This window comes from Crinia signifera, chromosome 3, assembly GCF_055691185.1.
Source record: "Crinia signifera chromosome 3, ASM5569118v1, whole genome shotgun sequence".
In the NCBI taxonomy this organism is placed as follows: domain Eukaryota; kingdom Metazoa; phylum Chordata; class Amphibia; order Anura; family Myobatrachidae; genus Crinia; species Crinia signifera.
The window spans coordinates 131393400-131537578 of record NC_139219.1 but is presented as its reverse complement, the minus strand read 5'-3'; the positions used below and the strand labels follow the sequence as shown (position 1 = coordinate 131537578).

At 46.0% G+C, this 144179-nt stretch overlaps 1 long non-coding RNA gene across 2 annotated transcripts; it reads left to right on the top strand.

The window, feature by feature from the left end:
• The first annotated feature begins 29194 nt into the window (after window positions 1-29194).
• Window positions 29195-117469, top strand: LOC146063780 (uncharacterized). 2 transcript variants are annotated; one of them, XR_014471662.1, is made up of 4 exons: window positions 29195-29832; window positions 76062-76157; window positions 114276-114382; window positions 114952-117469. It is a non-coding gene; the product is annotated as an uncharacterized LOC146063780 (long non-coding RNA). The 2 variants fall into 2 exon arrangements; XR_014471663.1 differs by lacking the exon at window positions 29195-29832 and adding an exon at window positions 63027-63165.
• Window positions 117470-144179: the final 26710 nt, after the last annotated feature.

Below are 144179 nucleotides of genomic sequence, written 5' to 3'. Positions count from 1 at the left end.
AGGTTCTGATTGGGGGTATCAGAACCGACCGGATATAAACTATACATTAGTAACATTATACCTAACAGTGGTAAAGTTAACATTTATCTAAGTCTAGCTTTAGGAGAAACAGTCATTTTTTGCAGTATTGTGAGGAAACTCAGGTGGTTACTGGCGAGCCAGGGGAGCTAATTGATGGCATGAAGTGCACTCTTGCAGCCTCAGGGTCATCGAATAACAGTGTACGGCCATTGTCTGTTACCCGGAGCTTGGCCGGGTACAGTAGGGCGAATCTCCTATGGGAGTCCACCAAGAATTTACAGATTGGGGAGAATGCCTTACGTTTCTGGGCCACTGCCACAGAAAAATCTTGGAATATGAGTACACGAGTGCCATCAATTATGAGTTGGTCCATTTTTTTGTAGGCCCGTAGTACCTGCTCTTTGGTTCTGAAATCGAGGTATCGTGCTATCACAGGTCTTGGCGTGATTTGGGGTCTGATTTTTCTTGTCCAATTCTATGAACCCGTTCTATATGCGGAAAGTCAACTGCGTCAGACACGTCTAAGGCTAGCAACAATTTGGAGGTAAGGTAGTCTGATAGCATAATTGGTTTAATGCTTTCAGGTATTCCTATGAATCGTAGGTTATTCCTCCTATTTCTATTTTCCCAGTCCTCAATCTTATCTTGGAGTTCTTGTATCATCATTGTGGTGGAATCAGAGGAGGATTGTACATTATTGATAGTGTCCTCTGCATCGCTCATTCTTTGTTCAAGATCGGCTATGCGGGAGGTGTTAGATGCGACTTCCCTCACTGTAGCTTGGAAAGAGGCCTTAAACTCATCTAGTTTTTTGTCAATATGTGGCATTAAGACTGACAATATTTCCTGTGCCGTAGATGAGCCAGTCTGACTATCTGAGGGGAGGTTATCGTCAGGTGGGGGGCTCACATCTGTAACAGACTGTGAGGCGTGAGGGGTTGGGGGGTTTTGTTTTACAGGTCTATTGCGACCCATTCTATTCTCATTAAGTGGTAAAGTGGGATGTGGGCGCGTTGGGGACAAGAACCTTTCCATTAACCAAGTTTAGTTCAAGGGAGGGGGAGCAGTGAAAGCATATAAGGAAGTGTCACCTTGGGTGTAGTATTGAGGCAGTGGTAAGTATAAACAGTTAATAACAGATTATTTCGTTGGTAGTTTAGACGTCTCGGGTATCGTGCAATTTCCTTCCTCGCCCTACCCCCTCTGTTACCAGGGCAGCTCGGATCAGACAACAGCGTTTTGGGACAAGGTTAAGCCCGCCAGTGGAGTTAAATCAGAATGAAAAAAGGGTTTGTATCACATTAACATATTATAACAGGTATGTGTTTCTCCCCATTGAACATCAAGATCTACATTATTACTTTAGAGTTGAAACTAATGTGTGGAGAATATATCACACACCAATTCCTGCCATAAGATAAATGTAAGGTTGGTAGGGGGTGTTGTGCAAGCAACTATTATCCCCAGAGTTTAATGGTATTATGAAATAGCAAGTAGGAGTATATCCCAAAATCTACCACATGGTGGCAGCATAAGGTTGAAAAATATAATATGATATGAGCACAATATTTGTGCTCGAGAGTAAAAAGGTCAGCTATTTATCTATTGGTAATACAGCATTACACAGTATTAGGGTTCTTAGTTATGATAAAATACAAATACTATTGAACACAATCGTTTGTAATAAATGAATACAAATTTTTTTTTTTTTTAGATACCAGCAAGCTCAAATGTTCAAGAGGGTGAGAGGCAGGTCAGCATTTGGGAGCATAGTGTCCTTAATTATTGATGAGTGCCGCAGCTCCAAGTCCCCTATGTCAGGGGGTATAATAGTGAACAGTAGATGTCCATTTGTTGAGTGGAGAGGTTAGGAGCCTCTTAGTTTGGGCCAGGAGTAGTGTCAGTATCAGAGAGGGCACTTAAGAGGGTTGACTGGCACAAATGTGAGTACCAGGCTTGGATAGCTGGGGGGCTCAGCTGGATGTGCAGCTCAGTGGGTGAGTTAATATGGGGACTTAGGGGGCAGGGTGAGTGATTTCGGGTGTCAGGAGCAGGGAAGTGGGAGCAGGGGACATCACCCACTCCACACCCTCATATAGTCAGTGCGGGGACAGTTACCTTAATTTTCCTCCACCGGAGTTGTGGTGGGAGGGTTGGGGAGGTTGTAGATCCCCGAGCAGCAGCACAGCAGTGTGGGGTCGGAGGTGCGGGGACACGCGGCTCCGGATGCGGCTGATGTGGAGGAGGGTGTCTGCGTGTCCGTCTCCCCCTCTCCCGCACAGGGAGGTCGCAGGCTCTCCGATGCGCTGGAGCAGCAGGTGTCAGTCCAGCTCCAGGGGTGTCACCAGCGTTCAGCGGTGTTCAGCGGCTCCCGCCTCCGGTCTTCCCCGCTCGTCAGCAGGGACCTCGCTTCAGTAAAGCCACAGGGTGTTGCGGCTGCAGCGGTGGACAGCTCCGGCTGCCAAGATGTCAGCGCGCCCGTCCTCTTCCTCCTCGTCGCCCACGCAGAGAGTCCGCAGGTCCCCAGATGGATCAGGACGGCAGACGGCAACGGAGTTCCAGGGGCGCCCACAGGATTCAGCAGCCGCCTCTCCCACGGGTCACCAGGGGCTGTCTTGCCACCGAAGGTATGGGGGTCGGGTTGCGATGGGGGGTCTGAGGGGACAGGCACCGCCACGGAGTGGTGTGTTGGTCAGGGGCAGTTAGTCACTCAACGGCGTCCCACGTGAGGGCCCGATCACGGGTCAGACTCCGATGGTGGAAGGCTCCCTCCAGGTCTATGTCCACAATATTGGTATCGGCTTGATCTCCAGGAGATAAGGAGACAGCTGAGTATGATTGGGATACCAATATATCATAATCATCCACATTTGAATGGTGACTGTATCAGATGGTGTCATGGTAGACATGTCCTTAATTGTAGGCAGTTCTTTAAGACCGAACCAGATGTCATAGGCCTTTGCAGAAAGATCTGCATCACCACCAGTAGCTCTCTTAGAATTTTTTTTCCCTAGCAACTGCAGTTGCAGGAGAAACTGAAGGAGGAGATGTTGTGGTGCCACGTGCTGCTAGAGTTGACAATTTGTTCACCAACAGCTCTTTGCATCTCCAGATTTCTGTCAGTCTGAAAAAAGATACAATGTATGACTTAAACCTAGGATCAAAAATGGTCGCCAACCTATAGTGATTTGATTTCAAGAGATTGGCGACCCTTGGATTGTCAATGGAATAGCTTTGCAAGATAGAAAAAGTACAAGAGTTAAATACTGTAGTAATTACATTCTGGATAGTGCCAGCTACCACTATGACAGTGGCACTATCAAGAGTTTAATTACTTTTTATTAAATTAATATTTCCCTGTGAGGTGTGACTAATAATAACATTACATAACTATTAGATGGTCTCAGGATGAATTCCTTTACCATACAATTAATACAGTGGTTTTACAAAATAACCATATATAAAACAAGGGGGTCGCTTTAATCAAACATTTTCACCTATGTGGTATTTCATAGGGGAGATATATAATTGTATTTCCTCTACCATTAACTGTAATTTTTTGTCCTAAGTTAATAGTGATTTTCATTGTGTCTGAGAAGGTTAATTACATAAAAAATGTTTTTTTAAATACAGCCGTGTACTTACAAATGTGCCCCCCCCCCAAAAAAAAACTGTTTAAGTCTTGTACCTTTGCAATCTTGCAAAGCTATTCCATTGAGAGGTTTGAATACTTAATATTTCTGGGAGCACCACCACCCTAGTGCTGCTAAGAATTTGATAACCGCAGCCCAAATGTTGGTTTACTAATATTGTACAATAATTAGAAGTTATTTAAATTAAGGGCTTGATCTACAAGTTCGACATGCCTAGCATATTCACTCAGTTTTCAGTTTTAGCTCCTCCTTCAGTTTCTCCAGCTGTTGTTCCAAGACTAATAACTTTAAGGGGAATTACCTGGCTCAAGCAGGCAGTGTCTCAACTGACTTCACATGTGGCAGACTGAAAGGGATTAAGAACTTCGCACAACATGGAAATCATTTTCCACTGCGCTTGACTCCGGTGCATTCCCTATATCACACCTGGCCAACCAGTGGCTCTCCAGCTGTTGTGAAACTACAAGTTCCAGCATGCCTTGTCACAGTTTTGGTATTAAGGAATGCTAAAACTGTGACAGGGCATGCTGGGATGTGTAGTTTCACAACAGCTGGAAAGCCACGGGTTGGCCAGGCCTGCCCTATATCGTTGTCTAACATGGATGGCCTTTTGCTGTTCCTCCATCCGCTGATACATAATACAAAATTCCACCTGGTTACTACCTCTTGTTTCAGCTGATGAAAAGGGCAAAGTCATCAATAATTGCAGGTGCTGCATTCTTCAACATGCACTTGCTGAATGTTGAAAATGCGCTGAATTTTTTTAGGCCACAGATAGCATCTCCTGCAGACCCCTGTCACTTTTAAAATATTTTGAACAACTAGGTTAATTGTGTGAGCAAAAAAGGGGTTTGTTGGAATTCACTCAACTGTAATGCTCTTACAGTTTAACCAGCATTGTCAGCATTCACAAATCCTGAGGAGAGTGCAAGTGGAGAAAGCCATTTTGCAATAATCTCCCTAAGTTCGAGGTTGTCAACACTGTGCCTCTTAAAAGTGAAACTGGGGATACACAGAGTAGTCTGCCTCTGAATGAGCTGGAATTTGTGAAATGATGCTGCTGCAGCCAATACGCCAGTGGGCTGACAGTGGGCTGTCACATTCATGGTGTCTTTAGTTTGCCCTGTACCGCTCTCACACAGATAACACAGCTAGGTGACAGTGTACTATTTATAATTTTTTTAGCCAAAGTTTTGGTAACTTTCAAAACCATTTGATGATTGCGCTGTAAGTGACATAACAGGGAGGGGGTTCCTACATGGTGAAGGTCCCTACCTCTACTCACTATTGCTTTAAAAAGGGTAAATACGGCTTGACAGTTGTCCAGATCAATGTTCCCTCTAATTTTACGAAGGCTGTGTGCGGCGAAAGATTTTGTTTGTGCAACTTTGGAAGGAAATTTTAATTTTTGTGCGTCACTTATATATAACTGGAAAAAGACGGTCAGCATTTGTGTTAACTTTACTTCAAAATGGTATTAAACATTTAAAACACAGCCCACAATGTAGTTAATGGGTGAAACACCCATTAATTGAGTCCACAACTGCAAAAAGGGACCACTGCTGCTTTGTGTGCTCTGTTGTAATGTCTGTGCGCAGGTTTATCGAGTTGTGTGCGCGCGCACGTGCACACAGCTTAGAGGGAACACTGGTCCAGTTGCCTGGAATTAATTCTACCCAAATAAGAGGTGGATTTTGTTTTGTCTTTTAGTGCTTGTAATGTGTGTTATGTATTGTCCCCTACATATTCTTGCTTAGTGATGCAATGTTACCGCAAAAAATTCCTAGTATACGCGAGTATACCTGGCCAATAAAGTTGATTCTGATTCTGAAGTCTCAGTTCCCCAGCGGAGTCTACACTTTTATTTTATTTATTAACAGTTTTTTATATAGCGCAGCAATTTCTGTTGCACTTTACGATGGGAGACAGTGGTACAAAAAACTGGGTATTTACAGACAGTCAAAGGTATGAGGGCCCTACTTGCATACTTACAATCTATATAGAAATAGGCATTCATACACAAGGATAGATATTCTTTATTGCATTAATTCCACCAGAATTCAGAGGTTCTTGGTGTGCTGTATGATACGGTGACCCAGCAGTTTGGCCATGGGTCAGGAGGATGGAAAATCTGAAAAAGAGTGGATATGTGTTAACTGTGCAGTAGGAATGTGATTATATAGGAACGTATATGAAGGTTAAGGGGGAAATTTACTAAAGGAAATTTGGTACTTATGTATTATCTGGGCTCCCATGTTAAATGCACCCCATTTTTTCATACCCCTACTATCCAACTACGCATGGAGTTGATTTTATATAGTGTGACGAGCGTATTTGTATTTAGAAATACACTTATTTTTGACATTTACTATCCCAAAAATATGGCAATTCGTATTCGTATTGATAGCACATCAATACAAATACGAATTGCCGTATTTTCGGGATAGTAAATGTCAAAAATAAGTGTATTTCTAAATACAAATACACCTATTTTTTTTTACAAATTTCCTTTAGTAAATTTCCCCCTAAGTGGCTGGTTCAGGAATTTGATAAGCTTGCCTGAAGAAGTGAGTTTTCAGGGAATGTTTAGAGACTGGAGGAGAGTCTTTTTTTGCTTGATACGGGCATTCCACTGAGTGGAGGCAGCCCGAAGAAAGTCCTGCAATCAGTAATGGGAGCAAGTAATTAGTGTGGATGAGATTTGCAGATCTTGTGAGGAGCGTAGAGGTCGGGTTGGAATCCGTATGATTTCAAAGGTGAGAAAGACCACCCCCACTCACTGTTGGCACAACTAAACTCATGATTACATGCAAACCCATCACCTGACGCCCCACTACCCAATGCTGCCCTCATGATTACATACCAACTCAAGACCTGACATCTCTCTACACTGCTGCCCTAACTACCCTCATTACTACATACCAAACAACCACCTGAGATCCCTCGTTCCCACTGCTACCCTAATTATTATTTTCACTATAATTATAAATTTTCAACTCAGTACAAACTAAACTGGAACATGTGAGCGGTGTGGCCAGGGCCGGCGTCACTACTAGGCAGGTCTAGGCATTTAGCTAGGGCGCCGGCCACTGGCGGGCGGTAGTGAGCTGGAAAGCTCTACCACCGCAGGAGCAGCGGAGCAGGAGAGCCGGAGGAAGGAGCAGGAGTTCGGTGAGTGAACACCACCCACCTCCCCAGCAGCACGGCGGCCATATCGCAAGCACCCATCCACCCACCCCCCTCCCCCACAGTGGCCAGGAAGACACACCGCACAACACACACACACCCCGCGGCCGGGCAGACACACCGCGCACCCCCGGTGGCCGGGCAGAGACACCGCAACCCCCCCTCCCCCGCCAGCCGGGCAGAGACAGTGCGCAACCCCCCCCCCCCTCCCCGGTGGCCGGTCAGAGACACCGCAAACCCCCCGGCGGCCGGGCAGAGACAGCGCGCACCCCCCCCCCCCAGCAGTTGAGTGCCTGAGGCGCTCCGGCCCTGGGTGTGGCGCAGGTTCAAAACACTATTCCACGTCCTCTTCTATACTTAAAGGGTGGATCTAGTAGTCCTGCATATGGGTGTGTCTATGCTTAAATGCTTGTTATTTGGGAAATGTTGCAACATTGCTGTCTGAAGTATGGAGTCTCTTGTTTGCAACTATATATTCACTGTGATATATCCCCTCCCGGATTGCAGGGAGCCAGGCAGTGGGGTGAGTGATGACAGGTTGCCATCATAGCACAGCCTCTCTCCCCAGCCCTGCACACACAACTACTAGTGCTGTGTGCTGAGCTGGTAAGGGAGGCAGCTGCAGAGGCAGCCTGTCCTCTCTCTCTCTCCCTGTGCGTGATCACACCTGCACCCGTCAGCACAAATTAGATATATTTTTCTTCTCACGGTGGTGTTGCCACGCTTCCTCTTGGCAGCCACACCCCCTCCCTATGGCCACACCCCTCCATTTTACCAGGGCCCGGCCAAACTGTTGGCACCCCTGAGTATACTCTAATTATATGAATGTGTTTAAGAAAAGAAGGATTACTAGCAAAAATGATTACCCTTACAGCTAACTGCAGCAGCAGCTCTGGGTCAATGAGAGTTGTCAGCAGGAACTCATTAGCAGCTACAACAAATCACTCTTCTTTTAAAGAAACCCTGGCAGAATCTGAAGAATCCAGGAGATTTGGAAGGTAATGCAGGGCAGCAGAAGATTTATGGCAAAAACTGAAGCCTACTGCAGAATACGGGAGGGTAGGCACCTATAATCCACTGCTTCAAACTCAGAATGAGGCCCCAGATCCTCAGTATAGCCATCCACTTAGTCCATTGTCATTTGGGCCCTTATTCTGATCGGTGCGTACTTTCCCGAATTCTTACGGAGCAGGCCGCACGCAACGCTATGCGGACATCGTCCGTAGAAACGCCCATCGAACCTCCGCATTCGGACGGACTCACTCTTTAAGAACAGGGCGTGTGTACGGACGACATACAAACCTTGCGTGTGCGGTGGACCCGTACAGATTCTGCACGGTCTTACAGCGTAAGCACGGTCTTACCGCGTTAGAACATACGGGAAGCTGGCCATACGCACCGATGCGGAGTATTTACGCTAAATACAACACTATTTCTCTGAGCACACACAGCGATCACATGACCCACTTATGCAATTAGGCAACCTCATTAAAAAGGGATTGTTGTCTATTTGAATCAATTAAATCCTAATATATACTGAAACACATTACTACTACATTCATTACACACATTAACCCTTACAGCATGTGAACATAACATACATCTATATACAGTATGTACATTTTGCTTATTTTAAAGATTATAAACAAGTTACACATATACTTTTCCATTAAAAAAAAAACACACACAGACAACTTCCAACTGTAATACTGTAATAAACTATTTATTAACGGTACAAAACTTTGAATTAAAAAAAAAAAATTTAAATGCCGCCATCCAGCAACTGGTCCAATTCAGCCATGACCTGGCGCATGTGTCCTCAGATGCGTAACAGGGCCCCACGGAGACCCTCTTGTGCTTGGGCTGGCTCATCTGTGGACATATTAAAAATGGTCAAATTACTAATGATATTCATGCATACATTTAACATAGTCATACCTAAATTTAAAACATGCACCATGACAGGTGTGTGTGTATATATATATATATATATATATATATACTGTATATATATATATGGTACTTGTTTCCTATCTGGGCGCCCATCGCGGGCATCGCGTGTACATCGCATGCCATTATAATGACATGCGATGCGACCGACGCGATTACCGCGATTTTACATAGGGACCAATGTTAAATGTCCCAATTGACCCGCGATGACCACGATTTACCATAGGAAACAATGTTAAATGGATCAATTTCCCCAAATTATCATAGGAAACAATGGGAAATGGGGCAAAAACACCCCTGAACATAAAAATGTCCCCCCAAAAGTAGTTGACGCCACCCCGCCATCAACATGAACCCGAAGCGTGGCGAGCGCAGCGAGGCCGCGAGGGGCGGCGGTACGCGTCCTCCGACCTTTTCATGCCCTACTATCCACTAGGGCGTGGAGTGAGAATAGAATAGTGTGGCGAGCGCAGCGAGCTACCGAGCCCGAAGCGTGGCGAGCGCAGCGAGCCCCGCAAGGGGACGCGGATACCTTCACAGTTATACGCGTCCCCTCGCGGGCTTCCCAGGTGTCCATGGCGACGCGGACACCTGGGAAGCCCGCGAAGGGACGCGTTTACCTGTGAAGGTATCCGCGTCCCCTCGCGGGGCTCGCCACGCTTCGGGCTCGGTGGCTCGCTACGCTCGCCACAATATTCTATTCTCACTCCACGCCCTAGTGGATAGTAGGGCATGAAAAGGTCGGAGGACGCGTACCGCCGCCCCTCGCGGCCTCGCTGCGCTCGCCACGCTTCGGGTTCACGTTGATGGCGGGGTGGCGTCAACTACTTTTGGGGGGACATTTCAATGTTCAGGGGTGTTTTTGGCCCATTTACTATTGTTCCTATGCTGATTTGGGTAAATTGATCCATTTAACATTGTTTCCTATGGTAAATCGTGGTCATCTCGGGTAAATTGAGGCATTTAACATTGTTCTCTATGGGAAAATCGCGGGCATCGCGTCTGGCCCATCGCACCCGATTTTTTATCGGCCGCGATGCCCGCGATGGCCCCGATTTTACCCCCGATGCCCACGATTAAAATTGTGGGCGCCCAGATAGGAAACAAGTACCATATATATATATATATATATATATATATATATATATATATATATATATATATATATATATATATATGTATATAGACACATATATATATGTATATAGACACATATATAACTATATATATGACACATACAGCTATACATACATGCATACATACTACATGGAAAGCCTGTTTTTTCCCCTCTACCCTTTACTCTGTAGAACACCTCACAGTCATAGTGCTCCTTCTGAATCCAAACCCACCCATGACTAAGCTCTGAGAAGCATGTCATGCGCTGCACCAATTCCAACTCATCAAAAAGTGCTCAGTGTCTGTTATATGATGGAGCGTGGCATGGGACTTAGTCAACTCTCAGGAATGCTCAGTACATTTGTGCAATCAAGCATGGCTTGCCTGCTGATGGTCTGCTCCATAAATCATTGTCATAATGCCAGTTAGGTGAAGCTGCAGCACTAACCCACTCCCATGCACAAAATCATTACTAAGACCAAATCAACACACAATTATGGTGCCAACCATACATGCAGGCCGCAGGGGGGGGTTAGCTAGAGAAGGGCCCAGGGGCACTGACCACTTGTTACTCCATTCTAAGCCACGCCTGTCCATACTCCATTTATGTCATACTTAATCTAGTTTAGAAAGATCAATCACCAGTAAACTCTACTCACCTATATGAGGCTACAGATTGTATGCTTGCAGCAGGGACATGTAACTCTTACATGAGCACGTCATCCCTTTCTTCCAGGATACAGATTAACTACACAGGTTCAGTGGCTCTTACAATCGACCTGAAAGCCATCCGCACAACCTGTGTCATTAATATGTGTCCAGGATGAAAGGGATGGTTTGGCCACCCTATATAAGTGTGTCTGTTGCTACCCTGTTTGTTATATGAATTTTTATTTTGAAAAAACACAATTGAATCACCAGTGCTACATAGCAAATAGTAGAGGAGAAAAGGAATAATTAATCCTTATGTATACATACCAATTTCGGCCGCCTGCACGACCTCACAGGCCTCCACCTCCTCTTCTTCAGGGGCCTCCTCTGGTGGCACCTCCTCCTCTGCTGCCAGCACCTCAGCCTCCACAGCCCACACCTCCTCCTCCACTTCCTCTGCCACCTCCTCCGGCATCCCTTCCTCCGAAACAACCTCCTCTGCCCTTGCTTCGGCAACCTCCTCCTGGGCCACCTCTGCCTCCTCCCGGGCCTGTCTTGCTCGATCCCGTGCTGTGTTTGATAAAAAAAATGCCAATTAGGGGTCATTTGGACAGATGTATTAAGGCTTAAAAAAAAAAATCCAAAGGTTATAAGTTGAGATAACTGTACAGCCAATCAGCTCCTTAGTGTCTTTTACACAACACAGCCTGTAACATGGCAGTTATGATGTGACATTTGGGCCATTGTAAACATCACAATCTATAATCCTACACAATCACATATTTTATGACCATTACAGGGTGTCAAACAGGAAGTAGCACACATATAGTGTATGCCATGTTTAACTCATGATCAGGCTGGTGACCTTATTGGCTTAAATAATGTCATGTAAGCAATCATGTACAAATGGCCATTTAATGTATAAACACTCACATCTCGCAATCCTGGCCCTGATTTGCTGGAGCAAATCCGGCTGGCGACGCCTCAGGTCTGACCACCGCCGCTCCAGCTGAGCGATGGTCCGCCGCACCTGTGTGCGGGCGTATATGCATTCCGCTTCTGGCGGTTAGTAATAAATGGGCCCGCCCGCCCCAGCCTGGTCTCCATAACGGAGACCAGTGTCCTCAGCTCCGCTGCTGAAAAAGGTGCTGCTTTGCCATAGGCCGCCATCTTAGCAATGGCACAATTCAAGCAATCATGTCCTGTCATTGGTTGATCAGAGTGATATTTGGTATTAACTTTATTGTTCATTTTTACAGTAACAGCGTGTATGCGCCACAACAGACGGCTAACCCATTGCATCGCAAACCCACACTTGCTGTACCTTTGCATAGTTGAGCAGACCATGCCATTACTTACTATCTCCTAAACAGACAGTGTAAAATAAGATGGGAACCCATTATATATAATCTATTACATTCACCAAACATGGGTATAAGCAACAGGTGAAATAGTCTGCATCACTAGCCACTTACACCTAACTCAACAAGGTACTAAACAGCTTTTTTATAGTGAAAGCTATGCAGCAGAAACAAAGCAAATAGTGCCAGACCTTTTCCCAATATTAGGCCATGCTGCCATGTGTACACTTACCTTCTACTGGCCCACACTAGAGATGTGGAATGAAAAGTAGCTAGCATCAAGGCTGAATTTGGAGACCTTTCACATGTGATTTGGATGCTATCACTGATTACTATTGCCTAAGTGGTGGACTGGATTTACATATGGAATGGGTATTGTCATTTGTACTACATACCTAACAAGTGCTCAGTACAGATGTACACTCACATATACATTTCATGTCTGACCTCAGTTTTATTTGGTCATTGGTGTACAAATCTGAATTTACCTACTAAATCAGACTTACTAAGTTTGCCAGGTTTTAAAAAAAATTTATCCCGCAGCTAGGGGCGTGGCCTATGCGCCGCACGGTTGACGCTGCCGTACGGAACGCGGCCGTACGGAACGCAGGGTGACGCTGATGTACGCCAATTACAGAAATAGGATATAAAGGTGTGTTAGACAAATGCAATGTTGTTGCAAACATGGCTGGATCTCTATCTGAGGAAGAGCAGGAGTGCCAGGACCTGTTTGCCCGCATGGACTCCAGCATCACCTATGTCCCCATCAACCCAGACCAGCCATTGGGAGAACAGCAGCCAGATGGGCCGTCTACATCAGGCCAATCGGCAGCTGGCCCATCTTCTGCTTCAGCAGAATCATTGGGAACACAGCAGGTGGCTTCCCAACAGAGTAGCCTGCCCAGCACTTTGAGTACAGCGACAGGTGGCCGTGGCCGTGGCGGTGGCCGTGCCGGTGCCAGTGGCCGAAATAGGGCAACAGAGGAACCAACCACCAGAAACATGGCATACGAAGCGCAGGAGCTTGCCATCCTGGTGCCCCGCGCACGGGATTGGATTGAGTGTCCACAGGACCGGTTGACACACACAAGGAGATGGAAGATCTGGGAGGACATAACGGCGGAGATTAATGCGGTGGCTCCACAAGTTCGTGAGCCGGAGCACGTTAAGAAGAGGCAAGTTCATGTGTGTTACATTTGAGCAGTACAAGAGCAGTAATGTTTACATTAGATATTAGATGGAGTTGGTCAATGGGCGGTCACGTTGCTTGGAGGCACAGACATGTTTGCCATGTCATTTAATTGATAGTTATTGTAGGGTGAGTGTGAGTGTATCTTCTAAGGGTGGTTTTCAAATTTAATATAATCTAAGTTTGGTGTCATGAGGCACATGTTGTATTATGTTGCAGATTGCTATGGGTGCTACAGCAAACATGAGGAGTGACATGTATTAATATGTTAACTTTGATTGCAGGTGGCACGACTTCAAAACGAACCTCAAGAAGAAATTGACCCAGCGGTGGGAACACAGCCACACCTCTGGGGCTGGCCCCATGCCATCAAAGCTGCAGCTCACCCCCCTGGAAGAGATGGCAGAGTGCTGCATTGCAGTCGAGGAGGTCCGGGGGGTGAGCACCATGGACAGCGAGGCCCTAGCGGAAGTCATGGCTTCTTTGCTTGAAGGTAATTATTTGCCATGCCATAAGTAGCTGGTTCTAATTTTGCATGGAATGTGTTGTAATTGTAATGTTCTCTTTCACCAGCATCCCCACCGCTTGGTCAAGAATCTCTTGAGGAGGTTGAGGAGTCTGTGCCACCTGCCACCAGTACCAGGCCCATGCAGCAGCAGCAGCCACTGACCGCGGCTGAATTGGCCACGTGGGGGCAGGTGCTTGGCCATATTCAGCAGCAGGGAGAGTCGGCATCAGAGAGGGTGCGTAGGACCGAGGAGGTCTTGCAGGGTTTGGTCAGCAGCCACCAGAGTATCGCTGCGAGCCTGCAGGCTATGGCTGCCGCCCAGCAATCAATTGCTGCTAGCCTGCAGGTGTTGTCTGATCAAGCCCTGCGGCAAAATGACCTCCTCCTCCACCATAATGAGCTTATGGTGGAGCTAGCTGCCAGCAATAGGGTCCTAATGTCATCCGTTTCTGGTGCATTCCCACCATCAGCACTCCCTGCTGCCAGAGGGGGAAGACCATCCACCCCCTCCCCAGCATTTGCTCCACCTGGCCCACCATCTGACCGTGGCCGTGGCTGAAGAGCTGCTGCACGTGGCAAGGAGCCTGCCAGGGGCAAACGTGCCCGCAAATGAACTTGTGTCCGCAATAATCTCAACCCTTATGTCTTCCCAAATCTTTCATGGAGCTGTGTGTGTCAGCTTCCTGTGTCCAATCCCGCGCAGAGGGTACCCACATTTGCCCTCGCTTCGAATGTCATGTTTGGTTCCCCTCTTGCCCTGTTTCGGCTACAATTACTGTCTACTGTACTTGAAGTGTTGTTGCTATACTTTTGTTGTGAAGCCACCTGATGTGTTCCTAATGATTCTGCTGTGGCTATGTATGTCTACAATACATGTATTTATTATATATTATTTACTTTTCTTCCTGCTATGCTACCTTTTATTTTGTGGCGATTTCTAATTTATTTTATAAGTTCATTTAATAAATGTTTTTTTGTTTCCCCCAAATGTGTGGTTTAATTGATACATGTAGAAGTGACATGTGTATTTGTATTATTAATATTAAGTTGTGTTCATTATTTGCAGTGCAAAATTCAGCATATACCATATATACTCGAGTATAAGCCTACTTTTTCAGAACATTTTTTACGCTGAAAAGGCCCCCCTCGGCTTATACTCGAGTGAGGGTCCCACTTGAGTCAATAAGTTTTTCCCATTTTTTTGTTGTAAAATTAGGTCCCTCGGCTTATATTCGGGTCGACTTATAGTCGAGTATATACGGTATGTGTGTGTTTAGTAATGGTCCATTTAAGCTGCCATGGTTCCAATTGAAGCAGTGTCAAGCGTGTAATTAACAAGTAATGAGTAAAGTAGGTGATTGTATTGTGTTCAGCTGACATTGGTTGAGGTGCGGCCGTCCTGATTAGGCGTTCCGATTGCCTAGCGCATGACCGAGTGGTGTCCGCAAAGCAATACTTGCTTATGGACAACGCATATTTCTTGCCTTTTTGTTCGCGTGCATTCGGTGTGCTGTCCGAATGCACGCCCACCAAAATAAGTGCACTCCCCCGTGTCCGCCCATGTTTCCGCCCAGTTTTGCCCACTTTGAAAGTAGTTCCGAATGACGCCCATAATACGCCCATATTTCACGAGTGATTGCGGTGCACATTTCTGTACGGTATTAGTGAGTACAAGTACGGAGACCATGCGTGGCACATGCGCATAGCGTTCCCCACGCATGCGCAGACAGCTAAAAAACGCCATCCGAAAGTATGCGGAAATGTACGCATCAACCAAAGGGCCTTGGTGATTTACATGCCTACCTGACCCTCTCCATGCAGGAGAAAATGCTGTTTCTGGACTTCCCTGGTAATGTATGATTGCCATCACCTGTGGGGAGCTAGGTAAAGCTGTTTCACCACACAGCGTAATGCTCATTATACATTTTAGCAAACTCCGTAATACCCATTACAAATAAAGCCACATGCCGTAAAGCCAATTACACATTGTGCCACACATCATGATGCCCATTACATTCTATATAACAATCTGTAATGCCTAATACATATTTGACACATAAGTGCCGCTTACCTACATGTTCATAGCTAGGGGGTTCTTGCTTGATGCCAGGCAGTGGCGGAACTCCGGGAGACAACGGAGGCTCCAGCCTCCAGGCGCTAAGCCCTGAAAGGGCACTTTGCTCTGTTACAATTCCAGCCGGTTTAGGGAGCAAGTAATAGCACCCACACTTCGAAGGTTGGGATGCAGTGCATACTTGTCTACCTGACCATGCGGAGGAAAATGCTCTGTTTCTGGACTTCCCTGGTAATGTATGATTGCCATCACTTGTGGGAAGCTGGGTAAAGATGTTTCACCACAGGTGCTGGCAATCATACATTACCAGGGAAGTCCAGGAGCAGAGCATTTTCTCCCGCATGGAGAGGGTCAGGTAGGCAAGTATGGTGCAGTGGCCTGTGACCACACACTCTAGTAAATACAAATACAGGGGGCCCAGCACTCACTACAACAAACTAACTCACCTTAACATTCAAATAAAGAATTAAATAAATATTAGGGTTTTAGTCCATGAATTGATCAATGCATTTAAGCTTGCAGCCCATCGCCAAGGGACCCCATTTCACTAGAGTGTGTGGTCACAGGTCACTGCACCCCAACCTGGGAAGAGTGGGTGCTGTTTGCAGCCCATTCGTAGGAATGGCGAGTGTGTTGGTACTTCTGTCTGTATGTGTGTGTGTGTGTGTATATATATGTATATATATATATATATATATATATATATATAAATTTTATTTATTGTATTTGTTTGTGCCTTCCACTTACTCTATATGTAGTCTATAAGTGTATATACATACATCACATCTGCCACATATTGTCCATACGTGTACATGCATACCAATGTCAAGCGCATGTACTACTTATGTGTGCTTTGTGTGTCTGTGTGTAACATCAATACACATGATCCTTCTCTCACTAGTGGCGGAGGATCCAGATGCCGGGCGCTAAGCCCTGAAAGGACACTTCGCTCTGTCACAATTTCAGCCCCCCTCCCCCCTCGTATTTGCCTAACCCCACCCCCTCTCTCTCTGCCTCACCCCCCCTCTATATGTTTGACCCCCTTATTCCTCTCTCTGCCTTAGCTCCCCTCTCTCTCTCTCTGCCTGACACTCCTCTCTTACCACTCTCTGCCTTAGCCCCCTCTCTATCTCTCTATAGCTATCTATCTATTGGGGGGGGGGGGCATCAGCTTCTATCTTGCCTTCGGGCTACATTGATGAACTTACGCCACTAATGCCAGGGGCTTCATGCTCATTGCCAAGGTGGAATACATGCTTTTTGCCAAAAGAGAGTTGTTAAAAGGGGGAGTGGTGATTTCTCATTGCCAATGGGGAATACATGCAAGAAATACAAGAGAATTGTTCCTAGCCTAGGGGGAGTTAAATGCTCATTGCAAAAGGGGAGTGAATTTGCTCGTTGGGGGGGGGGGGGGGGGATTGCTTGTTGCCAAGTAGAAGGGGGATTGCTTGGGGCCAAAGGGGAGTGAAATTGCTCATTGCAAAGGGGGGTAGGAATTGCTTGTTGCTAATGGGGAGGGAATTGCTTGTTGACAAGGGGGAGGGGGGATTGCTTAATGCCAAGGGGGAGTGACACTGGGCGCATACAATTTAGAGAGATAAGACAGCCAGGCAGAAAGGGTTGTGCGCTGCCTGGCTGTATAGTCACTGTCTAACTCAGGGCTGGGCAACACCAGCCCTCCGTGTTAATGAACTACACATCCCAGGATGCTTTGCATTAGTTTTGCTATGTGGCCATGCTGAAACTGATGCAAGGCATGCTGGGATGTGTAGTTCATCAACATCTGGAGGGCCGGTGTTGCCCAGCCCTGGTCTAACTTCTAAGCAAAGCAGCAGCTCCGTCCCCATCAATATCTTCATTCAGTACTCCCGTTGGACCGGGCAGCAGCCAATCAGGAGCGGCATTGGTGGCCGCTCCTGATTGGCTGCCAGACCACAAGCTCTTATTGGGTCGCGGTCCAGCGGGAGCATTGACTGTATCAATGGGGACGGAGCTGCTTGTTTGCTTAGAAGTTAGCCAGTGACTATACAGCCCTTTTCTGCCTGTCTGTCATTTCTTTAAATTGTGTGTGCGGCAGCCAGTGGTCTAATGGGTGGTCCGGTACACCCCCGGACCACCCCCTAGATTTGCCTATGCTGCTGGGACAATCCAAGGCATGCTTTTATATGATTACTATTTCTGTTTATTATTTAGTAAGTAATGAATTGTTTATATTTATGTTCTAAATATTAAGATGGTTTTACATTTTATTAGTAGTTTTAAATGATGTACTATACTAACATCAACCTTTTCTCTTGTTTACCTAGCACATACTGTATGACTGAATTACTGAACTAACAAATCAATAATTTAGAAAAAAATTGTAATTACTATCATCCACTTACTGACAGTGTTTAATATAAAATGCCTAGCAAATAGAACCAACCGCAAACCTCTACTGAGGAAGCACGTCTCATGTTTTCATGACTTTAGGTAATTTTAGTGGAATACCATGAATCTCTTCCTACTTGTGGCTATTGTGGTCACGGCCCCTAAGCCATAAGACTGTCAGCTTTGAAGTAATATTTTTTTCATACTTTTTTTTTATAATGTAACTACTTGTTATTGATTCCCAGTGACTGTGCTGCTCTCTTTCAGATGGACACAGTGATTAGCAAATGGAAACTAGCAATGATGGAGGCTGCATTGAGCTCTGACGACTGCCATGCAGCCTGCCTGCACAGAAATATTTCAGTTTGCTCACAAGATACAATAATCAAGCAAGTGAAGCAGGAAACTGCTGGGGTTAAATTGCACAGTGCGTCCTCTGATTGGTCACTGATTAACAACAGGTGAAGCTCATAGGGTAATTAGAAATGCCTGGGGATAGTCTGTCATGAAGTCCAATTTAAAGAATAATTGCCTCCATGACAAACAGGCATAGCCAGAAATCTGCAAAAAAAGAATTCAAGGTTTGATTTCCCAAAAAGCCAGTCACTAGAAAACCATTTAATTCCAGGGAAAATGTACGTTTCTATAAGAGAATTATACAATAACCTCTTGGTGAAAAAAGTGTTAGGATAATATACTCTATTTAGGGCTCTATTTATTGCACTACAAAATTGGTTCTCAACCTCGGTCCTCAAGTACCCTCAACTGTTGGGGGTACTTGAGGACTGAGGTTGAGAATCACTGCAGTACACAGTAGAAAAATATCTGAAGTCCAAAGCCCCGCACACACTGGGAAACCCGGCTTTTTGGCTGAGCGAGAATCACTTAGCACACATCATGGTACTCCCACGATGCTGTGTGTTGAGTGATTGTGCTGAGCGGGGTTTTGCCTATTTTTAATAGGCAAAGCCCAGCAATCTAGGGAAAGCTAGTGCAAGCACTGTGGGACTGTGGGCCGTGCATCACCATAGGACATACACACTGAGCGATATGTGCTCCTTTTCTAAGCAATCTAGTCAAATTGCTGAAATCACCCTGTGTGTATGCCCCTTTTGTAGATTCATTAACACAGAAAATGGGAGAATCATTTTGTAAACGTCCTGAACAATGTGGGTTATTTAGGCCTGATCGCTGCTGGGCAACTTAGCAGAGCCCTACGATCAGTAAGAGGCCGCTCAGACAGAGTGAAACCCGCCCTGTGCAAGTCTGTGAATGGCTTTTCACAGCAGCAATCAGGTCTGAATAACCCCTAATATTATTTGGAAATGCAAGAAAGTGATCTGGTCGACACCTAAAAATGGTCGATATGTACTAGGACAACAATGACAAATGGTAGACACAATCAAAGGTCGGCACATTGAAACATAAAAGGTCAACACAAGTTTTCATCATTTGTTACTCGTGTAGTTTCACGGTGCTACGCTCGCCACGCTATCTAAAATCAACTCCATGCCAACATGGATAGTGGGGGTATGAACTATCCATGTTGGCATGGAGTTAAGTTACTTTATTTTAGATTTTGTGGCGAGCGTAAAACCCGGAAGTAGCACGGCACCATGCTGGCGCCCTGAAACTACACAAGTTCCCATGATTTCTTTTTTAACCGACTTGTTCCTCCATGATCCAAGTGGGCATAGAGCTAGGTTTTATCAGTGTGCTGAGCACAGCGAGTCATGCAAGGGGATGCGGTACACTTCTATGGTGTCCATGTCGACAAAGACACACAAAAAAACAACTTGTGTCAACCTTTTCCTGTATTGATCATTTCAATGTCGACCGTTTGCTTGTGTTGACAAGTTGACCATTAGTGGTTGACCTAGTGACTGACGACCATTTATCCCAGAACCATACTTTCTCACCTGTCTTTATGCTGTTACTTTGGGCCTATTTCAGATGTGGCTGGAGTTACTATCACTGCTGCTTTTTTGGATAATGCTGTATGTTAATGCTATAACAAGCAGACACCTCCTGGTTCAGTAGTGACCGGGTTTGCGTTTTAGGACATATCACTGGATCACTGATGTCCTATCGGGTGGCTTGCTGCTAGGGTGACCAACTCATGCCTTTAATCCGGGACACATATTAATTACACAGGTTCTGTGGCAGTTTAAAACCAAGTGAAATGGAGTCTTGAGGTGTGGCAGTTTAAAACCAGGTGAAAGCCAGCCACAGAACCTTTGTAAGTAAATAAAGGGATGAGTTGGTCACCCTACTTGCTGCACCCATGGTGTCACTCAAGCTGCCCAGCACATAAGCTAGGAGATCCTTGGTCTCTTCTCTCCCCTAAACAAATACAGGCAGTTCCAACCACCAAACAGCAGACAGTCTGCTGCTGTCCTGTGTCGCAGGAATTGGTCCTGCACATGTGAGAAATGCCAATAATCAGTACTTTGTGGCACATGGTGCACCTCCAAACACATCTCATTTAGGCCCTCTGTAACTATCCACTGCTTCCTTGCTTGTACCCTGATTATCTGACACAGTGTTATAATGTTGTCCAAAGGAAAATATGAGCTGATTCCATGCATCAGGTCTGGCAACATCCACAGGCAGAGACAGATTTAGATCAGACCAGTGGCGTAGATACAGTAAGGCAGCCCCCGCTGCTGCTTGGGGGCTGCGTGGGTACTGAGTGAGACTCACTACTACCAGTGACATAACTTGCCTCCCACAAACCTCGTGGTGGATTGCGGGGAGTGCTGGTAAATTAATTAAGGAGACCTGTCCCCTGAGCTGGCGGCGGTGCTACTCGCTCTCCCCGCTGCTTACTTCTGTCAAAACAGCTGACAGGCAGCGGAAAGGTAAAGCAGTGCAGGAGGGAGCAGCACGATCTCTCTGATCCAGCCTTCTCTCTCCTCACAGGCAGGCTGCGTGTAGTAGTCAGAGTGGCTGGAAGCAGACTGCTCGGCGGTGTAGTCTCACAGCTGGGGGTTACATTACACTGAGTACAGTGACTGACACAGGGGCCCCGCTGCTGCTCGTGGCAGCATGAAACTTGCTTCTCACAGGAAGCAACTCAGGGGGCTGTTTTATTATCAGTGTCTGCACCCCCCCTCCCCCACTCAGGAGTCGCAGCCCTGCAGTAAAGTTAAGGTGGTCATACACATGCAGATTTATCTTCGATCTGTCTGGTTGGAACAAAAACATGGTTATGGATGAGAGCAAATGACGGTTGACCATTTGCTTGGAAATGCTGGAAAACTGACAAACTGTCACTCATCCATAACCATGTTTTTGTTCCAAACAGCCAGATCTGAAGATAAATCTTACTAGTGTATGGGCACCTTTACTAAAGACCCCTAGCAGCTCAGCAGCACTACAGCTTTCTCTCTGCATTCCTCCTGTACTTGTTCCTCCGCCCCCTGGCTGCTACAGCTCCTCCGTTCTTCTACTTCAGCTTCTTCCTTCGACTAGTGCCTGTGAGTATGAACTTATAACAAGGTCCCATAGCTATGCCCCTGCTCCTGCCCACCCTATGTGTGTCCCTGCTCCTGCCCACCCCATGTGTTACCCTGCCCACCCCATGTGTGTCCCTGCTCCTGCCCACCCCATGTGTGTCCCTGCTCCTGCCCACCCCATGTGTGTCCCTGCTCCCTCCCACCCCATGTGTTACCCTGCCCACCCTATGTGTGTCCCTGCTCCTGCCCACCCCATGTGTGTCCCTGCTCCTGCCCACCCCATGTGTTACCCTGCCCACCCCATGTTTGCCCCTGCTCCTGCCCACCCCATGTGTGTCCCTGCTCCTGCCCACCCCATGTGTTATCCTGCCCACCCCATGTGTGCCCCTGCTCCTGCCCACCCCATGTATGTCCCTGCTCCTGCCCACCCCATGTGTGCCCCTGCTCCTGCCCACCCCATGTGTGTCCCTGCTCCTACCTACCCCATGTGTTACCCTGCCCACCCCATGTGTGTCCCTGCTCCTACCTACCCCATGTGTTACCCAGCCCACCTCATGTGTGTCCCTGCTCCTACCTACCCCATGTGCTACCCTGCCCACCCCATGTGTGTCCCTGCTCCTGCCCACCCCATGTGTTACCCTGCCCACCCCATGTGTGTCCCTGCCCAACCCATGTGTAACCCTGCCCACCCCATGTGTGCCCCTGCTCCTACCTACCCCATGTGTTACCCTGCCCACCCCCTGTGTGCCCCTGCTCCTGCCTACCTTATATGTGCTATGAGGGAGAAAATGCTGTTCCTGGACTTCCCTGGTAATGTAGGATTGCTATCACCTGTGGGCAGCTAGGTAATTGATAAGAAAGGTTTTTCACCGCAGGTGATGGTAAACATATATTACCAGGGAAGGCTAGGAACAGAGCATTTTCTCCCTCATGGAGAGGGTCAGGTAGGCAAGTATGGAGGGGTATAATACACAGCCATATGGGGGAAGGGGGGGTATCTGTGTATGATGTTCTTGGTGTAATATAAGGGGGGGCTGCCTATAATGTACTGTGTGTAATATGGGGGAGGGGGCTGCGTATAATGTACTTTGTGTAATATGGTTGGGTCTGTGTACAATGTACTTGTAACAGTTACTAATAGTCATGGGCAAAGTGAGTCACTGAACTGAGCCAAGACACATGGCTCAGTTCAGTGAAGTGAGTCGAGACGGTGGCGCAGCTCGCGGGTCATGGCTGGCAGGCTCAGGAGGACTCGTCTCAGGCACAACAGCCCTGCCCCTGTCTCACTAGAATCACTGAGCCTGCACAGTGTACAACTGTCTAGCCCAGTGGTTCCCAAACTTTTTTGAATCACGGCACCCTAGAGCATCAAAATATTTTCAAGGCACCCCTAGGCCAAATGCTTCTTATCGAGAAATTCAGATTCAAGGTTATCTGGTGAGGGGACGGATTTGCTTCTGTTTGTCCATATATGTTATGATTGGCAGCCCCCAGCACTGGTATTGACTGGTACATTGGCCATAAATAATATGAATTGATCTTGATCGACCAACCCAAGGCACCCCTGCAAGTGTCCTGAGGCACCCCAGGCACACAGTTTGGGAACCACTGGTCTAGGCTCACTGGCCGGCTAAGTGATTCGTCCAGCAGCCTGCCCCTGATTTACTAGTAAGTCGTGAGCTCCCTGCCTCCCTCCCACTGGGTGTCACCCAGGTTATTTCGGCCAATGACTACTGAGTGGTGTGTGTGTGTGTGTACATATAACTGGAAGCATGACAGCTCCTGCCAGCAGGGTGTAGCTAGAAATGTTGTGCCCTCCTTCCAAAAACGTTTTTTGTGCCCCCCCAAAACATTATAATTTTGTTTCCTTCTTTTTATTGCCAGGGGTTATGTGCTCTTTTGCAGGGATTATTTGCTCTTTTCCTGGGTTATGTGCTCATTGCCAGGGTTATGTGCTCATTAACTAGTTGCCAGTGGGGTTTCTTGCTTGTTGTGAGGGGGTTTCTTGCTGATTTCCACGGAGTTACTTATTGCAACGCAGTTACACAAAGCGCACTAGTGCACTTCCATGTATTGCTGTATGCGCTGCCTCCCCCTGACAAACACTAGAGATTTAGAAGGACCTCTTGCATCTGTCTCCTAGAAGGTGGCATCCATTTTAGGAATGCCATTTTGTAGATTCCATGATCAAGTACTACTGTGTGGGAGACTACATGTGGTGTAATCTGAGTAAGATTGAGCCCACACTTATGCCTATCGAATGTATTATATGCTGGCTATGATACGGCACTATAAAGCGCTCCCTCTCCATTTGTTTATATAAATATAACTGCTGCCCTTGTCACCCTCTTCCTGTCACCAACCGTTATGTTGCATATTGTAAACTTGGGTTGGGGTCAGCAGAGGGGCCTAAATTATATTTTGTCACATGGTCTCACCTACCACAATGCCGCCACTGAGGGGCCCCACTGCACTGTTTTGCCCGGGGGCCCATAATGTTGTTAAGATGGTCCTGCCCCTGCCTTCTTCCTGCTCTGCCCGGCTGAGCTGCCCTGACCGCCGCTATTTTCATTTAAGTCTCCCTCTGAACCGCTAGCCAATAGGTGCTTGCAGTCCAGCAGCCAATCAGAAGGAGCAGTGATAGCTGCTGGACTGCGAGTGCCTATTGGCTAGCGGTCCAGCAGGAGACTTAATTTAAAATAGCGCCGGACAGGGCAGCTCAGCCGGGAGCAGCTGACGGGCTGAAGTCCCCCTTGGCAACAAGCTATTTTAGTCCCCCTTGGCAACAAGCTATTTTAGCCCCCCTTGGCAACAAGCTATTTTAGTCCCCCTTGGCAACGATCTATTTTAGTCCCCCTCGGCAACGAGCTATTTTAGTCCCCCTTGGCAACGAGCTATTTTAGTCCCCCTTGGCAACAAGCTATTTTAGTCCCCCTTGGCATCCATCATCGAGCTTGAAGCCTCTTTGCATCGAGCATGAAGTTCCTAGCAATAAGCATATAGGTAAGTGGCACTTATGTGTCAAATGTGTAATGGGCATTACGGTTTGTTAAATAGTATGTAATGGGCATCATGTGTGGCCTTATGTGTAATTGGCATTATGGCATGTGGCTTTATGTGTAATGGGCATTATGGTGTGTGGTATATGTTAGGCTGCCCTTTTCACTGTGGAAGAGCCCCGCCTACTACAAATGGGGGGGGGGGGTTGGGGGGGGGGCGCGTGTACCATGCCCTTGCTCCAGGCACCGTTGCACCTATCTACACCACTGCCTTGAAGGGATAACCAGCTTGCGCACTTCCTGGCTGCCAGGAAACAGAAACAACTCCTCAGGCAGGTAAGCATTCATCCTGCGCCCATTGCTCTACCTGCCGTACACACCCTGGGCTGTGTTGTGTAGGCAGAGTTTGTGCCAGATGTACTTCCATGTGGACTTGACAGTGCAGCGGGGCACCCTTGGAGTATGCAGGGACAGAACAAAAGATAATGTTGTGATCATTCATGGTGTGCATCACTGCAATTAGGGCCTTATTCTAGTTCACTCTTTCTGACAAAATCCTTCTTAGATGGACAAAACCATGTGCACTGCAGGGGGGCAGATGTAAAATGTGCAGAGAGAATTAGATTTGGGTGACTTATTTTGTTTCTGTGCAGGGTAAATACTGGCTGCTTTATTTTTACACTGCAATATAGATCTCACTTTGAAGTAAAGCCCCACCCAAATCTAATTCTCTCTGCACATGTTATATCTGCCCCACCTGCAGTGCACATGGTTTTGTCCATCTAAGAACGAATTTGTCAGAAAGAGTGAACTAGAATAACCCCCTTAGTGTGTTCAGTGATGATGGCTTGTACATTGTGTAAGGCACTGCAGTATACATTTTTATCTATACAACTCTTGATGCGCAATTAGTCGAGGCGTGCTGAAAATAGGGCGGGTGCATATGAGACACTCGCGGCAATTGCCCCATTTGTGGCAATGTACAAGCAATGTACCTGTGCTTTCCGTATTTTTCACATATGTTTGTAATAAGGAAGAGCCAGTGCTACAATTACATTTTACAGTATAGAAACCTGCACTGTATCTAATCCACACAATATTTAGCTCCCTGTGTGCAGCTGCAGTGGAATTTAGAGAAGTGGCACTGTGTAGAGTAATGTGTATAATGGATACTACTGTGTGGTGTAATGTGAATTGCCCTGCCTGCTGTCTGCTCGTAAATTTCTGTATGCACATTGCTAAAGTGTAAGCTGTATAGGGAAGCGCTCACACATTATTGACTGTCCCCTGGCTGCGGGGCAAGGTGCAGGCCCGCCATGTTTAGAGTTGCAGTGTCTGTATATGATGTCATGCAGCCGCGACAGCCCTAACCCAAAGCAGCCCAGACCCACCCTCCCAGCAGTACATTACCACCCCATTGCGTTGTCGCCCCCCTGCTCTTCGATCGCAGGTAAAGTGTTCATGCACAAGTAGATGTGTGAATAGTGATTTTCACAGATCTGAGACTGAGATCTGAATCTGGACTTAAGTTCTAAAAGAAACTAAACTCATCATTATCTATTAATATGATATTTTAATTATAACAGCCTGGCTCAAATTACAACTTTTTCCAAAATGTCATTTATACCTCATTACTGAGTCTCAATAGAGGAAAAGTATACATTGTTTAAAATGAGCTTAATGAATGATAGAAGTCCATCTAACTCGGAACTCCTTTAAACAAATATTGTTTTCCAATGTACAGTTTGCTTTTAGTGTAATATCTCTATAGCAAGAAAATCAACCATACATGCCGACTTTATAATTCTCCTCTCCGGGAGAGGAGTGAAAAGGGGGCGGGACGTGGCTTTGTTTTGGGGGCGAGGCAAGACTGACATCACCAGTACCGCCCCCATGACAGACAGCCACATTCATTCGCGGGTCCGCGGATGGCGGAGAGGCTAAATACCATGATTCCCATCATTTTAGTCCCTTCCCCTCTCCGGAGACCCGCAAAATTCTGAGTTTTAGACCGCGGGGAAGGGGGGAGCGTGGGGAAGTTTTATATTGTGGGTTACAGGTACTCTTTACTTAGAAGGGCGCCCACGATTTTGATCGTGGGCATCGTTAGTAAAAAATCTCGGGCATTGAATGCACTAAAAAATCGGGTGCGATCAACCGACGAGATGCCCGAGATTTCCCATAGGGAACAATGTTAAATGTCTCAATTGACCCAATTTTTCTGTTCAATGCCTCAATTGACCCGATTTTTCCATAGGAAACAATGTTAAATGGGCCACAGAGGCCAAATAGGCACCCTGAAGTGTATAATGGCCACCCGAATTGTTAACGCCACCCCACGATCAACGTCAACCCGATGCGCGAGGGGCGGCGGTACGCGTCCTACGACCTTTTCATACCCCCACTATCCACGTCGGCGTGGAGTTGAGAATAGAAAGTGTAGCGAGCGCAGCGAGCCACCGAGCCCGAAGCGTGGCGAGCGCAGCGAGCCCCGCGAGGGTACGCGGACAGCTGTGAAGCCCGCGAGGGGACGCGGATACCTGTGAAGGTATCCGCGTCCCCTCGCGGGGCGCGCTGCGCTCGCCACGCTTCGGGCTCGGTGGCTCGCTGCGCTCGCCACACTTTCTATTCTCAACTCCACGTCGACGTGGATAGTGGGGGTATGAAAAGGTCGTAGGACGCGTACCGCCGCCCCTCGCGGGCTCGCTGCGCTCGCCACGCTTCGGGTTGACGTTGATCGTGGGGTGGCGTTAACAATTCGGGTGGCCATTATACACTTCAGGGTGCCTATTTGGCCTCTGTGGCCCATTTAACATTGTTTCCTATGGAAAAATTGGGTCAATTGAGGCATTGAACAGAAAAATTGGGTCAATTGAGACATTTAACATTGTTCCCTATGGGAAATCTCGGGCATCTCGTCGGTTGATCGCACCTGATTTTTTAGTGCATTCAATGCCCGAGATGGCCGAGATGGGCGCCCTTCTAAGTAAAGAGTACCGGGTTACATTATCCTGATAGCTATTTAGGATGATGTGAGCTAGCACATTAGCCCAAACCAGTGCATTTGAATAATTTGTCACACTATATCACACAAGACACTACTAAATCTCTTATCCATGCACTCATTATATCCCGCATTGACTATTGCAATAGTCTTTTAACTGGTCTTCCCAAGAACAGACTCACCCCACTGCAATCCATTTTAAATGCTGCTGCTATGCTGATATTCCTATTTTACAGTATTCAATATAAAATACTTCTACTCACATATAAAGCTATAAACCATACTGCCCCAGCTTATATCTCTTTACTTATCACAAAATATCTCCCAACTCGACCACTCCGCTCTGTGCAAGATCTGCGTCTCTCTTATGCACGGATCACCAGCTCCCATTCACTACTACAGGACTTTCATTGGGCTGCTCCCATCCTATGGAATGCCCTTCCACGCACAATAAGACTCTCTACTAGCCTCCAAACCTTCAAGTGTTCCCTGAAAACTCACCTCTTCAGGCAAGCCTATCATATTTATGTAATAACGCTCTAATCAGAATCAACTTTATTGGCCATGTATACTTGCGTATACTAGGAATTTTTTGTGGATTACAGAGCAGCTACAAGCAAGGGAACACGGGGGAGGTGTGACATACAGAGACATTTCAACTTTTTTGTGTACATACATTGGATATTTAACGTTTCAATGATGAACATAGTTAGACGAGTCTATTTGAATTCATTTGTAGCACATTGTTCAATTGGTGGATAACTAACGGACAGAAGCTATTCGCAGATCTGGATGATTTGGCAGGGATCGATCTGAAGCGTCTGCCCGATGGGAGAATGTCAAATAGGTTGTGCCCAGGGTCAACCCAAAGCAATTCATCACATGCAATTCAAATTATGTGATTTACGCCATCCGGTGCTCTTGCGATAAATTGTATGTCGGCAAGACCAAAAGGAATCTAAAGATACGACTTGCCGAACATGTTCGCAATATTAAGAAAGGCTTTAAAGAACATCTGTTTTCCTTGCATTTTTTAGAGATGCATAACAGCTCAGTCAAGTCAATCACAGGATTTTGGGGGCTTGAGGCGGTTAAATGCAACTGGCGACACAATAACAGAGATATTAGACTTGCCCAAACAGAGATGAGATGGATATTCAATCTGTCCACTTCTACTCCGCATGGCTTGAATCACGAATTTGAATTGAAGTGTTTTTTATGAGCATACATTTATATATATTTGTTTTTAGAGATTATTGATTTTATATGTCGCTATTTATTAATATATCTACATTTGCTGCTATCTACTAATAATAATTGCTGCTATTGTGTTTGTATATCCACACTTGATGCTAACTATTGCTGCTATTGTATTGATATAATATATAATGGATTTATTTATCCACACGTGCTGCTGCTTGTTAATAATAATTACAGCTATTATATTGAGATAGTATATAATGTATTTATTGTGTGTATTTAATATTTTTGTTGATATATACATATGTTGTATGTATCTATTTTTGTAAATGGAGGAACCATGTAACAACTGTTCAGCATTTGGGAAAATGGAGGACGCATTTTGGGGTTACACGTAAGATGACAATAGCGTTTCCTGCTATATTAAATTGAGGAATCAGCTTATCATCTTGAAGGAGAATTTAATACACTTTTAAGGTAGTATGGATTATTAGAACACATCCATTAAAGACCGCTAATTGGTCATATCCCTGTATTATGCGCTCCAAATCGGGGAAGCAATAGACTTCCGGCGGATACGCCGCCCATTACAAGCCCACACATTGCCAGGAGAAACATTTGACACCTTACAGACGGAGACACGCATATGTGTGTCACAGAGCGGACATCCGACTTCCGGGCGTGCGTTCCACGTCCCACACGCATGCCGCACATTACAAACCCACACATTGCCTGGGGAAACATTTGACACCTTGCAGACGGAGACACACACATGCGTGACATCTGACTTTCGGGCGTGCATTCCACATCCCGGAAGTAGGTAATTCAGTTACCGGACCGGAGTTATATTTAGTTATAACATATCACATAACCCCCGGACCCCATTGTTATTAAACTGGAAACCTACCCGCTAAAAAGGCTCTATATAGATCCCCATATCAGTTAGCTCACTTTAAGCTAAGAGCCCCGTTCACCATAATTATGCTGAACCGGAAATGGTTGCTCCATACTGCTATATAAACCCTGTTTGATTGACTCACTATCTATCCTTGAGAAAGCTGGCTGGGACCGTCGAAACATGTCGGAAGATAAGTGAGTTTGTTTTTATATTTTATTTTATCCTTTCTTTCTGTATTTTGTGACTTATGGCCATTGGGCCACTATACAGTAATAAATTTTGGTACTGAGCCCGGTCATTCCCTCTGTTTTTTCGGCATACCGTCTGCCTGGGGGAACTGGTTGTAAGAGGAGTGGTAACAGGACCTGCTCCACAAAGATACCTTGATATGTGTATCACATCGACATCTTTAGTGAGTACCAGTGGCTTAAGTTCGTTCCAGTTGCCCGGAGGCAAAATATATATTGGTGCCCCCTCCCCAAACACACACACACACACCTTATAACCTTATATAACCTTATATAAAATATATATTTATTTTAATAAATATAGAAAGAGACATAGAGAACACATATATATTTCAGAACTCAGCCACAGAAGCAATATTTTGGCTTCTAAATAACTGATTTAAATTTGCATGGGGAGGAGCGGTGCCCCCTTGGGAGCAAGAGCCCGGCGGCAGATGACTCCATTGCCTCCCAGAGTTCTGCCTCTGGTGAGTACGGTACGAAGTGACCTTGTTCATCCTTGCTATTTGCAATACCATCTGTTTCCACCCACATTTAGCCTAATACACAAAGCCCAACTGATGCAGCTGGTGGTGCTGACCTATCCCTTGCTGTAATCAACCTTGTAAGTACATTTGTAACATGTATGAATTAATTTTTCTCTAAAACATGGCTCACCTGGTGTTTGTGGAACTACACGTGCCAGCATGCCCTGACACACTATAACCATTACAGTCCAAGCAATGAGTGCCAGAGCTTGCTGGAATATGTAGTTCCACAACCTTTGACGGGCCAGAAGTTACCCAACACTACTTTTCAGCAATCCCATTGTCATATACCATTACACTATGTCATATTTCACACAACAATTGCTTTAAAAATAATACACAGACAAAATGGTATGCGTTTAGACATTTTTACTGCAGTATAGTATGTCATAAACAACCTGCATTTTTGTCACTCAAACATTCAAAGTGTTGGGGGATGTAACAAGATGTATTGCATATTAGATGCAAATTAAAAATGTATAAAAAAATATGAATTATTTTCTCCCACCATCAGGCCACCCTAAACCACTTCTTGAAGCTGCACCCAGGCCACCCCGGGTCCTAATACTCCGACGGGGTGGGGAAGTGGGGGAGCCACTTACTGGGGTACTAGATATACTACTCAGTGTAGATGCTGCTGCACCTTTGACATTGCCTTCCATCTGCTGAAGTTGTGCCTGCATACCTATTAAGGCATTGCACAGAAAAGGGGGTTTGGATCCACACAGACTTTTATCATCAATTAGAACATTCTAGAAAAACATCTGTTAGGACCAATATGTTGGACTACTTTTATAGATTTTTGTAGTCTCGGATTGGTGGTGCGCCCAACACATTCAGTATTTGTAACTGAAAAAAAGGGGGGTTGTTTGCAAGGGGCAAACGGTAAGGCAAATGTGACTTTTTGGGCGCACTCTTTATTTTATAAATTGTATGATATGATTATTAAGTTAAAACATAACTTTTAATAGGCTTCTTAGTGTAAAATATGGAGTGTTCCTTAATTTTTGATCAGTCATTTAGTACATTATCATTGGACTGTCAATCAAACAACACATAACACAAAAGCAAGACAAAGACATACATACATATACACATGATATTTGTTAAATTGAAGTGTGATACCCTTATTTATAACTTTTCACACTTCTATTGATTCACTCATGTGTTCTATTAATATTGCCTCAGCAATTGTCATTAGGGGATGCAGTTAAAATCCCGGCGGTCGGGATCCCGGCGTTCAGAATCCCGACGCCGGAATCCCGACCTCCAAAATGCTGACACATTCTCCCTCCTGGGGTGTCCACGACACCCCTGGAGGGAGAATAAATTAGTGTGCCGAGTGTAGCGAGGCACCGGGGCCGCTGCGTGGCGAGCGCAGCGAGCCCGCAAGGGGGGGCGATCCACGTCCCCCCCTTGTCGGCATTTCGGCTGTCGGAGTTCCGGCGTCGGGATTCTGAACGCCGGGATTCTGACCGCCGGGATTCAATACTGAATCCGTCATTAGTTTACGTAAGTCAGCTTTGCCAGCTTGCCCAGGTATTCCCACACAGTTGTTTATATGTAATCTGGTTTCAATATCGGATTGTTGGTGCTCTATAGAGGATAGTGGTGTCCCACTCTAGTAGATATTATTAGTAAGAAAGGTCCCATGTGAGAAGTGCTCCTACAACCGGTGGCTCCTGTGTGTCTGCTGTTCGATCACCCTGCCTATGCTACCATACCAGTTTTTCCCCAGGGGTCTCCTCCTTGGTTACCAAACTGTCCCCTTATTGGCCTTGCTGGATTCCAGCCCGAATAGGGTATATAGGTAGCGTCCGGCACTGGTGTCGAATGAGAGTACCAGGTTGGTTGTATATGGGAACTAAGATATAAGTCACTTCTCAGAGGCGGGGCCACGGCAGTGCAGGAGTGAGTGAGGTGGAGGTGAGAGCTCCCTGGGCTATGTAAAAATCCGCCAAACTAAGCCACTGAAGATCCTGAAAAACCGGTATACTGGCACAACAACGCGGGCTCTGCGGCACAAACTCTCCCTATCGTAATACCTGGAGTACCCGTTGGTGTGCTGTTGGACAGACGGAACTATACTGTCACAGCTAGTGGAGCAGCATCCTTACCCTTCCCCTCCCGGAGGTTGCGTTACACGCGACTACACGCCCGCCCGCTTCTGGTGCATCGCCGGGCAGTGAGAGAGCCAGGCTAGAGAGACGCTCCGTGTCGACCCGGGCAAGAGGCGAGTGCGCGGCTCAGACGGAGCAACGTGAGGGTGAGACAGTGAGAGGGTCTCACCTCACCATCTACTCCCCAGCCGCAGTAAGACGATCTGGGCAAGTGGCAAGAGGCGAGTGTGTGGCACAGATGGAGCAACGTGAGGGTGAGACAGTGAGAGGGTCTCACCTCACTATTTACTCCCCAACCTGCAGCAAGACGATCCGGGCAAGAGGTGAGAGAGGGACACAGACGGAGCAAAGCGAGGTATATCTGGCTGCTCTCTGTAGAGATCACTACAGCCTATGGCACCGGCACTCTGCTGATAAAGCTGACAATACAGACGCTGCAAACAGGGGAGACAGTGAGAAGGTTTTCAGCTGCTCGAAGATTGTATACACCAGTCAGCCATCATTCAAATGAACTGAATATGCAACAATCTGGTGCAGTATAACTTCATTATTTACTACCTGTGACCGTATGATACTATCTGCTCTTGGGGAGTGACATTGGTGTTTGGAGTAGTAATATCTGACTGGCCCTCCAAGTCAGTGACTAAATACAGCCGGATAGAGGTGACTGGAATTGGGGACAGTGAGAGGGTCCCCTCTTTTTTCCCTCATACCCTCATATATTAAAAAGGCATATATAACGTAAGCTGCCTATTACACTCTAAGTCTGAATTTTTTTTGTTTCTCAATTAGACTCATGTAAAATTGAGGCTGTCTTCAAATTCCCCTCCGGATAGTATCCCAGCGGCGAAAACTGAGGCAGGGGCCCGTGTGTAGGGAATAGTTTCCCCTACCTGCTTTACTGGTATATTGTTGCAAGACTATAATCTGGCTGGGACAACCAGCGAATTCAATTATAAAAATGGGCAAGACAGGTAACGCAACTGCAGCCGCTCGTCTGGAAAAGTTTGCCCGAGCACAAGGGGGCAATGCGTCACAGACTCCCAACACCACGCCGCAAACAACCCCCGCAAAAAGCAAGCCAGTTTCACCGGCACCCGATAATACCCTTCAACAGATATTAGAAGCAATTAATACATCAGAACAACGTCTGTCTGACCAAATTAAGGATTTACAAACTGACATATCCTCGATTAAGCTGGACTTAAAAAAAACAACAGAAAGGATTAGTGCAGCTGAATTACGGATATCGGCTGTTGAGGACAACAGCAGTAACTGTACCCGAAAAGTTGACAGACTGTCTCAACAAGTAACTGAGATGAGGGCAAAACTGCTGGATATTGAGGGACGATCTCGCAGAAACAACCTGCGTTTTGTGGGTATCCCTGAAAAGGAGGAGGGATCCGATGCCCCAAAATTCATAATAGAATGGTTATGTACATCCATTGGCCAGGAAGCGTTTTCAAAGCAACTCGCCATAGAGCGGGCGCACAGGGTGCCCCCCAGACCACTCTCTCCGGGATCTGCCCCAAGGACCCTAATTGTAAGGTTCTTGAATTTTCAGGACAGAGATACTCTCTTGCGTTTAATACGCTTAAAGGGTCCACTGATGCTTAACGGAACTCAGATCGCAGTATTTCCAGATTTTGCCTTAGAGGTACAGAAAGACAGGGCAAGGTTTATGGACGTGAAAAGGCGACTCCGTGAGAAGAGTATCAAGTACAGATGGGTCTTGTCCCATCCTTGCTGGCGGGTCGCCATGGCGTCTGCGCTGGCGACCCGCCAGCAGCCACGCCAGCGAGGAGACTGAGACGCACGTGCGTCTCACGCGCACGCGCGTCTCAGTCTCCGTCGCTAGCGCGACGGAAACCCTGTCCATCTCCGCCTCAGAGAGACGGACAGGGTTAGGGGGGGGTTAGGGGGGGTGCGGGCAGTCGGCAGGGACCCCGGGTTTCCGCCGGCAAGCCGGCGGGGACCCGGGGAAACGTATGGAAGCGCCGTCAGAAGGGGACGCGCGCGCCTCTCGTGCGCGCGCGTCCCCTTCTCACGATCGCCATGGCGCTGGCGGGGGATGGCGGCTGGCGACGCCAGCGCCATCCCCTGCCAAGATGGGAAAAGACCCATCTGTATTCAATGCTGTTCCCCTCGAAACTTAGGGTGATCTACAACAACGAGACTCTATTTTTCTCAACCCCGCAGGAAGCTTTAAAATGGCTTGATGTTAATAGCCCCGGTTCTCGACAGCTGGCAGAGGCTTAGGCAAACATGTTCGTAGAAATTAAATAGCCAGGGGGCTCTCTCCCGCATATTGGTGGCCTGATTTCTTTTTATTTTTCTCCTCTTCCTTCTCTTCTTAGTTATTTTTTTTTAGCCCCCAAATAGAAGTGAGTGGGGTCGAAAGGCCTTCTTGTTTCGATACTTGTGTATATTTTTTCCCCTTTTTTTTTTCTTTTCTGGGGAGGGGGGATAGATAGGATTAGGTATGCCTAGCACTGGGAGGTATACAGGGAGGGGGGAGGGGACGGGGGGGAGGGTATATGTACAGTTTGTATTGTTTTTGTGTAAATCCAGTGATACATTGCGCCTGTTGACTTGTTACCTTGCTGTAGGGACGCATGTAATAGTGAGGTATGGCAGGGGTTAACAACCAAGGCATTAATATTAAAATAGTGACCTGGAATGTCCGGGGACTGAATTGTAAAATAAAACGTTCCCTAGTTATGAATCATCTAAGAAAAATGGGCCCGGATATAGTCGCTCTGACAGAAACTCATTTGGTGGGAGGGAAACAATTGGCCCTAAAGAAACCATGGGTTGGATACTCCTGCCATGCCTCCTTTACCTCCTCTGCTAGGGGAGTTTCATTGTTGATAAAAAAAACGTTGTCTTTTACTTGTAATCGGGTTTGGTCTGACCCAGGGGGATGTTATATATTTATAGATTGTTTAATTGCGGATTCTCCGTTTATTATTTTGTCTATCTACATTCCACCTCCCTTCTCGTATAAAATCCTTACTAAAGCTATTGAATTTGCAGCCCACTCTCCGAACTCCCCGGTCATTTGTATGGGGGATCTAAATAATATTCTGGACCCTCAATTAGATCGGTGGAGAAGTGGTAATAGTGGAATGGGCCGAGGAAACAGGGGATTGGCAAACTTTATGCAAAATGTTGGATGGGTTGATCCATGGCGGATACAAAACCCCTCCACTCGTCAGTACTCATGTTTCTCTACATCATATTCCACTTTCTCCAGGATTGACTATATATTGGTCTCCAATAGCCTCGCCCCCCAAGTTCATAAGATCGAATATAGATCGAGAGGTATTTCAGACCACTCACCGGTCTATATGGAACTCTCTCTGAACACCGATCGGGGGTGCAGCTTCTGGAGTTTCAACTCTAATTGGTTACATAATATTAATAGTAGTGTGAATCTGGAAGAACAATGGCGGGAATATTGGGAGGTTAACCAAGGTTCTGCCTCGGCAGCAATATTATGGGATGCCTTTAAGGCATATCTGAGGGGAACCCTACGGAAATATATAGCTGAATTTAAGAAAGAATGTAGAAGGATAATCCAGGAGAAAGAAGAAATTAGTTTGGCTAGGGAAGCAGAATACCTGTCTAATAACACCGATAGTGCTTTTCAGTCCTGGTTAAAGGCTCAGAGTATATGGTTAGAGGCACTAAAGGCCGAAAATGCCAAAATTATGCTCCATAAAACCCAGGTAAAATACCGCAATTCTGATAAGTCAAGTAAATACCTTTCTTTCTTGTCACGAGCGGAGCTAGCTTCTAAAACTATCAGTTCTATCATAAATGAAAAGGGGGAACTAGTAAGCTCCACCCCACAAATAGGTGAAGCATTTAGGTCATACTTCTCAGGGATATATACTTCCCAGTTACAGCACAGTCCAACTGAGATTGAAGAATTTTTAGTTAATATTGCTCTTCCTGCCCTACATAAAGATGCCAGGACAGAATTAGAATCCCCCCTGATGATCACCGAGGTTGTCAAAGCAATCGATGACTCACCTAGTGGCAAAGCACCCGGATTAGACGGGATCCCCATGGAAATCTACAAGAAGTATCGGAACTTTTTAGCACCGCTACTCTTGGAGACACTTAATAACTATTTCGCTGATGGCACCATCCCCCCAACAATGTCCGAGGCCAAAATTGTTGTAATTTTAAAAACCGGGAAATCGGCCCGGGATCTCGATTCATATAGGCCAATATCCCTGATTTCCGCTGAGGCCAAGATCTTGGCAAAAATACTTGCGTATAGATTAAATCAACATATACTTACATTAATTCACCATAATCAATCAGGTTTTATGCCCGGTAAAGATACCTCTATTAATATACGTCATCTCTATACCCATCTTCAGACTGTCAGTAAGGACAACGGTGGCTCAATTATAGTCTCGCTGGATGCAATTAAAGCTTTCGACGCTATTGAGTGGCCCTATCTCTGGGCGGTGCTCCGCGCGTTCGGACTGGGGCCAAATTTCATTAAATGGATACAACTTTTATACACCGGTCCGAGGGCGCGGGTCACCGTAAATGGATGGACATCGCCAGCTTTTGCTCTTGCCAGGGGGACGAGACAGGGGTGTCCCCTCTCCCCTGTCCTGTTTGCCCTGGCAATAGAGCCCCTGGATTGCCTGCTGAGGCAACACCCAGTAACTATGGGCTTCCCGTTGGGTGGCAGTAATGATATTGTTTCATTATATGCCGACGATCTCTTAATCTATCTAATGGATCATAGAAAGTCCCTCAAGGTGGTCTTGGAGTTGATTGACAACTTTGGTGATTTTACAGGATTCAGAATAAATAAGTCTAAATCTATTATTTTCCCAGTTAGTCCACCCTTGAGACAGTCTCCACTACCAGCCCATCCTCTGAAATGGGTCACAACTTTTAAATACCTTGGTATTAATATATCTTGGGATCCTAGTGAATATGTCCAACTTAATATTCAGCCTTTATTTGTTTGGTTAAAGGATAAAATTAAATCTTGGTCCAAACTTCCCCTGATAGTTACAGGGAGAATAAACCTGGTAAAAATGGCAGTTCTCCCCAAATTTGTATATGCTTTTCAGCATTCCCCTATCTATCTCCCGAAACCCCTATTCCGGAAACTTAATAGTATTATAGCTGCGTTTATCTGGAACGGAGCGCGTCATTAAATTAGTTTAAATAAATTGATGAGGGGTAATGGTGAAGGAGGACTGGGTCTGCCAGATATGAGGCGATATTATTTGGCCGCCCAGTTAGTTCAATTAAAAACTTGGTTCCTACAGGGGGAATTTGGCTGGGAGTACGCCAATAAGTTATCCTCCCTTTCAACCTCTGGAGACAGCCCGGCTCAGAGAATCATATTAGGGGAATTAAAAAGTATCGACCCGCCATTAACGGTACAGGCCATTAAAATCTGGCAAGAGGTAGATCAAATAATGGGCGTAGACTTTCTAGATAGAGATGTTCGGATTGTGGATCAGCTTACAGACCAAGAAGTGTCCAACTTACAGATCAATGAGGCTTGGCACTCCTATGAGGTTACCAAATTACATCAGATCTTTATTCCAACGGGGCTTAAATCTTTTACTCAATTAAAACTAGAATTTAATTTGCCTCAGACACACTTTTACCAATACCTTCAATTAAGAAGTGTAATTCAGTCACACTTTCCTAAAGATGCCCCGATTTTTGGGGACTCTTTAATAAAAACTATATTAATGTCTAGCAATAAAAAAAAGTCAGTCTCCAGGATATATAAGATAATGGGTAAAGAAGTGCATAAAGACGAATTGATGGGTCTGCGGGACAAATGGGTACAAGACGTGGGTGAACTTAGTGAGGAAAATTGGTTGAATGCAATGAAATCTATAAACAAAGCCACAAACTCCCTTCGGGTCCAATTAACGCAATTGTATATACTTCATAGATCTTACCTGACTGTAAAAACATTAACCAAATTCCCAGGAAAATCTGCCGCAACTTGCCCCAAGTGCAGTGATCCTACCGGATCCTTTATGCATTTGATATGGGAGTGTCAGAGTATGGCAAAGTTCTGGGAAGAAGTTAAAAACGTAATGGTAGACACAGGGGTAAGGGAGGAGACATTGTCTGTTAAGTGCTGCCTATTGGGTGTAGTGGGTGATACTATTTGTGGTAACGAGAAAATCTACATTAACAATCTATGTGCATTGGCGAAAGTCATAATTGGTAGAAATTGGATGGCTAAAGCTGCCCCCGAGTTGAATCACTGGGTAGCACTAGTGAATTACATCAGCAGACAGGAGCAATCACTATACGCTAACCGTAGCCTGTTAACTAAATTTAAATTAATATGGCACAAATGGATTAATTCCTCATATTACTATGTTTAATTTAAGGTATATTGTCTTTAGGACAGAGTCACTAAGCACTGAACGGGGGGTAAGGTTATGGAGGGGTGGGCAATTGCGGGGTTGGGATTGCTTATTATGAAATATAATAACTCAGTATAATAATCATTGGACACAGTTAGATTAACGGTGCGCTGACTCGCTGCCGGTCACTATATCCTTTTAAAAGGTCTGTTAGTAGTCTTAATGCACTAGGGTATGATAAATAAATAATTGTCATATGGTATGAATTCCTCACTATATAGCACTAATATAATTTTTTTTTTTTCTCTCTCAAGTACACATGCATCACAAGCTTTACAAATTAATTATTGATATGATAGGTGCGGCATAGTGGTATAAACCAGTCGGGGCTGAGGTATTTTGCTGGCAGTAAAACGCAATCGTCCAATGCACCTAGTTGGGTTAAAAAATGTATAGATAACTCGTTACTCTAAAAACCGGGGTCGATATATAAACCCATGAGATAGACTCAGGGTATAAATACAGTCAGGGATTAATTGACAAGATGTAAGTATAGTAGTGGATTTAGCTTGCCACGCCGGAGGTTGCGAGTGCAGCCTTTTGACATAAAGTGGAGTGACGGGGAACAGGCGCAATAAGGTATTGAAGTCTATTCTGTATATGTATCTAAACTGGATTTTAATGTATTGTATGTCGGTATGTTATATGTTATGTTTTTCTTTTGTACTATGGATGATAAAAATAATAAAGATTTGAAATTAAAAAAAAAAAAAAAGATATAAGTCACTTCTGCTTTCCAATCCAGATTGGTGAGTCACCCTGGTGCTTTTCAGTATTGCAGGGAGACACTACGGGCTGGATGGATGAGAGAGTGTTGAGAGGGGTGGGTCGTAGTAGCAGAATGTCAGTTTACCCAAAAGTTGGACCTCTGCTTTCAGAGATCTGCTTTGCGCATAGAATCAATGATGAGAGAGTCCTATACTGTTGGGCTTACTGCTGACACTGATTTAGATGATCAGATACCAAAGGAAAGAATTGGAAAATGGAAAAAAGAGAAAGAGAAACCTGTGAGAGGTACAAGTCTTATTACATTGGTTATTTCTGGATCAATTATACAGTATAGGACTCTCTCATCATTGATGACCTTTCTTACTAATTATATCTACTAGAGTGGGACACCACTATCCTCTATAGAGCACCAACAATCCGATATTGAAACCAGATTACATATAAACAACTGTGTGGGAATACCTGGGCAAGCTGGCAAAGCTGACTAACGTAAACTAATGACAATTGCTGAGGCAATATTAATAGAACACATGAGTGAATCAATAGAAGTGTGAAAAGTTATAAAAAAGGGTATCACACTTCAATTTAACAAATATCATGTGTATATGTATGTATGTCTTTGTCTTGTTTATGTGTTGTTTGATTGACAGTCCAATGATAATATACTAAATGACTGATCAAAAATTAAGGAACACTCCATATTTTACACTAAGAAGCCTATTAAAAGTTATGTTTTAACTTAATAATCATATCATACAATTTATAAAATAAAGAGTGTGCCCAAAAAGGCACATTTGCCTTACCGTTTGCCCCTTGCAAACAACCCCCCTTTTTTTCTATTAAGGCATTGGTCTGCGCTGTACACGATTGGCTAAGTGCAGCAATACTTTGCGCAAGGCTGCCAATATGGCTATTCTGTTCCCTTACAGCAGAAGTAAGATCTGCAAAATGGGTGTCAATGCTATTAGCCATGCGCACATGAGTACCTACACTAACCCGTACACTCCTTGAAATTTTCCTTAATTGAAGAAAAGTGTGACGCATGTACCCCTGGATGTTCCCTATTTGCAGGCTTTGGGAGGCCATAAATTCTATTTGTTTCTCCTTGAAATTTACCAGGGAGTTAGCTACTTGTGCAGCAGAAGCTGCTGTATGAGGTGTGTTTGTGGGTGGGGGTGGGGGTGGGTTGGGAGTCACCCCACTTGGGGGAAGATCACTCTGTGATGACGTCTGTATTTCCTCCTCAGCCGCAAAGGTCTCCACGGGTTCTAGAATGATGTCCATTTCGTCCAATATCATCATAGAGGATTCTGTTGGTTGTGTTCCTAGTTGTACAGTACCTGTGGATACAGATGAAGAGGTAAGTACTGATGCATATATAGGCCAGTCTCTCTTCAGTACTGTTTTTGAAAGGGCTTGAGATGCTGAACGCACATACCTATCGGTATTATGTACTTACACATGTACCCCGATACTGCATGTTACATTGACATTAATAATAAGTGAGATGGCTAGGTCAGATTACATTCATTTCCGTTGCAATGTAGCAGCAGGAGATGAATGTAGTGTGAGATATTGTTGATGTGACATGGGTGTGTGTACTGTATGTGTAATGGCCTGTTTTTTGTTCATTTACCTGCTTCCACAGATTCTGCTCCAACGGGCTTTCTTTTCTTTGATGCGTGAGCACTTTAGGACGGACAATCAGTGAAAGGAAAGATGGGCAGCCATCATCTACCTTGCAATGGATAAGCATTTATGCCAAAAATGCATTGAAATGACATTACTGGACAATACTTCCTTTGGTTAAGGACTACATTAGGTAGTCCCCACATTATTTGACATATGTTTTACACCTGAATTTTTTGTTAGATTATTATTAAACTATTTGACACATTACAACTGGTGGATAATCTGTGGTATGTAGGCATGGCAGCTAAACCACCAGTACACCAATGTTTTTTGGGCCACATACATGTTAAGCTGCTAGAAATAATGTTAAAGTGTTGATCAATATCAGCAGTTGTGGAACTACAAGGCCCAGCATTATGACCAATTTGAAAGTAGGAGCAGGCAATTTTTTGTGCCTGACCTTGCTGGGCTATGTAGTTCCACAGCAGCACTTTACTTAGCATAACAATACAAGTGAACATTACAGTTTGAAAACATTGCTATGTATGTTTAAGATTGCATGTGGTCACACTTACCAGCTCTGGATGGCATCTGCGGCCTATCGGTATCCGCGACGTGCATGCCAGGCAGGACCTCAGGGGGTATGATTCTTTTGAGCTTGACCTCATAGGACGTATAGCAGACAGTGGTGGGGCTTCCTCCGCCAGTCTTGGTGGCCTTCTCCAAATCCATGGCCATTTTACTTTTGAGCTGTCTCTTGATATCGTTGAACCTCTTCTTGACATTTCTGACCAGGGGCTTGTGCTGACTTACAGCGTTCACCGCCTGGGTGATGTCCTTCCACATAGCCCTTTTCTGCTGTGCAGTGGTCTTGCGGTGACTTTTCCCCAGTAACCGGTCAAACACGGGTATGATAGCCCGGACAAGCGCAGCATTTTCCTCGTATGAGAATCTGACCTTTCGGACACTTTTTGTGCAGCCAACTTCTACCTCCTCCTCCTCATTTTCTACTCCAGCCATGTACCCCTCCTCCTCCATGCCAGTGTCTTCCTCCTCCTCACCTCCATCTTCCTCCACCTCGGACATGTGGCCCTCCTGCAGCTGCTCTGGGGTATGGAATAGGTCCTGGGTATAGGATATGGATGCCAGCGGACAGGGGCGGATTGGCCATTAAAATGACCGGGAAGTTTCCCGGGAGGCCGATTACATTGAGGCCGAATTGTGGCTGGGTCCCGGCCTCATTACATTTTGTATAGTGTGCAGGATTTTAGTGGCAGCCAGGCGGCAGCCCAAGCCCGAGTCCCTGGGCGGCCCCGCCTCCTCTGACTGCATAGAGCAGGGGTGGCCAACCTGCGGCTCTCTCCTTAATGAGGCTGAGCCGCAGGTTGGCCACCCCTGCTCTATCCAGTCAGAGGAGGCGGGGCCGCCCGGATCTATGCAGCTCCCTCCCCCCGGCACACTGATCGGTTGCAGACTGCGGAGCACCTCCCCCCTCTCCATATAATTGGAGGACGCCCGGCAACCAGTCAGAGGGGGCGGGGCCGCCGGCTCTAGCAAACTCCCCCCCCCCCTCGTCGCAGAGGCTGAGCTGGGGGCACCCGGCACACCGATCGGCTGCGGTCCGCGGAGCACCTCCCCCCTCTCCATATAATTGGAGGACGCCCGGCATCATTCCCTTACCTGCACAGCGTGTACCACTCACTGCACTCAACTCCCCAGTAAGTTACCCGGGGGGCGGGGAAGGACCGGTGGTCTTGTTGGGGGGGGGGGGGGGCGTTGTGTTAGGGAAGGAGAATATTAAACATCTATGGAGCTGGGGAGGGGGGGTTGTGAGAGGCTGCATATCTGTGTAGCTGCACTATGTTGTGTTTGTGGATGGATGTATATGAGAGACAGACAGTGTATGTATGCATGTCTATATGAAGGAGGCAGTGTATGGATGGATGAGAGGGGTGGTGTATAAATGTGTGCATGTATGAGGGTGGCTGTGTATAAATGTATGTATGAGGGTGGCTGTGTATAAATGTATGTATGAGGTTTGCGTGTATAAATGTATCTATGTATGTATGAGGGTGGCGTAAATGTATGCATGTAGGATGTAGCGGTGTATAGATGTATGTATGAGGGTGGCGGTGTATTATTGCATGTATGAGGGTGGCGGTGTATAAATGTATGCATGTATGAGGGTGGCGGTGTATTTATGAGGGTGGCATTGTAAATGTATGTCTGTATGAGGGGGGCGGTGTTTAAATGTATGTCTGTATGAGGGTGGCAGTGTATACATGTATCTATGTATGTATGTATGTATGTATGAGGGTGGCGAAAATGTATGCGTGTAGGATGGTGGCGGTGTATAAATGTATGCATGTATGAGGGTGGCGGTGTATGTATGAGGGTGGCGCTGTATAAAGGTATGTATGAGGGTGGCATTGTAAATGTATGTCTTATGAGGGTGGCAGTGTTTAAATGTATGTCTGTATGAGGGTGGCGGTGTATACATGTATCTACGTATGTATGAGGGTGGCATAAATGTATGCATGTATGATGGTAGCAGTGTATAAATGTATGCATGAGGGTGGCGGTGTATAAATGTATGTATGTATGTATGTATGAGGGTGGCATAAATGTATGCATGTAGGATGGTAGCGGTGTATAAATGTATGTATGAGGGTGGCAGTGTATAAATGTATGCATGTATGAGGGTGGCGTGTATAAATGTATGCATGTATGAGGGTGGCTGTGTATAAATGTATGAGGGTGGCGGTATATAAATGTATGTATGAGGGTGGCTTTGTATAATTGTATGTATGAGGGTGGCGGTGTATAAATGTATGCATGTATGAGGGTGGCGGTGTATGTATGAGGGTGGTGCTGATAAAGGTATGTATGAGGGTGGCATTGTAAATGTATGTCTGTATGAGGGGGGCGGTGTTTAAATGTATGTCTATATGAGGGTGGCAGTGTATACATGTATCTATGTATGTATGAGGGTGGCGTAAATGTATGCATGTAGGATGGTAGCGGTGTATAAATGTATGTATGAGGGTGGCGGTGTATAAATGTATGCATGTATGAGGGTGGCGGTGTATGTATGAAGGTGGTGCTGTATAAAGGTATGTATGAGGGTGGCGGTGTTTAAATGTATGTCTGTATGAGGGTGGCGGTGTATACATGTATCTACGTATGTATGAGGGTGGCATAAATGTATGCATGTATGATGGTAGCGGTGTATAAATGTATGCATGAGGGTGGCGGTGTATAAATGTATGTATGTATGAGGGTGGTATCAGTCCAGGGGTGCTGCCATTTGCGCTGTATCAGTCCAGGGGTGCCGCCATGTGTGTCATCTCAGTCCAGGGCAGCTTGCTTTTTTTTTTTTTTATTAAAATAGTGTATTTTATTTTTTTCTTGCTGCAAATTTGCTGTTAAGTGCGCCATATCAGTCAAGGGGTGCTACCATGTGTGCTGTACAATTTCAAGGGTGCTGCAAGGCGTGCTATATAATTCCAGGGGTGTTCCATGTACGCCGCATCAGTCCAGGGGCACTGCCATGTGTGCCGTCACAGTCCAGGGGAGCTGGTATATATATATATATATATATATATATATATATATATATATATCCAGGAATCGGCACTCCCAGTAAATTGTAGAACTTGTGCCGGTGCCCTCACAAAGTAGGGCATGTAGGTAGGAATGGTGCGGCACTCTCAAAGTTTGCTTGCATTATCCTGATGACAATTTTTCCATAAAAATTGAAACGTTGATCACACCTCTTGTAAGAGTCTCTTTATTACGCAGAGAGTGCCGCACCATTTCTATATATATATATATGGCATGCAGTGCGTTTCTAATTGTACAGGCACCCTGATGGGTGATTACTATGTTAAATGCACCCCCAGCGTTAACGGCACCCCCACTATCAACGCCAACCCGAAGCATGGCGAGCGCAGCAAGCCCGCGAGGGGCGGTGGTACACGTCCTCCGTCCTTTTCATACCCCCACTATCCACGTCGAGTTGATTTTATATAGTGTGGCGAGCCCGAAGCGTAGCGAGCCCCGGGAGGGGACGCGGAATACATGTGAAGTTATCCGCGTGTGCTCGCCATGCTTCAGGCACGCTGGCTCGCTGCGCTCGCCACACTATGTAAAATCAACTCCACGTGGATAGTGGGGGTATGAAAAGGTCGGAGGATGCATACCGCCTTGCGGGCTCGCTGCGCTCGCCACGCTTCGGGTTGGCGTTGATAGTGGGGGTGGCGTTAACAATGGGGGTGCATTTAAAATAGTTATCACCCATTAGGGTGCATGTACAATTATATCATCGTTTTGATCGCATCGCATGCGATCTGGTCGCATGCGATGCGATCGATGCAATCAAAACTATGTCATAAGACTAAAATCGTGGCCGCCGTGCTAGGAAACAAGTACCAATTTTTTTTATTTTTTCTTACTACAAGGGTGCTGTTAAGTGTGCCAAATCAGTCAACTGGTGCTGCCATGTGTGCTGTATAGTTTCAGACACTATTGATGCTTTAGTCTTGCCTGTCACCGAAGTATAGTGATGTAGTAATGCTGCCTACTGTTATACTGGCTCCACCTATTATTGATTTGTTGCCGCCTACATGAGGCCACTTCCAGGAAATTTCCAGGGCCACTTTTAGTCCCCAATCCGCCCCTGCCAGCGGATCCTCCACCTCCTCCTGTGGTCCGCCAGGGCCTGGTCTTGGGCTGGCCTTGCTGTGGCCATGCTGCCTGCCACACTGCTGCCATTCCCTGTAATGGAGGACGACCTCAGCAGTCCTCTGCTGCCTCTCCCACTTGGCTGGCTGCTGCCACTGCTCACTCTGCCACTTCTCCCTCTGCCACTGCTCCCTCTGCCACTGCTCCCTCTGCCACTCCTCACTCTGCCACTCCTCACTCTGCCACCAACACCTCTTCCTCTGCTCACACTGCCACTGCTCCTCTCCATGCTCCTTACTTTCTATCAAAGAGTGAAATGGCGCCAGTGCCCCTTTATATAGGGTGTGTGATGCATAATGGAGGGGACAAAGGTGGGCCAATAGGTTAGGGGGTTCTTAGTCATGCAGAGGCAGTCTTGTAAATCGCACTCCGATTGGTTCAAAACTCGCACATGACCGGCGGAAGAAATCGCACTTTTTTGTGTCATAAAATTGCATCACCTCGCCGCAAATCGCACTACATCGCACTTTTCAGCCTCCAAATCGCATCCCATTAAATATGCTAATTATTACCAAAAAATGCAAATTAAAAAAGTGTGAAGAGTGGCGATGTGGTGCGAGATAAAAAAATGCGCATTTATCTCATCCCATAGAATGTCACCCTCCGTTTCCTATATAAGTTACACATTACCAGTCATTATGATGAATACAAATGTTAGCTTTTTCAATTTTCAATCCTATTTTGCCAAATTCACTTGGCACTCAAAGGGTTAAGTTGAAACCTAATGGTGTGAATAGTATAAAATATATATCCTGACAATTGAAAAAATTAAATAAAGGGCTGAGATTGGTGAGTACGAACATGGGGGTAATTAACTAAGCCCTGCAGATCTGCAAACATGCATGCAAAAATGCATTCCACAGAGTGACATGGGGCAGCGATGGAGAAGCAACCATTGCAGGGGCTATGATTGTCCATTTTCAGATTGTTGGGGGGGGGGGGGGGGGGTGCCTGCGTCATGACATCTCCTAAATGGCCTTTGCAGTCAGGTGGCTACCGGTGATGTGCAAGCTTTACACTTTAGCAGTGAGGGACATGACATGTGGGTCTCTCTTGCCTTGTGCTGGTCACATAGTACATTTATCTTCGAGGACTGCAGTGACTGTTAAGATGTAGTTATTGTAATACCCTGCTATAAGTTGGACAGGTATGGTGCTATTTGAACACCTTACCAAGTCAGAAGTGTCTGTTTCCTTGGTTCATGTCTTTCGGGTTTTTCAGTATAGTTCACAGAAACATTTACGATACTAGTAAAAGTGTCATTTACAATTGGAGCAAAATGGAAAATGTATTATTCTGGAATCCCAAGATAAGTGAAGAGTCAGTAGCCTACAGTGGGAGCTGGGGAAACAACTCAGTTTCTCCTAGCACAATGATTTACTCATGTAATGTGATATTATCTTACCCAATGTGTCATCATAGATATATATGTTTGGAGTTTGTATGTTCTCTTACCCCATAATTGTCCAATGACAAATTATTTTAGCCTTCTAAGGAGGGAACACACAATATCCCTTTTTGTTGATATAAATGCCATAAGTTTCAATATATCTCAGTACTTCAATATATCTCGGTACTTTATATCCTTAAGGTGATAAATAGAGACAGGATTATATGCAACAAAAAAAGCTTGAAATATGCATGCAAATATGCATGAAAAGTGTTAAAATATGTCACATTCAATAATAAAAAATTAATTTTTAACTTATTTATTTAAAAATCAGCATACAATTAGTTGCAAATAAACCTCAAAAATAGGCCCACAGCATCTGCAGATGTCTAGTGTTGTGCACAGGATTTTTTGTCGTCCTGGCTGCTACAGCAGACTGCAGCGTCCATAGCTCTTCTTGCATCAACTACACGGACCCTCATCTCAGCGCCGATGGATCAAATGTCAGCATAGCGTGTGAGGGCGGTGCAGTGGAAGGCTTCCTCCCTGTGCCGCATACTCACTGTGACACAGCATTTTCTCCGCGCCGCGTGATGTCACAACCCTTTTGCCCGCCTCCTCTGCTGCAGAAGTCTGTCTCTTGGTGTAAAGTCCCAGACCAGGGGAAGGCAAAGGTTCAGGAGCTTCGTAATTGCATCCGCCCCGACTGACTTTTATCAACATGGATTGGCAGCCTAGAGCAGTGTCAAGGTCCATGGTTCCCCACACTGCTCATATATTGCCCCAGTCTGCACACTCTACCATTACCTGGCCAGCAGTAACAGGGCAAAGCAGTGCTGTGACTCGCGGTTGGGAGGAGGGCGGGGCCTAAAATATGCACCATCACAAGATTTTAGGTAAAATATGCAATATCCAGTGAGAATGGGCAAAATATGCAAATGCATATAATCCTGTCTCTAGCGATAAATAGAGGTGTAGTCCCATATCCATACTGAATCTGCACTTGTGTAGTATCCACCAAAGAGCAATAATTACTCACACTGGGGAGAGAACTGTCTCTCACCGGCTTTCAGTAACAGTGTTTGCAGCACCTGTCTCTCTGTGTAGCGCTTTCGCCGGGAGGCTACGATGCCGTCACCCAGTGCTTTGCTTTCGCTGGGGCGGCTTTGATATCAGTTGGCGATGCCTGCCCTTTTCCTGGCGGAGGACCATGCTGCTTTGATTCTCCAAGGAGTTCCGTAGTCCACAGATTCACACTGAATTTAGCTGGGGTGGGACGCTGCGGACAAAAGCACAACGCAGAGAGACAGGTGTGGCCAACACTGTCACTGAAAGTTGGGGGGATGGGTTGTCAGGAAGATTGCCCTGTGGACGGTGTAGAGGGTATTTCTGCTGCAAAGTGTGGAAGGTATACTACCAATACCTTCTAAGTATACGCGTTAAAGAGGGGTTTACACCTTACGGTGGCACTTTGCATTGAAACGGACCTATCAAAGAATGTTTAAATGCTATGCAAATAAGTGATGAATAAAGAGTGTACACTTCTGATTAAAAATAAATGATATTTTTATTCCATTCTTACCATGGTAAAAAGAAACTACTAGATAGAATGGCAACAGGAATCACTGTGAGTAACAATGAGAGATATGTGTGTGAGAGTTGCATATAGGGAAAGCAGACTCAAAATCCATTTCCAAAGTCAGTTAGTAGAGCAGAGCCACCTCCTAGCTTTACTGCACACTGACGTATGAGGTTGAATCAATCAGTGGCTACAGATATTTCATGACTCTTACTGATGACACCACAAGAATATCACACGTATACTTCCTTAATGCTAAAAGTGACAATGTCAGCAAAATTGCGGAGTACAAGAGCTTAGTAGAGACTCAGATAGGTCTCAAAATGAACGTATTGAGATCCGACAATGGCAGAGAATATGAAAATAAAGATTTAACTGCATTCCTGTATACAGCTGTATACCTCAAAAATCATTTCACTGAAACCTACAGTTGCAGTGAAAGGTAAAATTTTAGTAATTTTTGTGTCTGTAGAGCTGTAAAGCTTTTGTACATTTACTGTACCTAAAGAGAAAAGAAGTAAGCTAGATCCAAAATCAGTTGAATCTATTATACTCGGATACTGTGAAGAGAGCATAGGATACAGGCTTTGGGAAATTACCAGTAAATTACCACTAAAATCCAGAGATGTGGTGTTCCACGAGACAGTACCACGAACTGGTACAATAAAACAAGAACCAAAGCAGCAACATGTATTGTTGGGTGTACTGGCAGTAGAAAGAATGTCGCAGGGATCTTTGAGCCCAGCCGAATGAGTAGCCACGCCCATGCCCGGAGAAAAGACGGAGTGTAATGGACGGTCCAAACACATCGCCATTGAACATCATTTTATTAGGAGTTAGTGGAGAATAAGTCCATCAATGTAGATGACAGAGCAAGTGAGGATAATGTTGCTGATATGTTGATCAACGAACTGTCATCACACCTGTTACTGTAAATGTGTTCCTTGAAAAATGTGAACTGGAATATATTTGAAGTTGTTTTGTTCTTACTGTTTTGCTTCATAACCATATGCTTTCGGTTAGAGGATGGACTCTATTCAAAATTTTTTTGTTTTTTTTAGATAAAATGTCACATTGCCCCCCAGCACAATTCTCAGTGCCCAATCTGTACCTCCCTAGTGGGCATCCTGGGTCACTGATGACTGCCAATCTCTGTGCCCATGTAAAGCCCAGATCAATCAGCCTTTTTTGGTTTATCCCTAACCATAAAAACAGTATTCCATGCCTGCTGGCAGAGCTGCAATCAGGGGGGAACTGCCGTTACTGGTGTCCTGGGTTTGACTGTGTGGAGGCACGGAAGGCAGTGTTGTTATCATGCTGTGCAAGAAGAAGGAAGGATAGCATCATGGTATATTGAATTTTGCTCTGGCTGTGAGCTAACAGAAGCTTGTGGACTGACAGTCAAACAGGAGTGCTTGCAGCAGCACCTGTGCAAGGAACCCTGGCCACTGCACATATCAGTAGTGTCAGAGAAGGTCCCAGGTGAATGTGACTCGCGGGTGATCCTGCAATGCTGGCCACCCACATGTCTGAGGAGGTGGGGATAAACTGGGTCAGATGGGCATCTTGATTGGAACCCTGCCTCAGAGATGGGAAACTCAAAGAATTGACCCCCTGCTAGGAACTTGCTGCAGTGCTGAGCCAATTCCTGCTCAGGGACCATAGAGACTGGTTCCAGGTGAATGGAAAGTAGGTAATAATAAGCTAATGGTTACTATTACTACTGTTATATATATATATATATATATATATATATATATATACATACACATATTGGGTACAGGTGGTTTCAATGAAGGAATCCACTGCGCGGCACTCGTGGGTCTTATGCAAAAGGTTATTTAATTCTTACAACGTTTCAGGGGTGCTTAGCCCCCATTTTCAGCTAACAAACAACAAAATACAACCCCACCACCTCACCTTTTAAAACTGTGGCTGCTGCATCCCCGGACCCGCAGTGTCCTCCATGCATCTGGGCGGAAGTCGTCAGATGAGGCACTTCCGCTCTGTAGTTGCTATATAATAAGTTGAAGAGTGTGTGTGTTTGCGTGTGTGTGTGCGTGTCCGTTGCATTGCGGACACACCGTGGCACTCAGAGACACCAAATTCAGCAGCAAGATACCTCTGGACCCGGTGGTGTGCACCTCGAAGCCGTTTTTGGGAAATTTCACTTAGAAATTTAAAAAACACCAAGTTTTAATTTGCCTTCATTGATGATCTGGGAAAAAGATCGACAATCTGGGAAACCGTTGCGAAGGAACAACTCCACACCTGATTTCATTGCTGTCATTGAGTATGAATGACACATTCTAACATTATGGTGAAGGCTTTAAACAATTAGGAATAATTGAGGATATACTGTACATAGACTACACATCACACACAAAATACACATTGTACACGCGCACACATAGTACACAACACACACATATATACGTAGCGAACCGCACACACTTACACATTGGACAGATACACACAACAAAACACACACATAACACACCACATGCAGTACATCACAAACCAATATACACTACAACACACACCCAAAAATAGTACAACAAACACACAGAACAGACACACTTAAACATTGTGCAGATACAGAAACACACAGAACACACACAAACATTGCCAGGATAGGCACAGCACACTACACACACATGTATACGTAGCGCACCTCACAAACTTACACATTCGGCAGATACACACAACACACACACATAACACACCACTCACAGTACAACACACACCCACATTCACTACAACACACACCCAAAAACAGTATAATACACAGACATACCTCCCAACATGACCCCCTCCAGGAGGGACCCCTTTACAATCCTGTTGGTCTCTTCTCCTGGAGCCTACGGTCTCCCTCAGTGATTGACTATCATTAAAGGGGACCGTAGGCTCAAGGAGAAGAGACCTACGGGATTGTAAAGGGTTCCTAAAAGACCACCTAGACCCCAATTGGAAATCCCCTTATGGTGACACTGTGACCATGACACTGCAGTGAAAATCCCATCAATTGAGGACCCCCTGTAGGTGTACCAAACACCAATTATGCCCACTATATCCATACCCCCTCCACCTATAGATTTGTTTCGCAACCCACCCCCATCCAAACAATAATCAGTTTGAATCAGAACTTATTTTTTAATCCTACTTTAATTTTTTGATTGTACTTCTACGTACACATTTTTTTCACGATTTATTGTACACTTTAACATGGAAAATCTTTATCTCAGTCTTATTCTTCAACTTCTTACACTCCAAACCTTATTAATGCACCCATTGATGATTGCGACGGCTGGATCGGTTAATTGGCCCGGCGGGTGTAGGGAAGAATTTGGCCCATTGCACCCATTCCCAGTGGTACATTGCAGTGGTGCATGTATCCTGCTCCCACACTCATCTCTGCCCCACTGGTAGAGATGCCCGGTGCATGTGCTTTACAGATCTCCAGACCTCAGAGACTGCTGCAGGCAGGATTGGTGAGGGGAGCGGGAGTGGCAGGGAGCGTTGAATTTTTAATTAATTATGGCGTGGTAAGTAATGCCCACCCCGGTCTCCACGCACTCAGTGCCTGTATTTACACATCCTAGAAACTGTACCATTGAAAGTATAGAAATGGAGGTGTGGCCACATCCCTTTCTGATTTTGTACCGATTTCTGACCCTCAGATGTTGGAGGGTATGTGGCAGTCCACCACTGGTGTACTCTTGTGCCCCCAAAGAGATTTTAATTGTCAAAGCTGTTCAGAAGAAAACCTCCTTTGCTTGTGGAAGCTGCAGGGCTATGAGGGGTTAACAGACTCAGCTAGTGTCCCAGCTCCCCTCTACGTGTGACAGGAAGTTGGGAGGTCAGAGGTGATCCCAGCAGCAGTGTGCAGAGAGGAGAGAAGAGAAAGCCCTGTGAAATACAGCATCAGTGTGGAGCTGCAGAACCCAGTGTCAGAGAGTAAAGGAGTGTAAGAGGAAGGTGAAGAAGGCTGCTGTCCCAAGTGTGAGAAGAAACAGGAAGACAGAGAGAGAGAGAGAGAGAGAGAGAGAGAGCACACTGGAGCACCCAGCCAGCAGAGGAACCAGCAACACCCAAGGTACTGATTCAGTCTCACTGTGGCAGCATCTGCAGTGCACCCTTGTAATACCCAGGAGGGTCATCCCATATCACCTGTTTACAACCCACATACAGAGAGGGGTTGTTGCTTCAAGCCACAGCATTAGCTGCTTGTCAAGAATAGGGGAACCCCTAGAGCCAGAGCGGGGACAGCACCTGTGAGACTCTCACTGTAAAAGCCAGCCATGTACTGAGGCTATGTCTGCAGCCTGTTTTGCAGCTACCAACAGGAGGTTGCCCCAAGGTGATCTGCCTGCCCATGTGTTCAGAGGACTGTTTTACATTAGTGTGCACACTATTATAGGGACTGTATACATGTGAGGACCTGTCGACGAGGGACCATTGTTTTGAGCAGTGACTGGTTATCCGTGACAGAGTATATTGTTTATTGCCAATAATTTGCATTAAGTTCTGTGAAGTGTTGAAATTGATTGCCGATTAGAGAGTGAAGATAGATAGAAATAAGAAGCATCACCTGGCGGATGTCAGTTAGAACCGCCATAGACTATTTGAGGTTAGCATACTGAGTGATTGTTGTTTTATTTGATGCTTTATGGTGAATGTTATTATGCTGAGTATTTCTTATTGTTATTTGCTATTGAAACTTTACAGCGACCAATGAGTGTGTTTTTAGTAAAATAAATTACTGTCGCTGCTAACTGTTAGTGGTATTGCTTTTGTGGGTCTCCTTGGGTTGTGCCATTCCCTGCCACAAATTCTTCCAGAGAAGAGGTCCGAAGCCGTCAAGTCCAGAATCAGGTACGCCATCTTGCACCACACTGTTACAGGGGCACTGTCACACTTGGCGTCTACGAACAGGATTGCACAAGACCCCTGGGAACGGCAAGATGTGGCGATCGCAGTACACAGAACCGCAGGAGATGCGAAGAACCGCCACTCCACCAGCCCAAGCCAATCAGAACTCAATTGGGGCCATCATCGGAGCGATGACCGAAATGACCAGGATGATCCGTGAGATGCGTCAGGAATGGGCGGAGGATGAAAAGGAAAGACAGCAACGTGAAGGTGGCAGAAGGCATAGATGGCAACAGAATCGCCAATGGAGGTCGGAACGACTACACAGTGACCGAGCTTATGTATGCCCACAGACTGTGAGATGGCATGGGAGAAGAGGTCCACCAGCAGTGTTCCAGAACACGTCAAGAGCATCCGGTGTAACGCAGATGACTGATAGGCCGCAAACCGGCCCAAGAAGAATTACAGGTCGTGTCCTATGGTTTGATGTACCACGCGGGTATGGTTTCATTAAGCGATCAGACACCGGCCATAGCGTGTATGTCCACTATACCGCCATCCAGCATGCCGACCCCCAAAACAGCTTCCGGAGCTTGAGCAACGGTGAGGCCGTAGAATTTGAAATGACAAGTGGGAAGAAAGGAACCAAGGCCGCCAACGTGACTGGACCGAATGGAATACCGGTGCTACGTAACAGACGCACCCCAGCGCACTATCCAAGTCATAGAGAGCCCCAACCGTACTACCAGCAAGAGTACAGCCACAGCGGAAGTAGAGCTGAACCGAGGGAAGTAAACGGCGAGAATGTCCGATTTAATGCCAACCCTCCTCGACCAGGACAGATGCCCCGCCCACCAGAACCTGACATCACGAGGTCAAGCAAGAAACCGGTCGTGCGGAGTGAGGCAGTCCATCAGAACTGGCAAAAAGCGACCAGGCCTCAACTTCCGGAGCCGACGCGGGAGTATGTGCCCAGGATGGATGATGCCGGTTACCGAGCGGCGAACCTAGGGCCAAGAAATGTCAGAATGGCTGAACCGGAGAGAAACCCCAAAATTGTGGTCCATATGGCCGTGACAGAGACCGTGGAGCCATCAGAAGTGGAACCAGCTATACCGTTGCCTGAATCCAAGGCCAAGATAGAAATAGCAGAGAGAGATGAGAAGGCCGAGACCTGTTTCATCAATGGGAAGCCTGTAAAGGACGGCGAGTACACGACCATCTCCGGGGAAGAATTTGCCTTCCAGATACAGCAGGCGATTCTGCGATCCAAGAGGCAAGATCGAGAGGCGAGACGTGCCTAAGTGCCGGTCATATGCCGTGAGAGTGGGCGCCATCCATGGATGTCGATGAAGCACCTGGACCGCAGAGGGATGGGAGTCCTGTGGCGGAGGGATGGTTGGCCCGGGGAGCCCACATTAGATAGGAAGGTAGTGATACTTGTAGTTGTTACGTAATGTATCATTGTCTGCAATTGTTTAATTTGCCGTTAGAATGTTTATTGACAGGACTTTGTCCGGGACTTATTGCCTCTGGTTAAGTTGCCTGCGGACAGGCAAATTTCCAGCAGGGAGGTGTGTGGCAGTCCACCACTGGTGTACTCTTGTGCCCCCAAAGAGATTTTAATTGTCAAAGCTGTTCAGAAGAAAACCTCCTTTGCTTGTGGAAGCTGCAGGGCTATGAGGGGTTAACAGACTCAGCTAGTGTCCCAGCTCCCCTCTACGTGTGACAGGAAGTTGGGAGGTCAGAGGTGATCCCAGCAGCAGTGTGCAGAGAGGAGAGAAGAGAAAGCCCTGTGAAATACAGCATCAGTGTGGAGCTGCAGAACCCAGTGTCAGAGAGTAAAGGAGTGTAAGAGGAAGGTGAAGAAGGCTGCTGTCCCAAGTGTGAGAAGAAACAGGAAGACAGAGAGAGAGAGAGAGAGAGAGAGAGAGAGAGAGAGCACACTGGAGCACCCAGCCAGCAGAGGAACCAGCAACACCCAAGGTACTGATTCAGTCTCCCTGTGGCAGCATCTGCAGTGCACCCTTGTAATACCCAGAAGGGTCATCCCATATCACCTGTTTACAACCCACATACAGAGAGGGGTTGTTGCTTCAAGCCACAGCATTAGCTGCTTGTCAAGAATAGGGGAACCCCTAGAGCCAGAGCGGGGACAGCACCTGTGAGACTCTCACTGTAAAAGCCAGCCATGTACTGAGGCTATGTCTGCAGCCTGTTTTGCAGCTACCAACAGGAGGTTGCCCCAAGGTAATCTGCCTGCCCATGTGTTCAGAGGACTGTTTTACATTAGTGTGCACACTATTATAGGGACTGTATACATGTGAGGACCTGTCGACGAGGGACCATTGTTTTGAGCAGTGACTGGTTATCCGTGACAGAGTATATTGTTTATTGCCAATAATTTGCATTAAGTTCTGTGAAGTGTTGAAATTGATTGCCGATTAGAGAGTGAAGATAGATAGAAATAAGAAGCATCACCTGGCGGATGTCAGTTAGAACCGCCATAGACTATTTGAGGTTAGCATACTGAGTGATTGTTGTTTTATTTGATGCTTTATGGTGAATGTTATTATGCTGAGTATTTCTTATTGTTATTTGCTATTGAAACTTTACAGCGACCAATGAGTGTGTTTTTAGTAAAATAAATTACTGTCGCTGCTAACTGTTAGTGGTATTGCTTTTGTGGGTCTCCTTGGGTTGTGCCATTCCCTGCCACAAATTCTTCCAGAGAAGAGGTCCGAAGCTGCCGAAGCCGTCAAGTCCAGAATCAGGTACGCCATCTTGCACCACACTGTTACAGGGGCACTGTCACAGGTATGTCATAGGTGCTAAATCTCAGGAGTGGATGTAGAATTCATCAACACATACAAGTTATAAACTCAGGATCGTTGTGTTTCAAACAACAACACCACACCTGAATTCATTGCCGTCATTGAGTATCAATGCAAACACATTCTAACATTATGGTGGAATCTACAACAAATTACAATCTTAGGTCTTTGGCACAGCATACTGTAAGATTACATTTTTCAGCAATTTTGGAAATAAAAAAAACCCAAGGTTTTCCCGGGCAACGCCGGGCAGGTCAGCTAGTATATATATATATATATATAATAGATTCGAGGAACCGCACTCCATCCATTTTCTGTAGACGACTTTGCGGTGCTCCGCTCTAGAGGATAATTTCCCAAATATAGCAGTTTTTTTTGTGGAAGCAGGCACTCACCATAGACACCAAAGTAGTTGAAACAAGGATTTATTTCATGGTATTGGTCGACGTTTCGGTCCTCACAGGGACCTTTGTCAAGACTCGAATCTGTCACATCAAGGACCAGGAACACCAGGCAGTGTACTAATGCAGTGACTGAGACAACTATTTATGGCATCACACATGTAATGGATAGCGACACCCACTTCCTGTTTCACAAACAACCGGAAGTGTACTCAAAATAGTATAAAGACCTAGTTATGGGAAGCACTAACCAACTTAATATGTTGTGCCCATAGCGTTATAGTCCTAAAAAAATTTCCATACCAAAAAAATGAAGATAAAGTCAAGATTTATGTCAAAGAACCAGGTTCCGTTAAACCGGAAGTTGTATGCGTTCCAGCACTGTGGAACGCACACCAATACCGGAAGTACGCGCCGTTTGGCGCGCAAACACACCAGGGGAAAAAAACAAACCAATACAGGATGTGATATGCGTTCCAGCAGTATGACTCACTGGAACGCAAGCTAGAAGAGCGGAAGTGACCTTCCGTTTTAGACTCTAATCGCATGGAAGTTGTTTTGTAAGCATAAAAACCGAAAAAACAAAAAAATGGAAAAATAATAATTCTATATGCGATTAGCTCAGACTAGATAACGCTAATGGGATATCATCAATATAAACCTAATATGTTATGCATGTAGAGAAGTGCGCCATAAATACTTTGTCTCAGAAAACTGCCTGATGCATCACATTGGTGTACAGTACCTAAATCAACTCTATGCACATAAAAACAAGAAAAGAGAAAAAGAAAAAGAAAAAATTGAAAATATAGTGATAAACACTAATATACTATAATAGAAAAATAAACGAAAAAATATTTTTATATATAATAAAGTACATGCTGCAAAGTCCCACAAATATAAAGGTATTTTCAAAGGAAGATATTATATGCAATATGCTCATTAAGGCCTCTTGGAGCCAAAGTCCCCAGATCATAAATCCAACGTGCCTCCCTCTGATGAAGCTTTTTACTTCTATCTCCTCCACATGATAGGGGTGGTATGAAATCGATGAGCATACATCTCAGACTAGACACGGAATGTCCGAGTGCTAAAAAATGTTTCGCCACAGGTTTGTCAGATTTTTTCTGCTCGAGAGCTTGGCGGATAGACAGGCGGTGATTCGCCATACGCTCTCTAAAGCATCGTGTAGTCAGTCCAACATAATACAGTCCACATGGACACATTAAGATATAGATCACAAATGATGCCATACAAGACAGTCTATGACGGATCTTAATTTTTTTGCCAGTACACAGAGTTGTGGGTCTGATCGTATGATATTCGCCTCTACGTACAGCACGGCATCCGACGTTATGGGCAAGGCTATAAAGGAATACTGGCCGATAATATCGACAGATACTAAGCTGGGTCATCTCAGCAAAAGGCCGCCTATGCAATCCTTTCGTCGAGGACCTAATCTCAAGCAACTACTGATGAGACCTCATATACAACCTGTTTCCAGTAACTCTACCTGGCTTTCTACACAACGCCTTGGCTGTGTGCGATGCACAGATTGCACAACTTGTAGATCGATGCTGGTTGGCCAGACATTCCCTCATCCACATACTGGCAAAAAAATTAAGATCCGTCATAGACTGTCTTGTATGGCATCATTTGTGATCTATATCTTAATGTGTCCATGTGGACTGTATTATGTTGGACTGACTACACGATGCTTTAGAGAGCGTATGGCGAATCACCGCCTGTCTATCCGCCAAGCTCTCGAGCAGAAAAAATCTGACAAACCTGTGGCGAAACATTTTTTAGCACTCGGACATTCCGTGGCTAGTCTGAGATGTATGCTCATCGATTTCATACCACCCCTACCACGTGGCGGAGATAGAAGTAAAAAGCTTCATCAGAGGGAGGCACGTTGGATTTATGATCTGGGGACTTTGGCTCCAAGAGGCCTTAATGAGCATATTGCATATAATATCTTCCTTTGAAAATACCTTTATATTTGTGGGACTTTGCAGCATGTACTTTATTATATATAAAAATATTTTTTCGTTTATTTTTCTATTATAGTATATTAGTGTTTATCACTATATTTTCAATTTTTTCATTTTCTTTTTCTCTTTTCTTGTTTTTATGTGCATAGAGTTGATTTAGGTACTGTACACCAATGTGATGCATCAGGCAGTTTTCTGAGACAAAGTATTTATGGCGCACTTCTCTACATGCATAACATATTAGGTTTATATTGATGATATCCCATTAGCGTTATCTAGTCTGAGCTAATCGCATATAGAATTATTATTTTTCCATTTTTTTGTTTTTTCGGTTTTTATGCTTACAAAACAACTTCCATGCGATTAGAGTCTAAAACGGAAGGTCACTTCCGCTCTTCTAGCTTGCGTTCCAGTGAGTCATACTGCTGGAACGCATATCACATCCTGTATTGGTTTGTTTTTTCCCCTGGTGTGTTTGCGCGCCAAACGGCGCGTACTTCCGGTATTGGTGTGCGTTCCACAGTGCTGGAACGCATACAACTTCTGGTTTAACGGAACCTGGTTCTTTGACATAAATCTTGACTTTATCTTCATTTTTTTGGTATGGAAATTTTTTTAGGACTATAACGCTATGGGCACAACATATTAAGTTGGTTAGTGCTTCCCATAACTAGGTCTTTATACTATTTTGAGTACACTTCCGGTTGTTTGTGAAACAGGAAGTGGGTGTCGCTATCCATTACATGTGTGATGCCATAAATAGTTGTCTCAGTCACTGCATTAGTACACTGCCTGGTGTTCCTGGTCCTTGATGTGACAGATTCGTGTCTTGACAAAGGTCCCTGTGAGGACCGAAACGTCGACCAATACCATGAAATAAATCCTTGTTTCAACTACTTTGGTGTCTATGGTGAGTGCCTGCTTCCACAAAAAAAAACTGCTATATATATATATATATATATATATATATATATATATATATATATATATATATATATATATACCTGCACTGTAACCACACTATCAAATCTGCACTGTATATAACCTGTACTATATCCAGCCCACAGTGTATATCATTCACTTCAACACTTAAAAAAAAGAACTACATATATATATATATATATATATATAATTTATTTTTTGCATGTACTCCTGAGTGCATATTGGTACTTGTGCTTGCTGGAGATGATGGTATGGGGAGGGGGATGATGATGGTGGGAGGGAAGGTGGTTGATGAATGGTGGGAGGGCAGGGGGTATGGTAGTGCAAGTTGCATTGCAGATTAGATACAGAGCGGGTTAAAGTGCATGATATACACTGTGGGCTGGATACAGTACAGGTTAGATACAGTGCAGATTGGATACAGTGTGGTTACAGTGCTGGTTGGATAAAGCGATGGTCATATATAGCGCAGGTTACAGTGCAGGATGGATACAGTGCCAGACACCACAGGTGGAAATTTACAAAGATGGGAGTTCTATTTCAGATGGGATGTTTCTGTGTTCCTGTCCCCCAGTAGTGTCTGTGAGGATGATAATGAACCGAGTGCTGCAATGTACACAGTGCTCGCTCAGTGCCTGCCCTGTCTGGCTTGTGTGTAACTGCAGCACAGCAAAAGCCTCTGGGATCCAGTGACTGAGCTTCTCAGCCAATCAGAGGTCAGATAATTCATGTCAATAAGACTTGAAATATCTTGTATAGCTTCTGAACCAGGCAGGCTTGTCGCATGTGATATATACCATAAGGATGGCATGCGATTCTGCCGCCCGGGACCTTCTCGGGTGGCTCAAGTTGGGATTGCAGACGACTGCTCCGAGAGGTGAAGTCGTCCTAATGTGTGGGGGCCTTTACATTATAAATGAGCTGCACAGTGGAACAGATCATTTTGCAGAGGGGTGATGTGGTACAAGCTTCAAGTTCCACCTTGATTCCATAAACTGCTTTTGTACAACAGGAAAGGAAACTCTTTATATTCAATTTTCTTGAAAGGCAATGAGCAGTAGAGGTCTATGATGCCGTGCAATCAGTGTCATTAAAGAATGCAGCATATTATTTTTAGGCGGGGGGACATTTCCATCTGAAACATGAACTACTGCTTTAACTTAGTATTGCTGAGTAAGCAGAAATTCTGCCTTAGGCTTAAAAAATGTTTGGCACTAACCTTTGCTGAGGGATTCTCTTGGAAGCTTTCTATTATTTTGCTTTGGTAGGCTAGGAATTTACTGAGCTCATTTTTTGTGTAGTAAAACCTATTAAAACACTTTCCTGAATAGATGCTCTGTATATTGTTAATTATGATTGTAATATTGAAAAGATAATAACCATATTTTCAATTATTTCCCTGTCTTCCATTTAATAATATATTTTTTATCTATATAGAACTATCAATTAACATCAATATACACAAAATATTTGTTTTTGTTTTGGCAAATGCATTATTTTAGTTATAAAAGTATTGGGGGCGCAGGCACAGTTCAATAGCCCACTCTGCGATCTGATACCAGCATGACTTAGCTCCTCCCATGGGTGGAACTGGGGCATTTCTCCTCCATTGTCTCTGGCTCTTCTGTGCTCACAATACACGCAGGGCCCCTGCCTTCCTCCCAGAGTAAAGGAGCAGAAGGGACTCGTCTGATGCCGATTACCTCTGCTACTCAGCTGTCTTGAGAGGGTCAGGGCAGCACATAGTAATCTGTAGTGCGTTAATGGGTAAACAATCCCAGGAGGCACTGCAGTGGGGTCAGAGGAGCATATGCTGAGCTCTGATTGGAGGAGAGCCCATCACATGCTCCTCTGACCACTGGAGATGATCATCAGCAGCAGAAGTTGGGACTTGAGACGGTTAGGTCCGAGTGGGCTAAAGCAGAGGTTCTCAACCTCGGTCATCAAGGACCCCCAACAGTGCACTTTTTACAGGTCTCCACACAGAATCACAGGTGACCTAATTAGACCTAAAATGTGTCAGTGAATAATGAGTGCACCTGTGTACCTACCAGGTGACCTGGAAAATGTGCACTGTTGAGGGTCCTTGAGGACCGAGGTTGATAACCTCTGGGCTAAAGGTCCACCGTCCACACAACCCTAAATATCCCCCACCTAACTGGAGGGGCCATTACGGAAGGCACCGGGCAAGCTATGATCTGCAGCACACAGTCCCCAGTACAACTGCAGGACAACAGCACATAGTCTGACAAATTACGTGACTACGAAACGCGTTGGGGCTTGGCCTGGCATTGGAGTCTGTCCATCTGATGCGTCTGAGCACCAGCACCCATGAGTGTAACCACTCCAACTTTAAGTGTGTCTGTGACACCTTCGTTCATGCTGTTGTCCTGCGGTTGTTGAACCGCCCACTGTGGTACGTCATATATACCTGTTTTTACTGGAAGAAAGTACTTTTAAAGAATAAATATCATTTTCATACTGCACTATGTAGCGCTCTTGTTTATCCCTCTAGAATATATATATATATATAGTTTGTTGGTACTGGCCGGCACTCTGTGTGCTGTAATGGCCCCTCCAGTTAGGTGGGGGATATTTAGGGTTGTGTGGACGGCGGCACTCCCAGACTGGGAAAGAATACAATGGATGCCCAGCTTGTGGTAAACGTTTCAGTGCCCGTGCACTTTTATCAAGAACATTCTGCTGTTCTTGATAAAAGTGCACGGGCCCTGAAACGTTGACCACAAGCTGGGCACCCGTTGTATTCTTTCTCAGTCTGGGAGTGCCGCCGTCCACACAACCCTATATATATATATATATATATATATATATATATATATAGTTGGTGGTGGTACTAGCGCTACCTAATGGTTCCTTATAGTGTATGTACATTTTTAAAGAGATGGTCTTTATAGAACTCCTTATTCCAGGGGGCGGCTTCTCCTTCTCCAAATGGTTCTAGTTCCAATTGAAACCTTGAAACGCGTTGAGGGAACTCTGACGGCTGACCGGTGATTGTGCTCAGATATGCAACTTGGAGCATACACCAGATAAGCTTTTATGACTTTTAAACATTGTACGCGCAACTAAGTTGCTATTTTGACAATTTAATTAAACCTTTTAACAGTATTACACTATTTTCCGCTTCCTGTATATTCTTGTCTTACATGGGTATAACAAATGAGATATAAGGAATAAGGATCTTGTGGATGACTCCCGCCAGCAGGAGGACTAACACTTCAGGCTAAAAATACAGTGGTTGGATACCACTGTCTACGGTACTCCTTAAATTTTGGAGGTGCTATCTATCTTTCAGGTGGAGGGTTACTTCACAAAATTATATAAATATACGGCACAAGGAGGCGCCCTTCTCACTCTCTTTTTCATATATATATATATATAGAGAAGGATGGAAGCGGCACTCAGCAGACTGCAATTAAAATGTCCTTTATTCCAACGGTTTCGGGGTTACCCCCCGTCGTCAGGGATGGACACAGCATGCCCCGAAACCGTTGGAATAAAGGACATTTTAATTGCAGTCTGCTGAGTGCCGCTTCCATCCTTCTCTGTACCTGTTTGCCCATCTCTTTGGACCTGGACTTACAATTTGAAGGCACCGCAGCATTTATCTTTTTATGATAATTTTCAAGTCAGCATTACGTGCATAGAGTGCCGGATCCTCTCCCTATATATATATATATATATATATATATATATATATATATATATATATATATATATATATATATATATATACAGTATATATATATATATATATATAAATATAACAGCAGTGTAGACCCCTGGGCATAGCAATGTATTGGGGCCTCTACCTATCCTTCAGTGGTAGGGGTGGGGGGTGCTATAAGCGGAAGCTTTGATGTCCCACGGGTGGTAGGGGGTATTATATCAACCGCTCAGCATGTAGGGCCTGGATCAGTAATTTCCACTGGTTACCCCTTTACTGCACAGATGGTGGGAGATGGGGTGGGAGAAGGGGGCATTGGGCTGAATGAAGGGGCCCTGATACATAACTTCCAGGGTGGTAGAGGATGTTTAATACACAGAGGAGGGGTGTATAGTGGAGTGGGCTTATTATTCATAATTTTCTGGTGGGAGGACAGCTTGCTTGACTGCAGATATCTCCAGTTCCTGGAACTAGAGCTTTTTTTTAATGGAATTCAAAACTAGAGAATCCCACCTACCAAACGGTACTGGGGACTAGCGGATCAGAGTTCAGGAGGCAGAGCAATCTGCCAAAGAGAATATAAAACTACATACCAGGTGTGTGGAGCTGGAGCAGTAACCAGCTGCTTGAAGGCTTATATCTCTGGTTCTGGGAACAGTAGAGACAAGCTACTAGTGTCCATCTAAGTCAGACAGAACCTGAAATATCTGACTGGGAAGAGCAATTAACAGTCTTGGAAGGGGACCACTGCTTTGAAGTCAGATATCTCCGGTTCCCCAGGGCCTATTTTTTAAATTCTTGTACCCATGGAAAGAGGGGACCCCCCCCCCCTGCGTTCGCCACTGTTTCTATCAGTGCTGTGTGTGCTCAGCCCGCATTGTGCAAGATCAGCAGTCTCCAGGTGCCACTATGCCCATGGCTACACTCCGCTCCCTGCCTGTCATCCCTGATGCTCAGCTCCAGCCTCCTGTGGCTTCCACACCACCACCATTACTGTAGGCCTCGGACCATGTGCCAAACAAACAGGCTTCCCGCCTTTCTCAGATATGGGAGCAGCCATGTCTTTCCCTGACACATGTCCATTTCCAGCCTATCCTCTGAGTTCCCCAGTATGGCTAATTACCCAGCCAATCCTGCGATACCTATACCAGTATCCAAAGTCTTCAGTTTATTATATTGTCTTCTGTGATCAATAAAGACTATCTTTTTATTCTGTGGTCACGTCTACCTACTGTCCGAGGGTCCCTGGCATGCACAGTACCCTCAGCAAAGTTCCTTGGTTCCAGTACCAGCCAGCCCCTTTGCCTGTGGTTACTTCCAGCCAGGATCTGACCACAGGCCTGACACTCATTGTTCACCATACACTTGCCCTCCACAAATTGGACTCTGTGACCTTTCTTCTCTAGAACACTAATAGCAATTAGATTGCTTACCAAGTCTGGAACAAACTAGACATCTTGGATATTCGTGCTGACCGTTTCACCTTTAATTCTCAGACGCACTATGATGGTCCCAAATTGTGAAGCAGTAAGGACTTTAAAAAGAAGTAAACCGCCAACTGCCAGGCGGCTGGCAGTTGGCGATCCGACCACCAGCACCCAGCTGGATGAGGCTGGCTACATCTGTACCGGCAATTCTTCTTGTGACTATCTGCTACATTTAGTGCTGAATTGTTTGGTTTGTCACACTGTTTCTGCGCACACACAAAGCATTTGAATTTGAGATTTCTGGACTTTGTACCTTTTGTCAAAATGGACAATAGTGTACTTACTGTAGTGCAGAGTCACTATTACTTTCACTATGCAGCTGCTAATTAGGGGTACTCAGCCCCTACAGGTCAAAAAAGCAAGAAAAAGTAAATAACAGCGCTTATGAAAGTAATACATCTTTTGTCAGTAAGGCAGAACCCTCAGCATTTGTCTCGACAGGAATACATTCTTGAAACTGCAGTAGCTTGGCCCTTACAATTTCTGTTGTGAGCTTGGTAACATTAGATCCCAGGAAATCAAATTCTGGTGTCAGATTCTGTAACATCGCCATTCCATTGCCACCTCCTCATCTTCCACCTGTGCACCCACAGATGCCAACTTCTGAGATATTGACAACAATTTATCAATGTAATCGTTCATGTCTTTGCAGGTACTTAACTTTGTCTCATAAAGCATGCATCTCAGTCTTATCCATCTTATCAGACCTTCATACGCCATCTGCAGGGCTGTCTACATCTCCTTTGTGGATTCTTTCCCACTGATAATGGAGTATACATGCTGCACCACAGCTAAGCCAATCATTCCAATGGCTCTATGCACCTCATCAATGTTTGGACATGCTCCTGGATTAATTGTGACTTTCCACAACTTTTTGCATTTAAGATGCATCTCCATGGCAAACTTTCATGTAGTGTAGTTCTCTGAGCCTTTTAGCTTTGCAAATTCATAGTGTACCCTGTGCTGTGCATATTGTCTGTACTTTAATAAAATATCCTCTTTATTTAATATAGTGCACTTTCACTTTCTATTTCTCAAACACGCGGTCCTATACCCATACCCTGTAGGCAGAGTGTTGCAGTGTTTGGGTGATGTTAATTTACACAAGATTAATTAGAACATTGGTTTATTAAGTATTCAGATGATAACAGTAGCAGAAAATCTAAGAGGTTCTGCAGCAGCATGAGGATCTGCAAGGCAGAGACTGTGATTATGCTTGTACTAAGCTTGTACTAAGCGTAATGCGCCGGGTATATGACAGTGACTCACACTTGTAGTGATGACAGAATGCACGGCCAGTATAAGCGGCAATGAGATTGCGTCAGGCTCCGCTCATCAGTGTTACTGCTGCCGTCCTCCGTGCCGGCCTCTCCCCCTTCCTGTCAGAGCCTCCTGCTCTGCCAGGAGCCTGCTATCCTGCTGTCCTTTTGCTGGTCCCATGGGAACCCACACACATATTGTGCATATATGTGATCACTGGGTCTAAAAGATAGAAAAAGGTCCAGTGAAAAGTGACCAAGATGGGTAGCAGTGGTAAAAGCTACAATACAATAAGTTAAGGAAATGGTGTAGGGTCCTAGGAAAAGGTTAGCACAGGTGGAAATGAGAACCAGTCACCGAATATATACTTAGTAAAGAAACTACAAAGGCAGTCCTGTGACATTCTTCACAGGAAGAGGAGCAGCAGAACACGAGGACATGCACTGAAACTAGAGGGAGGAAGATTCAGGGGAAATTTGAGGATGGATTACTTCACAGAAAGAGTACTACTGTAGATAAGTGGAATAGCCTCCCAGCAGAGGTGGTAGAGGCAAATACAGTAGTACAATTTAAACATGCTTGGGATAGGCATATTGATATCCTTACAAAAAAAATAAGGATCAAATGTGGTTTGAGGTAACATGTTTAAAAAAGGGGCAGACTAGATGGGCCAAGTGGTTCTTTTCTGCCGTCAAATTCTATGTTTCTAATAGAAACTACAGTTCCCTGTACTTTAAAAGCCAATCAATCTTCTGACAAAAAGCCAGGCCTCCTGCAATAAATCTTTAGCAAAAATGGGTCTGGAGCGCTGGGGGTAGATGTGTGCAGTATACACCAGCAGGCACTACGGTGGAGAGATGCCGCCCTCCAATTGACAAAAGAAGAAGGGGTGGTACCGTCAGGCACTTGTGTATACACAAAATAAACAATTGATATACAATTGTAATTAAGGGTGATCCATAGCTGCTGACCTTAAAGACTAGTCTCCTTGCAAGTCTGACATGACTGGTAATTGAATTAGTCAAATGGTATGGGTTTTTATGTTTTATGACTGTGTTGAACATTTAATTATTTATTTATTTAGGTATTGTTAGAATTTTTCGAGCTATAGAATAATGCTAGACCTCCCCAGCTGCCGACTAATTAAAAAGGTACCTGGGATTGGCTGAATTTTGATTAAATAGCTGTGATTTGCAGGCTGAATGGGCATAAATTCTCCAAAAAGTAGAACACCATTTATCCTGAACTCAATTGATAAAGCCACCCTGAGCATTTTCTGAAGACCTACTGTATATACTTTCCATCACAGTGGTAACCCATGGTACATTACCTGCAAGTATTGCTTATTCCATCACCCGCAATCAATCAGCGGCAGGTCCCTGTTCAACGGTGACTACGGCCGCAGCCGCTTCACATCAATTGGGCTGTCTCCAGCTAAACCCGGCTCATATATACTGACGTACTCCCGCCACGTACCATACGGCGAAGAGTGGAGCCGTGCCTTCTGTGGGAACTGCGGCACATAGCCAGTATCCTGGTGATCAACTGACCCTATCACCAGCATACAGCTAGGAGTGGAGCATTTTGCGTACATTGGAACCTGCACCTTGTGCTCCCGCTGCTCTTTGATACATTACCAGGAACAGGAACAAGATTCTCTGCGTGAGTAACAATTTACCCAAAGTATCACCATGCTCAACTCCATATGGAGGACTAATATCAACAAATATTTCCATTTGGAAACTCTTTACAAGAGCTGTAGTTCCTCTGGCCTGCAGTTACCCCTGGGCGGTATAATACCACAACATTAATTTTAGGCTTTCTTTATTTATTGCTTACTTTTTTTATTTACTATTTTTGTGTTTATGTTTTTTCTATTGCTTGCATGTAATTATTAATTCAATAATCTTTGTTCACTATTTAGTAAATGATTTGTTTTTAATAAATGGCAATTTTTTATCAATTGTTTCATTTGTGTATACACAAGGGCCTGACGGTGCCACCCCTTCTGCAATAAATACCAACTGTAGTGTGGTCGTACCTACCTGCCTAGTCATTCTGGAGGATCCACAGTAGCCGGGATGATACAACTCCTGACAGTTGACTAGAATGTAGAAGTAACAAACCATGGGACACCCCTTGCCACTATTTGTATGGTATCCAAAGAGAAACCAAGATGGCATAGGAAATCCGAAGAAATCTTATCAAGATTAGCCAAAAGCCAATGCTTTTAATAGTTCTGAGTAAATGATGGATTAAATAAGACAATTAATTTGATGTGTTTTGTGCTTGTTACTAGCTTGCGCAATTGCAGAGAATCTTTATAATCAAACAAAAGTGTATTTTTATGAGAGAAAAATTAGTTTCACTTTAGCCTGTTTTGTAAGGCTGTAATTTTGAAATGTATAGCTTGTATATAAGATGAAAGAGCAGTGGTACTGTACTTGCTATTTTGGAGACATTCCAAACTCAACAAAGAAGGGTGTTTTATTGGCTAGGACATGGAACTGGTTGTTATGTATAAATTCCGAAGAAACATATATATATACTTAAACAATATTCCAATCTGTGGCTTGTTACCTGCACATTTCAAGTAGAAGTAACATTTAGTGTTATTCCAGGTTACCATAGAACGTTTTAAATGTAAATTTCACACCTGAACCAGAGATTATATGGTGGGAGCAAAAAAAAAGGAAAAGTAAGGGTTGCAGATGGGACTTTTAGTAAAATATCTATAATCCATCCATTTCGATGTGAATCTGCCACTTTTGTGAGACTTAAACTTGATAGAGATAATTGAGGCAATGGGTGAGATTCTATGCTATGCGCTAAATGCGCATGTTTTATTTGCGCACCACATCGCCGCAAATCGCCTATTTTAAATTCGCATTTTTCAGTCAAAATGCGCATATTTAATGTGATGCGCATTGGAGGCTGAAAAGTGCGAAGAGGGGCGATTTGCAGCGAAGTGGTGCGCTGTATTTAGTCCTGAAAATGTGCGATTTTCATGTCTGAAAATCGCACATTTGCAGGACAGCGCAAAGTTGTAAAAAAAAAAACGAGCGTGGGGTCCCCCGCCCGAGTATAACCAGCCCCGGGCTCACTGAGCCGGTGCTGGTGACATAAAATCAGGGTCCTCGACAAATAGGGGTCCCCTTGATTTTATGAAACCAGCACCAGACTCAAGGTCCGGCGCTGGTTCCCAAAATACGGGGGACAAAGTGACTAGGGGTCCCCCGTATTTTAAGAACCAGCACCGGACACAACCAGCCAGCAGGGTAATGCCACAGCCGGGGGAAACTTATTATATAAGCTCCCGCGGCCAAAGCATTAACCCCCTGGCTGGTCAGCATGGGCAGGGGTCCTGGGGAAGTGGGGACCCCCCCAATGAAGGGGTCCCCCCCTCCAGGACTTACCAGCCCATGCTGATAGTCCGGGGCTGTCCCCGATGCCCCTGGCCGGTGGGCATCGGGCTGATGATTTGTGTAAAAAAAATAATTAAAACTATTGTTTTACACTGGCGAACTATGAGTCCCAGCAAGCCTACCCCGCATGCTGGGACTTGGGGAACCACAAGTCCCAGCATGCGGGGCATTAAAGGGCCCGCTGGCACTTGTAGTTCTGCAGTGAAAAAAATAGTGCACAAAATCACACTGACACCCTGTAAAATAAAACTTTAATACACACAAAACACACACACACTGATACTTACCTACCTTGAGCCCGTAGGTCGGTCCCTGGATCCTGGGTCCGTCCTCCGGGGCTCCAGGGCAGAAGAGTCCGGTTCCGGGGCCTTGGTCCTGGTTCCGGGGCTGGTCCTGGGGTTCCGGGGCTCCTGGCCTGCAGAATCCGGGGTCCGGGATCCGAGGTAGTCCAGAGGGGTACCTAAGGAAGCAAATCCAACTTACCTGGTCCCCGGCGGCGACCTCGGACTCCTCACCGGTGACTGCGCTTCTCCCATCTGCTACCCGGCTTGCAGGACTTTGACCGGCGCTGAGATGTTTCCTCCTCGGCGTCTCTGGACAGAATGATTTCTTGGCCAATCAGGAGCCGAGAAAGTCGGCTCCTGATTTGCCAGAAATCATTCTAACTAGAGACGCCGAGGAGGAAACATCTCTGCTCTAGATGCGCTGAGATGTTACTTCCTCGGCGTCTCTAGTTAGAATGATTTCTGGCCAATCAGGAGCCGACTTTCTCGGCTCCTGATTGGCCAAGAAATCATTCTGTCCAGAGACGCCGAGGAGGAAACATCTCAGCGCCGGTCAAAGTCCTGCAAGCCGGGTAGCAGATGGGAGAAGCGCAGTCACCGGTGAGGAGTCCGAGGTCGCCGCCGGGGACCAGGTAAGTTGGATTTGCTTCCTTAGGTACCCCTCTGGACTACCTCGGATCCCGGACCCCGGATTCTGCAGGCCAGGAGCCCCGGAACCCCTGGACCAGCCCCGGAACCAGGACCAAGGCCCCGGAACCGGACTCTTCTGCCCTGGAGCCCCGGAGGACGGACCCAGGATCCAGGGACCGACCTACGGGCTCAAGGTAGGTAAGTATCAGTGTGTTTTGTGTTTTGTGTGTATTAAAGTTTTATTTTCCAGGGTGTCAGTGTGATTTTGTGCACTATTTTTTTCACTGCAGAACTACAAGTGCCAGCGGGCCCTTTAATGCCCCGCATGCTGGGACTTGTGGTTCCCCAAGTCCCAGCATGCGGGGTAGGCTTGCTGGGACTCATAGTTCGCCAGTGTAAAACAATAGTTTTAATTCTTTTTTTTACACAAATCATCAGCCCGATGCCCACCGGCCAGGGGCATCGGGGACAGCCCCGGACTATCAGCATGGGCTGGTAAGTCCTGGAGGGGGGGGACCCCTTCATTGGGGGGGTCCCCATGTTCCCCAGGACCCCTGCCCATGCTTTGGCCGCGGGAGCTTATATAATAAGTTTCCCCCGGCTGTGGCATTACCCTGCTGGCTGGTTGTGTCCGGTGCTGGTTCTTAAAATACGGGGGACCCCTAGTCACTTTGTCCCCCGTATTTTGGGAACCAGCGCCGGACCTTGAGTCTGGTGCTGGTTTCATAAAATCAAGGGGACCCCTATTTGTCGGGGACCCTGATTTTATGTCACTAGCACCGGCTCAGTGAGCCCGGGGCTGGTTATACTCGGGCGGGGGACCCCGCGCTCGTTTTTTTTGTTTTTTAACCCTTTATTTTATTTTTGACAGCAGAACCCTGCACAGAACATTGCGATCTGTGCAGGGTTCTGGCTAATTCGCCAAACAGACCCTGGTCTGAAATAAGTGCGATAATTAGTCACCTAAAAAATGCGATGTGCAAATGCGCATAGCATTAAATATGCGACTTGTATACTTTTGTATAGGAAAACATCTGGATGCGATAAAAATGCGAATTAATCTCGCATTTTTATTCAGCATACCTTAACGCACATAATATGCGATTTCAGTCCCTGAGCGCATTCCATTAAATAAACGATTTAATGGGAAAATGCGATATCGCCATTTTGTGGTCTAATTACCGCAAAAAAACGATAATCGCATCCCATAGAATGTCACCCTATATATTTTAACACAAGGATATGTCTGAATATATTTTTACAGTATCAACATCTAAATGACTCCGGCATTTCCTTTTATTTTTTTTAAAATGCTGTCAAACCCCAGAAAATAAAAGTTCCCTGAGGTTTCCATCTTTTCTATATGCACTACAGTGGTCAGTTGCTGGCACTGTAATCCCCATAGATTCTATGGGGCTTCAAAGTGCCAGTATGCATCAAGCTCCGTAAAGCAAAACTTTCCAGAGTTTGTTCCGGATAATACCACCATCTATAGATGACGGCTGTTACCAAAGAAGAACCCTCTCTGATTCCCATGACTTGCACATGCATGGGCTGATGGCCACAGATGCACAGTAAGGTCTCCAGCAGTGCCTGATTAACCAATAGGTTGATTAAGCTGCAGCCTAGGGTGCCAGGACTGGGGGAGGGGGACGCCTTCTAGGTGACAGTTAAGGAATAGATTTAAGGCCTAATTAACTCCATGCTTTTTATCTATCACCTGTCCCTATGTACTGTGTGTGTGGGAGGGGCTAAAGTTGTTAAGGTGACTTACAGACGCATACCTCCCAACATGACCCTCTCCAGGAGGGACACAATGCTCTGCTCCTGCACTTTCCTCTTAACATATGATTGCTATCACCTGTTTTGAAGCGCCTTTCTTATCAATTAACCTGTTCAACACAGATGAAGGTAATCATGCATTAAGAAGAAAGTCCAGGAGCAGAGCATTGTGTCCCTCCTGGAGAGGGTCATGTTGGGAGGTATGCAGAAGGCTGTGCCAATGTGACTTACCAATGGAACCATTTATGTATATTGTGGTACAGCCTGGCTGGACTACCTAAAGCAAAAGTGTCCTTCCCATGCCACCAGCATTAGATACTACATGCCCTTTGTATAGCCTTAATTACGGATTCGGCATGAAAAGCCGGCGGTCGGGATCCCGGCGTTCAAAATGCCGACGCCGGAATCCCGAACGCCGAAATCCCGACAAGGGGGGGACGTGGATCGCCCCCCCTTGCGGGCTCGCTGCGCTCTCCACGCAGCAGGCCCGGTGCCTCGCTACGCTCGGCACACTAATTTATTCTCCCTCCGAGGGTGTCGGGATTTCGGCGTTCGGGATTCCGGCGTCGGGATTTTGAACGCCGGGATCCCGACCGCCGTGATTTAAACTGCATCCCTTAATTACATGCATAATACATGTGTGTTTAGAAGCATTACAATGGAGCTACATGTGTATTAGCTCAGCGCACCTGGAGCCTTTAATCAGGCCTTGGAATTCAGGGTCATAAACTGCAAGTCCTCAGAAACACAGAACACACAGGACAGCTGCCTTATGCATTTTAAATCGCAATTGAACATGCAATAAATGTTGCTATGCATGCGGTAAGTAGTGGGATGTATTGCATTAAAAATGCTATGCTTGATATATCCCACCCCTAACTCTTTCCTCTTGTCACACACATTCTCTCACTCCCTCCACTATTATAGTTTTTTGTTAGTATGGACACTATCAAACAACCTAGATCTCAGTTATCTGTGAATTCCTTAGTTCACTGTACATATACAGTTATAATAATTTATTTTACATTAATATTCCATTTCACAAAATTCTGTTTTCTACTCGAGACACCTCCGACATCTTTTTCCAAGAAATGCACTTACAAATTTGCCAAGACCTAGCCCCCTCCACCATTCAGAAACGAAGAGACCTCCAACCTGTCACCAAGATTCTTCGCCAACATCACGTTCACTATAGGTAGGGCTTCCCCTTCCTTCTCCAAGTATTCACTGACAACACCATGTACCCCATTAAGACCCTGGCTCAAGGTCAAGAGATGCTAGCTAAACTGGCTCTTCTCCTCGAGCCTCCTCACACCTCTTCCACTTTAACTTCTCCTAAACCGCAACGACCACGGCCTCCGACAGCTGAATGGACGTGTGTCGGCCGTCACCAACATCGGGATGCAGACCCTCCCTGAACTACTCTGGTCACTCTGGCCTTTGGCCTCTACTAATCAAGGCCACAAATACAACTGTGGGCCATCGGCTCATTTGAAGCTACCCGCAAACTGTACATCATATCCTTTCTATATCCTGGGTGACCCCATAACGGGTCAATTTGGTTTTGTTTTTACTTTTCATGTTGGTTCCCTTCTACATGTTGTCAAAATGTTATGTCTACCTATGATCAAGTCCATCTCCGGACTTTCTTAAGCTCCCATAACAAGAGTAAATAGGCATGGTTGTTTAACTTCACATTATTGACCCCCCCTTACAACTCTCTTCCACCCTTCCCTGCTAAGCCCATACCCTTCCCTTCTCACCCAGATACTCCCCACGCATTTTTCCTATCCCTGATAGGTAGCACGCTCATTAACTCTATCCCTATAGTTAGGGATTGGTTCTTGGTTTAAATGATTGGTTCACCCCATCTAGGATGGGGACCAGGTTGTCTTAGTCATACTAGTTCTTTAGTCCACCAACCCCATGCACCCTGCACTAATAATGACATTCATCTGTAAAACACTTACAGTAGTGGTTCCTGTTTGGAACCCATTCCTCCAGGGTTACGGCCCTTTTGGGCACTTTCTGTCTTCTTCTTTCGAATTGTTTCTGTCTCCTTGTTTTTACTCTCCCCTCTCTCCCACTATAGTCTTGTCTCTAAGGTGGGTACTCGATACCTTTTGTCCGTTCCTCTTTATGTTCTTTCTGTTGTTTAATCCTACTATAGATCACATTGGCTCCATAACTTGATCATGGCTCTGAAATTACTGTCTATTAACGTCAACGGGCTTTACACCCCCAAAAAACGCACTATAGTCCTTGCAGCCTGCAAACGGGAAAAGCAGACATTGCCTTAGAAACATAGAAACATAGAATTTGACAGCAGATAAGAACCATTTAGCCCATCTAGTCTTAGTTGCCCTTCTTTGTACACTCTCCAATGTATTTATATCCTTCTGAAGATATGGTCTCCAGAACTGGACACAGTATTCCAGATGAGGTCGTACCAATGACCTATAAAGTGGCATTATTACGTCTTTTTTTCTGCTACTGATTCCTCTCCCTATGCATCCAAGCATCTGACTAGCCTTCCTCATTGCTTTGTTACATTGCCTCCCTGCCTTTAAGTCACTTGAAATAGTGACTCCTAGATCCCTTTCCTCATCAGTAGTTTCCATTATAGTACCCTTGATACTATATTGAGCCTTTGGGTTTTTGAGTCCCAAGTGCATAATTTTACATTTTTTAGCATTAAACTGTAGTTGCCATTCTCTTGACCAATTCTCAAGTTTACTTAGATCATCAGTCATTTGATTTACCCCTCCTGGTGTGTCTACTCTGTTGCATATCTTTGTGTCATCTGCAAAAAGGCATACTTTCCCTTCAATACCATCTGCAATGTCACTAACAAAGATATTAAAGAGCACTGGTCCAAGTACAGATCCCTGGGGTACTCCACTGGTAACATGTCCCTCCATAGAATGCACTCCATTTACTACAACTGTCTGTTTCCTATCCTGCAACCAGGTTCTTATCCATTTAATTGTTTTATAATCCAATCCCACACTTTCAAGTTTATTTAGCAGCCTGCGATGTGGGACAGTGTCAAATGCCTTACTAAAGTCTAGATATGCCACATCTACAGCCCCCCCTTCATCTAGTATTTTGGTCACGGAGTCAAAAAAGTCAATGAGACTTGTTTGGCATGATCTCCCTGCAGTAAAACCATGCTGTTTTGGATCCTGTAAGTTGTTTAATTTAAGATATTCCACTATTCTTTCTTTTAATAGTGTTTCCATTAATTTCCCTACTACTGATGTAAGGCTGACTGGTCTGTAGTTACTTGCTTTTTCTTTGCTTCCGCTTTTGTGCAGTGGAACTACATTTGCTTTTCTCCAGTCCTCTGGAACTGCACCTGTATCCAGTGACTGGTTGAATAAATCTGTTAATGGCGCTACCAACACATCTTTTAGTATCCTTGGATGCACTCCGTCTGGCCCCATTGATTTATCCACTATCAGCCTTCCTTCAAGAAACTCACCTTAAGGGCTTGCACACCCAATTGCAAGGTAAGCAGTTCTCCCAGACCTTCTTTGCCTCAGCTGACTGTAAAAAATGGGGAGTTGCAATCTAAATTCACCGCAACGTTGCTTTTACCCACTCTAAGACGATAACAGACCCAGAAGGACAATATTTAATAGTAATAGGCACCTTGCGTTCAGAAACTATTACACCCTTTTCCATATACGCTCCAAACCAAGACCAATCTCCATTTTTTCAAAATGTATTCCAACGTCTTCAGAAAATAGCACAAGGTCACATTATTCTTGGTGGGGACTTCAACACTGTCATCAATCCTGCTTTAGATAAGTCTAACACCACAGGTACTGGATCAACAATTACCCCCTCTAAAGCATCCCTCACCCTTACCTCTTCCCTTAAACAATTAAACCTATGTGACTCTTGGTGACTGTGTCACTCTTCGGCTAGAGACTACACTCACTACTCCGCTCCTCACCAACACTATTCACGTATAGATATGCTACACATATCCCACTCAATCTCATCTTCAATCTCTGATGCTGGCATTACCCCCTTTACCTGGACCGATCACGCGGGTGTATATATTTTACTAGATCTCCTACAGGGCCTTCCAACTGCACGTAAATGGCGCCTGGATGACACGCTACTCTTACAACCCTCTACCCTATCCGAACTCAGAACAACCCTCCAACACTATTTTGAGGAAAATAAGTCCCCAGATATTGCTCCTGGAATTATATGGGAAGCCCATAAGGCTACCCTACGAGGCCACATAATGGTCAAAACCTCTATTATGTGGAAAAAAGCAGCTCAGGAAATCTCTTATTTAGAAACCCAAATTTCCGCTTTACTGGCCCAACATAAACTATCCCCCCACACCATCACTCCTCGCACAGATAGACAAACTTAAAGGCCAATTGAGCACTCTCCTCTCACGTCGAGCAGCAATTACCCTGCAGAAACTGCGCCAACGGTTTTACGACAAATCAGATAAAACTGACTCTTTGTTAGCTAACAAGTTAAGGCGTAAACAAGCCCTGGCCACCATTGACAAACTACACTCCAATAAACTGAATGGCCCCACATATGACTGCCGGGTAATGGTGGAAGAATTTAGAGATTTCTATAGCTCCTTATATAATCTACCGACACCCCCTGTGTCTTCTGGTGAATCGGAGGAGGCCCAATCCTATCTTTCAAATACAGCTCTTCCTAGTATATCGGACAGCCAACTATCTGCCTTAAATCTAGACATCACATCAGAAGAAACCATTGCTGCCATTAAATCTATGCACCCCTCCGCTGCCCCAGGTCCCGATGGCTTCATAGCCCAATAGTATTTGCAAAAGAACTTGCCCCCCAACTTACCTCTCTGTTTAATAATATTCTGAATAAGGCATCTTTCGTGGTAGCTTCCCTGCAAGCTAATATAATAGTGATCCTGAAACCAGGCAAGGACCCCTCGAAATGTGCCAACTACAGGCCAATATCTCTACTTATCTCCACTTATTCTCATTTACAACCAATTAACCTAATTGACAACCACTTATTCTCATTGACAACCACTTATTCTTATTGACAACCACTTAACCTCATTGACAACCACTTATTCTCATTGACAACCAATTAACCTCATAGAATTAGTTTACTTATTAATGTGAAAACTAGTGCATACACAGGCGATTATGTGTGTAAAGCGGAAATACTCACATCTTCCTATACGGCGCCTCAGATGCTGGAGGAGCTCTGGCTGGCGCCTCTGCAGGTCAGACCACCACATTTCCAGCTGTGCGACGGTCCTCCGCACGTGGGTGCGGGCGAAGATTCTGCGCCGGGCAGCAACGTACGTCCGGGGCTTGTCCCTGTTCGAGACAAATGGCCCAGCACGGCCCAGCCTCCGCTCCATCACGGAAACTAGGGCCAGCAGCTCTGCAGCGTTGAAGGGTGCTGCATGCTGGTAAGCCATCTTTGTTATGGCTCATTAAAATAAATCATGTCCTGTGATTGGTTGTTAAGAGTGTTATTTGGTATTAACTTACTGTATGCGTTTATGTCTATGCGTATATTTATTGAAATACACACATAAACATATGTGCATCTCTCCAGCCTACACCATTATTTTTGGCACATTATTGACCTCAGCTGGCTGCCTAAATCACCTCTTACTTCAAATAAATATATTTGTAAAACATTTATATTTCCATAAATAAACCCATCAACAACACATATAAATCTGACTGGGCCCAAAAATTTGGGAAATCAAAATACTCACCTAACATGGATAAAAACATCAACTAAAATATAGATCAAAATTGTAACGTTTAACATATCTGTACATGGACAAAGTCCTGGGACATAACAAGGGTATAATCGGGGGTAACTCTCAGGGTGCATCAGGAATGTCATGTAATAAAATGTTATGTTGTAACAGTCACGTTACCCCATTACAGTTCTTAGGTACAGATGATCTTAGTATACGGGAAGGAGGGAAGGACAGAGGAAGAATTCCCAGAACTATAAAGAGGGCAGGCAGTGTGCATGGTGGGGAGGCCTGTAGAGAGTCTATTGAAGGGGAGAGGGGAAAGAGGAAGCTAGTAAAGAATTCAAATGGGTCCTGGGGTGAAACTAATCACAATATTAGAGCCATATCTAAAAATAAACATAAATTAAAATGCTTACTGGCTAATGCAAGAAGCTTAGTGACTAAAATCGGGGAGCTAGATACATATATATACACTCTACAGGAAAGACAGGGAAAATAGAAGGGGCGGGGGTGTGTGCCTATATGTAAATAATAACTTAACATCATGTGAGAAAAATATGAGCACAGACCTGGAAGAAGACAACTCAGAGACAGTGTGGGCAGAGATAACCGACAAAATTATAAAAAATATATTTATAATATAATAGGGGTATGCTATAGACCACCAAATATAAACGAAAGGGAAGAGTCTCTTCTTTTAAACCAAATCAAACAAGCATCAAATCAGGGTCAGGTATTAATTATGGGGGATTTTAATTTACCCGACATTGATTGGGAAAACGAAACAGGTAAATCAGCAAGAAGCAATCGGTTCTTAAGCTTACTTAAAGACCAGTTTATTACACAAACGGTAGAAACGCCAACTCGTGATGAGGCACTGTTGGACTTAGTATTAACAAATAACACAGACTTAGTTTCAAACACAAAAGTAATTGAACAATTAGGGAACAGTGATCACAATATGGTTTCACTGGAAATCAACTTCAGTAAATTACATCAAAAAGGATCTGCAAAAATACTAAACTTCAGAAAAGCGAACTTTGAATTATTCAGGGAAGCCCTAACAGGAATTGGGTGGGATACGGTTATGGAGGGAAAAAATGCAGAGGAAATGTGGGATACTCTAAAAAAGGTGCTTGATTCACTAACATTTACATTCCTAAAGTTACTAAAGGTAAATTCAACAAAAAAAGCCACCATGGTTGGACAAAGAAGTAAGGTCAGATATCAACAATAAAACCAGAGCCTTTAAATTCTATAAAAATAACTTGAATGAAAACTTGTAAAGGGGGTAATCAAAGCAGCTAAAATATTATATGAAGAGTGCATAGCCACTGAAAGCAAAACCAACCCAAAGAAGTTTTTTAAATACATAAATAGTAAACGTTTAATTAAGGAAAACATAGGCCCACTAACTGATACTAGTGGAAAAAGTGTTACTGAGGACAAGGGAAAAGCAAAACTGTTAAATGAGTTCTTCTCATCAGTATTTACTAAGGGAGAGCAGACTGTGGAACGAACATTTACCACAAACGGGACAAATAAGCCAGATCTCATTGTGGATTTCACGCCGAAGGAAATAATACTGAGGCTAAGCAAACTCAAAACAAATAAATCACCAGGGCCAGATGGGATTCATCCGAGGGTATTAATGGAATTAAGGGATGAACTAGCTACCCCCCTACATTATATCTTTAGCAAGTCACTATCGTCAGGTATAGTACCAAAATATTGGAGAATAGCAGAGGTAGTGCCAATATTCAATAAAGGAAAAAAGGAAGATCCCGCTAATTACAGACCCGTTAGTTTAACATCAATTGGGGGTAAACTATTTTAAGGATTTTTAAGGGATGGTATCCAGGAATATTTAGACCATCACCGTCTACTCAGTACTAACCAACATGGGTTCGTGAAAAATCGTTCATTCCAAACTAATCTACTAGGGTTCTATGAAGAGGTTAGCAAAAACCTCGATAATGGAAATGCTGTAGATGTGATTTTCCTAGATTTCGCTAAAGCATTTGATACTGTCCCACACAAGAGATTGATTAATAAAATGGAGAACCTAGGATTGGGTGAAAATATCTGCAGATGGGTAGGGAATTGGCTATGTAATAGAGAACAAAGAGTGGTTGTGAATGGTGCCATATCAGATATGATACCGGTACTAAGTGGAGTGCCCCAGGGTTCGGTTTTGGGGCCCATTTTGTTTAACATTTTTATTAACGATATTGGGCTAGGGTTACTCAGCAATGTATCCATCTTTGCGGACGATACAAAACTTAGCAAAGTCATCAAATCATCAGAAGATGTCACCATGCTTCAAAATGATCTTGAAATTCTAGATGAGTGGGCAAAAAAATGGAAGATGAGGTTCAATGTAGATAAATGTAAGGTTATGCACCTTGGGAGACACAACCAATGTGCAAGTTACAACCTTAGCGGAGAGGAACTGGGTAATTCCATACTTGAAAAGGATCTAGGAGTCCAAATAGACAGCAAACTGGGATGTAGTGCCCAAAATTCTGGCATGTATTAAGAGGGGAATGGAAACTAGGGACTCAAGGGTAATTATGCCACTGTATAAAGCATTGGTGAGACCTCACCTCGAGTACGGAGTGCAGTTCTGGGCCCCACACTATGAAAAGGACATCATAGAATTAGAAAAAGTCCAAAGGCGAGCAACAAAGCTTATTAGGGGAATGGAGAATTTAAGCTACGGGGAGAGATTAAGCAATTTGGGACTATTTACATTAGAAAAGAGACGTTTAAGGGGGGACATGCTCAACATGTACAAGTATATCAAGGGCCAATATAAGGAACTGTCACACACCCTCTTTTCTACTAGAAAGGAATCTAGGACACGAGGGCATGAGTATAGATTAGAAGAAAAAAGATTTCATTCAGCTAGTAGAAAGAATTTCTTTATGGTCAGAACAGTCAAACTCTGGAACTCTCTTCCCAGAGAGGTGGTAACGGCTGGCTCATTAAATGCGTTCAAGGCAAAGTTGGACAAACATTTACTGGAGAAAAACATCCATGGGTACAAATAAGAAATATAATTTGTCTGTAAAATATCAGAACCTACCAAATCAGCAATTGATATCTATACCAGGTTGAACTAGATGGACGCAAGTCTTTTTTCAGCCTTACCTACTACTGTATGTAACTATGGTATATATTTTAACATCAACATTGGTCACCTGAACACACTGCAGATCTAGATTCACAAGTGCATAGCATCAAGCCAGTATATATAGGCCTATCACATGTGATTTGGATGAAATTAGTGATTGGTATCTGATGTATTGTGGAATGCCTTAGAATCTGGAATGGGTTTGTTACATTTGTTCTACCTATAAAACAAGTGTTGCACATTACAATTCACCCTTCACATATGGTATGTAGTAATGGTTAAATGTGCAGGGGTGCAATAAATAAATTGTATGTGTGTGTACAATCAGAGAATATGTTAAAAGAATCCTAATTGGATGTCGCCTGTTTATTGTATTTAGGTTGTTTTTTGGGGGGGGCGTGGCGTTTGAGCCGCCAATGCCTAGTGCTATACGCTGCCGTATGATACGTTGCAGTACAGAACGCTGTGTGGGGGGATGTACGCAAATTAGGAACATGGGTATATATAGGTGTGCTACCATAAGGATACTTTGCTGCTAACATGTCTGGGTCAGAGTCAGACACTGGCATTTCAGACCCTGAGCTAATCCAGGCTCAGCTGGAGTCCATAACGGCAAATGTGAGATGGAGGCCCAATGTTTCCCTAAGAAACGCCCAGCAAATGGGTAACGCTGAGGCAGGACCATCTTCTGCTTCAGCAGAATCATTGGGCACACTGCAGGTGGCTTCCCAAGAGAGAAGCCAGGCCAGCACTTCGAGCTCATCAACTGGTATGCGTGGCCGGAAGAGGACAACAGGGGAATTGGCAAAAAAGAACAAAGCATTCCAACAGGAGGAACTGCAAATACTGGTACCCCGCGCAAGGGATTGGATAGAGTTGACACACAAGAGGTTGACACCCACAGTGAAGGAGAAGATTTGGGACGACATCACTGCGGAGATTAATGCGGTTGCGCCACAAGTACGCAAACCTGATCAGGTGAAGAAAAGGCAAGTTTTAATGTATACAACACAGTTAGGTGTACATATAACAAATACATGTACATGTGCTAGCACACACATTTATATGAGTGTGAAAATGTGATTTCTGTGTAGATTCCTTTAAAAAATTTGACAAATTATCCATGAGGACCAATATGCAAGGCGACAATTATCAAGCAAGTGTAGCTAAAAAGTTTGTTATGTTGTCCCCACAATTACCTAATTTTTTATTACATTTTTTCTTAATAATATAATATACAAACTCCTCACAGTAAGGGCCATGCTGGGTATGGAAGCCATGGCCTCACTGCGGTGAGCCAGTGATGCAAACCAATACACCATCCCTACTGGCCCTAATTATAGCAATAATTATACACTAATAAGGTGATACGGCTAAATTTGCATATTATGACCATCGTACTGAAGTGTTAGAGGTGGGGTGGTTTGGACATTGCACCATTTAATGTGTGCCACATTTCTATTGTCCTTAGTTATTGTTTGTAACCTCTTTCAGTGTACTATTGTATGAACCACACTACATAAGTATTGCAATATAGGTAATGTGTTTATACAAAGGTAGATGCTATCTAAAAAGGACAGGTCAGGTTGCTATGCCCAACCCACATTATTGACATGTGAAATATTCAATTATATAAGATGGTGACTGTGAATGTTGAAGAATATAAACAATGGGCATATAAAACGTATCCACATTTTTCGTTTGTAAATAATGGCAGTTATGTTGAATGATGCATCAAACAGAATCATTGGGATGCAGTTAAAATCCCGGCGGTCGGGATCCCGGCGTTCAGAATCCCGACGCCGGAATCCCGACCGCCGAAATGCCGACACTTTCTCCCTCCTGGGGTGTCCACGACACCCCTGGAGGGAGAATAAATTAGTGTGCCGAGCGTAGCGAGGCACCGTGCCCGCTGCTTGGCGAGCGCAGCGAGCCCGCAAGTGGGGGCGATCCACGTCCCACCCTTGTCGGCATTTCGGCTGTCGGGATTCTGGCGTCGGGATTCTGAACGCCGGGATCCCGACCGCCGGGATTCAATACTGAATCCGAATCAATAGCATATAACAATGCATGAAAAAAATCTCATCAGGTGTTATATGTAATAATTTTTAATTTCGGGTTGCAGGTGGCATGCTTTCAAAAATAACCTTGGAAAAAAACTGACCGCACGTTGGACACACAGCCAGACCACTGGGACTAGCAGCATGCCCCGCAATCTTGCGCTCTCCTCCCTTGAACAATTGGACCAAGACTGTGTGGCAATAAAGGAGATCCGTGGAGTTAGCAACATGGATAGCGAGGCCCCAGTGGATGTATTCATGGCTGAACTGGAAGGTAAATTGTTAGCATGACATAACAAAATTTTGTTCAGTGTCCTTGAATGTTTTTTAACATTTCTATTTCAGAGGAAGATCCAACGTGCGGCAGTGACACCCCGCAAGAAGAGGCTACATCGACGCCACAGGTGCAGCAGGCGCCGACAGCCATACAGGATGTTGGAGGGTGGACGCAGCTGCTAAATACCATCATGCAGCAGGGAGAGGCAGCAACAGAGCGGCAGACTAGGGCCGAGGAGGTCATGAAAGCTTTAGCTGCCACTCAACAGGCAATAGCTGGCAGCCAGCAGGTCATAGCTGAGCAAGCTGTTTGGCAAAATATCCTGCTGGTGCGCCAAAATGACCTCCTCCTCCGCCATAATGAGCTTGTGGCGGAACTAATCTCCACCAATAGGGCCCTATTGTCTGGTGCTTCTGCTGCTGATCCACCATCAGCACTCCCTGCTGCCGGAAGGGGAACAGCAACACCCCCTTCCACAGCAGCTGATCCCCCCCAAACAACCTGCACAACGTGGGCAACGAGCTGCTGCATGTGGCAAGGCCCCTACAAAGGCCAAACGTGGCCGCAAATAATGTGGCATCAGTATTAATCTCCACCATTATGTCGTCCCAAATTTTTTCCTTTGCTGTGTGTGTCCGCTTCGGCTGCGCAATCCAATCCCGTGCAAAGGGTCCCCACATTTCATGTACCTTCTCTTGGAATATTTAGCTTTGTTCCGCTGTTGCCCCCTGTCTGGTTCAAATACTGGCTGCTGGGCTCAAAATGTTGTTCCTATACATCTCTTGTGAAGCCACCTGGTGTGTTCCTATTGATTCTGCTGTGGCTATGTTTTACATTTCGTGCACATTTTATTTATTTTCCACCTTATGTTCCCATATGCAAACTAACATGGTGAAAAATTGTTATAATTTGACATTATTATTTATTAAAACACATTTTTTTTTTCAAACGTGTGCTGTTTCACATTAATGTAATGGGCAGATTTGCATATAGATTTGGGTAACACAGTTATGTCCATTGAGTGCAGTTTAAATGTGGGCCAGATACCAACAATAAAGTAAATGTGTTTGCAGCATATATTCATCTATTTAGTATTGCCCCATTTAGGCAGCAACTTAGTGGTTCCAATAGAACCTGTGAAAAGTGTTTAATCAGTAATGAGCAGAGGACTGGATTATATGGATTGTGCTCAGCTGTGAGTGTTTAAGGTGCGGGCGTACTAATTGGGCGATCCGAATGCCTAGCGCATGAACCATTGCCCTCCGAGAAGTGAAATCTGCTTATTGACACCGAAAATTTCTGAAGTTTTGGTTCGCTTGCACTCGGTGTCCGGTCCGAATGCACGCCTACCACTGTTCGTGGGCTCCCACATGACGCCCATATTACGCCCCCATTTTTCCTGAGGGAGTTCGGTGGACATTTTTAGATGGTATTGCTGAGAACGAGTGCGAAGACACTGCGTTGCACATGCGCATTGTGTTGCTTACGCATGCGCAGGTAGCTTCTGAAAGAATTCGGAACGGACCGGCTCAACCAGAATAATGCCCATAATCCCCATACACACTAGATGAGAAAGTAAATTACAGAATATAGCTCAGAAGGGCCCTTCTGAGCAATATCTTTTACAATCTCATCTTATGTTTACACTCAACACTCAAGCACATTGTTAATGACCCCCTCCCTCGTCTATTCAGTACAGATCCCATCCAGCATTGGTCCCACCTGCCAGAATTGCCAAGTGTGTACGTTGCCGGCACCCCACCCAGTCCCGCCGCTGCCAGTATTACAATGTGTGTACCCAACTATAGACTGGGAGAGCTTCCATAGTGCAGGATGTTTGGTTAATATAAAAATCTTTTAAATACACCAACCTAAAACAGAAAAACCTATCATAGTAATGAGATAATCCTAGGTGTAATGAGGTGGGTATGTGCTTATGGTGATGGTGGGCAGAGCCCTCAGCCGGGGCCGCTGTTTAGGATGGCCACGGCACACCCTACTCTGACTCTGAGGACCTTCTCGGGCAGCTGACCATAGACTGCGGAATGCTAGGCTTCTCCTTCAGTTGCCACGTTCGAAGGAGTGAGTTAAGCCCGCTCCAACTCTGATGCAACCAGGTCTTACAGGATGACAAGCCTACGGCGACTGCCAGGGATAGTGCCAAGAGGAGATCTAACTAACTGACGCTATCTGAGAGGAACAGGCACCAGGCCAAGGACAGGGAATGTGACCCAGTCACAGACACCAGATACAGATGGACCGGGGTGCCACCAAACAAAACACGCCAAAGTAAATACTGGATACACAATAACCCACGGTACCCCAACAACCGTGGCCCTCTCCGCACCTGGGAGAGCCGGACCAAAAGTAAACACAAAGTAACAAAGAAAACAGGACGGCTTGCCCACAGTAATAAAGAAAGTAATATGGCAGCTTGCCAGAACTTTATAAATAAATAAGGAACAGAACCAAGCTCGACTGGAGCACTTACGTTACCTGAACTGGAAACCCAGCTGCACCAGATGGATAAGTGCATGCTGGGATGGACTGACAGGACAGTGACGTTGATCAGGACAGACCAGACCAAGACAGAACCAAACTGCAGCAAGGCCAGGACACACTACAGGAAGCAATATCACCGGCGGGGCTGAGCTGGGCCAGATCCCTTAAAAGCGATACCCAGGCCAATCAGCCCCTGCCGTGAGACCAGCCCACTGAATTGCTCATTAATTTGAGGTGGCCGAGCATGCACCGCCCGGCATCCCCCTATTGCTAAGCAACCGCCAGGCAATGCGGCCTGTGTATTAACAGTGTCCCCCGGCCAGGCGGAAGTAATGCGACCCGGGTGGGTGGACATCATGACACTTCTGGAGCTGGCACCGCCGAGCGGAAGTACCTGGGCCGCCCTGACACTAGGAGGGTCTCTAAATGAAGATAGCAGCATCCTATGCTAGACTGAGTTGGTAACAATTGCTCTGGAGAACAAGACATAAGACTGTCAGAAGCCCCAAAAAACAGGGATAGAACCTTGTGTTAATTTCTGCTGGCCCACCCTATGGGTAAGAAAGATATTGAATAAGTATAAATAAGTATAAGAATTATTGAATAAGTTGGTTATTCAACACTACACCCAAAGAAGAAACACATCTATCGGCTCATTGCAAGGGCCACACATGTTTAGGCACAGCTAAGGTTCCGAGGACTGAAGTTGGTGTGGCAAAATTTGTTGGTGCATGGCCACTCAACTTCTAGAAACATAATGAGAAAATACTATAATTATAACCATCCAGGGCAACTGGGTAATGAGCACCAACCCCCTTCCCCTTAGGCATCCCTATACATGTGTACAAGATACAGTGTGCCTGAGTCTCCATTTAACTTAACCACACAATGAAAATCCCTCTTATACAGTATCTAGATGCCTGATTCAGAGTTGATCACTTATCTGCAAATTTGAAGATGGGAACGCGTAGCATTTTATGGGCATCCCCATGGGTGACCCCCGGCCCCGCCACCATCTGCCCGGGCCCACCCCTATCCTTGTGAATGGCTTGGCGACTATGCAAATCGCTGAAGCCGTTCACAAAGGGGAGCTGCACATGTGCATAATAGACCATGCAAATGCGCAGATCCCCAAACATCAGAATCAGCCCCTAAATGCATGAACTTCTGTGACCTATCTGATAAACTGGAAGAATTACTGCAATCACTGGGCAAGGAATAGGAACCTCCGTGCAATGCTATGCTGCACATGCATGCTCACCGGATCTCAAAGGAACTCGAAATCATCCTACGAAGTGGCAGAAATTCCCTTTGAGCAAAGTGAGCCCTCAGCTTGTCCAGCAGAAATTTCCACCGAAAGCCCCATGATGCATCTTGCTTTGCAGCAGCAACAACATTAAAGTTAGCAATTCAGACAGGAACAGGTAAAACATAAAGGAAATTTACCAATATGAAAAACCTAGTTTTTCGTATTGGTATTTTCCCTACGACTGCATACGACTGTTTAAGTCGTATGCAAAGTCGTGTTCCGGAGGATCAGTTACAAAGCAGTCATATACGACTGCTTTGTAACCCTCCGATGGTGTAATGATTCGTATTAGCGGCCGTATATACGGCTGCTAATACGAATTATTTCTAGCAGTCTGCACGGATCAGTCAGATCCGTGCAGGCTGCATGGTGTAAAAAAAATAGAAAAAAAAATAAATTAAAAAAAAAAACGGCGTGGGGTCCCCCCCACAGCCGAAACCAGCACCAGGCTGACAGAGCCTGGAGCCGGTAATTAAAAATCAGGGAACCCGACAAATAGGGGTTCCCCGATTTTTAACAACCAGCCCCAGGCTCCTGCTCTGGGGCTGGTTCCCAAAATACGGGGGACAAAATGACTAGGGGTCCCCCGTATTTCAAGAACCAGCCCCAGGCAAAACCAGCCAGCGGGTAATGCCACAGCCGGGGGGAGACTTTTTATGCAAGTCCCCCCGGCCAAAGCATTAACCCTACCGACCAGTCAGCCTGGCCAGGGGCCCTGGGGGAGTGGGGACCCCCCCAATAAAGGGGTCCCCCCCCTCCAGGACTTACCTGACCAGGCTGAAGCCTGGTGCTGTCCTCGATGCCCCTGGGCGGTGGGCATCGAGCTGATGGTTTTGTGTAAAAAATAGAATAAAAACCATTGTTTTTTACTGTGGCACTACAAGTGCCAGCAAGCCTCCCCAGCAAGCTGGGACTTGGATAACTACAAGTCCCAGCCTGCTGGGCATTAAAGGGCCCGCTGGGTCTTGTAGTGCCACCGTAAAAAAAATAGTTAAATAAAACACACTGACACCCGTTTTAAATAAAAGTTTAATACACACATTACATACATACTGATACTTACCTTTCTTGATCCCGTAGGTAGCCCTGGTCCTGATGTCCTGTGTCGTCCTCCAGGTCCATGTCGGCTGTCTGCGTCGTCCTCCAGGTCCATGTCGACGGTCCGTGTCGTCCTCCAGGTCCATGGCGGTGTCCGGGTCCGAAGAAATCCATGTTGGAGCTGTGGAAGGAAATCCTACTCACCTGTTCCTGCGCTGAAGAAGTCTTCTCTTGATCCGACGTAGTCCAGGTAATCTTCCTGCTGTCGCCGGTCCCCGCTGTCTGCGCTGTCCGTGCATCGCGCTGAGGAGAGATGCTGAAGTTTCATATTCGGCGCCTCTCCTCAGACTGAATTCTATTGGCCGCCTAGCAGGCCAATCAGGAACCGAGAAAGTCGGCTCCTGATTGGCCTGCTAGGCGGCCAATAGAATTCAGTCTGAGGAGAGGCGCCGAATATGAAACTTCAGCATCTCTCCTCAGCGCGATGCACGGACAGCGCAGACAGCGGGGACCGGCGACAGCAGGAAGATTACCTGGACTACGTCGGATCAAGAGAAGACTTCTTCAGCGCAGGAACAGGTGAGTAGGATTTCCTTCCACAGCTCCAACATGGATTTCTTCGGACCCGGACACCGCCATGGACCTGGAGGACGACACGGACCGTCGACATGGACCTGGAGGACGACGCAGACAGCCGACATGGACCTGGAGGACGACACAGGACATCAGGACCAGGGCTACCTACGGGATCAAGAAAGGTAAGTATCAGTATGTATGTAATGTGTGTATTAAACTTTTATTTAAAACGGGTGTCAGTGTGTTTTATTTAACTATTTTTTTTACGGTGGCACTACAAGACCCAGCGGGCCCTTTAATGCCCAGCAGGCTGGGACTTGTGGTTATCCAAGTCCCAGCTTGCTGGGGAGGCTTGCTGGCACTTGTAGTGCCACAGTAAAAAACAATGGTTTTTATTCTATTTTTTACACAAAACCATCAGCTCGATGCCCACCGCCCAGGGGCATCGAGGACAGCACCAGGCTTCAGCCTGGTCAGGTAAGTCCTGGAGGGGGGGACCCCTTTATTGGGGGGGTCCCCACTCCCCCAGGGCCCCTGGCCAGGCTGACTGGTCGGTAGGGTTAATGCTTTGGCCGGGGGGACTTGCATAAAAAGTCTCCCCCCGGCTGTGGCATTACCCGCTGGCTGGTTTTGCCTGGGGCTGGTTCTTGAAATACGGGGGACCCCTAGTCATTTTGTCCCCCGTATTTTGGGAACCAGCCCCAGAGCAGGAGCCTGGGGCTGGTTGTTAAAAATCGGGGAACCCCTATTTGTCGGGTTCCCTGATTTTTAATTACCGGCTCCAGGCTCTGTCAGCCTGGTGCTGGTTTCGGCTGTGGGGGGGACCCCACGCCGTTTTTTTTTTTAATTTATTTTTTTTTTCTATTTTTTTACACCGAAGCCTGCACGGATCTGACTGATCCGTGCAGGCAAAAACGCAAATACGACATGAAAATGGTGTTCTATTTTCCTGTCGTATTTGCGTGGGTGTTTTACACCACTAAGCAGCCGTATTATCCATACGGCTGCTTAGTAAATCAGAAACCACCATTCTTTTGAATGGTGATTTCTGTCGTATTCTATCGATGGTGTAGACATTCGTATTTGTAACTACAAATACGAATGTTCCATCTTTAGGAATACGAATTGTTGTATTTTTGGGATTGTAAATCCCGAAAATACAAATTCGTAAAAAAAAGGTGTATTTCTCCCTACGAATACACCTTTTTTCTACGAATCCATTTTGGTAAATGTCCCCTAAAATGGCAAGATGTAGAAATCAAAATAGTTAGACGTGGGTCTGTGCAATGATCTCCTTGTGGAATGGGCTCAGTATAATGTTTATGGCAACATGATATGTGCAATGGGATTGGTAATAAGACTGTCACTAGGACATAGATAATTGTAAATGTACTGCTATTCCAGTGTTGTTCCATCCTGATTTATACCTTTTTATGTAATACTGATGATCAGTAGGACTCAGAGTTTTAAAATAATATGGCTCGCTCAACCAGTGTCAGATAAAAAAAATGAGCGGTTCTTCCACTCCCTCTAGGTCATTTGGGCCTGTTTAATTGGATCCCTATTAAAGCAAGCAGAAGGGAGCAAGCCAAGCATTTTTTTAAACAAAGTAAATTGCGCTCAACTGTCTCCTTTAGACTCATTTATGTGGTGGTGGGCATAGTCGTGGTTCTAATTGTCAACATATTTATGACTGGCAACCACCAGCACTGGTTTTGCATAGCACTATTAGAATAAATACTTTTTTTTGTGTCCTGGACCACCAACTCGAACCATCCAAGCAAATGTCTACAAGCACCCCAGGGTGCCTTGGCACACATTATGGGAACCACTGATTTATGGGATCTCTTCCTGGAACTAGCATCTGTGCCAGCTGCTATTAGTGGCCCACCATATGAATCTGTTCCCCAATGGGGCTTATTCAAATCCATTCGGTCTTCTGTGCATTCGCATGGAGGATGTAGGGTGCGTGCACCCACGGTGAACTTTCGGTTCGCCGGGTGCACACACCCATGACGGCGTGCGGGGGCAGAGATGGGCAGGGGGGGGGGCCAAGCTGCTCCTTTACCATCTAGGAACGCCCAGCTTTCCATGGTTGTTCTCATGGTAATGAGGCAGTGACGCAGGTGCGGGAGGCGGGCAGCTGACATCACCGGATGTCAGCTGCCCGCCCATATCCGTGCCAGCATGCACGCATATGGAAGTGGCTTAAAAGTCATTTTTATATGCGTGCACGCACCACATCTTTCCATGGTCGGCGACCATGGAAAGATGTGGGCGGCTACCTGAGGCAAACGAATGGATGTTTATGCAAAACATCCATTCGCAGCCTGTGCGGGCGAACCCGCACTTCGAGGGGGGGCAGGTGGGCATTCATTCACCAGGGAAGGTTTGGTGGACTCCCAAGGCTGCGAATTTGCAGCCTTCAAATCAACCAGAATAACCCCCTTGGTATGGTAATAGTAGGAGAAGGTGGAGAAAGGACAGTGAGGCCTCCCCTCATCTCTCCCCAGCTCCTTCTTTTTGCTCCCTGCTTGGCTTGGACTGGCTGGGTGCCGAAGGAAATGCGGTTCTGACTGGATGAAGTCACTACCTCCTCTTGCCTGCAATTTTTTTTCCATGTGCCCCATGCCTTTCTTCCAGCATGAGCCAGACATGCTGCTGAACTTTGAGCCCGTTCCTGGCCCAACCACCAGAAAGTCAGGGGCGGATCAGGCAAAAATGACAGGGGGGGCACCATGATAGGAGAGGGTTTGAGAGGGGGAGGGTGTTCGTGGTGCCAGTGTACATGATAAGAGAGCGGCGAGAGAGAGGAGAGCAGAGAGAGGTCGGGAATGGGATTACAAATAGGCCCTGGCATTTAAAGTACACAGGCCCACCTGCACGACAAAAGTGAAGGATGTAGTTTTGCTCATGCTTAAGGCGCGCTCCGGAAAAGGGTGTGTGGCCACTCAAAAGGGGGCATGTCCTTGAGTGTAGTGTACCACACCATGTATAACTTCTACACATTATGCAACAAAATACTAGACCCCATTATACTTGCCTCTTACACATGATGCCAAATGGAATGAGCCAAAATTCACATAATGCCACATGGATTGAGACAAAATTTACATAGTGCCACATGGATTGTGCCAAAATACACATAATGCCACAAACATTGAGACAAAAATCATATGATGTTACATGGATTGAGCCAAAATGAACATAATGACACATGGATTGAGTCAAAATGAACATAATGCCACATGGATAGAGCTAAAATTCCCATCAATACGAATACGAATTGCCGTATTTTCGGGATACTAAGGGGGACATTTACCAAAATGGATTCGTAGAAAAAAGGTGTATTCCTAGGGAGAAATACACCTTTTTTTTACGAATTTGTATTTTCGGGATTTACAATCCCAAAAATACAACAATTCGTAGTCCTAAAGATGGAACATTCTTATTTGTATTTACAAATACGAATGTCTACACCATCGATAGAATACGACAGAAATCACCATTCAAAAGAATGGTGGTTTCTGATTTACTAAGCAGCCGTACTGATAATACGGCTGCTTAGTGGTGTAAAACACCCACGCAAATACGACAGGAAAATAGAACACCATTTTCATGTCGTATTTGCGTTTTAGCCTGCACGGATCAGTCAGATCCGTGCAGGCTTCAGTGTAAAAAAATAGAAAAATTAAATAAATAAAAAAAAAAACGGCGTGGGGTCCCCCCACAGCCGAAACCAGCACCAGGCTGACAGAGGCTGGAGCCGGTAATTAAAAATCAGGGAACCCGACAAATAGGGGTTCCCTGATTTTTAACAACCAGCCCCAGGCTCCTGCTCTGGGGCTGGTTCCCAAAATACGGGGGACAAAATGAGTAGGGGTCCCCCGTATTTTAAGAACCAGCCCCAGGCAAAACCAGCCAGCAGGGTAATGCCACAGCCGGGGGGAGACTTTTTATACAAGTCCCCCCGGCCAAAGCATTAACCCTACCGACCAGTCAGCCTGGCCAGGGGCCCTGGGGGAGTGGGGACCCCCCCAATAAAGGGGTCCCCCCTCTCCAGGACTTACCTGACCAGGCTGAAGCCTGGTGCTGTCCTCGATGCCCCTGGGCGGTGGGCATCGAGCTGATAGCGGTGTAAAAAATAGAACAAACTATTGTTTTTTACTGTGGCACTACAAGTGCCAGCAAGCCTCCCCAGCAAGCTGGGACTTGGAGAACCACAAGTCCCAGCCTGCTGGGCATTAAAGGGCCCGCTGGGTCTTGTAGTGCCACAGTAAAAAAAATAGTTAAATAAAACACACTGACACCCATTTTAAATAAAAGTTTAATACACACATTACATACATACTGATACTTACCTTTCTTGATCCCGTAGGTAGCCCTGGTCCTGATGTCCTGTGTCGTCCTCCAGGTCCATGTCGGCTGTCTGCGTCGTCCTCCAGGTCCATGTCGACGGTCCGTGTCGTCCTCCAGGTCCATGGCGGTGTCCGGGTCCGAAGAAATCCATGTTGGAGCTGTGGAAGGAAATCCTACTCACCTGGTCCTGCGCTGAAGAAGTCTTCTCTTGATCCGACGTAATCCAGGTAATCTTCATGCTGTCGGCGCTCCCCGCTGTCTCCGCTGTCTCCGCTGTCTCTGCATCGCGCTGAGGAGAGATGCTGAGAAGTTTCATATTCGGCGCCTCTCCTCAGACTGAATTCTATTGGCCGCCTAGCAGGCCAATCAGGAGCCGACTTTCTCGGCTCCTGATTGGCCTGCTAGGCGGCCAATAGAATTCAGTCTGAGGAGAGGCGCCGAATATGAAACTTCTCAGCATCTCTCCTCAGCGCGATGCAGAGACAGCGGAGACAGCGGAGACAGCGGGGAGCGCCGACAGCATGAAGATTACCTGGATTACGTCGGATCAAGAGAAGACTTCTTCAGCGCAGGACCAGGTGAGTAGGATTTCCTTCCACAGCTCCAACATGGATTTCTTCGGACCCGGACACCGCCATGGACCTGGAGGACAACACGGACCGTCAACATGGACCTGGAGGACGACGCAGACAGCCGACATGGACCTGGAGGACGACACAGGACATCAGGACCAGGGCTACCTACGGGATCAAGAAAGGTAAGTATCAGTATGTATGTAATGTGTGTATTAAACTTTTATTTAAAATGGGTGTCAGTGTGTTTTATTTAACTATTTTTTTTACTGTGGCACTACAAGACCCAGCGGGCCCTTTAATGCCCAGCAGGCTGGGACTTGTGGTTCTCCAAGTCCCAGCTTGCTGGCACTTGTAGTGCCACAGTAAAAAACAATAGTTTTTTTCTATTTTTTACACCGCTATCAGCTCGATGCCCACCGCCCAGGGGCATCGAGGACAGCACCAGGCTTCAGCCTGGTCAGGTAAGTCCTGGAGGGGGGGACCCCTTTATTGGGGGGGTCCCCACTCCCCCAGGGCCCCTGGCCAGGCTGACTGGTCGGTAGGGTTCAGGGGCGGATCCAGGATAAAATGACAGGGGGGGCACCATGATAAAAGAGGGTTTAGGTGGGGGAGGGGAAGTGTTAGTAATGCCAGTGTACATGCTAAGAGAGCGGCAGAGAGAGGGTGGGAATGGGATTAAAAATAGGCCTTGGCATTTAAAGTACGCAGGCTCACCATGGCGACAAAAGTGAAGGATGCAGTTGTGCGCGCGCCGAAGGCGCGCTCTGGAAAAGGGGGTGTGGCCACTCAACAAGGGGCATGTCCTTGAGTGTAGTGTACAACACTATATACAACTTCTACACATTATGCAACAAAATACTAGACCCCACTATACTTGCCCCTACACATGATGCCAAATGGATTGAGCCAAAATTCACATAATGCCACACGGATTGAGCCAAAATTCACATAATAACACATGGATTGAGCCAAAATTCACATAATGCCAAATGGATTGAGCCAAAATTCACATAATGCCACATGAATTGTGTCAAAATTCACATAATGCCACACGGATTGTGTCAAAATTCACATAATGCCACACAGATTGAGCCAAATTCAAAAAATGCCACACGGATTGAGCCAAAATTCACATAATGCCACTAGGATTGAGCCAAAATTCACATAATGCCACACGCATTGAGCCAGAATTCACATAATGCCACACAGATTAAGCCAAAATTCCCAATACGCTTCATAAACAGGGACATTGCCCACCAAAGGCACGCATTAAACATTTAAACCATAATGTCCATTACACGTTAAGTTACATGCCATTATGTCCATAATGTATTATGCCAAACACCATAATGCCTATTAAAAATTATGCTAAATAAGTGCTGCTTATCTACATGCTCATTGCCAAGGGTTCCATGCTCATTGCCAGAGGTTCCATGCTCGTTGCCATGTAGGATTACATGGTCATTGCCAAGGGAGAATACATGCTCGTGGTAAATGGGGGACAGCCGCCGCCAGGCAGAAGTGATAGCCACTGAGAGTGGCAGAGCCTGGCTGTATTCAGAGCTCTGCAGGTCCCGGCTATTTGAAATAATACCCCTTCCACACCAGAAAATGCATTCCCAGGTTGGCCCCTTTTACACCAGCCTAGTCCCTGCATTTTCTGGTGTGAGGGGGAGAGAAAACCACCCCTCCCCTCTTTAACCAGTTATCTCATTTAAACGGCTATATCTTCAGAACCAACTGACCCATTTACATGAGACAAGTATCATATGGATTTGAGTGGGCTTTGAATGATTTTGGTCCAGTGAAACTGGAACGTTTGGTTCCAGAGTAATCTGCCAATAAAGAACATGAACAGCCATGAAATTACATTTCAAAAATAAAAAAATAGGTTTACATGCAATATCTCTGGAACCGATTGACCGATATGGACCAGCCTGGTATCATATTGAAGGCCCAGCGATTTGGAATTGAATGAAATCAACCACAAGCTTCTGTGATGCCAGGGAGGGAACTGGCAGCTGTCGGAACTAGGTGGGGGTCGGAATTGCCGGGTCCTATATTATCCTATGGGGAAAAAACGTTGCAGCTTTGCCAGGCGATATCTTTGGTTCCCGGGGGGCTAGAGACACGGGGCTAGGCTCGTTGGAAAGCCCTGGTCCTCAGCTACAAAAGAAATGACAGGGGGGGCACGTGCCCAGGTGCCCCCCCCCTGAATCCGCCACTGGTAGGGTTAATGCTTTGGCCGGGGGGACTTGTATAAAAAGTCTCCCCCCGGCTGTGGCATTACCCTGCTGGCTGGTTTTGCCTGGGGCTGGTTCTTAAAATACGGGGGACCCCTAGTCATTTTGTCCCCCGTATTTTGGGAACCAGCCCCAGAGCAGAAGCCTGGGGCTGGTTGTTAAAAATCAGGGAACCCCTATTTGTCGGGTTCCCTGATTTTTAATTACCGGCTCCAGCCTCTGTCAGCCTGGTGCTGGTTTCGGCTGTGGGGGGGACCCCACGCCGTTTTTTTTATTTATTTATTTATTTATTTAATTTTTTTTTACACCTTGCAGCCTGCACGGATCTGACTGATCCGTGCAGACTGCCTACAAATAATTTGTATTAGCAGCCGTATATACGGCTGCTAATACGAATTCCTACGACATCGGAGGGTTACAAAGCAGTCGTATATGACTGCTTTGTAACTGATCCTCCGGAACACGACTTTGCATACGACTTAAACAGTCGTATGCAGTCGTAGGGAAAATACCAATACGAAAAACTAGGTTTTTCATATTGGTAAATTTCCCCCTAAATGTCAAAAATAAGTGTATTTCTGGATACAAATACACCTATTTTTTACAAATTTCCTTTAGTAAATTTCCCCCAATGCCACAGAGACTAAGTAAAAATTCACAATATGCTTCTAAAAGAGGGACATTGCACGCCAAAGGCGCGCATTAAAAATTTACACCATAATGCCCATTACATGTTAAGCCACACAGCATAACGTCCATTACGTATTATGCCAAACACCATGACTAAAAATTATGCTACATAAGTGCTGCTTACCTACATGCTCATTGCCAAGGGTTACATGCTCATTGCCAGAGGTTCCATGCTCGTTGCCATGTGGGATTACATGCTTATTGCCAAGGGGGAATACATGCTCATGGTAACTGGGGGACAGCCGCTGCCAGACAGAAGTGACAGCCATTGACACCCCGGCAGAGAGCGGGAGGCTGCCTGGCTGTATTCAGAGCACTGCAAGTCCCGGCTATTTGAAATAATACCCCTTTCACACCAGAAAATGCAGGGACTTAACCGGAAATATTGTCCCAGGATCATGCGGGGACATTCCCGGGTTGGCCCCTTTTACACCAGCCTAGTCCCTGAATTTTCTGGTGTGAGGGGGAGAAAAAAACACCCCCTCCCCTCCCTTTAACTGTCTGTCTCGTTTAATCGGCTATATCTTCGGAACCAACCCATTTACATGAGACCAGTATCATATTGAAGAAATTTTGAGTGGACTTCGAATGACTTGTCCCCTGAAACTGGGCTGCTGAAAATCTGCAATCAAAGAACATGAAAAGCCATGAAATTACATTTCAGAAATAAAAAAATTGGTTTACCTGCAATATCTCCGGAACCAATTGACTCATATAGACCAGCCTGGCATCAAATTGAAAGCTCAGCGATTTGGGTTCCAATAAGATCAACCACGAGCTTCTGTGATGCTGCGGGGGAACTGGCAGCCGTCGTAACTGGGTGGGGGTTGGCATTAGCGGGTACTATGTTATCCTACGGGGAAAGCGGTCCAGCTTTCACAGGCGATATCTCCGGTTCCCGGGGGGCTAGCGACGTGCGGCCAGGCTTATTGGAAAGCCCCAGTCCTCAGCTAGAAAATGAGTTATGTCTGAAATGACAGGGGGCACGTGCCCGGGTGCCCCCCCCCCCTGAATCTGCCCATGCAGGAAGTAAACTTATGTTTGCCTGCAGGCACCTCACAGCTGTCATATACTGCTTCGCCCTGAAACCCCAGCTTCTCACAGTTACCCCCACCTTACCCTGCCATCCTCTACATGACCAACTGTATCTTCCTGGCAATGACCACTGCCTCCTTCTGTCACCAACTGCATGGCATAAATCACTGCTAGAACCAGATTAAGGCTTTGGGGGGGGGGGGGGGGGGCAGGGGACTCAAAACAGGGGGCTCTAAAGTCTTACTAATACCCCTTTCAGACATACGCAAAAATCCCGGGTTTTTTCACATGAACGCGCCCAAAACCCGGGACTAGCGTATGTCTGAAAGGGTATACCCGGGATTTCACTCCCGGATACTGAGCACCTGCAATTGACCAGGGTTTTTCCCGGTATTTAACTCCCAGGTATAATACCCGGCTTATGTCTGAATGGGTTTACCCGGGTTTTTCAGTTTTACACATGTGACAACGCTTTTTTTTGCTGCCCGGGCGTCTTCTGATGAGGTCATCAGCTGCAGCCGCGGAAGACGCCTCAGGCACACGTGCGGCGGAGCAAGCAGAGGCAGTGGCTGCATGTTGCTCCTGTGCTCCCTTTCCAGCAACAGAGTGCAGACTCCTGTGGGAAGACAGGTGCCATGGCACACCATTGGAAGGATGAGGAGGTCAGGGAGCTTTTACATGTCCATGGAGAAGAGGAGATCAAATCTCAAATCACAGGCACTGTGAAGGATGCCATAGTTTATAGAAATATTGCAAAGGTCCTTGCTAGCAGAGGTGTGAGGAAGACACAGCAGCAGGTATCGAACAAGCTTAAGTCCCTGAAAAAGCAGTACCTAAAGGTCAATGACCAGTATTGCAATCGCAGTGGAGCTGGACGCACAGAGTGGCCCTTGTACGACCTTTGCCATGTTGTTTTTGGCCATACAGCACTATGCAAGCCTTGTCGTCATCAAGTAATGCCTAGTCTCCGGCGCAGACGCCAGCAGCGACAACGGAGTGCAGTCTGCAGAGCCTGCCGCCATCACAACTTCTATTTGATGATGATGATGATGACGATACCTTCGTTGTAGAATCCGACAAGTCAGACAGCACATCCGATGTGACAGCAGCACACCAGATTCAGGGGGGAGAGACCCAATTGGAGACCCAGGGAGGCATGCCGACACTGCGCGATAACAGTAAGTACCCCTTGTTTATAGACATGACAGCTAGATATAGAAGTGTGTACCTTTGCCGACATGACAGCTAGATATAGTAGTGTGTACCTTTGCCGACATGACAGCTAGATATAGTAGTGTCTACCTTTGCTGACATGACAGCTAGATATAGTAGTGTCTACCTTTGCCGACATGACAGCTAGATATAGTAGTGTCAACCTTTGCCGACATGACAGCTAGATATAGTAGTGTGTACCTTTTCCGACATGACAGCTAGATATAGTAGTGTCTACCTTTGCTGACATGACAGCTAGATATAGTAGTGTCTACCTTTGCCGACATGACAGCTAGATATAGTAGTGTCAACCTTTGCCGACATGACAGCTAGATATAGTAGTGTGTACCTTTTCCGACATGACAGCTAGATATAGTAGTGTCTACCTTTGCTGACATGACAGCTAGATATAGTAGTGTCTACCTTTGCCGACATGACAGCTAGATATAGTAGTGTCTACCTTTGCCGACATGACAGCTAGATAAAGTATTGTGACTGTTTATTGGCACACCGTTATAACAACTTTTTTTGCACACAGTCTACAATGTCCCATCGAGGAAAAAGAAGAGGACCAAAATAGAGATTACCACAAGAGCCATGACTACCATCCTCGGTGAGCAACTGCGGGACCTGGATTCTGCGTGGCAACGTCAAGAAGATGTCAGACTGCAGCGCTTCATGGATAGTGAACGCGAACTGCAGAAAAATTTACTTACCCAAATGGCAGCAATGCATGACAGGAGTCAGGATCAGGCAAACCTTTGTCGAGAAAATCGTGATTTTCTACGACAATTACTGTCCCAATCCTGGTCACCACCCACAACATGTTGCCATCCCCAAACGTATATAGTCACCAACCACAGTCACCATCATCATTTGCCCATGGTTCTCAGTATGTGCAACAGGTGCACTCTCACCCTCATTTGTACCCAATTCTCAAGCACAATCTCCACCTGCATTTGGTGAAAGTGGCTGGAATGGGCATAATGGGCAACATTCCCCTTCTCCAAACAGTAACACGGAGTTCACAATTTACAGAAATATGTAGAGTTTATAGAGTACATTGGGGTAGATAAATCTCCCCCATATTTTTTCTAAAGTGTATTCCATGTTGCTTAAAAAGTTTGCTGAAGCTTTGTTTGGACATAATATACGTCCTGATTTTATTATTATTTTATAATTATTTGTTTGGCCACGCCTGAGGTATAGGTGGCAATTATTTATTTAAAAATGCTTGTTTGTTACTTTTGAAAATTTTTCAATGTGTGCTTTTATGGTTGTGATGAAGCTCACTGGGCTTCCTGCTTGCTGACACCACTCGCCCTGTCAGTATTCAACTCACCCCCCTCATACGCCAATTCCCCCTTGCTCCGTTTTTGGAGTGAGGGGGAAATTGGCGTATGGGGCTCCAGAAGCAGCGACACTCGCGGCTAAATACAGCAGGTTTTCTGCAGCTGGTGAGGGGGTTAAACAGCAAGGATCGCAGGATTTCTGCAATCCTCGCTGTTTAACCCCCTCGCTGCCCGCATTGAATATGTGGCACCCGCAGTGTGCGCTGGGTTGCTAGGCAACCGCAGCGCAGAATAAACCCCGATGCAGCACTCAAGGGGTTAATGACGGGCAGCAGAGGGCACGAAAAGGAGCCCTCGGTTTGAGGGACAGGAGGCAGGAGCCAATGGGAAGAAGGCTGAGAGGCGGAGGAAGAGGAGAGAGCGTGTGCGGAAGAAGAGGACGGCGTGGGGAAGACAGAGAGGACGGGGACCGCGTGTGTGCAGCGGAGCAGCGTGGGAAGACGCCTAGCAGCCCCGACGACACAGAGAACAGCAGCGCCGGATGTGGGAGAACGAGCAGCAGCAGCTACAGAGAGCCAGCGTCCTTGAAGCGGAGTGGTGCGCAACAGAGCCGGAGGAGGCGACTGAGTGCGGCAACGTTGCTAATGCAGCGCCCGCACTAGTGTGCCCCCGGCGAAGAGATCCAGCAGCAGCATCGTGACGGGCAGGAGCCTGCAACTTGCTCCAGACCCCAGGTCCCATCCTCCCCTGCTCCACCTGGGCACCTTCCCTGCATCCCCCGCATCCCAGCCGACACAGTCCCCGTCGACAGCCTGCATTACAGCCGGGTATTTATCCGGTATACTGGGGCAATTAACTATGCCACGAGGCACCAACATTTCACCCCCAGTCCCTCCTCTACGGGCAAAAGGGTTGGGGAAATCATTCTGTCTTTTGCTGGGATAGACGCTGCTAGGACTGCAATTCACCCTAGGAGGACACTGCCCTTGTGGCTTAAATTGTTATTGCCAGGAGTCGATCCTTGTCCGGATTTGAAGTTACAGCATTCATCTTTTCATCAGGGACACTTCCCTAGGGTGCGCACCAGGAAGGGTATTCATTCCGCACTGTTTGTGATATCTGTCTTGAAGTTTTATGACATGTTATTGTTGGCATTTGGTATGTGTAGTATGTCGGGTATTCAGTAAATATATGTTAATAGGTGGCTAGGGCCAATCTTGGATAATGGCATAGCTGAGTGGGAATACTGTTGCCTGTAGGACCCCGTTGGCGGTTGGCAGGATCAGTTTCCCCACTCCCCAGTGCACTGGAGAATTTTGTGGGATTGGTTGTAGAGTTTTATTGACCCCACCGGGGTGTTAAGCCGCTAGGTGGGTACAAATTGTTACTGTTTAAGTAAGTTGTCTAAAGTACTGGTATTGATTATTCATCCTTTATCTGCACTAAATAAAACATAAGCAGTTATACCTGCTGAACGCCTTGCTTGAGTTCTTAGGCGGCGCGGTCCCTGCAGCCGACGAGAAGAAGAATCAGTGCGGAACCACGAGTATCCAGCAACTCAAGGTAAATTATACACCCCTGCCGTTGGCGTGTCACAAATACTACCCATACAAGTTGAAATTTGACCATATAAATAAAAAAAGTGTACTTTTGTACTGTCTGTTTGTGAGAATAGTTTACAAGACAATTTACACATGACCTGTGTTATAAACGTACTTTTCAAATCCTTATGAAGGCATTATGTTACACATGCTATCAAACATTTAATGCATTAAAGAAATGCAATTGAAATAAAATTGATGGTTTAAGTAACATATTTATGATTTATTAATTACTGCAACATGGCATCCAGATTATTTGTAATAGTGGCACGTATTACTTCTGCAGGATTCACACCACTTTGGGCCTCAGGGGGTTGGTTGGGGGGGGGGGGGGGGCGGAACAATTTCACTGCCAACCTGATCATCTTGCACATCCCACTCTGGCAAATAGTGTTCTTTCTGTATCTCACATGTTATGCAAGATACAGCATGCTGCCACAACGTCAGGAACAAGGGTAATGTGAATGTCATTGTGCTTCAGCAAATAGCGCCATCGTCCCTTGAGCCGGCCAAAGGCGTTCTCCACCACCATCCTGGCAGAACTGAGGGTATGGGTGTACTGTATCTGTTCCGGTGTCAACCTAAGATGCTGGGTATAACCTTTCATTAGCCACCTTCTTAGCGGATAAGCAGCATCACCAATGATGTGGATTGGAACCTCCACCCCCTCCACAAACTTTGACTTCTGTAAAGAAAAAACAGTATCAATATACAGCAGTGTAACGTGTAAACTTGGGAATTGTGATACAGACTGTGTATGGGCATATATATTATAGGGGACTAGAGATGTGCGGGCTCGGATTTCAGAGATCCGAGCCCCCACGGACGTCATCATTCCGAGCAGCGCTCGGAGATCCCGCCTGACTCTGGTCTGTCCGCGTGATTAGAAAGTCATCTCCCGGCGTCGGATTTCGCGAGGCTTTATAAGCGTCTGCTGCGCCCGCCATCTTCACTCCAGTCAAGTAGTGGGTTGGGAGAGGGTGTGTTGGTGCTGCTGCTGGGGCTGGGGCTTAAACTTGAGGTTGACCTTGAGCTTTTGCAATCGCTGGTGCTGTCTCTCAGTGCTGCTGTGTAGTCTAACTGTGTACTTGTAGTACTACTGTCTCCTCTGTGCGGTCTACCTCTGGTGTGCTGTGCTGTAATTAATTATTTTATTTGCTGGGGCTGTCTCCCTCAGTGCTGCTGTGTACTCTGTTCTCCTCTGCTTAGGAGAACAGTCTAACTGTGTACCTGCCTGTAGTACTACTGTCTCCTCTGTGCTGGGTCATACCTCTGGTGCTGTGCTGTGCCATTTATTATATATATTAATAATTAATTAATTATATTAAATAAATATATATATATAGTCCACTGGTGCTGCCTGCACTGAATCTGCCAGTCTGGTGGTCTGTGGTCTGGGGCTCACTGCCTAATACTGCCGTATTTACCGTCTGGTCTGGGGCTCACTGCCTAATAAAATACTGCCGTATATCATTATCTACCTGTGTGGTCTGGGGCTCACTGCCTAATAAATAATTAAATACTGCCGTATATCTCTACCTTTGTGGTCTGGCGCTCACTGCCTAATAAATAATTAAATAGTAATACTGCCGTATATCTCTACCTTTGTGGTCTGGGGCTCACTGCCTATACTGCCGTATCTACCGTCTGGTCTGGGGCTCACTGCCTAATAAATACTGCCGTATATCTACCTGTGTGGTCTGGGGCTCACTGCCTAATAAATACTGCCGTATATCTATGTGTGTGGTCTGGGTCTCACTGCCTAATACTGCCGTACCTGTCTGGTCTGGGGCTCACTGCCTAATACTGCCGTTCCTGTCTGGGGCTCACTGCCTAATACTGCCGTACCTGTGTGGTCTGGGGCTCACTGCCTAATACTGCCGTACCTGTGTGGTCTGGGGCTCACTGCCTAATACTGCCGTATCTACCTGTCTGGTCTGGGGCCCACTGCCTAGTACTTCCGTATCTACCTGTCTGGTGCCTAATACTGCTGTATCTACCGTTGCAGTGCCACTCTTACATGAGCCACGTGTTTGTGCCGCACACTTGTGTGGCTTAGCATAGTTATCCAGCTACCTCAGTGCAAACTTTTGCCCTAAAAACAATATTGTGAGGTGTGAGGTGTTCAGAATAGACTGGAAATGAGTGTAAATGAATGTTATTGAGGTTAATATAGCGTAGGAGCAAAAACAAACCACCCAAATTCTGCGATTTTAGCAGTTTTTATGCTTTTTTAACAAAAAAATCAGAACCCAAAACCCAAAAAATCCAAACACAAAACACTTTAGATGTCCGAATTGGCCAGAACACGGGCATCATGAGAACATCCTGGCCAGCCAATGAACACATCGGTAAAACTGTAAAAATAAAAATTGTTAGAAATACAATACACAAGTGTACAACAACCTCTAGGCTCTGCAGCTGTTGTGACACTACAAGTCACAGGATGCCCTGCAACAGTTTTTCTCCTAGAGAATGCAAAACCTGTGATAGGGCATGCTGAGATGTGTAGTTCCACAACAGCAATCCTCCCCCTCCAAACTTACAAAGGTACTTACCAATATTTATGGTCCACTATCGCTTGTATAATGATGGAATGCCACCCCTTGCAGTTGTAGTAGTCCGCTGCGCTGTCTGTAGGAGCAATTATCGGTATGTGGGTGCCATCAATGGCACCTGCACACTGCGGATATCCGCGACGCAGGAACCCAGCCACAGTCTCATCCAGTCTCTGTCCCTGGGGTAGGGAAATGAAACGGTGATATAAGGAATCCAGGATTGCCTTTGTCATTTCCCGCACTAACACACACAGTGGAGATGCCTATGCCAAACAAACAGGCTATTGTGCGGTACTCGCCAGGGGTAGCATACCACCACAAGACAATTGCCAGTCTCCTGCCAGGGGAAATAGACTGTCTCCAACGTGTTGTTTGCCTGGTAAGTGCCGGGGAGAGGAGTTCCAAAAGATAATTAAAGGTTCCATGCGACATCCTAAAATGTACCAGCCATTGATTATCCTCAAATGCCTCCACCGTAGCCCAGAAAACCTGCCCATGTTGCTGATCTCTAGCCCACAGTGTACGAGCTGACGCACCAGTCACATGCAGTATGGATGCGATGCTGGACATGATCAAGGTTCTCATCCGGCGTAAGTAATGCCGGCGATTGGCCTCCCTCTCCACCAAAAAATGATACCTCCTTCTCTGCATCTCACACTGTGCAACAATGAAATGCATGTGAAGCTTAATCCAAGCATCACAGCCTGCAAAACACAGCAAATCCACAAGAGCATACAAACTATCCATCCTCCACATGTTCTCAGCAGCCATAACAGCAATGTATTATGGGAACTCCCCACAGGCCCTTTTGTAGTCAGCCCCCACCTTTGGATGATGTCATTCTTGTGAGCCAGCAAAGTGTCCCATTTTAATGATGAAACACTGAAATGCTTGAAAAGCCTGGCTTATGTGTATACCCGGGTTTTTCCCGGATCTGAGGTGTAGTTTGAAAGGGGGTCTGTTACTAAAATCCCGGGAGTGACCTGGGTTGAAAATCCCGGGTAAACCTGGCAAAAATCCTGGGTAGTATGTCTAAAAGGGGTATTACTAATTTAACCAATCATTGGCCTACAAACCTATATAGTATTTTGTAAATTAATCTCCAGGGGTACATATTGTTAGTATGGCACATGCGCAGACCCCCGGCACCGGCTCAGCACATTACAGGGAAGGGCTCCTTTCACATCAGGGTTGATACATCCCTGTGATAGGATCGCATTTTACAATGTAATCCTGGGCAGTAATAATCCGCCCAGGTCGCATAGGGAAAGATGTACTAAGCCTTGAAAAGGGATAAAATAGAGAGGGATAGACAACAGCCAATCAGCTCCTTACTGCCATGTCACAGGCTGTGTTTGAAAAATGACAGGTAGGAATCTCGTCAGAAATAGCGGACTCTGCGGTAAGCGGGTTGTCGCACGTCACTTAACGGCCTGCTGAAGCATGCTGCACCACAGAGTGGCTGTTAGAATGGGAGGGCATGATGTCCCTGTGTCAGGTTTCCATGTAGTGACATGGCACCTGGCATCTTCCCCAAACCATTCTGGACATGGGCGTCGCCATGACACCTCCGATCAGATGATCTCCGCTAACCTATCCAGAACCTCCAGTAAGCCCAGGTGCGATCATGTGACACAGGTAAATCCAGGTGCAGGCACTTCCTGGCTCTCTCCAAATTGCTGCTGCAGCCAGCAGCCAAACATCAAGCATCAAGCGGGATATAAGCAGGCCTCCCAGAACTCTCCAGCGCATTGAACAACTTGTTACTTTCTGTGCTTGTTCCAGAGAGTTCTCCCAAGTATCCAGGCTACTTCCTATACTCCTTCTAGGATTATGCTGCTATTGCTTCTGGTTACTTTCCTGCTGCCAGATAGACTCCTGTGGTTCTCCACCTTCGCTAGCATGTGATAGTCTCTGTGCTCAGTCCGGGATACAGCAGAACAGTCTGATAACCTGTTGCCATTGGTACCCAGTCTGATAACCAGTTGCCATAAGTGCCAAGCCAATAACCAGTTGCCATTGGTAACCAATTTGAAAGTTTGTCGATATTGGTACATAGCCATCGGAACATAGCTGATACCCATTGCCAGCAGTAGCCAGTCCAAGTACCATTTCCAGACCTCAGGTTGAATAGGGGAACCCTGGCGTGGGGCCACGACCTGCCCATTGGTTGCAGCCAGTCCATAGTCCCATGAGGGTCTTCCTGGTCAACACCACCTCCTCGTCAGGTTATTTGCCAACTCGCCATTCACCTGTTGCCCTCCATCCCTCAGTATCCAGCTATTTATGCACTATTACATTAAACTGCCATCGTTCTGTTTCCAGTCTCAGTCCACTGACCCACATCGTCACAGTCGGGAACACAGCACCCCCAGAACCTAACACATCTGGCCCTTAATCCGGCCCTGTAGACAATACTGGAAGCAGCCATGCTGAACTCTGTATTATATTTTAAGCAGGTTCTCAAACCCACTTTTTTGCTTTACTGTGCAGGCAAATAGCAGACATGCTTCTATCTGCTAGATGAATTGTTTTATAGTTTAACCACAGGAATGTACTTTTAAGCTTAATTTTCAAGTTTTTACCATTTTATCCTGTCGTTGCCTATTTTTAGCATTACCCTTACCATTACCTCCTTCTTGTTTTTTGGGACATCCTGTTTATCCGCTACAGGATAAAAAGTATGTAGCCTGTCTGTGGCCTGTAAATCCCTGTGAGAGATGCTTATAGCTCTCTGGGGCAGATGTATTATCCGTCGTTATGGGGGAGAAGGGTATCAGCGCACGTTATGTGCACTGATACCGCTTCTCCCCCATGTATGATAGTGCCGGGATGCGGTAATGGACAGGGGCGCTATGCTCCCCTGTCCATATCGGCGCTGCTATCAAAATGATAGCAGGCCGAATGTATGAACGGTCAGCATCGCTGACCGTTCCGCACGAAGCCTGCTTTGGCTTCGCCAGCATCAGGCTGGCGAAGCCCTATCTAAACAGCAGGGACAGTGCTGTCCCTGCTGTTAGGTCTGGGCTGCGCTGGGGATCTCACGTGAACAGCGAGATCCCACGCATGCCCAGTGCGGCAGGCCGGGGGAAAGGAGATAGCGCATCAGTATTAACTGATGCGCTATCTCCAGAAAGGGACATCGCCGGAGGGGGGAGTTAACGCTCCCCCGCTTCAGCAGACAAGATGTTAATACATCTTGTCGATGTCCCTTCCTGCTTCGCCATCGCGCCGCTATGATACATCTGCCCCTCTATTAGATATTATTATCTGCACCACCAAAATGCAAAGAGCCAGCCACTCTTTAACAAAATATACCATAATTTCAGAAAAACTTGAGTACTGCATTGGCCGGGAATCGAACCCAGGCCTCCCTGCTTCACATGTATTACTTACCCATTTTCAATGTGTGAAATCAAATCAAGCATGAATCTCAGAGTGTACTGAATGTGGTAGCCTAGATCTACTTTAATAGCTTGTAGGGCACTCCTTGGCTTGAGTGGAACAATAACTGTTAGAAAGGGAGAGTGCTACTATGCATATGGCAATATGGCTCCTTTGGGGATGTTTCATTCCCTAACCAAGATAGCCACTGGAGGGCGGTAGTGAGCCACAGGAGGAGCAGCAGCAGCAAGAAAGTTTCCACAGACGAGAGCAGGAGGAAGGAAGCTGTGCCCTGCCAAGCACTTGAGCTATTCGGTGATGGTAAGTGACCCGTCCCCCCCCTGCTCTGGAGCCTGACCAAGGGCTGGATGGCCAGCATTCCAATACAGGTATACTGGCCTAGGCTACTGAGCTGCACCGAATTGTGATGGACAATATTTTGAGTGTTTTAATTATGTGTATTAGGATGGCAGATCACAGAACCTGGCAGGAGGCACCTATTTACACAAGAGGTATCCCACTGCCTAGTACTGCCGTATCTACCTGTCTGGTGCCTAGTACTGCCGTATCTACCTGTCTGGTGCCTAGTACTGCCGTATCTAACTGTCTGGTGCCTAGTACTGCCGTATCTACCTGTCTGGTGCCTAGTACTGCCGTATCTACCTGTCTGGTGCCTAGTACTGCCGTATCTACCTGTATGGTGCCTAGTACTGCCGTATATACCTGTCTGGTGCCTAGTACTGCCGTATCCCATACAGGGCCATCTCTAATTCCATTGCTCCATATATCTCTAACCTCATCTCCATTCATACACCCTCCCGCCCTCTACGGTCAGCTGACGACTGTCGTCTCTCCTCCACCCTGATCACTGCTTCCCATGCTAGAGTACAGGACTTTGCCCGTGCTGCACCCCTTCAGTGGAACGCACTCCCTCGCTCCATTAGACTCTCCCCGACCTTGCAAAGCTTCAAACGGGCACTGAAAACTCACCTATTCATCAAAGCGTACCCTTCCACTGCATAAACCAGCTGGTTCTCCGACCCCTTGCCTGTTTACATCCTGCTATCTAACCACCACCCCCTCGCTTGCACCTCTTGTAATCTGTCTGTCTCCCCTTCCTACTAGATTGTAAGCTCCTCCGAGTAGGGCCCTCTTCCCTCCTGTTGTCAAAGCCCACTTCTCTTCACATTTCACTCACAGCTCTCCTTTACTCCAACACTCAGTGACCATCTTCATACTCATCTCCATCATTGGCCTCAAGCCTCTAGTTGTATGTTGATTGGGTCCTCACTACTTACATTTAAGCTGTAATGTGTATTGAACTGTGGTGCTCTTTATTTGTACTGTATTTTTGTTATTTATTCAATGTTATGCCAAGTTTTGTCTCCCTGTATTGTTCCTTTGTACGGCGCTGCGAAACACTTGTGGCGCCTTATAAATAAAATTATAATAATAATAATAATCTACCTTACTTGTAGCCATGTCTGTCGTATAATTTCATGTCTGCCGCCATGTGTCCCGTATCAGTCCAGGGGTGCCGCCATCTGTGCCATATAATTCCATGTGTGCTGTATCAGGTCAGGGGTGCCCACATGTGTGACGCATAATTCCTAGGGTGTGCCAATTGTGTCATATAATTCATGGCGTGCTGCTAAGTGTGCCGTATCAGTCCAGGAGTGATGCTAAGTGGGCCGTATCAGTCCAGGGATGAGCCAAGCTGCAGCTGCTCCCGATGGGTCCTCATGCCATCGCTGCATGGGGGGGGGGCGGTATCCTGTAGGTTTGCCTAGGGCGCCTAGATGCCTTGCACCGGCCCTGGATAGCCCCCAGAGTTACTACTGTACATGCACTGCACTATCTTGTTACTGTGTAAAATGAGATTTCAGTAAACAGATATTTCCCCCTTAACTATAATATATGTACTGGCATTTACCATTATTAAAGCATCATGCACCGCTATCTGCATTCAGAGGACAGCTGTCATAACACTAATACAAGCTCTGCTTCATTTCTCAACCAGTGTACTGTAACAGTGCTTATGGCTCTGCATTCGCTTCTTAATACACTACTTGTTAAGCCACTGTACTTATTCTTGGGTCAAAAAACACTCCAGTGGTGTATGAACTACACTACCAAATACCCAGGGCCGGTGCAAGGCACCGGAGCACCCCAGGCGAGTCGGGGTGGGGGTGCCCTGTTGCCGGGGGTGGGGGGTACCTGTTGCACCGTCTGGGGAGCGGGCAGGGGGGTCCATGCTGGCGTCTGACAGGAGCCTGCAGTGGTGTCCTTGCCCCGCGGGTACCTGCAGCGCTGTGTATAAAGCTGGCGGCGGTGGGGGGTCCCTGCAGTGAATAAGAAATAACTAGCGCTATGCGGCGGCGCGGGAAGCGCTTCTGTTTTGAAAACACTGGCCGCACGCTGATTGGCTGAATCTCAGCCAATCAGCGTGCGGCCAGTGTTTTCAAACCTGGCAGCACTTCCCGCGCCGCCGCATAGCCCGGTGGATAGAGCTAGTTATTTCTTATTCACTGCAGGGACCCCCCACCGCCACCAGCTTTATACACAGCGCCGCAGGTACCCGCGTGGCAAGGACACCACTGCAGGCTCCTGTCAGAAGCCGGCATGGACCCCCCTGCCCGCTCCCCAGACGGCACAGCAGGTATCCCCTGTGCACGGGGGGCGAGGGGCGAACTGCCGCCCTCCAGTGGCTGGCACCCTAGGCAAATGCCTAGACCTGCCTAGTGGTGGCGCCGGCCCTGTTAATGACGATTTCTTTGAAATTTCTCTTCCATTGCTGCATTCCACACTGCACTAACCCGCAGTTCTTCTAAAGACCCAGACACAATCAGTCGCAGTCCTTTCCCATACTTCATTGGACCATTACCCACATCTCCCAATTGGATCCAGCCATCATCTCGTCATCTCCATTCTTTCACCATAATTCAGTCATCTCTCTGCCATATCATTCTTACTCCATATTCCAGTCATTTCTTCATCATCGCCATTATTTCCAAGTCACATTTACCAGCTCATCACCTATGGCCTATAGGCTAAGGCAAAATAATTTAGAAATCAGAAGAATCGATGACATTTATGTGACAGCCATCAGAAATTGTGGGGCCCGAAACTGCCAAAATAGCCACGGCAACCCTTCTCTTTATCGAGCACCTGGAATGCCTGGTGATACTTCCGGTGTCCACAACTTTGGCCGTACTACTCAAACTCTACATTGGTTCTATGGAAATGTGAACTCTGTTTTTGGCAAATTATACTTTATAAACTCCAGTCATGTGCCCCGTTTCTGTCTGGGCCTGGGACTGGAGTCCCTGCAGCCCCCACACCCACCCTGATGACTGCCCTGGCAGCCATGCAGTGTACATTCTATATTTAGCCTTGACAATGGAGGCTCAGGCATTGCACACCTTCTGGAAGAGGCCTTTTACAGCTCTATATGGCAACTGCATGTCATCAATCATGCAGCGGTCCCACTAGTAGCCAGAGTATGCTGAACCTACAGGATTTTGTTAACTTTTCAACTACAGTATCTAATAACAAGCAGCATATTGGAACCAATCCCAATGTTGAACCCCTGGTCTATCCCATGCAGGTATGCTCAGAGCTTCTGTGCATTAAAGCAAGGCAGAAATGTAAAAAAAACCTGTGATATGTTTGGTTGTTACTTCTTGGTATTTTGCAATATAAATCTTTTAGCTTCCAAAGCATTTTATAGTTACAAACTATGCAGGAGCTAGAGTAGATTACAATGGTGCAAATCAAAATGGTAATAAAAATAATAGTACAGTACATTGATACCGTACTGTGATCTTTATGGACTGATACAATCAGCCGCAGTCCTTTCCCATACTTCATTGGACCATTTCACACGTCTTCTCTGTATCTCCCATTGAATCCAGCTATCATATCGTCATCTCCATTCTTTCACTATAATTCAGTCATCTCTCCGCCATATCATTCTTACTCCGTAATCCAGTAATTTCTTCATCATCATCATTATTTCCAAGTCACGTTTACCAGCTCATCACCTACGGCCTGAGCCTGGAAAGCTCAGCTGCCTTGTCATCTTTCGTAAAAAGTTTATTGCCTTTCTATGATTTCATAAAGACTTTCCTCAAAAAAGGGGTTCATCCAACCCTCTACCTCTCCCACAGGTGCAGGCTTCTTCTTTGTAAAAATGAAAGATGGGTCACTTAGACCTTGTATTGACTATTATCGTTGGTTGAGCGACATCACAATAAAAATTTATACCCTCTTCCCCTGATCACAGAGCTGTTCGACAAAGTAAAATGTGCTACAGTCTTCTCCAAACTGGATCTATGAGGAGCCCACAATTTGATCTGAATTCGATCCGGAGATGACTGAAAGATGGCATTCTATACCCGTGACGGACACTATGAGCATCTAGTAATGCCGTTCGGGTTATGCAATGCACCTGCCGTCTTTCAACAATTCATCACTGACATCTTCCGTGATATGCTGTACAACTCCATAGTAGTCTACCTTGATGATATACTAATCTTCTCTCCCAACCTCTGGACTCATCAACAAACCATAAGGAGGTTCTATCTCGGCTCCGCAAGAATCATCTCTACTGTAAGCTGGAAAAATGTGTGTTTGAGGTGCCGACGATTCCTTTCCTAGGCCATATTCTATCTAGTACAGGCCTGGATATGAACCCTGTCAAAGTCAAAGCCATCCAAGACTGAACTGCTCCAATGACATTAAAAGGAATACAAGGAATACAAATGGGTTTTCCAAATATTAATGATTTCTTTGAAATTTCTCTTCCATTGCTGCATTCCACACTGCACTAACCCGCAGTTCTTCTAAAGACCCAGACGCAATCAGTCGCAGTCCTTTTCCATACTTCATTGGACCATTACCCACATCTCCCAATTGGATCCAGTCATCATCTCGTCATCTCCATTCTTTCACCATAATTCAGTCATCTATCATTCTTACTCCATATTCCAGTCATTTCTTCATCATCGCCATTATTTCCAAGTCACATTTACCAGCTCATCACCTATGGTCTATAGGCTAAGGCAAAATAATGTAGAAATCAGAAGAATCGATGACATTTATGTGACAGCCATCAGAAATTGTGGGGCCCGAAACTGCCAAAATAGCCACGGCAACCCTTCCCTTTATCGAGCACCTGGAATGCCTGGTGATACTTCCGGTGTCCACAACTTTGGCCGTACTACTCAAACTCTACATTGGTTCTATGGAAATGTGAACTCTGTTTTTGGCAAATTATACTTTATAAACTCCAGTCATGTGCCCCCTTTCTGTCTGGGCCTGGGACTGGAGTCATGCAATCATGCAGCGGTCCCACTAGTAGCCAGAGTATGCTGAACCTACAGGATTTGCTAACTTTTCAACTACAGTATCTAATAACAAGCAGCATCTTGGAACCAATCCCAATGTTGAACCCCTGGTCTATCCCATGCAGGTATGCTCAGAGCTTCTGTGCATTAAAGCAAGGCAGAAATGTAAAAAAAAACTGTGATATGTTTGGTTGTTACTTCTTGGTATTTTGCAATATAAATCTTTTAGCTTCCAAAGCATTTTATAGTTCCAAACTATGCAGGAGCTAGAGTAGATTACAATGGTGCAAATCAAAATGGTAATAAAAATAATAGTACAGTACATTGATACCATACTGTGATCTTTATGGACTGTTATGTTTTCATTTGTGCACGCTTAATGCCTCTCAGGCCTAAAACTGTGCTTTTTGTTCTACAAAGTTAATGAGTTAATTAATGTGATATCCTGGTGGGTTTACAGGGGTACTGATCAGATTTAGCACATGTGTGTTTGTAGTTAAACTGGAGCAAAACTGGGCAGATAATAATTTCAGCACTTAGTCTTAAGCCTTAGAGACCCATATACAGTACAAGTACAGTAAGACTTGCATTTTTTTTTTCTACATATTTATAGATGTGTTGAAAACAGTATTTTACTTTGTGTTGTGTAAGCACATGTCCAAAAACACTTTCTTTATTTGGAATAGGACAGCAACTTCATGACTTGCTTTTTTGTGCCCAGTTTTGTTCGGTGCAGTGTTTCTGACAAATATGGAGGCAGCTCGCTAGCAGTTGAATTTACAAATCAAGTCAGGTATAATATTTCCCATTTCATTCCCACTTTCCAAATGTTTCATGCGTCAAATCATTGTAAATACAGATGGAGTAGGTCTCATCCTTGCTGGCGGGTCGCCAGGACGTCCCCTCTGGCGACCCGCCAGCAGCCTCGCCAGCGAATATACTGAGACGCGTGTGCGTCTCACGCGCACGCGCGTCTCAGTCTCCGTCGTCAGCGCGATGGAAACCCTGTCCGTCTCCGCCTCAGGGAGACGGACAGGGTTAGGGGGGGTTAGGGGGGGGGTGCGGGCAGGCGGCGGGGACCCCGGGTTACCGCCGGCAAGCCGGCGGGGACCCGGGGGAACGGATGGAAGCGCCGTCAGAAGGGGACGCGCGCGCCTCTCGTGCGCGAGCGTCCCCTTCTCGCCATCGCTATGGCGCTGGCGGGGGATGGCGGCTGGCGACGCCAGCGCCATACCCTGCCAGGATGAGACCTGCTCCATCTGTAATACTGATTCTTTTCATCTTCCTCATACTACTTTCATATGTGATCCCCCACTAGCATGTTGGTATTTAGCGCTACTTTATTGTTCTTTACTTCCACAGATCCATTCCAGGATTTAACACAGCAGCAGGGCAATGGAGATCCAACCCGGGTTTTCCTAGGATGTATTGGGAATAATAAGTAACACCTGATGCTTCCTGTTATATGTGTGATGAAGACAGAAGGTTGGCGTTGGTGATTGAGCAGCACCTAACGATTGGGAAGTTGACAAAAGCTAGACAAGGTTTTGTGCATGTACCAAAGCCCAGAAGCCAGGTACCTGTCGCTAAGCTAAAGGCTCTGCCTCCCACTGTATGCTTTGAATGTGGCAAGCCAGGACATGTACGGTGTGACTGCCCAAGACAAGTGGAGCTGATGGATTGCAGTGCAGGGAACACTTTTCATCCTATGGTCAGTACAGCCACCGCAAACATATCCCAAGCAGAGTCCACCCTTTTTCATGTTCTGGTACAGCTGGATGGCCGAGAGATCTGAACACTGGTTGACACTGGAAGTGAGCTTACCATTGTGTCTGCCAACGTGGTTTCTCTAGGAACTGACCAAGTCCTACCTCCGGTCAGAGTCTTGTGTATCCATAGCAATGTTCAGGACTGCCCACGGGTGTACCTTCTCCTGATAATTCAAGGTCGGCAAATAAAGGTGGTAGCTGCAGTCACCAGACCTTCTTATCTGCTGATCCTGGGCTGTAAATTTCCCATGTTGCCGGAGCTGATTATGTGAAATGATGTCAATAGACACTCAACAGCTGATGAGTCTCAGAAACCGGAGTCTATACTGATGCCACTGGACCACCCCAGGAAACAGAGGCTAAGGCACTCTGGGGTAGTGTGGGTGAGAAAGTCTCATTGCCATACTTTGGGTTCGAGACCAATTGGAGGATATGAATCTGGTGCATGCCTTTGATAATGTAAAAGTGGTTAATGGTAAGGTGGTTGAGGCTTTGCCACCAGTGGGTGTACCCTCTTTTGTTTTGAAATGGTTGGTTCCCTGAAAACTCAAGCAGTTGATATTGGGAGCTGTGCTTACGCATCTGTGGGATGGCCATTTAGGCAATGCATAAAATTGAGATTCTTTTCGCCTGGCATTCATGTGCAGTATAGAGGAATTGTCAGGAATGCCCAGTGTGCACCCTATCATTTCTGTGCCTTTTTGAGAGAAACTGTATGGATTTGCCAGTGGAAAAATCTGCTCAAGGCCATCAATATATACTGTTCTTGTGGTAGTGGATTATTCCACCCGATGCCCGGAGGCTGTGCCACTTATATAAAGTCGAGCACGATTTCCAAAGAGTTGTTAATTCCTGTCTAGAAATACCGAAGGAGGTATTAACAGACCAAAGTGCTTCTTTTGTTTATAAACGTATTTATTTATTAACAGTTTCTTATATAGCGCACACATATTCCGCAGCGCTTTACAGAGAATATTTGAACAGTCACATCAGTCCCTGCCCCAGTGGAGCTTACAATCTATATTCCCTACCACATGTACACGCACACAGACATTCTAGGGTTAATTTTGTTGGGAGCCAATTAGCCTACCAGTATATTTTTGGATTGTGGGAGGAAACCGGAGTACCTGGAGGAAACCCACGCAAGTACGGGGAGAATATACAAACTCCGCACAGTTAGAGCCATGGTGGGGATCAAACCCATGACCTCAGTGCTGTGAGGCAGTAATGCTAACCATTACACCATCCGTACTGCCCCCAACATTCGAACTTACTAGCTGACCCGTCCGGTGTTGCCAGGGAAAAACTTGCGTTTCTTTATTTCCAAAATTGCTGTAAAATTTCATCTTATGCTCTGCCAAAGACCAAAGATTGTAATTTGTTAAAGCCTCCACTATAATGTTAGAATGTGTTTACATTGATACTCAATGACACCAATGAAATCAGGTGTGGTTTTGTTCTTATTTAAAACACACCGCTCCTGACTTGATAGCTTGTGTGTGTTGATGAATTCCACATCCACTCCTGAGATTTAGCACCTATGACATATCCTCCAACATCTGAGGTCAGAAATTGGTATAAAATCAGAATGGGGCATGGCCATGGAAAAGGAGGCATGGCCACACCTCCATTTCTATACTTTCAATGGTACAGTTTATAGGGTATGCAATTACAGGTGCTGAGTGCATGGAGACCAGGGTGGGCGTTACTTACCGTGCCATAATTAATGAAAAATTCACTGCTCCCTGCCACTGCTGCTCCCCTCATCGCTCCCGCCACAGAGTTGCTGCAGCAGTCTCTGATGTCTGGCAGCTCTACCAAACAGTGGGGCAGCCCCTGAGTGTGGAAGCAGGTCTGCGGGCCTGGCCACATGATGTCGTGGGGCAACGCACGCTACCTGGACCACTGGGAATGGGTGCAATGGGCCAAATTCTTCCCTACACCCACCTGACCAATCCACCAATACAGCCATTGCAAGCATCAAGGGGTGCATTGATAATGTTTGGTTGATGGTCATGAGCTCTGCCTGTATTTGTTTGTATGTTATGAGTTTAAGAAGTTGAAGAATAAGACTGAGATGAAGATTTGCCTAGTTAAAGTGTACAATTTACTCAATATATCGTGAAAAAAATCTAGGTATACATAGAAATACAATCAAGAAATGAAAGTAGGATTAAAAATAAGTTCTGATTCAAATTGATAATTTTTTTTTGGATGTGGTGGGTTTGCAAAACAAATCTATAGATGGGGGTGTGGATATTGTGGGCTTATTTGGTGTTTGACACATCTACAGGGGTCCCCAAATTGATGGGAAATTTTCACTACAGTGTCACCATTTAAGCCCACAATATCTATACCCCATCACCTATAGATTTGTTTTGCAACCCACCGCCATCCAAACAATAATCATTTTTAATCAGAACTTATTTTTTAATCCTACTTTAATTTCTTTATTGTATTTCTATGTACACAGTGTCGTCTTTCCCATTGGGCACAATGGGCAGTTGCCCAGGAGCCCAAGGACTCCACCCAATGGGAAAGATGGCACAGCTCCCTGACCTGAGTGGGGTGCACCGCAGCATCTCCTCCATTTCTCACTCCGGAGCAGAAACTCTGGCACTTTCGTAGACCTCCCCAGCCTCCTCACTATGCCGTTTATCTCCGCCTAGGGGAGCGCAGTCACCTTGCCGCCCCGTCTCTCCAACTGTGCAGCCGCTGTTCTTACTGGACTCCCAGATGAGTCACGTCACTCCCCATAGGGCGGCCGCTCCTCTCACCAGCAACAGGAAGCAAGCAAGACGCATGGCCAATCAGTGCCCTATCAGGACAGGCCTGGTTGCCAGGTTTCCATCGGCACAGGAAACCTGTGCCGATGGCCAGCACTGCCCTGGGGATCAGCTGCGGCGGTGGGTGGGTGGCATTGGGGTCTGGGCAGCAGATGCTGGGCCTGGGAGCTTGTAGTGCTATTTTCAAGATGGCAGGGCAGGAAGAGCTTGTTGAATTTGGAAAGACTGGCCGGATGCTGAATGGCTGAGAGAATTCAGCCAATCAGTGTTCAGCCAGTCTTTCCAAATTCAGTAGCGCTTCCCGCCCCACCCACAAATAGCACTACAAGGCAAGCTCCAAGCCGCCGATGCCTGGATCGCTCTGCCCACCACCCCCGACCTCCCCCTATGTGTAGCAGTGGGTCCAGATCCAGGTAGCATAGGTGGGAGGTAGGTGGGGTGGGTCCCTGGGGGTATTTTGCCCAGGTGCCCTCACAATTGTTAAGATGGCCCTCTATGTACACCTATATTTTTTCATGATTAATTGAGTAAATTGTACAATTGTGACAAATCTTTATCTCTTCTTAGTCTTACTCTTCAACTTCTTACACTCATAACATTCAAACAAATACAGGCAGCACTCATGCCCATCGACCAAACATTATCTATGAACCAAAAGGGTCTGGGACACCCTTAAGGCAGAGCAGTGCCTAACATCCAACTAACAGGGTGAGTGCAGTGTACCCACTTTGTATTGATCAGTGGGTGCATTGGCCAGGACAAAGAATTCTCAGTGCCACCAGCTAGGGAGCATAGTGACAGCCTGTAGGACTGGAGAGACGGATATGGGAAAAAAAGAAAAAACTGTACTTGTTTAGTTTCACGGCGGCAGCTACGTACTTAGCGTAGCGTCCCTTTCAGAATCGGCCTCGTGTTCACGCCACCAGTGTAGTCAGACAGTAGCGTAGTGTGTTCAGCTAGTCAGCGTAGGTCCCTGGCTACATTATCAGCGTAGGCTTAACTACCGTACTGTTGCCGGGAACTGCATCTCTGTCCCCGGGGTCCCTGGAAAGCGTTCTCAGCGCCTCTCTCACACCGCCGGCGCCAGCATGATGCCCTCTCTTTGGTGGAGAGGGGATCATGCTGGCGCCAGGGGAGGGGCACTCCATCTGTTTGACACGCAGGAGCATCTCAGACGCTCCATCAATGAGACGTTCCTGCATCTGAGTAGCTATTACGGCAGGGTACAGCAACCCTGGCTACAGGGTTAGGGGTTCTGTAGCACCTTTTGAAACCCCCACTATCCACAGCAGCCCGAAGCGTGGGGAGCAGACGTGTTATGCTTCCTCCCGTCCTTTTCATACCTCCACTATCCACGTCCGAGTTGCCTGGGTACTGCTCGTTGCATTCGGAACACAACATACAGATTATCTACTTTTAAATCACCTTAAACTATGGAATAAAGTAACCTTGATTGTGATTGCTCTGTAACAGTGTTTTTGTGCATATACTGTAAACAAATAATGTACCCATATGCACACAAACACAGGTACAGAGCAAAATACACACTTTGAATAACTTTAATATTAATTAAAGTACATACAATTATACTCCTATTAAAGATCTACACACAAATAATAGTTTAAATAAATATTATTCACAGAGGTTCAAATATTATAAAAATAAAAAACTTCCATGCACCTCTCTGGTGCAATGCATACCTTTCTTCAGCTGCATCACACGGAGTGACTCACTGAAGTCTGGGCATGCTCACTGCTTTCTGCTGCTTTCTGCTGCTGGGCTGCACAGGCAGCAGCACATGGAAGCACTGTAGTTCTGGTGATGTGCACAGAATGGCTTCCTGCTGGAAAGCTGTTGCTGTCATCGCTCCATGTCCTGGCAGCCCAAGTGGGGGAGGAGTTTTCAGTCCTCTGTATGATGGGCAGTAGCAGCTTCCAATAGGAAGCCACGACATACTGAAGGAGGTCACTGAGAGGAGGTCACATATGGAGCCTGGTGTTGTGATTCCTGACAGCAAAGACATGTAATCATGTGACACATGAGGACTGGGAAAGACACAGACAACCTGCAGAGAGCTCCAGATGTAGATCCCGCACCTCCTCTATCCCTTACGGGTAGAATGTGACCCCCCTTTGCACGACCGCTCGCGAACGCGCGCGCACCCCGGAGCTCTGATGCTGGCTGGCTGTTTTACACTGGAAACATCCTGGTTTTCACTGGAGGGGCTGCAGCCCAATAGCAGGAGCCGCTACTCATTGTAGTGTATGTGGGTGTGGGTGTTGTGTTGTGTGTATCTGTTCAATGTGTAAATGTGTGAGGTGTGCTACGTATATATACAGTATGTGTGTATTGTGTATCCGTGCAATGTTTAAGTGTGTGTTTTGTGTGTGATGTACTGTTTTTGGGTGTGTGCTGTGAATGTGGGTGTGTGTTGTACTGTTAGAGATATGTTTTGTGTGTGTGTTGTGTGTATCTGTCCAATGTGTTAGTGTGTAAGATGTGCTAAGTATATATATATATATATATATATATATATATATGTGTGTGTGTGTGTGTGTGTGTAGTGTGCTGTGTGTATCTGTGCAAAGTTTAAGTGTGTGTGTTCTATGTGTTGTACTGTTTTTGGGTGTGTGATGTACTGTGAGTGGTGTGTTATGTGTGTGTTGTGTGCATCTGTCCAATGTGTAAGTGTGTGAGTTGCGCTACGTATATATGTGTGGTGTGCTGTGCGTATCCTGGCAATGTTTAAGTGTGTGTGTTCTGTGTGTTGTACTGTTTTTCGGTGTGTGTTGTAGTCAGTGGCGGTTTTTACCTATGGGCTGCAGGGCTGCAGCCCGCCCTCCCAGGTAAAATCCGCCACTGTCTCTGCCTAAGTGAAGCCAGATGCAGTCTGTGAGATTGGCAATGACAATGGCCCTTATTCAGATCGGTGCGTACATTCCCGAATTCGTACGGAGCGGTCCGCACGCCACGCTGTGCGGTGGCGTACGGACATGGTCCGTAGAAACGCCCACCGGTCCTCCGCATTCAGACGGACTCACTCTTTAAGAACAGGGCGTGTTCACGGATGACATACAAACCATGCGTGTGCGGGGGAAACACTCAGATTCTGCACGGTCTGACAGCGTAAGCACGGTCTGACCGCGTATGCACGGCCTTCCCGCGTCAGAACGGACGGGAATCTGCCAGTACGCACCGATGCGGTGTACTTACGCACAAAACACCACCACTCTTATCTGAATTCCCAAATGGATCACATGACACACTTAGGGACAGATTTATTAAGCTTGGAGAAGAGATAAACTGGAGATAAAGCGGAGAAAAGGTAAAAGGAGATAAAGCACCAGCCAATCAGCTGTGTTTGAAAAAGACAGTTGGGAGCTGATTGGCTGCTGCATTATCTCCTTTTACCTTTTCTCCACTTTATCTCTTCTCCAAGCTTAATAAATCTGCCCCTTAGCCAATTATCAAACCACTTTGAAAAGGGATTGTTTATCCTGGTCATCTATTATTTATCTAATTGATCCTTAAAGACTTACAACCACTTTACATTAACCCTAACATTCCCTATGCAATAAAAAATGCTATCTACCCTTTTGCAGCGTACATAACTAAACATCAACATTTTTTTATTTTTTATTAGATTTATACTTTTACTGTAAAATACTAAAATAACACACAGACAACTCCGTAATTAAACGTTTACTTTTATTTACACAACATAAAAAAAATAACTTAACAAAAAAATAATCAATCCAGGAGGAGGTCGCAGAGGTCCTGCACATGGTCAGCCATCCGCATGAGGTCCTCCCGCAACCTGATTAGGGCCCCTCGCACACCCTGGGCTGCCTCCAGGTAATCTGTGGGCATGAGAAAGGGGGTACAACATTAATTATGCTACTCAGGTACACCTTGTACAGTCAATCCTAAGTACCTACACCATGAGAAATCATACATACAAACAAATACTTAGCCGATCCTGTATCTAATGGCAGAAAATATATGATCATGATGCTGCCACAACACACACACACACACACACACACACACACACATACACATACACACACACACACACACACACATACACACACATACACACACACACACACACATACACACACATACACACACACACACACACTTGTGTGACATATACATTTGACAATGTATATATCAAAATCACCACAACACTTGAGGATCACTTGTCACATTGCCACACAGGTCAAAGTGCAGCACTAATCTGCTTCCATACACCAAACCATTTCGAAGTTCAATACATCCTACATAAGTCCTTTCACAAAAACATGCCAACAACACAGGACCCCTGGCTACAGGGGGGCCCAGGTGAACTGGACACTTGATACTCCGTTAGAAATCTGGCCTGCCGATATTCCATTGATCTTTTGTTTGTCTTCTATACAAAGACCCTGCTTAAAGAAACACTCATCACCTACATGAGCCTGCACATTGCACGGTTGCAGCATGGCCCTATAAGGCCAAAGTGTGTCAGTTGTTTTCCATTTCTTTGGACTACTCTTTACTCTATTATAGCAAAATGTCATCATCTTTGCCACATAACTAACTGTCCCTAAGTTAGTCATGAGTCATTGCGTCTACTTACCCCTGCCAGACACCTCCACCGGCTCTTCTTCCTCTAGACTTGGAGGCGGTGGCAGCTCCTCAAGGGGTAGGGCCTCTTGGTACACGGGGGGGGGGAGGTAGATACTGGAGGTTGCTGATTGGCTAGGGGGAGGGGTGTGTGTAGGGGTGGAGGAGGCGAGGTATTCCACCTCATGGTGGCCCTCAACCTCCTCCTCCATCTCCACCTGTCCCGCCTCCTCCTCCTCCACCTCAACCTGGCCCTCCACTTCCACCTCCAGGGCGACCTCCTGGACCTCCAGGGCGTACTCCTGGGCCTCCTGCTCCTCATCTGAGGCCTCCTGGCCCTCATCGGTGGCCTCCTGGCCCTCATCGGTGGCCTCCTGCCCCTCATCGGCGGGCTCCTGCCCCTCATGGGCGGCCTCCTGCCCCTCATCAGCGGCCTCCTGGCCCTCATCGGCGGCCTCCTGGCCCTCCTCCTCTCTGGCCTGTCTGGCTCTCTCCCGTGCTGTGGGTTAACCAAACAAAATGGGTCAGTGTCATTTGACATTGTAATTGACCAAGTACATATTCTACCCACATTATATATGTGTTATATATCACACATATAGTATATGGCATTTCTATGTCATAAACACCCAACTGACCTCATGTAATGTTATTATTCAATAATGTGAAAATGAAAACACTCACTGGGCTAGATGCACTAAGCTTCAAAAGTGATACAATGGAGAGTGATAAACAGGCAGCCAATCCGCTCCTTCCTGTCATGCTACAGGTTGTGTTTGAAAAATGTCAGCCAGGAGCTGATTGGCTGGTTGTTTATCACTCTCCATTTTATCACTTTATGAAGCTTGATACATATGGCCCTTAATTTTAATGATTGATGAATTGCGAAAAAACTTACACCGTTCAATTCGGCGTCTGAGCCGCTGTAGCAGCTCCGGCTGCCGCCTCCTCAGGTCGGACCATCGCCTCTCCAGTTGGGCGACGGTCCTCCGCACATTGGTGCGGGCGAATATCCGGCGCCGGGCAGCAAGGTACGCCCGGCGCTTGTCTGCGTTGGAGATGAAGGGGCCTGCACGCCCCAGCCTCCTCTCCATAACTGCCACCAGCGACAGCAGCTCCGCAGTGGTAAAGGGTGCTGCGCGCTGGTATGCCGCCATTTTACCACTGGCACATGAAAAATCTTCCTGTCCTGTGATTGGTTGGTAAGGTCACTATTTGGTATTAACTTTATTATCCATATTGACATGGACATTGTGTATGCGCCCAACCATCGGCGATAACATCGCACTGCCAAGCAACGCGTGCTATAGCTTGGCATCGCTTAGCTGTACTTCGCATTACTTACTGTATGCATTTATATGTATGCGTACATTTTTGAGAAAAAACACATACACATACTAGCACTTCGCCATTACATTGGACACCTGCCTGGTTGCCTGCCTGCCTGCCTGCCTGTCTGCCTGCCTACCTGCCTACCTCCTAGTGCTTGTATATTGTAAACCCCCAAAATAATCTTAAATATTAAATCTGATCAAAAAATAATCACACCCACATCCCACACATACATGGTGAAAAAAGTAAGAAATTCAATGTACTCACCAGACACGGATGATAAGCTCAGCTAAAAAAATGAATACATAAAATATGTATTTAAATCTATGGACAATACGTTGTTTATTTGCCTTAAACCAATACACCTCAAACCGAATACGTAGTGCTATTGCTATTGCCATTAAAAGGCCATGCTGCCTAATGTTTAATTAGGAGGACACTACATTTAAATCATTGTCAACCTTGATGTGGATAATAGATCGGAATGAGGTTTGGTCTGGACAACATTCAGAAATGTACCTGAAGTATCTCATGGCCACAGAGTCCCGCAGCTGGTATCCGCGTCTGCTTTCAGGGGAGCGGGATGGGCGCATGGGCGGGTCTTGCGGCTCAGATGGCACCTCCCACTCATCAAAGGGTATCTCACGCCGCACAGCTATGTTGTGAAAACAAACACACAGGCCCACAATCCTCGACACCATTTCAGGCGCATACTGTAAGTCACCACCAGTGCGGTGGAGCACTCTAAATCGACCCTTCAACAGGCCAATTGAGCGCTCCACCACTTGCCTGGTGGCAACATGCGCCCTATTGAATGCCTCCTGTGGGCCTGGTTCTGGGGAGCTGTACGGCGTAAGTAGCCAGGGCGTACATGGGTAACCGGAGTCATCCAGAACCCACGCATCACGGCCTTCAAGCTCTTGGAGTCTTTGCCAAATCCCGGTTTGTCGGATAACATGAGAGTCATGGGCACTTCCGGGAAACTTCGAGTTCAAGGCGAGAATTTCCATGGATGGCCCACATACCACCATCACGTTCAGTGAGTGGAACAATTTTCGGTTCCTATAGATCTTCTCACTTCTTGATGGAGGCACAAATGGTACATGGGTGCCATCCACAGCCCCTATCACATTAGGGAAGCCAGCAATTTGATGGAATGCCTGCTGGCTTCCGTGAAGGGTCTCTTGGGCAAAAGACATGGCCACGAAGTGCACCTTGCGCCTAAACATGGCTGACGTCACACGCCTCAGGATTCGGCTGAAAGCCGGCTGAGATATTCCAGCAAGTACTGCCACTACTTGTTGGAAGGATCCCGAGGCGCAGAAATGCAACACCGCCAGCAGCTGAGTGTGAGACGGAATTGCATTCGTGAGCCCATGAAGAGGTTCTAGATCACTCTCAATTAAAGAGAGTATATCTAGAATTACATGTGGGGGTAACCTGTACCTAGTAAGTACCTCATCATCGGGCATCCCAAAGAGTGTCACCCGTGTGCGGAAGATTCTAGCACGTCCTGGCCTCCTTGGCCAACGAGTGGGGTGAGCCGCAAGTGCCCTTAGCCTCTCACCCATGTACTGCATCACTGCTTCTGCAACCTACAACAAAAGGTTACTAAATAAGGATAGACCTATGCAAAGATTGGTGATGTTCCTAAATTTGACACATTTGATGCAACTATACGTACAATACAGGGCCGCCCAGTGTAGTCCCACAGATCCATAGTAATCTAGAATGAAGTTACAATAATATTACTTCGCCACACACCTTCTTAAAGACCAATGTATTTAAAACATGTAACAACTAAACACAAAGTAAGTATTACAGGTGTGATCAACTGCTCAATAACTACAAAGAAACATTTCAAATAATGCTGGGACATGTAATTCACCATTATATGGTGCCACACACGTTTAACATCTGTCAGTTAAATGGTGGCCAGGTAACATGTTTCTGTAATGCTGTACCAACAATCTGAGGAAGAATGCGAGTGCTTACCTTAGAACCTGGCCCAATACAGCTCTGGAGACAAATGCACCTAGCAGCAAAGCAATATTTATAGGCCTAGCATATGTGTTGTGCATGACATGAGTGATCACTATTGCATGACTTCTGGGCCGGATTTGAAAATGGATTGGGTAACTTCCTTTTTATGGACAATCTCAACAGTAACACAGTACTACCGAACATTGACAGATAGCATTTAGGATTGCATAACGTTACAGGTGTCCATGACAACAAATCTTTAAACAGGTCACCTACATTATAGTTTGATGTTATGCCAGGTTTTGCACAAGCGAGTTACAGCTACTATGGGCGTGGCCTATGCGCCGCACACACACCACGGCGTACGCTGCCGTACGTGACGCTGCCGCACGGAACGCAGGTTGTAGCTGATTTACGCCAATTACACAAATAGTATTTAAAGTTGTGCTACAAAGGCACAAAGTTGTTTCTAACATGGCTGGCTCTGATTCAGAGGAAGACCAGGTGTTGCAGAACCTCTTAGCCCGCATGGAGTCCAACACCACCTATGTCCCCCTCAACCCAGACCAGCCAGTGGGAGAAGAGCAGCCAGCTGGCCCATCTACATCAGGGCAATCGGCAGCTGGCCCATCTTCAGCATCAGCAGAATCATTGGGATCACAACAGGTGGCTTCCCAACAGAGTAGCCTGGCCAGCACTTCGAGTACAGCGACAGGTGGCCGTGGCCGTGGCCGTGGCCGAAAGAGGCCAACAGAGGAACCAAGCAGCAGGAACATGGCATTTGAAGCGCAGGAGCTTGCCATCCTGGTGCCCCGGGCACGGGTTTGGATCGAGTGTCCACAGGACAAGTTGACACACACAAGGAGATGGAAGATCTGGGAGGACATAACGGCGGAGATTAATACGGTGGCTCCACTAGTTCGTGAGGCGGAGCACGTTAAGAAGAGGCAAGTTCATGTGTGTTACATTTGAGCAGTACAAGTCCAGTAATGTTTACATTAGATATTAGATGGAGTTGGTCAATGGGCGGTCACGTTGCTTGGAGGCACAGACATGTTTGCCATGTCATTTAATTGATAGTTATTGTAGGGTGAGTGTGAGTGTCTCTTCTAAGGGTTGGTTTTCAAAATAAATATAATGTAAGTTTGGTGTCAGGAGGCACATGTTGTATTATGTTGCAGATTGCAATGGGTGCTACAGCAAACATGAGGAGTAACATGTATTAATATGTACACTTTGATTGCAGGTGGCACGACTTCAAAACGAACCTCAAAAAGAAATTGACCCAGCGGTGGGAACACAGCCACACCTCTGGGGCAGGCCCCATGCCTGGAAAGCTGAAGCTCACCCCCCTGGAAGAGATGGCCGAGTGCTGCATTGCAGTGGAGGAGGTCCGGGAGGTGAGCACCATGGACAGCGAGTCCCCAGCAGAAGTCATGGCTTCTTTGCTTGAAGGTAATTATTTGCCATCCCATAAGTAGGTTGTTCTAATTTGCCATGGAATGTGTTGTAATTGTAATGTTCTCTTTCAACAGCATCCCCACCGCTTGGTCAAGAATCTCTTGAGGAGGTTGAGGAGTGTGCCACCTGGCCCCAGTAGCAGGCCCGTGCAGCAGCAGCAGCAGCCACTGACCGCGGCTGAATTGGCCACGTGGGGGCATGTGCTTGGCAATATTCAGCAGCAGGTAGAGTCGGCATCAGAGCGGGTGCGTAGGACCGAGGAGGTGTTGCAGGGTTTGGTCAGCAGCCAGCAGACTATTGCTGGGAGCCTGCAGGCTATTGCTGAGGCCCAGCAGGCCATGGCTGGCACCCAGCAGTCAATTGCTGCTAGCCTGCAGGTGCTGGCTGATCAAGCCCTGCGGCAAAATGACCTCCTCCTCCGCCATAATGATCTTATGGTGGAGCTAGTTGCCAGCAATAGGGTCCTAATGTCATCCGTTTCTGGTGCATTACCACCATCAGCACTCCCTGCTGCCAGAGGGGGAAGAAGATCCACCCCCTCCCCAGCATGTGCTCCACCTGGCCCACCATCTGACCGTGGCCGTGGCCGTGGCGGAAGAGCTGCTGCACGTGGCAAGGAGCCTGCCAGGGGCAAACGTGCCCGCAAATGAACTTGTGTCCACATTAATCTCCACCCTTATGTGTTCCCAAATCTTTCATTGAGCTGTGTGTGTCAGCTTCCTGTGTCCAATTCCGTGCCGAGGGTACCCACATTTGCCCTCGGTTCGAATGTCATGTTTGGTTCCCCTGTTGGCCTCTTTCGGCTACCATTACTGTGTGCTGTACTTGAAGTGTTGGTGCTATACTTTTGTTGTGAAGCCACCTGATGTGTTCCTAATGATTCTGCTGTGGCTATGTATGTCTAGAATACATGGATTTAGTATATATATTATTTAATTGTCTTCCTGCTATGCTACCTTTTATTTTGTTGCGATTTCTAATGTATTTTATAAGTTCCTTTAATAAATGTTTTTTTGTTTCCCCCAAATGTGTGGTTTAATTGATACATTTAGAAGTGACATGTATATTTGTATTATTTATATGAAGTTGGGTTCATTATTTGCAGTGTAAAAGTGTGTGACAAGTAGAGATGTGCGGCGGGCACTTTTTCGGGTTTTGGTTTTGGTTTTGGATCTGGATCTCCCTTCGTGTTTTGGATCTGGATTGGTTTTGGCAAAACCACCCTTGCGGGTTTTGGTTTTGGTTTTGGATCTGGATTTATTTGGAAAAATGCTAAAAATTGCTAAAATAATAGTTTTCAGGCCTGTTTTTGCCCCTAAAGTGTTATTAAGCTCAATAACATTAGTTTCCACTAATTTCTGGTCAATTTTGATCACCTCACAGCTCACAAAATCGTTTTCATTTACTGTAGTAGGGCCAAAAGGTTATCCTGAGGTAGCTGGATGTCTAGGCTAGGCGACAGCAGTGGGCATCACATACAGGTGGACCTTACACTACCAACCTGGCACATGTTAGAAGCAGAGCAGCACTGCAGGGGCAGATAGGGTGGCAGTTGAAATTGTCCTTGTAGCTGCGCTCCTCTGTTAGAAGAACCTCCACACAAGTACCAAGAGCCCAATGTGGATTGATTTTGCAGTTTGGCATGTGCAGCCAAGGAACAGTGGGCGTTTGGTGCAGCATTGACTGTGTCTGCAAGTTAGTATCTGTTTGTATCAGTTTAATATCTAATAAGACCACTATCTGGCGTGAGGTCAAGTGGTTTCTGGATGCTGGGAACAGTTGCCTGCTTATCAAGCTTGAACAGACTGGATAGGCGTGCATTCCACCACTTCACCACTTGACGTGTGTTCCTCCCGAAGCCACGCGCTTGGTCTAGTACGCTGACCATCAGCAGCTGTTGGGCCTTCTTCTTCCCAACCATCCATCAATCCATCCATCATATCCCAATGATATGACCAATTCATGTGTGTTCCTCCCAAAGCCAGGCACTCGGTCTAGGAATGGATAAGACCATGGATGTGCCTGAGGACATTTTTTCATCCATTATGGATGAGGTGGAGAGCGAATCACCCATCTCCCCACCATTCATCCATCAGATGCCCAAAAAGTCTTTCTTGCTCCGAAGAGCCAAAAAAGACGCAAAAAGACGAGGAAGGAAATGATTGGCTGTGGCCCCCCCACCCAATAAATATATATATAATAATTAGAGGAATGGCGAAGACCACGGATGTCTCTGAGGACATATTGTCATCCATAATGGATGATGATGGAGAGTGAATCACCCATCTCCCCACCATTCATCCATCAGATGGCCAAATATTTACTCTTGCTCCGAAGAGCTAAAAGACACCAAAAGACGAGGTAGAAAAAGATTGGCTGGGGCCCTCCCACCCAGCCCGACATCCGGGACATCCCATCCAATAAATATATATGATAATTAGAGGAATGGCGAAGACCACGGATGTCTCTGCTCCAAAGAGCCAAAAGGCACCAAAAGACGAGGTAGGGCCCTACCACCCAGCCTGACATTTACATGTCCGATTGTACAAAACAGAAAGAAAAATGACCAAGCCATAGTACAGAAATGCAACAGAAAAATCTACCAAATGATCAGTCTCCCAGGAAAAGGATCTGCAATGGAACCTCTGCAGAGAGTACAACTTACTCCACGCCCAAAAAGCAAAAGGTGATGAAGTCTTCAGAAAAGTCTTCCGAAAAGAAAAGTGAGGAAACCAGGGTGAAACGTCGATTAAGTGCAAAATCACCAACTGCTTTCCAACGTATCGACCAAAGTCCTGTAAAAAAGAGTCCTGCAAAAAATTCTGTACAAGAGTCCTACGAAAGACTCACCACAAAAGGAAAGCAAAGCGCTTGTCAATTCAAGTCAAAAAAATAAAAGGTGAGAATATGTAAAAGATATATTTAGTATCTGTTTGTATCACTTTAAAATCTAATAAGACCCCTATCTGACCTGATTTTCTGATTAGTGATTAATTAATTATCAATTGCTATAATAAACTGATCGGTGAACTCTGGGAACATTTCCAGTCGCCTCTTCATTTATAGTCGCCTCTTCATTTATCACCTAATTGGTGGAGGGGAGGGGGTTAGTTGGTGGCAGATGAACAAATTCCTCCACCTCTCTAGGACCCCAGGTTTGGAGATCTAGTCCACCCTAGACTGTGGTGTTTGTGAGGTCAATGAGTCTGCGACATCTGTCACCCAATTTACCGCTAAGGTTAATTTGTTTGGTATGGCTGGCTAGAGCCAAAAAAAGATGAAAAAGAAGAAGAAAAACATTTGCTGGGGCCCTCCGACCCAGCCATCCATCAGGGACATCCCATCCAAAAAGAAGTATGATAATAATAGTTAGGGTGAGTTCATGGATGTCCCCGATGACATCATTGAATCTATAATAGATGAGGTGGCGAGATAAATCACCCATCTCCCCACCATTCATCCATCAAAGATTTTAAAATTAATGACGCTCCAAAGAGCCCTCAAAACGACGCAGAAAGAGGTGCAAGATGACATTGTCCTTGGGCCCTCCCACCCACCCTTATGTTGAATACAGGACATGCACAGTTTAACAAACCAATCATTTAAGCGACAGGGACTGCAGCGGGAGGGACTGTCAACTGTGGCTGAAATGATTGGTTTGTTTGGGCCCCCACGAAAAATAAAAGGCAATGGGCATTGCACAAACTGGCTTTACAAGAGGTCATCCTCAGCGTCAGATTCCTCAGCCTCATCCTCTTCTTGACACACAATTAATTCGTCGTCGCTGGAATCAACCAATACAGGAGGACTGTGTGCAGTAGGAGGACGTAAGTGTTGGCGAAGGAGGTCCAGTTCGTGGAATTTGAAATTCATTTTTATGAAGAGCATCTTCTCCACGTTTTGTGGAAGTAACCTCCTACGCCGATCGCTAACAAGGTTCCCAGCTGCGCTGAAGACTCTCTCAGAATAGACACTGGAGGGTGGACAACTTAAATAAAGCAAAGCCAGTTTGTGCAAAGGATGCCACATTGCCTTTTTTTCCTGCCAGTAATGGAATGGACAGTCTGACATACCTATATTGATGCTATCAGCAAAGTAGTCATCCACCATTCTTTCAATGGTGATAGCATCATAGTCTGTGGCAGTCGACGTGTCCATGATGCTAGGAAGCTCCTTCAGTCCGGACCAGATGTCAAATAGATTTCCGGACTGAATAGCAGTCGGTCTTTTAGGAAAATTGAGCTTTTTCCTCGCAACCCCTGTGGTAGAAATTGAAGGAGAAGTTGTGCGCCTGCCACGTTCCGCTTCAGCTGACAATTTTTGGACCAAGAAGTCTTTGCACCTCTGCAGATTTGTTCCCATTGGTAACAAAGACAAGATGTAAGACTTAAACCTAGGATCCAGCATTGTCCCCAAAATGTAAAGATCTGATTGTAAGACATCCGCGACCCTTGGATCGTTGCAAAGGGAACTAATGGCGTGATCCACTAGCCCAACATATCTAGCAGAATCAGTGTGCTTCAACTCCTCCTTCAATTTCTCCAACTGCTTCTGCAAAAGACCTATCAAGGGAATGACCTGGCTCAAGCTGGCAGTGTCAGAACTAACTTCGCGTGTAGCAGCCTCAAAGGGCTGCAGGATCTTGCACACCACAGAAATTATTCTCCACTGAGCTTGGCTCAGGTGCATTCCCGTTCCTCTCCCTATGTCATAGGTCGATGTGTAGCTTTGGATGGCCTTTTGCTGCTCCTCCATCCGCTGAAGCATATAGAGGGTGGAATTCCACCTCGTGACCACCTCTTGCTTCAGCTGATGGCAGGGCAAATTTAGCTTTTCTTGCAAGTCTTGCAATCTCCTGCACGCACTTGCAGAATGGCGAAAATGTCCACAAATTTTCCAAACAACGGACAACATCTCTTGAACACCCCTGTCCTTTTTCAAGAAATGGTGCACCACCAAATTTACTGTGTGAGCAAAACATGGGACATGTTGGAATTCGCCCACATGTAATGCACTCACAATATTGGTGGCATTGTCGGATACCACAAATCCCGAGGAGAGTCCAAGTGGGGTAAGCCATTGCGCAATGACTTCCCGTAGTTTTTCTAGGAGGTTTTCCGCTGTGTGCCTTTTACTGAAACCGGTGATACACAGTGTAGCCTGCCTCTGAATAGCAATGGGAGATGATGTTGCTGTTGCTGCTGCTGCTGTTGGTGCTGCTGCTGAAGGCAATACATCCACCCAGTGAGCAGTCACAGACATGTAGTCTTTTGTTTGCCCTGTTCCGCTTGTCCACATATCCGTGGTTAAGTGGACAGTGGGTACAGAGGCATTTTTAAGGACAGTAACAACGCTTTTTTTAATGTCCGTGTACAGCCTGGGTATTGCCTTCCTGGAGAAGTGGAACCTAGATGGAATTTGGTAACGGGGACACAGGATCTCTAGCAACTGGGTAAAACCCACAGAATTAATTGCGGATACTGAACGCACGTCTATTACCAACATAGTTGTTATGGCGTCAGTAATACGCTGTGCAACGGGGTGACTGCTGGCATACTTCATCCCCCTTTCAAAGGATTGACTTAAAGTCAGTTGCTTGGCTAAGTGATCAGGACTAGCATTCCTGGTCCCTTTCCTTGAAGCAGCAGCAGCAGCACCAGCAGCAGCAGAAGCAACAGGTGTACCTGATAAGGATGCTTCTGAGGAATCCAGGATAGGAGAGGATTCAGTGAGGATCATGACATTGGGTGCAGGACTACTTCCCAATCCCATAATCTCTGAGGATGGGGATGATGCAGTTGTTTGAGGAGATTGCAGGACCTTGGATTTAACAGAGAAAGGGGAGCAGGACGGTGATGCTGGGCGGGCTGCTAGATGTTTGTTCACAGTTTCTTTTGACAAAAACTTCTGATGGATGCGCTGCAAATGACGTAACAGTGAGGAGGTCCCAAGGTGCTGCACGTCCTTACCTCTACTTACAATAGCTTTGCAAACGCTACACACGGCTTGACAGTTGTTGTCCGGATTTGGGTAGAAATAATTCCATACATACGAGGTGGATTTTTTGGTCTTTTGCCCTGGCATGACAATGAGCTTTTCCACACCCCGGACAACAACTGTCTCCGTCGGTGCCTTAAAACAAACAACATCATCCCCAACATCGTCATCATCCACATCCCTCTGTGTGCCAGCTTCACCAACAGAATCCACATCCAATTCCTCAGAAGCATCCTCAATAACCAGGTCAAAATCTTGACTGGGGATGCTCTTGCACACACTTGCAGAGGGCATGCAAATGGTGGAATGAACCTCCTCTTCACAAACAGTATTTGAAAGGTCCGGCTCACATATGGCATCCACGGACACACTTAGACTCTCCTCTGGGATTTGTGACATTTGTGAACTCGCCTTTGTCTTAAAAACTTTCATTCTTTTTTTTGTAGTAGCAGAAGAGCTACCATCATTCTTCTGAGACGCTGTACCATCAGTCAGAAACAAAGGCCAAGGCCGTAGCCTTTCCTTCCCACTGCGTGTGGTGAACGGCATATTGCCAATTTTATTTTTCTCTGCACGTGACTTAATTTTTTTTTATGGACCATTGTAAAATTTGATTTCTGCTTTGCTTTTACATGGCCTCTAGGCCTTTGACCATCGGCCTTGCCATCATGAATCTGACTGGTGGTAGCAGCTTCAGAAGTTCTATCAGGTTGCTGATCTCCTACTATTTCCTCCTCCATCATCCTCCCCCCCAAAATTTTTTTTAATACTTTTTATTTATTTTTCTGATTTTTTACACTGGACACAGCCTGTGACACTGGACACTGCCCCTGGTCACTGGACACTGCGCCTGGACACAGCCGGTTACACTGGATATATGTCGTCACACTGGACAAAGGATATATGTCGTCACACTGGACACAGGATATATGTCGTCACACTGGACACAGGATATATGTCGTCACACTGGACAATGGATATATGTCACGCTGGACACAGGATATATGCCAGCACACATTACATGTCACACTGGACACAGGATATATGTTGTGACTTGTGACACTGGACACAGGATATATTGTCGTCACACTGGCCACTGGATATATGTCGTCACACTGGACACAGGATATATGTCGTCACACTGGACAATGGATATATGTCGTCACGCTGGACACAGGATATATGTCGTCACACTGGACACAGGATATATGTCGTCACACTGGACACAGGATATATGTCGTCACAGTGGACACAGGATATATGTCGTCACACTGGACAATGGATATAGGTCACGCTGGACACAGGATATATGCCGGCACACATTACATGTCACACTGGACACAGGATATATGTTGTAACTTGTGACACTGGACACAGGATATATTGTCGTCACACTGGCCACTGGATATATGTCGTCACACTGGACACAGGATATATGTCGTCACACTGGACACAGGATATATGTCGTCACACTGGACACAGGTTATATGTCGTCACAGTGGACACAGGATATATGTCGTCACACTGGACAATGGATATATGTCACGCTGGACACAGGATATATGCCAGCACACATTACATGTCACACTGGACACAGGATATATGTTGTGACTTGTGACACTGGACACAGGATATATTGTCGTCACACTGGCCACTGGATATATGTCGTCACACTGGACACAGGATATATGTCGTCACACTGGACAATGGATATATGTCACGCTGGACACAGGATATATGCCAGCACACATTACATGTCACACTGGACACAGGATATATGTTGTGACTTGTGACACTGGACACAGGATATATTGTCGTCACACTGGCCACTGGATATATGTCGTCACACTGGACACAGGATATATGTTGTCACACTGGACAATGGATATATGTCGTCACGCTGGACACAGGATATATGTCGTCACACTGGACACAGGATATATGTCGTCACACTGGACACAGGATATATGTCGTCACACTGGACAATGGATATATGTCACGCTGGACACAGGATATATGTCGTCACACTGGACACAGGATATATGTCGCCACACTGGACACAGGATATATGTCGTCACACTGGACAATGGATATATGTCACTCTGGACACAGGATATATGTCGTCACACTGGACACAGGATATATGTCATCACACTGGACACAGGATATGTCGTCAGTCGTCACACAGGACAGGACACAGGATATATGTCGTGAGTGACTTGTGACACTGGACAATGGATAAGATATAGGCCGTCACACTGGACACAGCCCCTTGTAATAATGCTGCCCCTGTACACAGTGTACTACTCAGCAGCACTGCAGCTCCTGTGTGTGAGCACTGCAGCACTGAGTTAGTTAAATCACAAAAAAAACACAGGGTTCAGGGCTAAATAAAATAAATCACAACACAGGGCTTAGGGCTAAATAAATCACATCAGGGCACGGGCCACAGGACAGCCCCTGGACAGTGGACACTGCAGCCCCTGCGTGTGAGCACTGCAGCACCTAGTTAGTTAAATCACACTACAGGGCTCAGGCCACAAGTCTACAACACAGGGAAGTGAGGGCAGGTCACGGAGCACAGCACAGCACGGAGCACATGGCACGGAGCACAGCACAGGGCAGTGAGGGCACAGGTCAGGTCACGGAGCACATGGCACAGAGCACAGCACGGAGCACATGGAGCTTCCCAACCACCCTCTTCCCTCTCCAAGATTGGAGTGAAGATGGCGGGCGCGCGTGCGTCTTTTATAAGATCCCGCTCCCGCGAGAATCCGACAGCACGATGATGACGTTCGGCCTCGTTATTGGTCCGGAATTCAGGTGGGAACACCCGAGCCGGCTCGGATCTGGCCCGGATCCCCGATATTCGGATCTGTCGGATCTCGGGGATCCGGACCCGCTCATCTCTAGTGACAAGTGCAGCATGTAATGTTCCATTTAAGCTGCAATGGGTCCAATTGAAGCAGTGAGAAGCGTGTAATTAACAAGTAATGAGTAAAGTAGGTGATTGTATTGTGTTCAGCTGACATTGGTTGAGGTGCGTCCGTCCTGATTAGGCGTTCCGATTGCCTAGCGCATGACTGAGCGGTGTCCACAAAGCAATACTTGCTTATGGACACCGCACATTTCTTCCCTTTTTGTTTGCGTGCATTCGGCGTGGTGTCCGAATGCACGCCCACCAAAATAAGCGCACTCCCCCGTGTCCGCCCATGTTTCCGCCCAGTTTAGCCCACTTTGAAAGTACGCCCCTGTGTCATTCCGAATGCCGCCCATATTTCCCGAGTGATTGCGGTGCACATTTCTGTACGGTATTAGTGCGAACGAGTATGGAGACCATGCGTGGCACATGCGGATAGCGTTCCCCACGCATGCGCAGACGGCTAAAAACGCCATCCGAAAGTATACGGAAATGTACGCACCAACCAGAATAAGGCCCAATGTGACTGGCAATGACTTCCTGTTGGAAGTCCAACCTGCCAGTCACCCAAGTCAGTCCTATTGGGAGGTGTTCCCTCCCTCCGGGATGCCCCTCTGTGCACAAATGTGGGGCAGCCACCAAAACGGGTTCTGCGCATGCGCAGTACTGCAGACGATACTGCGTATGCGCTGGACCCTGCAAAGGCAGCCCATGGAGTCTTAGGCCAGCGCATGCGCAGCATGTATGAAGTTACTGCGCATGCACCCGGCAGGTGCAGGGAGCGTGGCGACGACAGCGGAGGGGGGCCGCATTGCGGCAGCCCCCCTCCTCCAAAAGGGTAAGAGCCGCCACTGGTTGTAGTGTATGTGGGTTTGTGTTGTACTGCATGTGGTGTGTTATGTGTGTGTTTTGTTGTGTGTATCTGTCCAATGTGTGTGTGAGGTGCACTACGTATATATGTTGCATGCTATGTGTATATATGTGTGTGTGTGTGTGTACAATGTGTATGTGTGTGGGATGTGTGGGATATTTGGTACTTGTTTCCTAGCATGGCGCCACCGATTTTAATTGTATGCAATCGGGTTGCAAAAATCGGGTCAATCGCATCGCATGCAACCAAATTGAATGCGATGCAATTGACCCGACCGACCCGATTTTTACAGTGGAACCAATGTTAGATGGTCCCTGAGACCCGATTTTACATTGGCCCCAATGTTAAATGCCCCACAGACCCCATTTTTCATTGTATGCCCCCCATTGTTAATGCCCCACCACGATCAACGTGAACCCGAAGCGTGGTGAGCGCAGCGAGCCCTCGAGGGGCGGCGGTACGCGTCCTCCGACCTTTTCATACCCCCACTATCCTCGTCGGCGTGGAGTTGATTTTATATAGTGTGGCGAGTGCAGCGAGCCACCGAGCCCGAAGCGTGGTGAGCGCAGCGAGCCCCGCGAGGGGACGCTCATTACTTCAGACGTATTACGCGGCCCCTCGCGGGGCTCGCCACGCTTCAGGCTCGGTGGCTCGCTGCACTCGCCACACTATATAAAATCAACTCCACACCGACGTGGATAGTGGGGGTATGAAAATGTCGGAGGACGCGTACAGCCGCCCCTCGCGGGCTCGCTTCGCTCGCCACGCTTCAGGTTGGCGTTCATCGTGGGGTGCCGTTAACAATGGGGGTGCATTTGACATAGAAATTACCCATCAGGGTGGGTATACAATCAAAAATTGGGTATGGGGGGCCATTTAACATTGGTTCCTATGTAAAATCGGGTCCATCGTATTGGTCGCATTGTATGCCATTATAATGGCATACAATAGACCTGATTTTACATAGGAATTTAACATTACATACAATGCTTACAATGTAAAATCGGGTCAGTCGCATCGGTCGCATCGCATGCCATTATAATGGCATGCGATGGACCCGATTTTACATTTGTCGGGAAACCTCAAAAAAAGCCCGAAATCGGGTCCGTCGGGTCCCTTTGCATACCTTAAGTTAAGGTATGCGATGGGACCCGATGGGCGCCGTGCTAGGAAACAAGTACCGGATATTTATATCCTCAATTATTCCTAATTGTTTAAAGCCTCCACCATAATGTTAGAATGTGTCATTTATACTCAATGACAACAATGAAATCAGGTGTGGAGTTGTTCCTTAGTGATCTAATCTTTTTCCCAGATCATCAATGAAGGCAAATTAAACCTTGGGGCAAAATGTAATAGGTGGCGATTTTTGGTCACGTTTAAAAATCGCACCAAATAGCACCTTTGAAAATTGCTAAATTCACATATGTAATGAGATGCGAATTTGCGGCAAAAAAGTGCGATATGGTGCGATTTAGTGCAATTTTTAGACTTGAAAATGTGCGCATTTTCAGTCATGCGACTTTGTGTAAAAAAAAAAATACGGCATGGGGTCCCCCCTCCTAAGCATAACCAGCCCCGGGCTCAAAGAGCCTATCCTGGTTTCATAAAATCACAGGGACAAACAAGTTGGGGTTCCCTTGATTTTACAAAGCCAGTCCTGGTTCCCAAAATACGGGGGACAAAATGACTAGGGGTCCCCCGTATTTCAAGAACCAGCACCAGGCCCAACCAGCCAGCAGGGTAATGCCACAGCCGGGGGGAGACTTTTTATACAAGTCCCCCCGGCCAAAGCATTCATCCCTCTGACCGGTCAACATGGGCAGGGGTCCTGGGGAAGTGGGGACCCCCCAGAGAAGGGATCCCCCCCTCCAGAACTTACCTACCCATGCTGAAGCCTGGGGCGGTCCTCGATGCATCTGGCCGGTGAGCATCGAGCTGATTATAGTGTAAAAAAAATGATCCATCCACCACAGGCACAGGCTGCTGACTGCAGACTCCACTTTCACATCACTTTAGCAAGAATGAAACATAAGAGATCCCTTCCCCGCTGTGCAGCCTTAATTAGGCTTTCAGTACAGTACAGTTCAGAGTACCCGCTCATGTCATAGAGTACCCCCACTCATCACAGCCACCACATAGCCCAGGACTCAGTAGCTGCATTGTTCTTGCCACTCCCATGAAACGGCCTGTTCCCGCCCCCACATGCCCACTCCCTGTCAATCACCATGCGTATGCCCAGCGAATTGAAACATTTGTAGGACTTGATCGCAGCAGGCCATTGCGCATGCACATTGCAGCCCACACGGCATACGCAGTACATTGCTAGTCAGCCACTATGCTAATTCACAGCCATGCAATCAGGTCTGAATCAGGCCCACAGTTCCAAGTAGGAACTTCAGCCCTCTGGCATATCTTAGTTGTACGTAACTGTTTTGGATAAAATAAAATGCCCTTATAATTAGGCTTGAGTGCATTCGGATTTTTTAAATCCGAACACTACCGGACTCTATGACCAGAGTGCAGATCCAAGTACGTTTGGGTCTTGATACTCAAACTCAGAATTCAGAATGAGGCAAAACATCATCAACCCGCTGTCAGATTCTCGTGAGATCTTGATCCTATATAAGTCCTGCAGCTCAGCACCATCTCACTTCAGTCCTGGAGAGGGGTAGAGAGAGGACATATTTTTTGCTAGCTATATCCTCTGCTGGCACACTGCTGCATCAGTCCAGTCCAGTGGGGCTGTCTGATTCCTGTGCTGTGCCTTGCCCTGTAATGAATTTATCACACTCTGTGTCATACTTGCCTACCCTCCCGGAATGGCCGGGAAGGTGTCCCCCTCCCGTGCCCCCGGGAAGGTGGTCAAGTCTCCAGCATTGTGGCCACAGCCCCTGCTCCCCCCTTCTCCGCGGTATAAATTTCCGAAGGGGAGGGGGTGGGGGCTAGATGACGTGAATCGCATCATTTTGCGTCATTTAGCCCCTGCCACCCATCCATGGACCCGCAAATGAATATGGCTGCCAGTCGTGGGGCTTAGTGAAATCAGCCTCGTCCCGCCCCAAAAATGGAGCCTCGTCCAGCCCCCCTTTCACTCCTCTCCGGGCTTCTCCCGGAGAGGAGTTTTCAAAAGTAGGCAGGTTTGCTCTGTGTCACAAATCACAGCCTGGGGCTGCCTTTTGTCTCTGTGACACACACAATACAGCAGGGGTGCCTGTTTTGTATTGGGTACACTCTCATGGGACACACACAATAATTACAGCATGGGTGACTGTTGTGTAATGGGTACACTCTGTGTAACACATACAATTAAGGGGTGCCCTGTGTGTGTTGAGCACACTCTCAGAGACACATAATAAGCCTGTGGCCAGAGCCGGCCCTATCCAATTTGATGCCCTAGGCAAGACTTTTGTTGGTGCCTCCTAGCAGAAGTAACAAAGCACTCTTTTATATAATGTTTAGCCAGCAGGGTGCCCTTCAGTAAAAGATCATGCAAATGTATGTTTTAAATAGATAATATAAATACATGTCTGCTGTTGCTGTGTTTAAATACTATAAAAATCAATCTGCGCTGCACCTCGGTCCACCCCTGAACTTTTCTGTTGCAGTGGGAGTGAAGAGGAGTGTGGTGGTGAGTCATGTGACTGTATCGCCCGGAGTCAGACTGACTCCGCAAAGGACCATGGGAGGAGGGACTGCTGCTGGGCATGCCCTCCTTTTGACAAGCACCCATTTTTTTTAGTGGCATACAGCACCGCAGCCCCTCCAGCAGCCACAGCACTAAGCACCCGCTCCTGCTGGCGGGCGGGCAGTTCTTTTCAGCTCAGCGGCCCACTGATCACCAATGGTAAAGGAGGCTGCCCCTAGGAATACGCCGATGCCCTAGGCAATTGCCTAGTATGCCTATGCCTAGGGCCGGCTCTGCCTGTGGCTGCCTGTTTTGTATTGGGTACACTGACTCTGTGACACACACAATACTGCAGGGGTGCCTGTTGTGTATTGGGTACACTGTCTGTGACACATACACACACAATAATTATAGTAGGTGACAATTTTCTCACTAACAGCTCTTTGCACCTCTGCACATTTGTGTCCATCAGAAACAAAAATACAGGTTTACAATACCTGGGATTAAATACAGTAGCCAAAATACAATAATTTCAACAGATTGACCACCCTTTTTCGTGCTGTCGACAGCATCTCCTGCACACCCCTGTCATTTTTTGGAATAATATTATCCTCCTAAATTGTGTCAGAAAAACATGGGACTTTTTGGAATTTGCAGTTATTGTCTACCGACATAAATTATCCCTACAGTGAATGTGTTTGTGTACAATAATACATGTGGTTAGGTAATACGGATAATAAACTCCACTGGGGCAGTGACTGATGTGAATGTAGAAATTGTTTGTGTGCTCTATATAAATCACTGGTAATGAACAAAAGTAAATACACATTACATATCCCACAGAGAGTCCAAGTAGGGGTAAGCCATTGTGCAATGATGTCCCTCAGGTTCTCTAAAAGTTTCTCAGTTTTCTTATCTTACTGAAAGAAATTGTCCAAACCCAGCGTAGCCTGTTTAGGAATGAGTAGTTGTTTGTGAGCTGCTGCTGTTGTTGTTGGAGGGCTGTCACAGTCATGTAGTTCTTACTTTGTCCTGTCCACATGTGGTGGTAATGTGGTGGACAATGGGCACAATGGCATTTCTGAGTAATGAAACTTTTTTCAAAATGTCCCTTTTACAGTCTTGGAATTGCTTGTCAAGTGAAGTTGAAAGTAGAGCGGGCACACAGTACGTCAACTGTGTAAATTCCACTGCACTGATGGAGGATATTGGCTTCACATCTAACACCAGCATACAGTAGTTTCTATGGCCTCAGTAATCCGCTTTGCGACTGGGTGACTGCTGTCATAGTTCATCTTCCTTGTTCCTTGTAAAAGTAAATAGTACAATTGTAAAGATAGGTTGAACTTGATGGACTGATGTATTTTTCAACCTCACAAGCCATGTCACTATGAGTCACTCATGCCTATGACATTGCCTACAGGACTACATCCGATCCTGATTGAGGAGGCAGTTGACAATGAGGGTGTCGGTGGTGTGGATTTCCAGGCACATGGATAGTCGCTGGACTGATTACCCTCTAAGCCAAAGTTTCTGAATCTGACAATAATTTTTGAGTTTTGATGAATGCGCTGCAAGTGACGTATAAGGGAGGATGTTACTTTCTAGGTGGTTGACGTCCTTACCCCTTCTTACTATGGCTTTACAAAGTCTGCATATGGCTTGACAATTGTAGGCTGGATTTGGGTAGAGATTAAATAAATAATTCGAGACAGAAGAGGAGGATTTTTCATCTTGTTCATCAAACGTGCAACTGTCTCCAATGTTGCCTTATTTAAACAAACCACGTCCTCTCTACTTTACTCTAAACTGCAATCACCCCATGATGTAATTTGTTCTAGTGGTAACCTAATCTACCCAGAGTAATCCTAAACAGTGCACCCAAGATGGCTGCCTCACCTGGTACCTTTTTAGTGAGGTATACACAACTGGTGAAAATGATTATTAAACATGTCTGAACCAATCCTGCATTTAGCTTACTCGCAATGTTTTATCTTATGTCTCTGCAACCTAACAATTGCTGTTCTACCCAAATCATATGTATTGTGTGAATTGTTTTCATGGCTGTAAAGCACCTTGATTTCTGTTGGAGAAAATGTGCTCTATACAGTAAATAAAACGTACTTACATTCCCATCATCAGAGTACTCATTGTCAACATTCTCTTAGCGACAGCTACACCAAATCCTCCTCATGCTGGTGTACTCAATTTCAGTGTCAGCATGTTGACTGGAGCTACTCCTCCCAACACTTTCAGAGGATGTGCAATATCTATCTATCCTCCCCTGAATTGCCACCATCAGTATTGCACCATGTCTCTGAATTCCTTTTTGCCATTTTATCTTGGATGCCATCTTGCCACCTCAAACTCACTATTTCCAAAACAGAATTCATTATTTTCCCAACAGCCAAGTGTAGTTACCATACAGTATTGGTAGGGTCAGGCCTAAGCATTGCAAACCGTGGACACACTTGAACTCTGCTTCAGGATTTGTGATATCTGAATGCACAGTTAGTTCCTGTGCTTAAAGAAGCTTTGTTTTTTTATTTTTTAGAGAGGGAGAAGGGCTTCCATCTTCATTAGAAGCTGAACCACCTGTCATGAACAAAGGTCAAGGTCTTAGCCTTTCCTTGCCACTTCCTGTTGTAAATTGCATGTTGCCAAGTTAGCATTTCTCTTTATATGGTAACAATTGTTTATATTATTAATATTTATTATATTATTATTATTATTATTATTATTATTATTATTATTTAGGTTGTTGGGTTTTACATTCCCTCTATGACATTGTGCATCGGCCTGAGCAGACGATGTGGATGGAATTGCACATCAGTGTCCTGATTGGTACAAGTAGCTGATTTTATAGTTTGTTCTCTGTTCTGTATACTGAAATGTAAATGTGACAGAAAAAATAAAATAAGATGCCTTTCCCCCATACTCAGATGGGCAGGATGGAGGCAAAGTCAGATCCACAAAGCTGTGTGCCCTTACGCACTGCAGTAAATCATAGTAACATATTAAATAAGGCTGAAGTCCATCAAGTTCAACCTAGCTAACTTGTAACTACTGACTTGAGTAATTCATATCTATAGGATTCCCTTAGTGGCCAAAAATGTATCCAGTTTTGATTTCATTTCATTAACAGTAGCTACTGTAACCACCCCTGGCAATGAATTTCCGAATTTACTGCTCTAAGGGTGAAGAATCCTCTTCTTAATTCAGGTCAGAATTT